This window comes from Amblyomma americanum, chromosome 1 (assembly GCF_052857255.1).
Source record: "Amblyomma americanum isolate KBUSLIRL-KWMA chromosome 1, ASM5285725v1, whole genome shotgun sequence".
NCBI lineage: Eukaryota > Metazoa > Arthropoda > Arachnida > Ixodida > Ixodidae > Amblyomma > Amblyomma americanum.
In genome coordinates, this window is record NC_135497.1 from 74,819,876 (window position 1) to 74,933,960 (window position 114,085).

At 46.2% G+C, this 114,085-nt stretch overlaps 5 protein-coding genes across 9 annotated transcripts; 3 read left to right on the plus strand and 2 right to left on the minus strand.

Moving 5' to 3' along the window:
* Positions 1–8,778: 8,778 nt before the first annotated feature.
* Positions 8,779–23,432, minus strand: orb2 (cytoplasmic polyadenylation element-binding protein orb2). Of its 3 annotated transcripts, none has more exons than XM_077645931.1 (5): positions 23,117–23,432; positions 21,997–22,624; positions 21,665–21,860; positions 9,998–10,701; positions 8,779–9,932 (listed from the first exon to the last, which is right to left on the minus strand). In XM_077645931.1, the coding sequence occupies exons 2-5, from the start codon at positions 22,600–22,602 to the stop codon at positions 9,705–9,707; spliced, it is 1,734 nt and encodes a 577-aa protein (XP_077502057.1). In that variant the 5' UTR covers positions 22,603–22,624; positions 23,117–23,432; the 3' UTR covers positions 8,779–9,704. The 3 variants fall into 3 exon arrangements, with proteins under 3 accessions (XP_077502057.1, XP_077502056.1, XP_077502055.1); XM_077645930.1 differs by having other exon boundaries at positions 21,997–22,639; positions 23,117–23,424; XM_077645929.1 differs by lacking the exon at positions 23,117–23,432 and having other exon boundaries at positions 21,997–22,816.
* A 158-nt stretch (positions 23,433–23,590) lies between these two features.
* On the plus strand, positions 23,591–26,620 carry LOC144113043 (E3 ubiquitin-protein ligase MARCHF5). The gene is made up of 3 exons (XM_077645932.1): positions 23,591–23,906; positions 23,962–24,167; positions 24,220–26,620. The coding sequence occupies exons 1-3, from the start codon at positions 23,857–23,859 to the stop codon at positions 24,780–24,782; spliced, it is 819 nt and encodes a 272-aa protein (XP_077502058.1). The 5' UTR covers positions 23,591–23,856; the 3' UTR covers positions 24,783–26,620.
* An 18,337-nt stretch (positions 26,621–44,957) lies between these two features.
* On the minus strand, positions 44,958–111,447 carry CtBP (C-terminal binding protein). 3 transcript variants are annotated; one of them, XM_077645936.1, is made up of 7 exons: positions 111,302–111,420; positions 111,135–111,224; positions 109,970–110,050; positions 101,900–102,302; positions 101,626–101,832; positions 101,214–101,570; positions 44,958–47,164 (listed from the first exon to the last, which is right to left on the minus strand). In XM_077645936.1, exons 4-7 carry the CDS (start codon positions 102,249–102,251, stop codon positions 46,827–46,829), a joined length of 1,254 nt encoding a protein of 417 aa, XP_077502062.1. In that variant the 5' UTR covers positions 102,252–102,302; positions 109,970–110,050; positions 111,135–111,224; positions 111,302–111,420; the 3' UTR covers positions 44,958–46,826. The 3 variants fall into 3 exon arrangements, with proteins under 3 accessions (XP_077502062.1, XP_077502063.1, XP_077502061.1); XM_077645937.1 differs by having other exon boundaries at positions 111,353–111,370; XM_077645935.1 differs by having other exon boundaries at positions 111,135–111,447.
* LOC144113044 (uncharacterized) lies at positions 74,711–76,605 on the plus strand. Its single transcript, XM_077645934.1, has one exon. It carries the CDS (start codon positions 74,840–74,842, stop codon positions 76,463–76,465), a length of 1,626 nt encoding a protein of 541 aa, XP_077502060.1. The 5' UTR covers positions 74,711–74,839; the 3' UTR covers positions 76,466–76,605.
* Positions 111,448–111,717: 270 nt separating the features above from the next.
* On the plus strand, positions 111,718–113,084 carry Kaz (E3 ubiquitin-protein transferase Katazuke). The gene is made up of 2 exons (XM_077645938.1): positions 111,718–111,856; positions 111,918–113,084. The coding sequence occupies exons 1-2, from the start codon at positions 111,818–111,820 to the stop codon at positions 113,046–113,048; spliced, it is 1,170 nt and encodes a 389-aa protein (XP_077502064.1). The 5' UTR covers positions 111,718–111,817; the 3' UTR covers positions 113,049–113,084.
* The last annotated feature ends 1,001 nt before the right edge of the window (positions 113,085–114,085 follow it).

Genomic DNA, 114,085 nt, shown 5'->3' on the forward strand with positions numbered 1-114,085 from the left:
GGTAGCCATTTGCTTCTTTGAGAGTGACATTGTAAGCGACATTGGTCAAGAAAGCTGGCACAACCGTGCAGCAGAAATTACAATATTTCTTAAAAAACCAAAGCATTGTGTATAAGCAGAGATTTCTGAAGTTTGTGTGCTGGTAGTACCTGCATTTAATTCTGGATGGTAGGGATGCTGGCACACATATAACTTGAAAGTCAAGAAATCCCTGCATGCTAAATACAGGGCCATTGTTTGTGTAGTAGTCCATAAGCAGGAAAACAATCCCAGAGCTTGCGGTAAAAAGTAAGCTGCTGTTGATGTATCAGCTTTAGTATGAGCTCTTCAGCTATGAAGAAACAATCCATTTTCAAACTGCAGAAGCATGGATTTTTTGATGTGACATCTTTCAAGTAAACATATCACCCTGTTAAAGGCTAGACAAACGCAACCATTTTTCTCGGCTCTCCTAAGTTAGGGAAACTTTGTCACAGCATTTTATGATACCACTATGGCTACAGCATGGCTGCTTAACCATTGTTATGCTCTCTGGCAATATCCTCAGTAGACAATGCCAGGCCAGTGTGCAGTCACTTTCAACCCTTTCATGAAACAGGGCTTGTGCTCCTCATTCACTTTTCACCAGCAATGCTACATCACTTCACATAAAGCATCTGGGACCACCCAACTTTTTTTTTTGTTTTATAATACTTACAACATACAAAGAAAGGCCTCAGATAGGGAAGCGGTAAAATATATAAGACGTGCTGTTTCTTCCTCAGTTCCCAGTAAAAATAGCCTCAACCATCAACCTTGTCTGGCAAGTTACATGGAAATGGTATGATGTCAGTACGTGCAACCACTCATGTGTTCATCTTTGCATTAAAAATCACTTGTAGTGGCTGGAGGATAGTTGAAGTTCAAACAATGAATGCCTGGGCCCTCATTTGTGCTTTGACAATTGTACTCAATGTTGACGAGAGTCGAGCACTCAAAAGTTGGGCACACTGCTTCTCTTCAGTGTCCTCCATAATCACAGACACATTTCATTTTGCCTTTGAGCATCAGCAGGTGGTGCTGATATTAGAGCGCCAGTAATGCACATGTCCCCTTTTGGATGACACAGTCATCAGAAGCAACCATTCTACGTCCTAAAGTGAAGCGTAATGATCAGTTTAGATTGCAAACTTTACAATGTAGCAGAAAGAGCCTTGGTGGCATACTTGTACCCTGTGCATTCTACTGAGTCCTGCCATTCCATTCTCTGATTGCAATGGATGACAGGCTGACAAGGCAGTGCTGATCCTGCGCAGTGTTGGCCTTTCTTTTTCTGCCGAGTGGCCTCGCAGTTTTCAGGTGGTGGTGGTGCTGGTGGAAAACATTTATTAAAGGCTATTTACAGAAGTTTTCAGGCCACAAGTAAGTATGTAACTGATGCTATTGTATACCCCTTGTGAAAACAGCATGTACCCACGAAGGGGATTCAACTCGCTCCATGAGTTGACTTTGCTTCTCAGTACCACTGCAACAAGCTTTTTTCACCCTGCCATTGCAGTTTAACATTCACTGCAATTATAGCCAGACGCTTGAGTTTTATTGTAACCCAACCTGTAGTTGTTTGACGAGTAATGAACAATGCTGCCCTGAGTTGCATCAACATCTGGTTGCTTCCACAGACAGGTCATAAGGAGTCATGGCAACAGGTCATGGCAGCAGAATTGTGACCTGGACATTATACACCCCTAAGTAAAAATTTTTTTTCATGTGTTCATTCTTTTGGGGTTTTTTTTTTTGCTGCTATTAGCTGCCATAAAATTTCTCATTCCTAATCCCTCACCATTTACAAAAGGGAACCACTGCAGTGCAGTGGTAGCTGGCCATAAGCATAGGGTGAGCACACAGTATGCTCTTATACACTAATCACTTGGTGCTTTTGTTCTGAGGAGCATTATGTACAAGTAATAAATGCAGTTAGGATAATTAGAAAAACTCTGCTGCACAAAACATTGGTTTTGTGTAGGTGTGGAGGCTAGGTACAGAAATAAAAACGTAGTAATGCATGTGCTGCATGCAGCCTCGCTATGCTACTAGGAGTGGCGATTTCACTGAAAGTGAAAGTGATGCATTTGTAAATGGCTTTAGAATTAAGAGCTCAGATAATTGCACTGCAACTGCAGTACTGAAAAAAAAAAAAAATGGGTGTTGGGAATTGTGTTTGCTATTAACCTGAGTGAAGCTTGTGACTCCTCCTTAGCTTTTGCCTTCTTTCTTGAGCAAAATTACGTCCTGTCAATACAGCCCCCACCAATAACAGCAGGCTGTGTCGCATTATATAGGTATCCAATTTTCTTACTGTGCAGATAATGTGCTTCATCATCTTGTAGCATTCCTTTGCCCTTTTAAAGCTGCACTCGGTGCAGCAGTCTATAGCACAAAGAGAGGAAACTGGCACCTTTTTTCCTCACTTTTCTAGCATGCATGCATGCATCAGGCAGTAAAAGGTCACATATATATAAAAAAAGATACCAGCAACACAGTGGTATTCACTATAACATTAACATGACATCTAGAAGCTTTAAAGTAGCCATGCTTAGTGCATACATTCAGGGCTAGACGTACTTCCTCAAACGGTAAGAGTTATTGCTCAATATCAAAAAAAAAAAACAATTACACATCGAAAAAGGGAGGAATCAGGACAAAAAGCTCCAAGAAAAATTTACACACAACTGTGAGATGAGGTTTAGCAAGGGCACTATGACAGCTTGCAGAGGTATATGTCAACGATACAGAGTTTCCTTGTGAGGTACCCAGATATACTCATCTGCTATTCACATGACAAAAGAAAAAAAAAATAGAAAAGGCTACAATCTGCAATCAGCATCCTTTGTAGGAATGTACGTGAGGTTTAAAAATGGTATGGAATCAGCTGAAAGGCTCGATCTAAATGAAGAAGCTACACAGAAGACTTCTTAGCAAGAGCATGGAGAATTCCTCTTCCACAATTGTTCTTTACGTATCAATAATTAAGGACCATGTAGCCCATGCAATTGTCCCCAATGTTTGCAGTGTCCAGGCTAGAAGCATTGGTTAACAACACTGACACTTTGTCTCAAGATGCACTTCTCACTACAAGGCCTTACTCAAAACTCACTGTTGTAAGCAAGACTTGACCTGCTAAACATTCAGCTCACAAGTGGCGCAGTAGCCAGTGTATAGGTTATTTGAAGTGTTACTTGCACGACTTGCTCTTGGCCACAAAAAAGGAGAACCTCACAAAAAAAAAAAAAAACTAAGTGCTTGGAAATATCACTTTACAGGTGCACAGGATGACCTGTAGCAGTCAGCTGATCCGGTACACTGAGTATCAAGTGAATACAGAGCTGGGTGACCACAATAGACTTGGTGCTATGAAACTTCATGTCCATCCCATTTTCTTCAGAGACAAGTTCAAAATGTACTGCTTTTTTGTCACACTTGCCCTTTTGCATAGGTTGTGCATGGCTGTTACACAGTTACAAAACCAGGATGGACTTGGAAAGACAACAGCTATAGACACCAGTGCCAAGGTCATGCAGGACCGCTACATTTGGTTTTGCCACCCAGCTGTTTTTACCCTGTTGTTAAGGAAATAAAGCTAATGATGACAACCTTCTCACTTCATTCTTACATGCCATGACTCTGCTTCCGAAAACAAGAACAGATGCGTCTCATTTTCCATTTACAAAAATCTGGTCACCTATTCTATTAGCTGCAGTGGCTCAATGGTTACAACATATGCTGCTGCGCCCGAGGACATGGGATCAAATCCCTGCCGTGGCGGGCATGTTTCGGTGGAGGTGAAGCACATAAAGACGCACGTGAGCTGTGCAATATATATAAGAGGACACTAAAGAACCTCAGGTGGTTGAATCTAATCCGGATTCCTTCACTACAGTACCTCACTCTCTTTCTTTCATTCCCTCCTTCATCCCCTTCCTCATGGCACAGTTGAGGTGTCCACAGAGAGTGAAACAGTTACTGCACCTTTCCTTTCTTCTCAAACCATTCTTCTTATTCTGCTCTTTGAGGCTCCAAGATTTCCTAGGCCATCATTGCACCACAGTTTGAATTTCTTGAAAATTTGTATAGGTTAATACTTTATGGGCTTCCAAGGTTCAGGCAACTCAGTGCCGGCATAGGTTGGCAACTAAGCAACAAACATGAAACTGTTTTCCAAGCTCTCTGGTTTAAAGCAATCAGCTCGCTGCTGAAAACAATCAATCATATTTATAAACAGTGCACATGTCAAGAAAGATAACCCATGCACGAACTTGCAAGCCTGAGGCTTGCCTGAGACACCAGGAAAACTACAAAAGGTTCAACAGCACAAGCTGCTGATTGAGAATATCCCTGCCTTTCTTAAAAACTTTATGCACAAGTTACCTGGGCACTGAGACACCATAAAATGATGACACTATGTTATAAAACTCTGTCAGGGAAGCCAACTAGCTACCCCAATGGAGCTGTAACATGGTGCCACATTTTGCTACCAACAACTGTCAAAAGTTGTAAAAATACTTTTGCAAACAGCCCTAAACATTATTTTCAGAATACAAGCTATCTCTAAGCCATGTTAAGTTTGGATCAACACACTTTTTGAGAACAAGCATGTACTCATCATGATAAGATTACAGTAGCACTGAAAGACACTAGAAGAGGCATTACATGCCCATTTGTTGCTCATGCATCATGCGTGGTGTTTTGGTTCTGACGATTCTATTAATATTTTGTTGCTGAAATATGAATAGGTGCAGAGGGCATACCCCAACATTACACTTAAAGGCTACAGAGTGGAAACTAGCAGCACTGAGCCAGAACAGCTCAGAAACTGTCACTCATTTATGCCTTTGTAGCCCTCACCCATTGTAAGTGTTTTATGGTGCTTCACCTTGTACCCTGGCCATGCCTTCAAATAGCATACAAATATAAAAATTTCCTTTAACTGAAATAAAAAGTCATTCACCTTAATTGAAGCACTGCAATTTAGTGAAAAGCTGGCCATGCAGTATGAAAGTAGACAATGAAACTAGAGTGCAGAGATTAGTTTAGCACTAAGCAATAAAGTGTCTTTAAAAAATATTATCCCAGTTAGCATTTTTTTTTGTTTCCGTCAATTTTTTCACCTTTGATGCAATGCAAGCTTGCAGAAGTAACGCTGAGAAGCAAAATGTCACTGACAATAGTGAACTTGTCGGAAGCACTCTAGTGGGAAGTTTTCTGTCAGTGGAAAGAAATGTCAGCAAGCTGAAAAAAAGGCTTTCTTTTGTCAGTACCCTGTTTTAACTAAACATCACACAGAATAGTGTGTTGTTTACATTGACTTGGATGCAATATTCTACAAGAACGAATATGAATAGTTAACTGCTGTGCACTTATCCCACATTGTGCACAGCATTGGAACTGCACTTGTCACATGACTGCAGTTTGTGCACTTTTTTTCATTCCAGCCCAGCAGCACCAAAACAAAGAAGCCTCAAGCTACACATGACCCAGAGTACTCAAGCACAACAGAACATGCTGCTGTGTTTTACAGTGGTCAACATGGCTTCACGGAGGGTTCACCTCCGTTAGAAGTATCCTGATGTTAGGCATCGAAGTTGCGGCAGTTGAAACTTTTACTGAAAACATGTACTCAACATCTACTGAATGCTCTTCCATATTTTTCTTTTTACCCTGCAGCTTACAGTTGACACGGTGCAATTAGTACGCTTATATCTGAGATGGAACACAATTCCTAGGCTGATGAAGGAAGCAAAAATCAGATAGGTACAGTTATAACTAGAACAAATTCGAAATTTAACAAACAAATTCGAATTTGAAAGGTGTACCAAGTACACCAATAGAGATAAAAAAAAAAGTGATGCACTGCAATGTAGCCTACCTCTATAAGCTTGTCGCTATATAGTCTTGTGTGGGATGGTCTCTTCTATGTTGCGTCGACTGTGGCTGTACGTACCTGAGCAGGCATGGCTAGAAAAACCTTTTGATGTCCCCTTACTACGTTGGAAACCAGCAAACCAGAGCGCAACAAGCAAGCTGCGCAAGTTGGTACAGACTCATGGCAGACAGCAGCGGTAGTAAGAGCAGGAGCGGTATGAGTTTGCTTTGTGTGGTTTCTGTCCAGAAGTATGCACTGTAGCAAAACCATGGAACTGAACGAAAGTGCCAGAGTGATTGCTTCAATTACAGTGGAACACAAACTACAATATATAATACACTGGCATTCCAAAAAATACTAAAGCTTGTGATAGGCTGCAGATCTATCTCTCTCTGGTAGCAAGCAGTGGTGTAAATCACTAAAAGAAATACAGAAAAATTGCGTAGCTCATGTTTGTTACTTTTCTTTTCTTCTTTAAACTCTCCCTGAGAAAAGTAAGGGGGGAAAAATGAGTATTTTTTAAAAAATGAGCCAAATTCAAAAACCAAAACTAAGTCAAATTGTATACTGTCATGGCAAGCAAATTCATATCTTTCCTTTGGAGAAACTACGATAACAAAAGGGGCCCCATAACACCTAGAAAACCTGCGTGCAGATCCTATTTAAGATAAAAAAAATGAGCCAGATTCTTCTGATACACGGATAAAAATGAGCCTGATCCACTCACTGAGAGCCTTTTTTGTAAGCTTGAGCCTCATAACTTGGACTGTTTCGACCATGGTTTCATTTATTCCTTCTCCAGCGCTACTTTATGATCAACAGCATAGGATGCGAAGATATCAGCCGAAGATTTGAACCCAGAAGATGACAACAACGAGGGATCATTAGCCCAGCATCAAGGAAGCAGGGGTGCGCCTCTGCTGCTTTCAGCTTTAAAGTGTTTAGTTGGGCTAGTTGGTATTGGCTTCCTAACTTCATTATTACTATCGAAATAGTAGATGCAGGCAGGACACAACAGGACTAGTTGTCCTGTTTTGTGTCCTGTGTGCATCTGCCATTTCAGTACTAATCGCGAATTTATGGTGGTACAGTGAAGCAGAATAAATTCGAAGTTCTTTACTTTCTAGCCAGTTTACTTTTTCACTGCCAAAGTGTGAACACAAGAAAATTTAAGAAGGCTGTCACGTCAGCACTTGCGACAGATACCTGCTATTCACATTTGCTTGCTTAGGTTGGTCAAGCATCGCAGCGCCCCGACTGCACACAATGAATATTATAATTGTTTTCCTGTCAGCATAATCAACATGACAGAATAATCATTTTTGAGCATTATTTTCACAAAAAGAGCCTAAATTAATACCCTGGATATAAAATTTTGGAACAAAACTGGGTAAAATCTCAAGTTTCACATCGAAAAGAGCCAAAAGTTTACATGCTGATACTGACCAAATTATTTGCTTAATTTTTCAGTACATGGTGGCATAGAATGGCTCCAATTTACATGTAAAGAATACCATATACCAGCATGATTAGCACTATGATTTATGTGGACAAGTCACTTTTGTGTTTTTCATAGTCCTAGTTTAGGTGAATTTGGCTCATTTCGAAAAAAAAAAAAACCTCCTCAAATGCAGTTCTCTCAGCTCCTCTACCAACCTATGTGTAGTCTGTCCACATGGTTTGCAGCTATCTTATTAACTTGGTATTTTCATCCTGCTCATGCAGCAGCATAGCAACACCTTGAGAACATCAATGGCAAACAACATCCATCCTAGCTGTGTTGTGTGCACACTGCATGCATACACAATTTGCAATCTGCTGCTCAAGTCTGAGCTCCTCGACTTCTGTGTAACCTGTGCAAAGCTTGTAGTTATCATGCTACTCACCAGCATGGCAGTAATGCCAGACAGCTACAGCTTAAAACTTTAAACAGCAGCAAAGGCTCAAGTTACTCAGCCAAACAATCCATTGCTTGGTCATCATGCGGCTTGGCCAATCACAAGCTGATCTTATTAAGTTTAGAAATAGATCAGGCATTAAAGTTCAAGAGGATAGTATTCTTCCTCAGTTGTCTCTATACAATGCAGTTTTGGACCATATGGTTTATGGTTCTTGAACTGTTAAGCACGAACTAATCTGAGCTTAAAATCTTAGTACACCACCTATCTACAGAGGCAGCTAAAAAATTTGAGCACTGATAATGTGTCTTGAGATGACTTGGTGAATTGTCATCAGTACAAGTACAAGCTAATGTATGGTGTAAAAAAGCTACAATAGCAGTTCAGTTTAACAAACACACAGTACCTGCTGTCTGCAAGCAATGTTTAGCTCAGGTTGATCACTCGGCTGTTTTCAAAACTCTATGAAAAGTCCAGGTCCTCAGGTTTTGACTAGCATAATGGGGGAAACAGCACTAGTGCCGAGATATTTCAATACTGTCCCTGCGAAAGCAAAAGCAGTATATGCCGGCACCATGCTTATGATCCTTGAAACAATAAAATGCATGTTCACATATGCCAAGCTGACAGCTAAGGAAATCATTTAGTATCCATCTAACGTGCAAGATGTCAATGAATCTCAGATCCTCTACAGGTGTTTTTCAACAGCTGAATGTGCACTCCAACAACGACAAGACATGTGAGATTTTTCTCTGTGGCTTGGCTTTAGATGTATGTTTGCTTGATCTAGGCAACGACAAGACATGTGAGATTTTTCTCTGTGGCTTGGCTTTAGATGTATGTTTGCTTGATCTAGGCAACTGCACAGTCCCATCGTGCCAAGAGAGCAGGGTGCCTTGGAATGCATTCCGACGGATGCTGTCCAAATCTGTCTGCTCAGAGGCATGTGGCTGTGGCCAGAATAGCAGATGCTGCACAGTATCATCTAAAAAAAGATTTAATGCAAAGTGATTGCAAGGTCACTAACATATGACAACATTCTGCGGTCTTGTTATTTGCACATAACCCTGAGCCAGTATATAAAACAGCTTCAACTGGTCAACGAAACCCAAGTAAAGCCGCTAATGTAAAAGCATGACTTATGCTAGGAAAACGAAGACGGCTCGTGTTGGGTGAGCTCACGCGTGTACGCAGGGCTTGACACAAGTGTGTGTAGTAATAAACTGACCGTGCACTGTAACTGTACAAAAAACACAGTCAAAGTGTCAATCTGCTGGCACTGCCTGACTAGTATGTCACAAACAATTGCTTAAAAACTCTCGAAGGTAAAAAAAAGTGCAACTTGAAAACTCCTGCACTCGGTTCGTGTTGCAAAGTGTGGAAGCGGACGGCAAAAAGTACCCCACGCTTGGCGCTCCACTTTTCACGCACTTCTACTAAACAAGTGCGCCTGTGCACTTTTTCTAAAAAAGTCAACACCTCATAAAAAAAGTAACGGAAAACGTCCAAAGGTGAAACGAGCAGAGGCTAAAATTTTGATCACATGGAGTAGCATATAAAAGACACGTCGATGCAGAAGAGAAAACAGCTGGAACCATGCTAGCTTGACGGAGGAGCCACCGGGCTGCTCTAAGAAGTGGCCCGGCAACAACCAACTGCTCGCCTAACAGTAACACACTGGCGTCCGCCGCCTGAGATCAACGGGGAGAGGCAAACGACACACTCAGCAGCGCTGACTACGAATCCCCCACTGACGCCCCGGGGCAAGCCAACCAAGTTTGGCACAACAACCCTGTCTGTGAGCTTGCTACGGCTGCCTGACTAGAAAGGGCGAGATATGTCGATAAATATATATACTACGGGCGTCTGATTGTCCCTAGGGGAACTCAAGCATATCACACGCGCGCCTAGCACCAGCGGAAGGGCACTGCCCGCGGCCGGTCGGCGCCCTCCTTGACCAGGGGCTTGTGGAACTCGCGGCCCGGCCGCGAGTGTATGGTGGCCCAGCAGTGCTCGCAGTAGTACTGCAAGCAGGTCACGTTGGCGCAGAAGAACGGCGCGAACTTGCCGCCGCACCGGGCGCCCTGGCACTCGTCGCACATCTGGTCGTCGAGCACGTACGGCTTCACCTCGACCTGCGCAAATGTGTGCGTGCGCGTGTCGGGCTCATGAAGCGGCGCTCTCGGGCGCCTCGCCTTACCCGCTTCTCGATGTCGCCGTGCTGCAGCTGCACGAAGCGCGCGCTAATGGCCGCGATGTAGCTCTGCTGGTTGGAGAAGGCCACGCGGCCGGCGCCCTTGGGGTACTTGAGCTCAGGATCGGTATCGATGCCCGCGTAGCAGACGCCGCCGTACAGCCGGTCCATGATCATGGCCAGCTCGACGGCCTTGAGCGGCCGCGGCACGCCGCCGACGAAGACCGTCTTGCGGGGGTCCAGCGGCAGCGACGCGTCCAGCACGAAGTCGGCGTCGCCCAGCCGCCAGGGCCGGATCTGCACCGGCTTGTCCTTGATGGTGGGGCTGCTCACGCACAGGTACAGCTTGTCCTCCTCCTGGATGCACGCGTCCATCAGCGCCTGCACCGAGCACTCGTCTTGGAAGAGCAGGAACGCGTAGCCCTTGGGCGGGAAGTACGACTTGCTCTCCGCCTTGTGCGGCCAGTCGACCACGAGCGGGCCGAAACGGCGGAAGCTGGCCGTGATCTCTTCCTCGTCGATGTCCGGCGGCAGGCCGCCCACGAACACCTTGCGCGAGTAGCGCTCGGCCGCCGGCTCGCCGCCCTTGGGCGAGCAGCGCTGCTCCTCGAGCACCAGGTCGCCGTCCAGGAAGAAGGGCGACTTGGCGCCCGCCAGCATCCAGGGTCCGCCGCCCGCGCGCCCTTTCCTCCGCGAGAAGCCGCCGCGCCCTGCAAGTGTCAAGCGTGCTTGGTCGGCTGCTGCGCGATCACCTATGCGGTTTACCGGAACACTTTCTTCTCATTGAAAGACACGTGGCTTCAACACAGAACGTCGTTCGAATTAACTGTTCGATTTAAGCAAGTTTCGGGGCGTAGGGTGTCGCTACCACGCGGCCGCCCGAGCAGTGCCTATAGTCAGGGGGGTGGTAAGCCGCCGCTCTTAAGATCATAATAGAGTTTCTTACTATTTATTACGTAGGGGGAAAGCTGGCGCCCCGACCGAGGACGTTTGCATATGGCGCTTCCTCGAGACCATAGAGCTACCACGATGGATGGATGGATGGATGGATGATGAATGGATGAATACGGCTGAACCCTTTGAATCGGGCGGTGGCTCAAGGATGGATGGATGGATGGATACGGCTGAACCCTTTACATCGGGCGGTGGCTCAAGCCACCTAGCCATGTCTTGTGAAATTTTACTCCTGTCTTGCTTTTAGCCAGCAATCAGATAACCTTCGCTTGGTTACTTCTAACCTCTTAAAATCCACGTTCCCTTCACCATCCCTAAACCCCAATGCCTTGGGTAAATCAGCCCCGCTGCTTTCCACTGTAGGGTGAAGCCCTTTACAGGAAAGTATCAAGTGTTCAGCCGTTTCCTCCTCCTCTCCGCACGCAACGCACAAAGTGTATCTCCTGGTACCTGACTCTATACGTCTTAGTCCGCAAAACTCCAGTCCTGGCCTCGAACAACTAAGAGCTTCCCCTACAATTATCGTAGATATTTTCTTTGACAATTTCCTGCTTAAAAATCCTGTATGTTCCCAGTGCCGATTTCGTCAGCATCCCTGTTTTCCACAAAGCTCTCTCTGTTTCTTTAACCTTTTTCTTAACCGATAATTGCTGATTTGCCCCCTTACTGCTGTCCAGGTATTTGCTTGTCAATTTTCTAGTTCGCTTTCTCCATTTCGTGTCAACATTCTTTATATGTGGGCGCTCTAAGCATCATGGGGCGGAGAGCTACCGACTGCAGCACTACAACTTTTTTGGCCAAGAAATAATGAAAAAACATCGATAATTAAGAATGTCTTATTATTTGATATCCTGTCTATAAATCGTAACAAACGAGCAGAAAAGCTCAAATTATTGTTATTAAGCAATGGCTTGCTCTCCTATTGGCCAAGCATTGCAGACTACAAAAGCCAGTATTTCGGGCTTAACAGGCGCACTTTTAAAAATAAATATGCTTTTGAAAAAAAATGTCGCTTCAACACTTTAAAAGGTTTTTCAAGAGCATTTTGGAGAACAAAAACCTTTTATTGGCGTTGTGTGCTGTTGCGTTTTCGCTACTATGGCTTTTGCACACTACTTTGACGTTCAAGTCGTCTGCGCGCGGAGCCACGCGCCGTGGATATGGAATGGGACATCTCAGTACAGCACTGCTCAGTAGCTCCACTCTGTGTTCCTGGAAAAAACTACTGTCCCGCACCAAGTAGCTCATTACCACATGATGCTTTGCGCGCCCATGGAGTTTCAGGCGCAGCGCTGATGAAACGGTTGTTTATAGTCCACTTCACGTAGTCACTTTCGCGGTTCCACCGCGACCACCTCAGCGCAACGGGTCTTCACTCCTTTTAACTTTCAATCTCGTGCATTCCTTCCCTCACCTTCCTTTTTTTTTTCAACTTATGCCTCATGGCACACTTCTCGAATAAAAAAAAAAAAGGTGCAGCGCCGCCAGCTTTCCCTTTAGTTAATAGTAATAAACTCTATGCTTCACATGGTAGCCGATGTGCTCAGCCGAAAATACTCGCGCCAACGTCGGGTAACAGCTAGCCAACTGCTGTGTCGGCTAGCGGTTAGCAAAGGCAAACAACCGACTACTGGTAAACACATTCCTTCCCCTTTTTTCAAATTATGCTTCATGACACACTTTTCGAATAAAAAAAAAATAGTTGGCCGCCGACGCGTAGGCAAGCAAACGGGAGTTCCCGGGTTCGAACCCGTCCACGGCGGCTGCGCTTTTATGGAGGCAGAACGCTAAGGCGCCCGTGTGCTGTGCGATGCCAGTGCACGTTAAAGATCCCCAGGTGGTCGAAATTATTCCGGATCCCTCCACTACGGCACCTCTTTCTTCTTTGACTCCCTCTATCCCTTTCTTTACGGCGCAGTTCAGGTGTCCAACGATATATGAGACAGATACTGCGCCATTTCGTTTCACCAAAAACCAATTATTATTATTACACTGGGCCACCGATGGCTACCAACCACGTCGGTTCTTTCGGTCGAAAAGCCGTCAGCGTAGCACTCGGCACCGCGTGTCGGAAATAATCAGGGGGTGCGTAAAAAATGTCGTATCGTGGTAATTTGTGGCTCTAGTGAGCGATGACTGACTGGTGTGTGATAGGCGGTGACGAGTTTATGAAATCATTGTAATTAATAATTAAAGAAATGAAACAAAAATGAAAAAAGGGGGTTCAACGGCGTCAAAATGAACTAGCCCAATCTGCAGTTCTTCTAACATATAACGTTCATGGTAAAATCCAGGGTTCGACGGAAACCCATCTGGTCGGGTATGTTCATGGCGGAAATTGTTCAAGCGCCGACCAATCGTTTTAAAAAATCACGTTTCGGCCCCGACTTACGGGGGTCCCCGTAAGCTGGGGCCGAAACGTCATTTTTTTAAACGATTGGTCGGCGCTTGAATTTCCGTCAACGTTCATGGTAGAGAGAGGGTAGGTAGGTGGTCCGTTGACACTCACAAAGTGAGCAAGCGATGGGAAAGCCTCAGGGTGCTTGCCAATAATAATAATTGGTTTTCGGGGAAAGGAAATGGCGCAGTATCTGTCTCATATATCGTTGGACACCTGAACCGCGCCGAAAGCGATAAGGGAGGGAGTGAAATAAGAAAGGAAGAAAGGGGTGCCGCAGTGGAGGGCTCCGGAATAATTTCGACCACCTGGGGATCTTTAACGTGCACTGACATCGCACAGCACACGGGCGCCTTAGCGTTTTGCCTCCATAAAAACGCAGCGGCGGCTGCGTTTTTATGGAGGAAAAACGCTAAGGCGCCCGTGTGCTGTGCTAGCCAACGTTTCAACAACAGGACTTGTCTTCTTGTTGAAACGTTGTCAAGCATCAAAAGGTAAAATTGGCTGTGAGCTTGGCGTACACATGAATGCGCACTTTGCCACATCTTGAAATGCTGGAGTTCTCCAGTACTGGAGGATGGGACAAGCGTTGGAAATTTTCTCGGCATCCCTATTGACTCATCGGAGATCCGATGTAAAAAAAAAAAAGAGAGAGAGACCATGTGCCGATGCTTTAACGCGAAACACAACTTCGTCCCTTCAGTGTCCGTTTTTCTACAATATTGCTGTGCCGTTGCAGGCAGCTTTCGGCAGTCCTTTTTACCTCTTACTGTTCGACAAATCACCGCCGCAAACATGCGCAGCTTGCACGCCTCGGCGTTTGCCTCGCGCAGGCGTCGCGCGTTCTCCCGGGGCATCGGTGCGTGCCGCCGCACCTTGTTGTACCGCGCTGTCGGGAGCCGAATGTTTTGCCATACCAGCTGTACTTACGTCGAGCGGTTTCCATCGCCCCTGGAATGTCTGCCCAGAGGGCCTGTGCGGTGACAGACGACATCGAGTAGAGCACTGCACGGGCCTCGATCGTTCTGAGGCTCGAGACTCAAAGCCTAACCCCGGCCCAGGCCCGGCAAGCTCGGCGTGAGATCCGGCCAGGAACGGGCACGGCCCGTTCCCGCCGCAGCTCAAGAGGTAAATTGCTCATTGTGTGCAACTAGCCTCCTACTACACAAGTAAGCAAGTGTCCGGCAAGTGCGCTCAAATTGCAATGACGTCTGAAAAAATTGGCTTGGTAAACACAACAAAGATGAGAAGACAAGGTGGGTTTGCCCGCTCGGCTTTTTGAACAGCGAACTCGCATGTGTGCAGCCCAGAAGTTTTGGGAGACAAATGAAAAGGGTTGCGTAGCGCGTGTTCAAAGAACCGAAGTGGTCGAAACCAGTATGCTCTTCCTATAATGGCGTTTCTCGCAGCGTAGTGAAGTGTTTTTTTTTTTTTTTGGCGTGAAAGCACACAATCAAAGACAATCTTGGATCCGACGGCTTCCCGTCGAGCAATCGAATGAAGGTCCCTCTCCAGTGGTTCTTATGAGGCTCCAAATGTCCAGCCACATACCGTAACACAAAACCAAACAGGTGAGAACCGCCTTTTTGTAGACCCGACAGCGCGTGCTCACTAAAAGCTGAAGCACCCCAGCCAGTGGCGCTCTGTACTTGAGTAGGCGAACGTCCTATTGCAAATGAGCTGTGTGTACGCTATATTCTATGATTTGGTTTATGGGGGTTTCAACGTCCCAAAGCGACTCAGGCTATGAGGGACGCCGTAGCGAAGGGCTCCGGATAATTTCGACCACCTGGGGTTCTTTAACGTGCACTGACGTCGCACAGTACACGGGCCTCTAGAATTTCGCCTCCACCGAAATGCGACCGGCGCGGCCGGGATCGAACCCGCGTCTTTCGGGCCGGCAGCCGAGCTCCATAACCACTCGGCCACCGCAGAGGCCCACTATATACAGCGCGTTAAGACACGTACGTCGGGAAGAGAGGACACACGAGCGCTATGGGAGTAAAAAGGGAACAAGCTGTCCGCCACTGCACCGGGAGTGCGACAGAGGACAGCTGCTAGCTTACTCCCTGTTTGCTCCTTAGAGTGCAAGGTGTCACAACGGTCCACATAAGGCGTCGCTACAGGGCGGCCCGCTGCTGGATTTTGCGCTTGAGAACCTGCGAGAGCGGTCTTTCGCTGAGGCGTTTCAATCACTGAAAAATGCAGTTTACCTTCTGTTGTATCTTTCAACGCGGACGGGCGTCACGTCCGAATTTACTTGGACATTCCACTGTAAGTGGCGTTGGTTAGACTGTTTACAAATGACGTAGTAAGAAACTTTCTCTCATTCCGCGTCAACGAACTTTCTGGCAAGATTTCAGCGCCGGGAGTCTCATTTACGAGATGTTCCTGGTCAACATTGTAATCTCGTGTGACTACGTGAGAGAAATTCACCTCTAGCAGACACACAAACGAGTAAGTAAATAAGCGTCGAGTAGTTTCTCTTTTTTTCTCAGACCACGCCACGGCCGTTCCATCCGTGTCGCTGCTAGAACGCCAGTGCACTTCCCTCTGCAATAATGAATCAAAAGCTGGACACAGCCCGGCCAGGGCCTGCATCTTCAAGTCCGGGCTCGGTGAAACAGGGCATATTCCGGCACGGCCGGACCTGAGCTTTTGGGCCGCACGTTTTCACGTCGCAGAACTCACCATGGGCCACACTGAGAGGTCTTCGCCTTCGGCAAGGCAGCAGATTCTCGTCTCAGTTGCACCAATGTGGGGCGTGGTGCATCCGGGGAAAATAAATCGCTCAGAAATTACAATACAGTGCCAGATACCGCAACAGAGCACAAGCCTAGCTAGGACGGCTGCCTTATCTCTCAGGCAGCCTTGCTGGACTATCAGTGGCATTCCCTATATCCCATGAAACTTGCGAAGATACGAAGTCTCTGTGGAAGCTGTATAGCTTTCCTTTGTAGCCGTATGGCTGCGCTTGGGTGGATGTTAATGAGTAATTACTCTCTTGTCTTACTCTACGTTGGAGAATTCCTCTAAACAAACTGGACCAGAAATTAATAAAGCACAGACCTAATCCGTCACGGAACTTTCAACGCTTCTAAATGTCCTGCCACTTCGGTAGCGCTCTTTAGTATTCGCCAATTCCTTCATTAAATTTTTTTATTTATTCATCTTCTAAGCAGTAAAAACATGAAAATATTTTTGAACGGGACTGTATGGAATGAAACCAGTAATTTGTTTACTTATTGCATAGCCCTGCAGCGCCTGAAGGCATTATAGCCAGAGGCGAATGACAAACATTTCATATGCAGGTATGGCCAAAAACAAAAATACAATTACAATAAAGTAATAAAGACAGAGAGGCGAGAACAACTGCGCGCCTCGTCATGTATCTCATATGAATGCGCGGAACCGACCTTGAGTGGAGAATTCAACGATGCCAGCAGGTAACCTGTTCCAGTCACTGATCGCCAGTGGAAAAAAAAAATTGTCTTCGAATATATCCGTCTGATAAAAAAAATGAGGTTGGAGCAAATACCGGTCTTTGTAAAGTTCAGCGTTTGAAAATAGAAGCGATACATCACTTCTAACCCGAGGTGTTTTCTGTGCTTTGATAAGGGGTCCCAAGCGAGACGGTGCTTAAGAAACACGCCACTAATAGCGAAAATTCAGAAAATGTGGCTTGTATTTTTTCGTGCTCAGGGGGAACCAGGATGGGGATGGAAGCAGGTTCGGTGTATGCCCCTGTATGGTATGGCACAAGTCTTCAGACGTAGTGGTAAAAAAAAAAAAAACAGAAGAAGGCGCACCAGGCTAACCACCGACCAGACTAACGTCAGGCAGCTATACAGCATCGCAAAGCACAGCGTGTTCACGCAAGGGATCTCATGCTGCTATTATGTTTCACACTTCGCGCTTTCAAATATGAAAAAAAAAATAATAACTTATTCTTCTTGAACAAGTTATTCAAAGTTCTTACCACACAACTACAAAATCTCTTGCATTAACGAGTCTTCACAGCGCCGTGTTGATTCCGTCCCCACAAACCTTTAGGCCCTTCTCTCGGTAATAAAAATAGAAAAGACACTCCCAGAATTTTCGCAGCGATAGCTGTGGCGCGCCCCGCCCACCAATGGTTCACCTGAGCTGCGTACGTACACGGTGGTCCACTTTTAAGGTGAACGCAGGAGCACGCAATAAATCAAGTGTCACACGAGAGTGGTGCCCACATTACTGCGCACGTACAAGAAGCCCAGCAATCATGGCAGCTCCCCAAGCAGTATTCCTAGCCAGTACGTTGACATTTCTTCCAGTGGATGGAGCACGCATGCCCCTTCATGCTTGAATGTTTTTCATTGGCCTCACCTGCCTGCCCTTGTAGAGGTAACTGGTCTCCCTTGACCAGTTATTACGGTTTACAGTGTTTGTAACCTGCAGCTGACCACGAATTTTTAATGCTTTCAGTTTCCCACATAAAACACGAAGTACAATCTGTTCCAGGCTGTGACTGTGCGTGTGGCCCTGCGGCGACGCAGTGGTACCGTCACCATACTTACGGCCCTGCCGCCTTATTGTATAAAGTCGATGAGCAATTCCACAATCGCCTGAAGGCTAACTTTGCCAGGGGCGAAAATTGGGTTTTGAGGAAAGGAAATGGAAAAACGCTAAGGCGCCCGTGTGCAGTGCGATGTCAGTGCACGTTAAAGATCCCCAGGTGGTCGAAATTATTCCGCAGCCCTCCACTACGGCACCTCTCTCTTCCTTTCTTCTTTCAGTCCCTCCTTTACCCTTCCCTTACGGCGCGGTTCAGGTGTCCAACGATATACGAGACAGATACTGCGCCATTTCCTTTCCCCCAAAAAACCAATTATTATTATTATTATTAAAGGAAATGACGCAGTATCTGTCTCGTATATCGTTGGACTCCTGAACCGCGCCGTAAGGGAAGGGATAAGGGAGGAAGTGAAAGAAGAAATAAATGCCGTAGTGGAGGGCTCCGGAATAATTTCGACCACCTGGGGATCTTTAACGTGCACTGACATTGCACAGCACACGGGCGCCTCTGCCGGGTTCGAACCCGGGAACTTCGGCTCAGCAGCCGACCGTCCTAATCTGAGCCATCGCGCGTTGGCCCTTTTGCACACGCCGCGGCGCACGCTTCTTGTTAGACAACATTATTCAGTGTCGCCAAAGGTTGTCCAAGTAAGTCGCGCAAGGTGGCGTGCTAGGATCTATTTCAGTCCAAAGATTCCACACTGGTCTTTGGCGCAGCAGGAACCCGGATGTGGCAACGACTCCGAGTGCAGGGACTTTTCGTTCTCGTGAAATTTAGCGGCATTCGAGTTCTTGCAGCGATACGTGTACAGGGGTGAGCGTGATGCTGAGCAGAAAACTGGAGGGGACCCTTAATCTCCGCCTTAAGGGTATGACGCGGTAGCGTTAATGGGCTAATTAATGCCCATGTATGCGGAATTAGTCGTTCTCGACTTTAAATTCATAGATCCCATGGCAGTCCTGAAACCACTCATGGAGCAGTGGTGCAGCGGTAAGCGATGCACCACTGCTCTGCGATGGCAGGTGCTGCCAGCGGTGGGGCTTGTGCGATCCAGGTCGCTCCTCGTGGACAACTCCTTGCGACCAATAATTAATTTAACTGCCACCTGCCACGGTGGCCAGTTTGTTCACAATCCGGTGGGCAGGTTGTGATGACGCCACGAGGTCACCTGACCCAGGTGGCGCACCTAAGTTGCTTCTCCGGGGTTTTTTCGCTCACAGCGCAGCCAACGACGCTGCCGCCCTATTTTCTGAAGACCGGGAACCTTAACGCTATCGCGTTAAAATACAGATACAGCACAGAAGCGGGCGATTCCAAGTTTAAACGTGTAACTAATTTTCAAAGTGCAGCCTTGTCTCTCTGGAGTTGGACTGCTGCCTTCTCGCCACCACCGCGTTTGCTGTACACGGCGTTAGCCGCGCCCTCGATGGTATAGCTGTCGATAGCAGTTCGCAACGTGCGCATTCGGCGACATACAAGGCAGGTAACGGAGCACGACTAAGTTGTACGAACTTAAGTCGGTCTAGCATTTTGGAAGTTTGCATACACATTTTTTTTTCCGGGCAGTCCGTGGTTTGCATATTCGGCTCTCCTTTCGAAGCATTGTATTACTATGAGAATCTGCCAACCAAAAAGTGAACACGTCGTGGAACTATGTGATCGGTGCTATAGCGGCGGCGGTTTTTTCCTCCAGCGTCTGGCCGCCCACAGCAACAGTTACTTTCTTTGCGCATCGATTGCCAACTTTTTTTCTCGGTCTTTTGTTCCACTCGGAGTTCACCTTTCGGCGTCGGAGTGACATTTCATTTGCAAAAGAGAGGGAAACGACGTGGCTAACCAGAAATTCGAGTGCGGTGATTATCCCTGATAAACTCGCTTAATTCGAACTTGTGGTTTATTCGCACTGGAGCTCTCCTCGCGTCAGCGTTACGTACACTGTCGGTCTTCGAACTCCGCCTGATTCGCAGAAATTTTTGGCCGCCTCCTAATGACCGAGATTCGACTGGGAAAAGGCTCAGCGACTCGTCGTACGGAGGACATCTCAGGTGGTCGTCACTGCGAAAGGCGATGTGTGCCCTCGTGCAGGCCCTACACATTGGAGTCGAATAAGAGTTCACGACCAGCCCCAATTTGGCCCAGCTCAATCGGAAAGGTGGCACCGCGACGGGATCCCCTTACAAACCAAACCTACGACTAACTCTGAGCAGATGTGTATGAGCGAGCAAACACGCGAAAAATCGCACGCTGGGTGCTCAGAAATGCATATAATGTGGACGCACACGACTCCACCTGTATTGCCGAGCCACACGTGGTCCGACCACGTGATCGGGATACTCAAGGTGGAGCCGCGGAAGGAGGTGCTATGCGAATGCAGCCCACGCACCGCCGTTCGGTTAGGCACCACTTGCAGAGCGGGGCTTAATTCGTTTCCGAAATATAGGCCGCTACGTGAAGCGTCGGATGTACGTCACCTTTTCCCGCTTTCGCGACCTTGGCCAGACAGTCAGCAAGTAACGCTTTATTGCAAGGGAAAAAAAAAAAAGCTTTCTGCGGGTGGCAATTAAGGCTAGAGGCGAGTTAGCCTGGGTGAGATCTTTGCCCCGGGACTATGTTGAGAGCCTACATATGAACGAAAACCATAACAACAGTTCGCCTGGACTCCCATCCGCTTTACTTTCGAGTGCGAAGGCGACTGTTTTTCCTTTCTTTTTCACATAACCTTTACTGAGTATATTTCTCCAAATAGCGGATGTAAGTACACCTTCAACAGCAAAATGAATACGAGATACAATTTTGGTGTTACATCGCATACTCAGTAGATGATTTCATACGTTTAGCGCCTGATATTAATGAATCTTATTTGCCTGTGGTCAAATATCATATCTAGATAACAGCGGTCGAGTCCGCAGTTACCTAGTAGCGCCGGCGTACTTTGCAAAGATACGAGTGACACGTTTGTGCAATATTTGTAGCCTATCATAGTTCCCTTTCGTCGTCGTTGTTCAGACACCGTATAGTTTAGAATAAAGATGTAAAGAGAGTGGTTGCTTCAATGATGCGGGCTTATTTCTTACTGCGTACAAAAAAAAAAAAATTCTGGATTCGGGAAATAACTGCTCGGGGAGTTGGTTTGCGGCGGAAACCAAATCAATGCATCCGTAGCTCCACGGTGACCGTGGTGGTGCATCCAATAAGCCACGGTGCACGTTCAAGAGGACGATTCTGCAAAGGTCGTTCGGTGCAATGAAAGCGCCATTAAGACTTTACCATTCTTCACGCTGGTAACTGGCGGCCGTATCAATCCTGATCAAGATTTGCAATCACATAAACGATATGCCAAAAGCGAATTACTTCTATCTGAGCCATGATACGCACCTTTCACGTGTTGGTCATCGTCTCACAACATAGGCTTCCGTCGTAGCTGCATTCTGACCCATTCATTCCAAATACTACCGATGCGCGTAACCACTGGCCAGCTTCAAGCGTTACCGATCGACTCTTCAGTTTTTCTGTCTGCTCCTATGCTTTTAACCTTTCCAACTGCAACTTCCGCCTCGAACAGCTTCGGACCATGAAAGGAATAAATAAACCATCGGCTCAACCTCGCGGCCAACAGCATAAACATTTTAAACTGCAGCCGGGCCTTTAAACTGCTGGTCGCAGATGAGACGTCGCTTTCGCCTTTACGGCTGCAGATGGCAAAAACGCACCGCACCTCCGCGTGCCGGCTCGTAACGACGGCCGACAGACGGAGGCGGCTGCTCACCTCCGCGGGCCTGCAGGCGCGCCTCGTCGGGCCGGAACTCCGGGTAGGCGGCCGCCGAGCCGAGCGACGAGGCCGCTCCGCCGAGGCCGCCCCAGGGCTTGCAGTAGTGGGCCGCCTCGGGCGGGTCCTGGCGCACCATGTCGAGCAGCTGCTGCTCAAGCGGGAACCGCAGCGTGTCCAGCGGGCCCTGGGCGACCTGGGGGGCCGCGGGCGCCGCGCTCAGGCAACGATCGGGCGCCTATTCCGCGGAGCGCCGCCATGTTGGCGCATGCGCGCCCTGCGAGGTGGGCAGCACCCCCGAGCAGGAGTAGCATCCCTCGGGGGCCCCTCACCTGGAAGCCGTCCTCGTCCGGCTTGGGCAGCGAGCTGCTGCGGCGGAACTTGGGGCTCTCCTTGCCGGCCGGCGAGAGCGGGCCCAGGTTGGGCACCGAGCGCTTGAGGCCGCTCCAGGGCGGGCTCGACCAGCTCGGCTGCTGCGGGCTGCTCCAGCTGGAGTAGGCCTTGAACAGGGGGGGCCCCTGAGGCGGCGGGCCCCGCGTCGGGGCCGCGAAGTTGTGCGCGCCCGTGATGGCCCGCCGCTGCGGGTGGCCCGCGCCCAGCATGGGGCTCGGGAAGCTGGGAAAGGCCAGCGTGCCGTTCACCGTGGGGATGCCCTGGATGAAGGCCTCGTCGGCCGCCACGGCCGACCAGAAGTTGGCGCCCGAGGTGGCGATCACCTCAGACGAGAAACCCATCTGCAGCGGAGACGGCACCACGTCCGGGCTCTCGGTCTTCTCGGGCAGCGAATTGGCCGCCGCAGGGTCCTCCCCCTTGCTCTTGCGTGAAGAATAATCTTCCAAGGCTTGTTCGCCGTTAGATGTAGTCTCGACACTTGCGCTAGACAGCTGGGATGAGGCCTGTTTGCCGGCGCTCTTCTCAAGCAGCAGGTCGTCTTGCATCGTGTGGCCAATTTGATCGGGGCTAAAAAATAGAGCGCTGTTACCTGGATTAGGCTGGAACTCGACCGGAGACAAGGCCCTCACATTGGCGGATACACTGAAAGTATAATCCCCCATAAGGCTGTTCAAAAACACCGTGTTTTTACAGCCAGTGCAGGCCAAGTCTCCTCGACCGTCGACACCGCAGACGCACTGCAGCAGAAAACCCCGTCTGCGTTCCGTTTCTGCTACTACTGCGACATCTGTTGCCGGCGCCGTTTGCTAGCTACTATTTATTCGAAATTACGCCCAACACAATAAAACACTCGTGTTTTATTATAGCGAGCATTTGAATTCCAATTAGCTTATTTCATTGGATGTTTTTCTCGTTTTCATTATACAAAAGCATCGTCTGCTATGTCGGGTGTTACGTGCGTCCGTCAGAACGCGGACATATATGGCGTCGCACAGTGGCAGGCAAACGCTACTGGCGTTCTACTGTGAGGACAGAAATGAGGCCGCATTTGCGATTTACCTTTCTTCAGTTGCGACGGCTTCAGCAATGGGCCTGTCGTGCAGTTCTCCGAAACAGATCTTTTCACTCTTCAAGATGGCGGTTGGAGATTCGGTTTTAATTGGAGTTCGTTACGCGCACTTCGCTGCCGACTTCAGGGGATACGATGACTGTTCCGCTCTATAACAGCACACCTAGTCCTGAGAGCAATAAACAATGAAACTCGCTTAAACTGCAGCACTCGCACAGGAATATCTAACAGATACTAGTTGTGCGGTGTACAGAAAAGGAAAAACGGCATTCGTCTGCTACACCTGGCACTGCAGCGCGCTCAACTGCCCCGCAGCAAAGCGCACAAGATCAATATACTGCGTTGTCCACCAACTTTGGTATAACAATAGTGAGAATTAGCTTAGAAGCTTTCTAAAAAATGTTAAAAATTTATGAGCTTGCACTATTTGGTGTTTGCTCATAACGAGTATCACTTCCTGCATCAGTGGCCTGCCCGCGACTGAGTTGCTGTTGCCCAGAGTGAAGGCCAGCTAGGTTGATTAGCTACTTTCGTTGTTTTGCTATCGTTTGGCGTGTTTGAAAGCAAATTGCGGCTGTGCAAAGATTCAGTGGCTGCAGTTTTTCGGGTCCTCTTTGACGGCGCCTATCTGCGGCGTTCCCACAATATTTGTTTGATCACTGGGCAAGTGACAGTCCACAAGCAAAGCATTCGGTGGCGGCGTGACCCACTTGAAAGGTTCCAGGTGGCTATGGTGTCCGCTACCATGAGCGCAGCAAGCACCGACGGGTCCTGTGAACGGTGAGTTTGGTGCTGCGACCGCAGTGGGTCGTGCTGATGCGTGTGTCTGCCGCAGGCGCTACTGCTGGGTGTGCTTCGCATCGGAAGACGAAGAGCGCGACGCAGCCTGGGTGCAGCCGTGCAAATGCCGTGGCACTACGAAATGGGTGCACCAGGCCTGCTTGCAGCGTTGGATCGACGAGAAGCAAGGGGGCAACAGCGCGGCCAAAGTGGCCTGTCCGCAGTGCAGTAGCGAATATGTGGTGGTGCTGCCCAGCCTAGGTGAGGAAGCGCTCGCGCAGGCCCGACATGTCCTGAGCGCGCTGTTTCGCAGGGGGTCCCGTGTACCTGCTGGACCTGATGGACCGGAGCGTGTACCGCGCGTGCCCGTTCGTGGCGGCTGGCATGCTCATGGGCTCAGTGTACTGGACGGCAGTCACGTACGGTGCCGTGACCGTGATGCAGGTGCTGGGCCACAAGCAGGGCCTGAGCGTCATGGAACAAGCTGATCCGCTCTTCCTGCTCGTCGGCCTTCCGAGCATCCCTGTGGTGCTGGTGCTGGCGCGCATGGTGCGCTGGGAGGACTACCTGTTGCGAGTGTGGTGTCGGCGCTCGGCGCCGTTCGCCAAGCGGCTGCTGTTCGTGGTGCCGCCACAGGACCCGCTCTCGGCCACGCGGCTGCTGTGCGGCGCCCTGCTGCTGCCCACCGCAGCCAGCCTGGTTGGTCGGCTCTTCTTCGGCCGGCTGGCGCCTTCTCAGCGGACCCTACTCGGCGGCCTCGCCTTTGTCGCGCTTAAGGGCGCCGCCAAGATCTATCTCAAGCGCCACCAGTACCTGCGCCAGTGCCGCCGCCATGTCCTCGACTACCAGCAGCAGCAGCAGTCATCGCCGCCCTAGCCGCGGCTCTGTGCGAGCCCAGGCGTAGGTTACTCAAAGGACTCATATCGGGGTCCGAACTGCCAGTGGTTGCACCGGGGTTATTGATTTGCTGGTAGCCTCTCATTTTTGACTACTCCAAGCACCAATGACACCTTCCTTGTTCATGCCGGGGCCTTCATTGGCTGCTTTTGCCAGTGTCGTGTTTCATAGGGCCATACCTGTTTCACAAAGGCTCGTGTATTGCAGGATGAACAACCACAGTCACTGTTAATGTGCTGTAAAAATGACAAGGAAAGTTAAACTGTATAAAGGAAAAGTTGCACTCCAGTGTGGTTGAGCAAGACTCGAAACTATGTTTTTGTGGGACACAAGAAAAGAGATATTTCTATTTTGTGCCACAGAATGCTATGCATACATGCTGATAGCACAAAGTGAACCTGTGGATGTTTTGAATAAAGTATGAAAGTTACAGTTTAGCTTTTGTGTATAAAATGCAGTACAATTGCACAGGCTCTTGTACTGCATTTACATTTAAATGAAATGAAACACTTGCTTTGTACATTGGGGAAGTGAATAATCATAGGGAAGGATTTCATATTGTGGACCAGCGCAAAACGGACAGCAGACCTGGAAAGAGAAGACGACACGGGCGCTCTTCTCTTTCCTAGGTTCGTTGTCCATTTTGCGCTGGTCCACAATATGAATTACTTCCAACTTGCCCAGCACAATGTACTGTTAAAGGATTTCAGTCACAAGACCATTATGAATTTCCATGCAATCCTTGTGCAGTGTTCCTTGCGGCACTCCTTGCAATTGTGAGCTGCATTGAATTGTGAGCGGTAGCATCTGCTTCACTGATCAAATGGCATTTTGCTTAGAAAATTGGGTATATATGCTTCCTCATGTTCACACTAAAATAGCAATTAGCCATTGGTTCAGTTAATTATGTCTTGGTGCAGTACTTGCTTGTTTTATCTGAAATAAATCAGCATACGTGTTTTCTTAGGGATGCTGAGCCAAATGAAAATTTCAGAACAGGCATAACAATGTGAGCATAAACCCAGGTGCAAATGAACTGAGAGAAGTATGTGACTGCTTCCTTGTACAGTACACCATTAATTATGTTAGCAGCCTCTTCATGCTTCTTAAGGGACCATAGGCACTTAATTTTAAATGCATGTTTTCTTCTCTCAAATGATGCATTTGACATTAGAATACATGGTTCACTATGTGGTATTCACCTACGACTGCTAAATGATTTATAATTGAATTTCTTGATGCTGCTTCATTTTCGGTTTTATCAGCCGAACGATGGGTGTGAAGTGTTGGGAGTGTTTAGGTCATGTGATGCACAAAAAAACTGCAGTATAATCTCCGAAACATAGTTTTAATTTTAGTTCACTACAATGCTTAGGCCAGCCTGCTTAAGAGCTGGAATGACATTAAACTAAATGTAAGAGGCTATATATTTTTTTCATGCCTCACGTGACGTAAACACCCTCAATGAGTTACAGCCATCAATTGGTTGATGAAACTGGAACAGCATCAAGAAATACAATCAAATTATTTAGTGGTCGTAGGCGAATATCACATGGTGAACAATGTATTCTAATCTTTTACCCATCATTTGAAAAACATAAACGAACTAAAATTAGGTGTCTATGGTCCGTTAAGCAGCTTCAAAGAAGTTCAATTAGCACCTTATAGTTAGCATATTCGGAGTGCTGTCGTGTTACGCACATTCATTGCATGAGCAACTAACTGCACTGGTTTTCCTGCAATGTGTTTGTGAGTGCATACTTGTCTTCACTGTTATCATTGTTAGGGTGTTGTGCCAATACAATACTGAAAACTTGCAGAGTTGGACCTGGATGCTGGATAAATTTGGCCATTATTTCTTTTTGGGGATTTGCCCTTAAATAACTTGAAAAAATAAGGCAACATGTCGCATTAGGGCTGCTTCCATTGGTGCACGAAAACAGAAGAACCACAAGAAGCTGGATAATGTAGGTAAACGACAGAGGTGCAAAAATGGAGCTACATTTTTTTCTGATGTCATGAGCATGTCATATGTTGGTACTGGTCTCAATGTTTCTCCTATAGCAAAGCACTGAGCTGTGTGCCGTACACTCAGGCTGGTGGTCTTGCCCTAGGAACATTGATGGCTGTGCATTATAGATCGTTGCTTTGCATTGATAAATAGTTTCTGATGGTTTTTATACAATAGCTCTGGTCATGCCAAGAATATGAAACTAAGATAGCGAAACAAAACAGGTTTGTCTGAGCATGCATTATTGGACTAAAGCGTCTCTTCTTTAGGCAAAAAGCTGTTGCAAAAGAGGTATGCAGAACTGTCCGTGCCTTGAATCCTTGCTAGAATTTTTTTTTACTGGGGCCCCACATAAAGCAATACTTGTCTGATTTGAGGGGCCACCGCAGGGGCTGAGTGGTTATGGCGCTCGGCTGCTGACACAAAAAGATGCGGGTTCGATCCCGGCCACAGCGGTCGAATTTCAATCGAGCTGAAATTCTAGAGGCCCGTGTACTGTGCGACATCGGTGCACGGTAAAGAACCCCAGGTGGTCGAAATTTCCGGAGCCCTTCACTACGGCGTCCCTCATAGCCTGAGTCGCTTTGGGGCGTTAAACCCCCATAAACATGAAGTCCTAAAAAGTTGTGAAGTGATGCAATGCTGTCACCAACGTAAAGAAGGAAGTGAGTGTTTTGCATGGTGCAAAATTCCTGCTAATAAACTTCAAGCTTTAGTTAGGTGAAGACAGAACTTTAGTCAAGCATTTCATTGGTGGGTAGAGTAAAGGTACTCCACTGCATCTGTTGCCAGCAAAGGGCAGGGTTTTTGAGCTTTTGTGCTGTTCTTGGTTGCATGAGTCATGTTGGTTCCTCAAGTCACTGAAGCGCAAATCCATTGCTGCTGCATTAAACAACACTGCCAGCCTTTGTCACTCATTGCTAACATTACCCACGTTTAGATTTTCCAGGCCCGCAGTTAAGTTGTAGCAGCACTGGCTTGTATAGCTGCATCTTTATGTCCAGTTTTGTTTTGCTAAATCAAGCCTTAGAGGGCCCCTTAAACAGTTGGCACAGAGAGTAAGCATATGGAGAAATGGTAGATATTGCATCAGCCATTATTCTACCTCAAAAATTTTTCATCTAGCTTATGTAGCACCAGAGATATTGCCGATTAAAAATGACCCTCTTCATTGTCTCTCTCAACTCGTGCACCAGAGTGAGCGAGGAAGAACTAACGATAACAAGTGAGGACTGTGCCCCGCCCACGCATACGTCACCTGGCTTAGTTTTGTTTACTTTCTTTGGCCACTCACTTCCCTGCCATGGCATGATGCGCTGCAGACTCCAGCTGGCCGTGCCCCCTGCCGCCTTCACCGACTTAGTCTACAAACGAAGTTTTTGGTGAGCCACTGGCAGTCCCTCATGACTAATGTCACTGGGGCCACAAGGTGTCACGGGGCAGAATTCGTGGGAGAGACCGGCACCAGACATCACTTTGAAGCATGGGAATGGGAATTTAAAAAAAAATTATTTGTAAATTATTGGCTAGGTTTTGAGGACTTGTACGCAGCATGAACATTAATTGGCCTTTACATAGTGCACGCATTATACAAACACTTTCAAAACCATTTCCTGGACCCTTTAACACTACCAGAGCAAAATGACAGAAGCAATTCTATTTGTGGCTAACTATGAGGGAGCCTTCTACAACCAGCACCAAGAAAGCATTGTGCAATAATAAAGCTAGAGCACTCCCTTTGGAGGTTGTCCCCTGCAAGTGATGTATTGTCCCTTTCAAAAGTTGCCCGGCCACCATGTCTGGTGCTTGACAGTATTACAGCGGAACACCGCAGCATCCCTCCATCTTCACACAGGAAAAATGAGAAGAGTCCCCTTCAATTACCGAAGATTTGGAATGCTTTACAAGGACAAGCCACACTCAAAAACAAAATATTTTGGCCTGGGAATTTTCGAGAAGGATGGTATATTAATGCTTGAATTTCACTAAATGTGGTAACTATCCAGTTACAAAGAGAAGTTCAAGATAGAAGACTCTTGTGTCATTTGCAAAACTGATGTTTGCTAGCACCAACTAAATAGCGCTACTTGCACCAAGACAAGGGTGCCCAGTTCCAACATGCAGCACTCTTCAGTACCTTCTAATGGCTGGCGACACACTGGATATAAGAGTGCCGCTCGTGTGCTCACCAGACTGACTTCCGTCAACGATGTTCACGTTTAAGTCGACACAGCCGTGCGCAAACAGCCGAATAGTGCACTTCATATTTTTGTGCACTTTACTTGTTCTTGAAAACTTTTGATTACCATTATTTTTTATTGTTATTTTGCATATAGCTTTACGAATTTCCAATAGAAATGCTTGGTAGCCGAGATTAAGCTTTATATTACAGAAGTTACAATAATGCACAAGAAGCCCTTTACCTTGTACAGTGCACTGATATTCTTTACTGTAGATGTCTCATTTCATTTGCATGTTTTCTACTCTGTAGTGATTCATAAGGCATTTGAAACACATGAAACACATGAACCACCTCATGGTATTCACCTACGACTGCCAAATAATTTATAATTCAATTTCTTCTCGTGCTGTTTCGGTTTCATCAACCAAACGATGGTTGTTACATGTAATAGCTTGTTTAGGTCACGTGAGGCATGAAAAAAAACTGCAATATAACCACTAATACATTATTTTTTCTTATTCCAGCTCTTGAAGCAGGCTGGCTTAAGCGTTGTAGTGATCCATGTATGCTAATGTCAAACGCATCATTTGAAAAACAAAAACACCCAAGCAAAAAGTTGGTGTCTACAGTCCTTTAAACCATGGTTTTAACTATAGTAGGATACAACTTAAAAAAACAAAAAAAATGAGTTGGTAACTGTGGGTTATGGTCCGTGGCATCCTATATTATTCCGCTGACTAATTGCAACAGTAAATGAAATCACCCGTTTGGATGTTTGACAATATCAAACAGATCAGAGGCATCAAAATTGTTGACCCTATATTTTCGTCTGGCAGTTCACTTCTTGTTTAGGTAACAAGAAAAATTTTAACAATGGACTAAATTATTTATTGTGAAAGAATTTTGTGCGGCAGTCGTGAATGTCGGCGGAGCTTCACTGTAGATTTAAGTTCTAACTATAAAAAGGGCACCCAATATGTTGAACACTTCCTTTACAATGAACACCTCATGTGAAAACTATTCAGTCATTTCACACACACCAGACATGCTTGTTTAACCCTGTAATGCCCACTGCATCACCTATGACACGGACTGTAGAAATGAGAATAATTTTCATTTCTGCTCGCTAAACTATATGAATTCCTCACATTATTGGAGAAATGGCCTTTTTCAAAATATTTTTCGTAGTAACATCGAAGTATCGGCTACCAGAAATGCAGGAGCTCTGCTGAAAGATCATTCAACAAACAGAGACCTGGACTGAGGACCCGACCAGCCCTGCCTCTTGCCACCCTAGCCCTTTTTCCTTGAATAAACATTTTCTACTACTACTATTCATACTATTAATAAGTTAACTTGAACGGCGAAACAGCTTAATATTGCAGTGCCCACATTTTTATTTGCGTACTACTGCATTAGTTGTGTAGTAGCAGGCTGCACGGCCACCTTACCGCAGGCCGCCCTCTCCACCTTTCCTTTCATTAAATTACTTTCTCTCTCTCTCTGTTGCATCAGCAGGGGATGGAGCAGCTTTTTAATTTTCCCATGGTTTTACTGTATGGGCCTGCATATCTGCGCAGTTTTATTTTCCATTGCATTTGGAAATCAATATTAGCTAAATTTAATTGTGGTCGTCCTTCCCCTCCTTCTTCTTTTATATATGAGCTTTAATCAAGAATACCAACTAGCCCAAGAACTAACTCTACTGAAGTACATCTCATATCTTTCATCCAACATTTTCGATGGCCGGGTATTGCAGGGTTTTATTTATTGGTCTCGGAAGACAATCACTTCAAACAGGTAAGCTTTTCGAGCTACTTCACTAGCAAAGGTGAAAAGCTCGAGGTATGTGGGAAGCCTCAACCTTTGACGGAGCGCCAGAGGCCTTGCGAAGCTGCTCCGTCAACTCGCGCGGAGCCTGCAGCCCCCCATTCCCGCGCGCGGCTGCTGATCCCCCCATGGGGAGAGTAGGGAGGCTCGCGGCGCCGCCCGTAGACCGGCCGTGGAGCTGCCTCTTCCCACATGTTCCCTCTCTCAGCCTGCCCACTGCTGTTGCCCCCTGAAACGAACTCTTCGCTTTGTGTTGTCATCCGGCCGCCGCGGTGGCTCGGTGGTTAGGCGCTCGGCTACTGATCCGGAGTTCCCAGGTTCGAACCGACCGCGGCGGCTGCGTTTTTATGGAGGAAAAACGCTAAGGCGCCCGTGTGCTGTGCGATGTCGGTGCACGTTAAAGATCCCCAGGTGGTCGAAATTATTCCCGAGCCTTCCACTACGGCACGTCTTCTTCCTTTCTTCTTTCACTCTCTCCTTTATCCCTTCCCTTACGGCGCAGTTCAGGTGTCCAACGATATATGAGACAGATACTGCTCCATTTCTTTTCCCCCGAAACCAATTATTGTGTCGTCAGCGCACTCCGCGTCCCCAATCCCGACACGCGAGAACCGTCGGCGCCGGAACCACGGAGCGTGGCCGGAACCAAGCCGCGTCCTCGTAACAACCAAACCAGCTCTTCAGGCACCACGTGCAAACGAGAAGCACATATGTAGCAAGGAAAAAGAAAACAAAAACGAAGACGGAACTCACACAGCTCATCAAATGCTTTCGCACGTCCTACTCGTCAAACTACGTAAAAACCCCTACCATTCTTTTCTTACTAAATGATTGATTTACACTTGCCTTCATTAGATTTTGACATACACCTTTGTCGCATTAACTTGGGATGTCCATATATCCTTCTGCAAATTGGTGCAATGGCACAATTAGGTATCTCTTGTGGTTTTTGGTTCTACACCAAAGGTCCCACACGTTGGGAACATCCATATCCTATCTGTTCAAAAAAATTCATGTAAACTTAATCGCAATTACGTCAAATATTTTTGCCGAAAAAAATTATTCGTGAGGTAAGCTCAGTTTGAACTTTTCGAAAAGGCATGAAACCAGACACTGCTCAACAAATGATAAAAAATCTTTAAAAAACATTCCACATTTTTAATGGCATTTCCAGATTCTGGCTTTAGATATGATTTAGGTTATTTTTGCATGGTATAAACATTTTTAGAATTTAAACATGCATACTGTTTTTTTAATTTTTTTTTTACCCGCCGCGGTGGCTCAGTGGTCCGGAGTACCCGGGTCCGAACCCGACCGTGGCGGCCGCGTTTCGATGGCGGTGAAAAGCAAAGGCGCCTGTGTGCTGTGCGATCTCAGTGCACGTTAAAATCCCCAGGTGGTCGAAATTATTCTGGAGCCCTCCACTACGGCACCTCTTTCTTCCTTTCTTTCAGTCCCTCCTTTATCCCTTCCCTTACAGCGGGCGCGGTCCGCAGATATGCGAGACAGATACTGCGCCAATTCCTTACCCCAAAAACCAAATTTCAAATTTTGTCCACACGATCCTGTCGGCCCATATAGATGTGAAATAGTGCGCATTAGGTATAAATCGGAGAAATTTGGTTGACGAATTGTAATTAGTTAATTGATTTATAATGAATTGCTCCGCGTGAAGCGGGTTTTGTGCGAATGTGTTAAAAAGTAATAAAAAATATAAATGCAACAAAAAGTGAAAAATAAAATTATATCAAACTTTAAATAATAAGAATAAATTAAAATAAAAACAAAACTGCAAATAAATAAAAAATGAAGAGAGAGAAAAACGGAAAGGCTTTCGCATTTACGCTCTTAAGCAGACATAATAATATTGGGTTTTCGGGGAAGGAAATGACGCAGTATCTGTCTCATATCGGCGGACACCTGAACTGTGCCGGAAGGGATAAGGAGGGAGTGAAAGAAGAAAGAGCTGCCGTGGTGGAGGACTCCGGAATAATTTCGACCACCTGGGGAGGTAGGTAGGTGAAAACTTTATTGATGAGCCTCATGGATGATTGGTCTGGCTCGTGATCCAGGGTGGTGGCCAACAGTCCATGACGTGCGGTCCGTTTAGCCTGCGCCGTCTTGTGGTTGGCGTTGCGGTCCGAGACCGTCCGACGCCTGGCCCGCGTGTGCCGGGAACCACATACTTGATTCTCACTTGTCGTTCGCTGTCGTCGCCGTTCTTGGATGGCAGCAGTATGCACACCGCTTCCTTCACGCTTCTGCCTTTGGCGTGATTCCTCACCGCCTGCCTCGAGTCACACAGCACGTGTGACAGTCGCGGTCGGCGATGGACCGCGGAAAAAAGAAATTTGAAGTAGCTCTTATGTGCCATCTCTGCGCCTCTTCACCGCAGAGCACACATCAGTGTTGACACTGTGGCCCCACGAAATTTAATTACTATCATGAGCAATATGAGCAGAAACACAGGAGCACGTGCCCGATTGCCTGGAGCCCTAGCTGTAGCGATACGTGGCGGCCGCGCTATCAGAGACAGAGTTGAAAGGGAGGTGCGCTCTTCCATTTATCAGAAGCAGGCAGCGCAGCAGGACCCTCTCCACTTGTCGCGAAAAGCGGCCGCCGTGCATCGCCACAAGGAGGGTTTGAGGCTGTCTGACACGCGCTGCCGTGTTCCTTCCTCATTGTAGTTTCCACTGCAGGCAGTCATCAGAACATTGTGTAGTTGAATACATACTTGTGGTAAGATTTTCTTAGCGCTGTCGAGGCGGCCCATGCAGCAATAAGATTGTCGTTCAGTGAGTTCTTTCCGCACTCGTTGCCATGACAGACGTGTAGAGGGCGCGTATAGAGGGACTCTAGTTCTAGTAGACGACGCGGCGCGACTGTGCATCACTTGGCCGGTGCCGCGATATGTTCGGTCACTCGAGAACGAGGTGCCTTCACGTGAGCGGGCCGCGCTCAGAGCCAGCGTGTTAATGACATAAACAAGAGAGAGAGACAAGAGACAAAACGTTTATACACTGCCGTGCCGGCTGTGTGTTCATTCCTCGTGGTCCAGATGAGACAGCACATTGAACTCGTTTTAAGGCGAAAGCCTTTATAGGCTCATGACTCGCCAGCGGGGATGTTCGCAGAAAAGTGTGATGACGTCATCAGTGGTGTAGTACGTCGTAACTATATATACAGTGACCAGAGATGGGCATCCTCACGAGGGTGAGCCCTCATGAGGGCGTCCTCACCCTCACCTCATGAGGATTTCACTTGGTGAGGCTGAGGGAGGATAGCCGCATGAAAATTCGTGAGGACGAGGGTGAAAAGACATGGTGAGGTGAGGGAGGGCAAGATGCACTGTCTGAGGGCGAGGGTTGTGGTGGGTACTCCGGGCTAATGTTTTTTGTCAGTGTAGCCCATTATGATTTCCCATTTTAAAGCGCTATTTTTAGGGTCAAGATTCCCGAGGAAGACGTAGTTTTTGCAGTCTGGAGGTGCACGAGGCGAACACGAAACGATGTACTACACTGCTAAAAATGCTATGCCGAAAAAAGCAACTCAAAAAGCCTATTTTTAAATATCCTGTAAAGTCTTAGGCGAAACACCCTGTATTGTGCGCTAACAAGGGGGCATCGGCCGGGACGAGCGGGTGGCGAGCACTCCAACGAGAAGCGTGGTACCGCAGTCAGCTTTTTCCTTATCAGCCCCGAGTCTGTCACATGATCACAGTGTATAGGTAAACATGTAGAAATTATACTTAGTAAGGCTGTTGAATTCCCAAGTTCTAAGACTTGTTTCTCGGAACGAAGTTCGATTTCAGCTCAGTGAAGTTTCAAAGAACTTGTTCCAGCGCAAAAAATGCTTATCGATATTTCACTGTCAAATCAAAGCCTGTTGGTGGCGTTGGCATGGAATCGTTTTATTCACACTGTGAGTAGTTCAGTACAGTCGTATCTTCTTTCTATTTTTGCTGGAATTGCAGTATAGGAAAGCGGTGCTGTCATGTGCTGGGCAAAGCCAGCCACTCTATTCCTACCACAGAAATAAAGCAGTAGCTTAACCACCTTGGTCTGGTTCATCGCTCGCTCAGCCTTGCATTGTACGATCTTGAAATAACAAGAACACCTCTTGGTTTATTTCACTCCCTGGTGAGACTTGTGAGAACCTAATCACGCACCTGATTTCATGAACCAACTTTCTTGCAGGCATGATAGGGAATTGACACTGAGAGTTTGTGTAACGCATAGACGTGCAAGCAAAAAAATCATGGGCAGCTTAGCTTGGAGTTAACCACGAATTATAGCGCACTAGCACATTAGCCCGGGTTTTGCATGGCTTATCTTGACTTTCTAGGCTTTTGCTTGGCCTGAAGGGGCTTATTACTCTGGTTTATATATCATACTATATAAGTTTGCGTGATAGTATTGCATTATTGTAGAATTGTACTGCGGTAGAATTGGTCATTCACAGATACTTGGGAGCCCCGATTCCGCTCCTGCTCCTGGCGCAGCGGTGCAGCGGTTAAGCTACGCGCCACTGCCCTGCCATGGCAGTGCTGCCATCGATGAGGCTTGCGAGACACATGTTGTTCCTGAGGGATCTCTAGCGACTAATTATTATTTGAACTGCAACAGCGAGCAGTTTGCTCAAAATCTGGCGGGCAGCTTGTGATCACATCACAACGTCACGTGATCAAGGTGACTCACATGCTAGAAGCAGGCTTCGGACAGACACACAACCACTTCTTGGCAGTTTGGAAGTGCTAGGGCACTAAAACGACAACCCCAGGAATCGTTCCCTCCAGGCTCGGGGAGTCAGTGATTACCAATATTCAGCTCATATGCTGTATTTTAGCGAGCCGTTTAGTTTTCAAGTGGCCTGAATAATATTTTATTTTAAGTGACAGCATAAGAGCATCACTGCAGCGGAAAGCCGACATCGCACTCGGGGGAAGACATTAAAGAAATGAAAAAAGTTTATAGCTGGGGGAGCGGGATCCGAACCCGTGGCGGCACTAAAAAATGAGTTCCACTGGCCGCTGCTTCAGACTACTACGCTATCCCCACAGCTTCTTTTAAGCATGATAGTTATTACATTCAAAATATATTCTATTTACATTAACTAAATTATTTAGAAAGCTTTTCTGAAACTCCACGAAACACATGGCAAAAAGACAGAGCACTAGACGCGAGGTAAGGGTGAGCACTTCACCAAGAGGGAGTGCCACTCCAGTTTAAAGTCGATCGGTTCATACACTTCCCTCAGATGAACAAACAGTTGGGAGAAATCTTAACATGCTGCCTGTACGAACGGCTCATCATTGCCTCAGCTCCTTCATTTGGACAGTTTTACCCTCCTTTCATCAAGAAAGGAACTCCTCCGGCGCCGCACAAGTGTTCTCATCCCTCCGTGTGTGGTAACCCTCCCCTGCGGTCTTACCCGTGCAGAGGAGGCTACGCTTCGAAGGATCCGGGTCGGGGTTGCCCTCACACCTGCCGTCACTCGGAAGTGGCCTCAGTATCGATATTTCTTTCCTCGGCCTCGGTGTACGATAAGTGAATGCGAGGGCATTGAAGCCGACATTCACCACTTACTGTGGGACTGCTCAGAGGGACTTTCACTGAGCAGCCCGGCTTCACATATTGCCTGGACACAGGGATTCTAGCATCACTCACTACTAGACTTCATAAAATCAGCTAACCTTTTTCCATTACTTTAATCGTTAATGAATCCTTCATCACTCCTTTGGCCATCGATGCCCAGTGGCAATAAATCTCGTTAATAAAAAAAAACTGCCAAGCTCTCGAGCTGTGTTTGCACTGTGGTCGTCTTCCGTCACGTAGCTGCATTCACGCGTGTTAACTTGCCACTCTCTCACTCTATTTTGAAAGCGTGGTCTTCATCATCTTCCATCCGTGCGCGTGGAAGCGTGATCAGACGAGCACGCAGCAAACCACACGAAATGGCGGGAGATTAGAAGCAGTGAAATTTAGAAGACCCAGTGCAATCGCAATGTCATCGGGTAAGGGTAACTAAGCGACATACAAACTTTCGTTTTTCTCAGTCTATTATGCACTTACAACTTACTGTAGTTGTTGTGATAAACACCACTGAATTGTCTTCTAAATATTCTTGGCGTACATAAGTTTTTGTACACAGAAACAAGAACGCGCTGACTCGCGTTAGCAGTCCACATATGAAATGTTATAAGCGCAGGGCACATGTATGCACGCAGTGCGTGTCAGGAGTAAAGGCAGAGCGATATTTTAGGGCCCAACTCGCAACTGTATTGGTTTTGTCTAACGTATTACCTCAAGCAACTCACACACATGTACACGCATACACACAACAGTGTAAGCATCTAGCCTCTCGTCCAATAGGGCCTTGAGGGCTTGTCCTGTACGTTTACTACTGAGTAATATTGCCAGAAGTTGCAGACTACAAAAAATAACTGCAGTTATAAAACAACTGTTAGTGAGGGTGAGGGAGGGCCGATGATTTGAGGTCGAGAGAAGGCCAGCAGATTTTTCGAAGTGAGGGTGAGGGAGGGCCAGATAACTTTTCAAAATGAGGGTGAGCAATGGATTCAAAAGTGATGGTGAGAGAGGAAAAGCAAAAATGAAGGCATTTGCCCACCTCTGATAGTGACTAACTATATTTAGTTGATTGGTAATATTAGTGGTTGGCGTAGCATTTCGTAACTGGGAACTCGGTATACGATAATGCACTGAGCATGTGCAAGGCACCAGCAGACAACGGACCTGCGGTTTTAGCCTACTGCGCATGTGTGTGACATCACTGAGTGGCTCCACTATCGTGAAAGGACACCGCCTAAACGCTCTCCTGTGCCTCCAGCAACCAAGCGTGCGCATGCTAATGAATGTCAGCGAAAGTGTCGTGAAGCGAACGATTGTGTAGTTTTTAATCGTCTTCAGCACACATCAGCGACACAAGCAGCAATACTGCGCTAAAGGCTTTCGCCTCACAGCACTTTAGATCAGCAAAGTGCCCCCCTAAATTTTTTTGCTGTTGGTGGTTCTGTTCTTGGCTGCCTGGCGCCAAAGCTGGTGCGTTTGAACTTCAAAAACAATCTCGCATATTGCATACCACCTGCCGGATGTCATGCAATATCTGCTTTAGCTTCAGCCCTAAAGATGCACTTCTGCGAGTGAGGGGCAAACTGTAGACGTTACTTGACCATAAATGTGTCATGCCAGGTGCTGTGCCCTGCGATGAAGAAGCGTGAGGAGACGATGCAACTTTCGGAGCGTGAGCTCAACTTCAAAAATTTTTTTCTCGCTTTAAACAAAAATTACCTCCGTTAAAACTTCAGAAATAAAAGGCAATAATCTGTTCAACTAAACCCGCCAACATTAGTATTTTTACTTGGACCACCTCATGGTGAAATGAATGGGTGTTTATGGTTGAAAAGGCACTTTTCCACAACTTCAGTATTTTATGTTACTTCGACATATTCAGTTTCATCAGGGGCCGTATTCCGAGTTTGTGTCATAATAAAAGCGTCTTAATCTGCCGCAGTGGCCACACCTGAGTCGCCAAAATGCCGGAAGCGGATGTCGGTTCGGTTGCGACTGTGAGCGGCGGCAGGATGTCACTCCGTTGCGGTTGCCTCAACGCATGCCGCTATGTGTTTGACGTCACCGGTCCGACTACATCCGCTTCTGGCGTTTCGACCAATCAGATGGGGCCGCCGTGCCAGATTATGACACATACTCGGAATATGGACCCAGCTGTAACATTTTTTATATGTAATAGACATATAGGAAAACAAGATGGCAATTTCCTAGTTTCTGAGAGGAAGTTGTTATTAAAAAAAGTCAAAATAGCACTTTTGCATTTCATTTAAATACTAAAAAAATATTTATACCATACAAAAATACATGATCTGAATCATATCGAAAGCTACAATCTGTGCAAATGCCAGTAAAAAAATTCATGGTGTTTTCTAAAAATTTGGTTCTTTTGCCAATTATTGAGCTGTGCCTGGTTTTATGCACATACCTTGACCAAAATGTACATTTTTGAGCAAAAGCTCTACCTCACGACCAAAGCTGCAAAAGCCGGGCAATCACTGAAGCCTTAACCTTGAATAAATAAATAAATATTTCTGTGACTGGGATTGGAACCTGTGGAGGTGCGAACACTCCCAGCTGTTAGACCCATTTTACATGCTGCGACTCGAATGAAAATAGTCGCCCTAGTTGGCGACGCTGCAATGCAATTTTCAGTCAGTGCTTCCACATGCAACGCGTACCCAGTGAATTCGGTCGGAGGGACAGGCAAGGTTGCTTGATGCTTGCATAGGCAACCCATGATTAAACGAGACAGAAATGTGTTGATGATGTTATGACCAGCATATTTTTAGATGCAAGGCAATATTTTGTATGTTCTGATTAGAATAAACAGTTTTACTTCCATCGTGGCAACAGCTCCCACATGACCCACCTTGCATGCCATCTCGGCACACCCCATTGGTCAGTCTCAGGGCGAACACATCGACGCTGCGACTGAATACCAACCAGACGGACCACGACCGTAAGCTGTCTGCGGTTAGACTGACGGCCCTCTCCAGCCGCGGACAGACAAAATTCACAGCGTCATAGGCGAAAATCGCATGCATGTGAAATGGGCCATAGTCTTTTTGGTTGTTGCATCAGTATTTGACATCAGTTGTCAACAGTCAGCCATCACAGTGCTTGGACAACAACAATCAACCACAATGTCGCTTGTGTTACTCAAGAAATTTCTTTTTGCTGCCAAGCTCACGCCTGACATTACATGGTTGTTTGTTGCTCAACCTTGTGCTCATTGTAGCATCACTTGCAATTCCTCCATTTCCCCGTTTTCTAGAGCTCTTCACGCAAGCTTGCTGGATGAGGAGGGTGTGTGGCTTTGCTCTACAGGGGGTAAGTTGAAAATCTGCACTAGTAGCTCGTCTAAAAGCAGTAAGTCCTACTGGGAACTTGGAGCCAATTCAGGAATGTACAGGCAAGCTTCACGATGGACTTGAAAAAGGATAAAGCTGTTGACGCAAGCAGTGTCAACACAGTGGAGAAGCAATGTTTTCTATTGCATGCACTTCATGAACGCATGCTGCAGCTAATGAGCTGGTCTGACTCAACAACACCCAACATTCCAGCACTGCAGTCTTTGATCTCGAGAATCTTCAATATTATCTTGTCAAGATATTTGAAAATTTTGCAGTGCTCACACTCATCCGATGTTTATGTCGGATGGTCTGTGGACAGGGTATGAAAAGAATTGAGGTAAGAGGTGACTTTTGCAAAAGAAAAAAATTATTGATCGCAGACACAAACAGCAAATTATGATTTATCTTGAAAACGACCGTTTATCCTTATCAAGACGTTAAAACAGATAAAAATGTTTTACTTTTACTTTCATAAAATGTACCAAATATACATGTGACACCTGCACTCTAACTTTCATATAGCACATCACAAGGAAAATTGCTTTTGCAGTTATAAACATAAATACCTGAGCTGTGCAATGAAGAAAAATAATTATATCTAATTATTACTGTATATTACTGCAATGAGCGGAAACAACAGTTTTTACATAAGTACCTTTTCTGAAAAAATGCAGGAATGACACAAATTATTGCACAATTTAAAGGCGCAATCAAGAGGAATTTGAACTCGTCTTTTTTACCACGAGAACTCGATCTACACATCCCAAGCATTCTTAGAAAACTTCAAATTATTGTCCTGTGCGGCAGATTTCCCTAATTTAAATAGGATTAAATGCCCCAGTTCCCGCCTTTTTTTGAACTCAACGCTGAAGGTAGGAGGAGTCAACCAACGCGTGGAGTACCTTTCATCCAGTCCCGCGGCGGCTTCACTTTCGCTTTTATTTTTTTAGGTTTCTGTGAATAAATAGTTCCAGTCACAGACAACATAGCCGCAAATGAGGCCCACGGAAATACAAGTATGCGTGGACTCTTTGATTTACGTATCACTTCGCCGCTGGCAGAGTGGCAAGCAGCCATGGGACTGGTTGAAAGGCACTCCACGCGCTGGCTGACTCCTCCTACCTTCAGTGTCGAGTTAAAAAAAAAAGAAAGGGCAGGAGCCGGGACGTTTAATCCGATTTCAATTATGGAAATCGGCCACATAGGACAATAATTCGAAGCTTCTAAGAATGTTCGGAACGTGTAGATCAAGTTACCGCGTTAAAATGACAAGTTTAGATTCGTCTTTAGTGCACCCTTAAATTATTGTGACTCATTGCATAGCTATATATATATAGGAAATGCAAAAATATTTCATATTAACAAGTTAGGCAAGGTTGCATAAGAAGGAATGGCAAGAAAGTGTTTTGAGAAAAACAACAAGGTTAAAATTAACTACAATGCCATAATGCAATGTCTAGAATAGTCAAAATGCAACATATTTGCAGATCAGCTCCTTCTTAGTCTTGCCTTTGCTTGTGAGGCATATCATTTTTATTTCTTTTTCCTCTTGGCATCGTTAATCTAAGAGGAGGATTTCCAGATATGCAATTGGGTCACCTGTAAGGCAAAATTTCTGTGTGCAGACTAAGTTTTATCCCAATGTGGTTAATTTTATCCCAATGTGGTTCAGGATGTCTAGCATCTCTGCTGCTTGTGTGATATGGCACAAAGCAATATACAAGCCAAATGTGAGAAATTTAGCCAAACAAAATGAAGAATAGACATAGGTGTTAAGAAACAATTACAATTAATCTAAACAAGAATCCAATTCTACAAATATAGGAAATTGCTTTGCTGTGTGGCAAACCCAATACTTTAATTTCGTTTTTGTGAGATGCGACAGAGGGTTACAATTTTTGCTGCACTTTTGCAATGGTGTTCATTAAAAAAATTCTTTTGCAATTTGTTCATAAATGAATGGGTATTTTGACGGCACAAATATTTAAAAATTGCTTTGAACAAAAATACAGAGTTCTCGAAGTGGCCTTGTACATTAAAGGGACTGCCAACTGATCATGGCGGATATGAAAAAATATTCAGTCATATTGTGAGAATCGAGCACTACAATATTGAAAAACAAAAAATCCTATTTTTAACTTGTCATTAAAAATTGCATTAAAGACACTAAAGTGACACCCTACATTGAAACCTAACCATTTTTGGTGCATTTCAACACAATCACATATAGCTTACACTCTCTCCAATGCACCCTTGACGAAAAGCGACGCTCCATATGAATTGAAGATAAAATACTTTTGAGATTTTGTTAATAGATGGTAGCACAGTGTTTCGAATTTTTTGAAGCAGTAACTACGGTCCACTAGAACTGCTGTTGAGAGCATGTATGCCACTATGCCGCAACGGCCTTGGGTGTGTAGATTGGTTCTTGGAGAAAGGAAATGGCGCAGCATATGTCTCACATCTCGGCGGACACCTGAACTGCACCTTAAGGGAGGGACTGAGAGAAGACATATATTAGTGTGGGCAGAGAAAAAAGAAAGAAATATAATGTTGCCCAGCGCGCACCGCAAAACTGAGAGAAGACAGGAAGAAAGAGATGCCATAGTGGAGGGCTCCAGAATAATAATTTCGACGACCTGGGGATAACGTGCGACTGAAAATCGACGCTGCATAGTAACTGTAATTACCGTCTGGTGGCTGGGACTATTAGTACTCAGTTCATCACTATGCAAGCATGCAATCACTAATACGCTCCCTAATCATGGTTACTAGCATCAATGTGTTCATCCACAATCACCAAAGTTTTGCCTAGAAAAAAAAAGAAAGCTGGGTTTTTAAAGTTTGGTCATCTGTCTCCTTAATACAAATATTACTAATCACTAAGTAAATGAAGAGCGTTTTTTTGAATTAGCCAAATCCAGAAACCAAAACAAAGTCAAATTATACTATCACGGCAAGCAAATTTGTACATCTTTCCTTTGAAGAAACTACGAAAAGAAATGGGACCCCGTAGCACCTAGAAAACCTCCAAGCATATCCGGATCAAAATGAGCCATATTTACTGGTCAGAGCCTTCCTTGTAAGAGTGAGCCTCATAGCTTGGACTGTTTTGAGCACAGTTTCATTCTTCTCCAGTGCTACTTTAATATCGGCTGTGTAAGATATGAAGAGAGAGGCGGAAGATCTGAACCCAGAAGACGACAGCAAAGAGATCATGACCAACCAGCGATCAGGAAGCAGGGATGCACCTCTCCAACATTCAACATTAAAGTGTTTTATTGGGCTAGTTGGCATTGGCTTCCTAAATTTATTACTAAGTGAAATGGCAGATGCAGACAGGGAAACTGCAGGACTAGCGGTGGTCCTGTCGTTTCGTGTCCTGTGTGCGTCTACCATTTCATTACTAATCATGAATTTATGTTTGTGAAAGAACAAGGCCAAATAAATGGAACAGATTTGCTCGTGAATCGTGGTAATGCCTTCGAATGGATGAGGGATATTTAGCCTGCTTTACCGCACACAAAGGGGGCATCATGCTTCAGCAAATCTTCAGTTTTCCCGTCGCGCCACGAGATGATGCATCTTAATTCTTGAATGATGAGCCTTATATGCTCGCGCAATAAATTCATTCAGTTGCCAGTCAGCGCTAGACTGTCTGTTCTTCTGTCCCATTTCTTTGCTCGTCTTTAATGAGTTTAGGATGCTACAGTGATGAATACATTCTAGCTAGTTTTCTTTGCTGCTGCTTACGTGGAAACATAACAAGGCTCTGTCAGGTAACTGCTTGTGACGGACGTGTTGCTATTCTTTTGCTTGCTTGTGTGAAGCACTGCAGTGCCCCCGATTATGCACAATGAATGTCCAAACTGTTTTTCTGCTCAATTCACAGCATAATGATTTATCAGCATTAGTTTCATAAAAATAGTTTAATACCCTATAAATAAAGTTCTTGGACAACTGGTAAAATATAGACTGTCACGTCGAAAAGAGTCAAATCCAAAGTTTACATGCAGATACTGGCAAAAATACTTGCAAAATGTTTCAGTACATGGTGGTGCAGTGGCTACACCACATAACAAACTTCAATAGCACTACAGTTCACAAATTAAAAACGTCTTAGTTTTTCTCAACTTCTGCTTGCGGGAATTCGGCTCATTTCCAAAAAAATGCTTAAATGACTGTACAGTGCAGACTGCACATCATTAGGATACACCGATACTGATGCTAGCATATGGCATGTGCAGCTGAACAGCCCCATGGCTGCAGACAGGCTGTGGCACATTGTGGTGGATGGTTCTAGAATAATTTTGACCACCTCAGATTCTTTACTACAAATTAATTTTTATTTTACCAATAGCCTGGATGGATTTCTGGCCTAGAGCTGCAAATCACAGCTTGACATGGTCCAGAAAACCACAACAAGGCAGTGTCGACACAATTTACAACATAACAATACAAATGAGTAGAATAACAGCCGCTATGAGCTAATAGCTTTGTGTACTCATTCAAACATTAGTAATTTTAGTTTTCATAATGTGCACCGACACAGCAAAACTTAACTGCTGTTGCCTTTCACTTCCATCGAAATGCACCTACCATGAATGATATTCACCCAGCTCTCATGCTCAGCAAGAGAGTCTTCAAAACAGTACTACAGGCAGCGAGCGCAAAGAATTGATTTGCTGCAGAGAAAGCCATATCCAACTCTTTTTGGGCCAGTTGATGCATACAGGATACCATTGCATGCTCCAATGTTGTCCATGGCTTGACATCTCTGAAGGTACTAGTACCGGCTTTCCTCTCCCATGTACTATCAGGAAAAGAAATGCAAACAATATACAAAAATTGTTGCTCAAGAAGAAATACAGGCAGGGTGCACTAAGAGTTCCACGAAGAGGTCTTCATGCCAAAGAAATGAAAATAAATTATGCTAGTATTCAGTCTCTCTCAACTAAAATCTTCTCGTTTTGTGCTTCCCGTTTGCCGTGTTGAGTTTCATTTGCTGCAGATAGTCCCTAGACTCATTCCGCATAAACAGGAGCCATTCCTGTCACGTGGAATTTACAAAAGGTCGCAAAAGCACGATTCCACACTTCCAGTAGAGGACTCCTAAAATTACCAGCGATTTTCATATCTGTAAAGCAATAAAGTCCTACATGCAATTAATCAACTGGGTGAGACCACAGGTTGTTGCTTTCCAACCGTTTATTTCACTTGGAGCCAGGTGGTCGTCAAATCCAAAGGAAAAGAAAAAAAAAATTGTTCACTGCCTGAAGGGAGGCAACATGAGGGTAGCGGAAAGCAAACAAGGTTTTTTTTTTTTTTTGAGGTGATATATTTGCAACTGTTGATTACAACACATGCACGCGCGCACACACAAAAAAAGACAAGCAGCACCACAAAATAATGTATATAATGTTCAAGGTCTTGGGGTAAAATGCACTTCCATTCATTCAGTGTTCTAATCAAGGCAAACCCCAATTTTGCCCAGACACAAGAACTATGCTTTTTTGTTTTGTGAGGAGTATTGTATGTACATCAGTGGTGTCTGTGTTACCATGCAAATTTCACAATTCCGCATTCAAAAACAAATTGGGTAAAGCCAGGATTCCCTATGCCACACAGACAGGCCAAGGCTGCAAAACTGCGTGAATAGTGACCCAGTTTTGAACTGTACTGACAATGCTGCTATTACTGAGGAAGCGGTTGGCATAGTTCCAATGCAGACAAATCTAGGCCACGTTGGCTGCTGGAGGGCACCATAATGCTTCAGCAGCAGGGGTAGTGACCACTGAAAGCCGAAACAAGGGCACCCTAGCAATGCTCCCTTGAATGTGGGGCCTTGAAATGAAGTGTGAGGGAATGCCATGACCAGGTGGAACCATCACCATGTAGAACCCATCTAAAAACAGCTGCAAGGTGACCAAAGGCTAGCCTGCCAACACCTTGCAGCAGGCACTTGTTAAAAGCAGATTGCCCTCATCCACAATATCTCAAAATGCAAGAAAAGCCTTGGCACAAGCTGCCTGTATAACACCCATATGTCAAATGAACAAGAGCAGTTCGTTTATTTTTTTCAGCCTTGTCCTGCGTCTGGCAGGGATGACATGCACATATTTGTTTTAACATAAAACAATTGCACTTTTCCAACTAGCGAAGTTTTATTTTTCAATGCCACGTCCAACGGTGTGAAGTGTCCAATACATGCCCGGGTATCTTTTAGTACCATGCCTTTCCGACAAAAAAAAAAAAGGAAATATATATATATATATATATATATATATAGTGCAGCATTTAACTACACAATGACAGTGGCCAATAAAAGTGCAATTTTGATTAACCCACCAGTGGAAAGGGTAATGAGGATGCACCTTTTAATTTAATGCAGCTACACTCACACAAGCAAACTTGTATAATGAAATGCACAGAACTTTTGGCAATTTGACAAACCCAATTGGAATTAACACAAAAAGCAACTATGGACTGTGCAGACCCCAAGCAAAGGGTGAACCAGGAATATGCGGCACACATTCCTGGAACAGAGCACTTATCCATGTGAATGACTACAGCAACTAAAAGAAATGAAATGCACAAAAAACAAGGGTAGAGAAAGAGCGATAGCGAGAGAGAGCCAAGCAAAACGCCACGTGTGGTCCTACAGTACACTATTGATTCTCCTCCCTCTGCACCATTGGGGAAGTGTCCCCAGGCACCACGAGACCTGCGCAAGAACCAACCGAAGAGGAAGGCTACCCTGAACAGCCCAGAGGCGCAAGCAGCTACCCAGCGGGGAGAGGACGCCGAGCGGCGCCTGCTACGGCGGCACAGAAGGAACCGAGAGACACAGCAGGACGTTAAAAGGTGCCAAGTTTTATTTGGGACTGCCACCCATCAAATGTTAATGCACACATGAACGAGAAGAAGGGGAAGCCTAAAGCAGCCAACTAAAAGAGAGAGCGCCTAGCTAGAGAGGGGGGGGAGAAGGTCAAACGGAAGCACACAACACAGGAGACGGCGAGACAGAAGGAATGAAGGAGGGGCCCCTGGAATGATATGTCAGTGCACCTCCGAGCTCTCGGGCTTGGGGGCCAGATGGTTGGCCGAGTCCTGCAGGTGCGAGGTCGAGTGCGGCACGCCGGGCGCCAGGGGCTCCAGGGCCGTTGTCGAGTGGGGCACGCCCATGGGGTTGTAGTTGTAGGCACCACCGTTGATGCCGTCCCCGTAGCCCGTGAAGTACTCCTTGTTGACGCAGTTGCGCAGAGAGTCCGGGATGCGCCCCACTATCGCCCGACGAATCTCAGAGGCTGCCATCTCGCGCAGCTCAGTGCAGCTGGCATCACTGTACCAAGCGGCATGTGGCGTGCAGATCAGGTTTGGTGCCTCCTTGAGGGGTCCTGCACACAGGCAACAATGCATCAATGGCAGTTCCGACTATACTGGCTCAAACACGTCTACCACTGCAGTGCCCTGCCATGGTTCAGGTGAATTCCACACACACACACACACATACACCCACACAGAGCACTAGCAAGGGTTGTTGCCCTACCTCAAGGGCTTTTTCCGTTGAAACGATGCTAATGAATGTACCAAAAGAGTGTGCCAATACTGCACACACTAAAATGTGCCAAGAAATGCTGGGAATCGCAACCAAACCAACAAACACTTTGCTGCACAAGTGTTAATGCAGCATTGCCCAACCGTCATTCCTGCAGGTGGCTGCTACATGGGGCTCCTTTTATTATAAGCGGCCAGTTTGCATAATGGATCCAGTTAACAAAAGAATGCCGGACAAAACTTTCACCAGCTCATGATCCGTAATACTATTACGATCATCTCGGTACTCCGCTTATCTTAAAATATTTCTCAACTTCATTCATGTTGCCAAGAACTATGGGGGAAAAAAGAGGAAGAAATAAAGAAAGAAAAGCTTGCTAACAGGTGTGGCTGCATTGCAGTAGAAAGCATATAGCGTCTTCACACCGCCAAGTAGATTGAAGTAAACATCTACTTTTTCTGCTAATAAGCTTGTGTAACAAGCTACTGATATCTTTTGTAGAGCTCCAAGTCACAGGCGACTACATAGAGTGAGAGATCAGAAATCAATGAGAACACGAAAACTTGCGGTAGAGACCATCGCTGGAGTTTCCCCACCGACCACTAGTGCCACCTGGTAGCCTTCTCCGCAATTTGTAGTAGGACGAAAGCAGCTGTGCGGAAGGACGACTGAAAAAATGCCATCGGCATACCACGGTGTTTGCAAGTGTCACACCAAGAGGGCTACGGTAAGGAGTTTGATACTCATTTTTGTCGTGGCCACACGAATAAAAGTTGCTGCAGAGATAGATTTAGGCGGCCAAACGAGTACAGGAAATCCGCATGCGACTCATTTTAATTGGCTTAACGCAATGAGTCTTTGCCAGTTGTGGTGCATGTAAGGTAACGTATGTTTACTCACTGTGCAGACCACACAGCAAAATGGAAACCAGCAGCTGACATCTGAAAGAGCTAATATTTTTACCAGAGCGGCATATGTTAACTTTCCCTGCTTTATACCACAGCAAGGCTCCTACAGTGACTCCTTAAAGATGGTTGAGAAGGAATAAGTAAACTGTACCATTGAAAAACAATTAACTGGGTACTCATTGCTCGCTGTATACAGCAACTAAAATCCACATAGCCAAAAGAGTATTCCAAGCGCTTTTGTTGGCAATATATTCAGTGCTGGTATTTGCTTGCATATGCAGAGCAAAAAAACTTTCATGCTGTACTTGTTTCAGGATACACGCTGATCTGATCTCAGTGAATACATAACTTTATTCATTTTACATCGCACTCAAATGATTTTTCTCTATTTAAATGCTACCGCTATAGACTGCTTCACGATGACAGTTCGCAGTGTTAAAGGTAGGTCAGAGATAGAAAGCACATTCACAGGCTAGTTGAGTGGTTTGCTACAGATGGTCACTGTGTTGTACCCTCGCCTTGGCTTAACGCCATCGTGTATCATGGGAGTGGCATGTTCGCGGTGTCATGCTTGCAGTGCCCTCAAAACAAACCTTGCAAGGTGTGTGATATACTCACGCATACTGTTAATTTCGAAAGCATGAAGAGTGGGAACCTTGACGGAACCCATGTAATGGCAGTCATGCACAATCGTAAGCTAGTACACATTTATCGAGATGCAAGAACGGACCTTTTGTTTCACGGCCAGGTATGTTTTCACTGGCTTACCATTACACACACTGCATGTGTTATAAATTGGGGTTAAACTTTTAGTTTTTTTTATTTTTGAAAATTCAGCGGACCTTTTTCGGTTTTTATTTCAGAACTCTACTTTCGTTTTTTTTCGGCGGGTATTATTTTTTACAAACAAAATAGCGACTCTTTTCAGTGACTTAATGTAGCAATTCTGAGTGATAAAAAGTCATTCTTGTCTTCCTAAACAATTTATTTACCAGCAATTAATGTGCAAAAGAGTAACTCAAGTTAAATGAAGACAAAACGGAAGTGGAAGTTTACTTCTAAGGACTAGGTTGACATCTTATCGCTGGGCTGTCATGCTGTGTTGACCTTGGAGGCAAGCCATCACGTAATCTACGTGTGGATGGCAGTGATGGAACTGCCGCTCAATCGTCGTGGTAGCGAAAACATACTTTCGTGACGCCCATTCGCGGTTTCGCATTGATGTCCTACATGCATTTGATTAACTGACTAACTACTCCAAGCAGGTGACGATAGTGAAGAAACAGTGCTTAGCTGGAAGACAGTGAGGGGATGATGCTTCCCGGTCTGCAGAGGCATGTAAGCTAGCGGAGCAATACCTCAAATTGCACAACTGCAATGCTTATCCTACAATACCATCATCGCATCAAGCCCCTGGGCTTGCCTATTTAGTTAATTTTCAACTTTAAGTGAGTGTAACTCGCATTCAGCTGCCAGCTAGCTTTGCCTTGCGACCCAAAAATACTGACCTTTTTCAGTTAGAACTGAATTTCGAAAAGTGAATTCGGTGTACTTTTATAGTTTTTTTCTCCCGGTTTAAACCGAACAGTCTAAACCCTGAATATAAACGATGCATGGGGTTTTAATGAAATAGGACTGTTTTTGGCCTGGTTAAGATACGAGGACAGTTTATGAAAAGCACAAAAAAAAAGTTTACTGTGTGTAGTGCGCTTCGTGCCCTGGCACGAAGCTTGTTTCCTTGAATGTATTTCCTTACCAGCAAGCACATAAATTTGCTGTGCAAATGCTTCCACCGTTTTCAAGCAAACCGAAGCAGGAGCAGGGGGAAAAAATAAGTTTTACTTTAAACCCGCAGTGCAGCATAAGCGGTGGCATACCTACCGCAGTGCTGCGACAGCACGGCCGGTATCGACATTGGTAGGGAACTGCGGTGATCAAGTTGTGTTGCTAAACTAAGTGGAAAAGCTCCCACTTTTTGGAACACTAAAAGCTGAGACAGCAAGTCTACGAATGCAACAGAACGCTGACAATCCAGAGACCACACCAGCTATGTTCCAATGGCTCGTCATCCTTCCATGTGATTACTAGTTTTAAAACCACAAGGCGCTAAGTGTCCGGGCTGGTCAGGTTCTCTACAAAAGACCTCTCGTATAACAGACAACAGACCTCTAGTATAACAGTATTTCTCTGTTATAAGAGGTACATTAAAATGAACACTTTTTCTGAACACCGAAACGCAGACAAAATTCAGCCAGACAGGTTCATCAGCTGATCTGGAGAATTTATTTGCAGTTTAGGAAGTGTGGCAGTTACTTTTTGGATATCAGAATGCTAATGGGACCACGAAGTCACTAATACTTCCTTTCAACATACAACATATTATAAGAAATATTAATCACTGAAGAGCAGAAAGACTGGGCGCGTACACCCGCCCCATCTTTCTGCTTTTCATGGCGTGTTCATTCGATACTATTTAACTAATCCTGCTGCGGACCAACCTTAAAGTGCATTCTAGGACAACTGCACTACACTAACACCCAGTTATCAGAATAAAACAAGACTCGCAAAATTGTAGGCGGTGCTGTAGTGGCCCACAAAGCTACTGTCTAATTGGCATGAGGATACACCGCGGTGCCATATTCTGGCTGCGCCCTGTGATGCTAGAACAGGGGTGCAACAGCTATAGTAGGATTTGGAGCAATTTTTGGAGCAAAAAAACCAAATCTGGAGCCATTTAACGAGGAAGAAAGCTTACTTTTTAAACAAAAAGATGCGAATATTTACAGTGGTTACTTAGAATCAACACAGCAATGTGAAAAGGGTAGTAAATAGACATAACACTAAAGAGGTTAAAAAATTGTTTTTAAATCTTCTAGCATAAAATTCTTAGCAGTTACGCTTCAACATCAGTGGGAAGGTCCTGCAAACCTGTGACCAGTGAATTCTGTAGACACGCACAAGGTAGAGGTCAATTTGTACAAGCGTGCAAAGCAGGTTGATCCAAAACTTAGAATATTTAGAGGACGAAACAGAGGAACATAAAACATACAAGAAAAGGTTAGTGTGAAAACTGAACATAATTACGTATACTTCAAAGAGCACTTACACAGGAGTAGAATTCTGACTTATACTCCTGCCACATGGCATTCCTCGAAGGCCTTTCCAGCAAAGAAACCTCTTTTCACCAAAGGAGCGAAAGCTTAAAGGAGCAGCGACGCAGCTACACGGTGCAGCCCAAAGGTGAAACAGTCGTTGAACACCCGCTGCTCTTCTTGAGGCGGCTGAAGTGAGTGTTTTAAAATTAAAGCGGGAAATTCTGTTCCATCCTTGACCTCAGACAATTTTTTTATTCTTTTGCTTCCTTAAAAGAACTGCAACAGCTACTCTCATCAGCAGCAGCAGGTTTTGTGTATTTTGCCTTGGCCACCAGGGGCACTCGGTGTTGCTGCAACACTTTCACCGTTTTGAAATCTGGGCATAAAATATAAACACCCGTACAAAAAGCAAAGCCTGACACTACTTACGTACTTTCAGATGTTTTCAAATATTGTTAGCTGCATCTATTTTTTTTACTGCTTTTACTTTTTGACGCTGAATGGCACTGTGATCGCAGGTTCCCGAAGGCCGCGCCTTTGGGCTCCAGAAGTCTCGGACGGGCGCCTTCGCCACCAAGGCCCTTCCTTAGTGGCAAAAGCGCAATGTTTGTGCCGTGTAGCTGCACTCCTTACGCCATTGGATACAAGGATCTGATTCTCAAAGGCCTTTGTGGTGCCCGTGTGACAGCGGTATTAGACTGCACCATGATTAGCCCTAACTTATTTGTACATCGTGGCAGCTGGCCAGGCTAGACCATGACTAGATACACGACGACCAAGGACCTATACATGTCTAGTGCAGATCTCACTATAGTCGGATACAACTTAAGTCTGCATTGAAGCTCCGCCCACATTCAGGACCATACACGGAATACCTCCACGACAAAAACGTAGGCCGTTGTTAAAACTTCTCTCGTCACCTAAACAATAAGCTAATCACGAGAAAACTGTTATAAGCTCGAATTTTCTTGTCTGGCTTGTTTAATAAGGTCAAACATTAAAATGATGATTTAATTTACTTTTGTGACTGGCTAGCGGAGTAATACAATACGCCGCGGACTGTGGCCCAGTGTTAACAACTGCTGTTTTTTAAAGTTGTACCCTATTATAACATGACATTAAAGGGACTATGCAATAAATTAATTGAGATTACGTAAAGCGTACGAGAGATAGGCATTTCTTCACTCGTCACCCCAACGCAAGAATTTTCAAGCTAGCATCAATAACAACGCAGATATAGACGATTAAAAATTACGCTCCTCCTCTCCCCCTCAACTCAAACACGCGGGTCATCAGACAAAAATAAAGAAACCAGGTCTGGGACTGGGCCCCGCCTTTGAATACGTCATCAGGTGACGTTCGCTTTTCAACTTCCGGTTGTCGCTCCTAGCACCCCAGCAGCAGCGTCGGCAGCATCTCTCCGGCCTCTCTTCGCCTTCCTGGATTAAGGCGCGCGTCGGGTTTCTTTGCTTGTCGTCTGTTGTAGTTAGCAGTAATAAACCCGGACCTTGAGGCGCGACTGCTCGCTCTTACAGCTGCGATGGGCATCGAGCCCTGTGTGTGCCCACGCAGAGCCGTGCGAGTGGCTCCGGAACTCCCGACAGAAGGAGGCGGCAGAGGAAAATTGAAACCATATGCACGAAGGCAATGCCCTGGCTCACGCTTGCCCGAGAGGGTTGCGCGGCGGCACAAGCAGACGATTTTCACGGCACACGGCTACCGGAAGTGTGCCCGTGACGTCATGGCTGCCGTGGCTCCAGCGAATGACAGTGTGTGGTGGCCTGGTGACGTCAGGGATATAGTGACGTCTTTTTTCGCGATTTTAGTTTCAAAATCGGTCACTACGAGCACACCAATCGGCCCGCGAATTAAAAAAAAAGCACAGTTTTTAAAAGTTCGTAATAAATTGCCGGCCCAGTTCCGAAGACTTAATGCTTGGTGTGAATGCTCATTAGCATCATTTCTAAACATAGAAAACATTTACAAGCGACTTTGAATTCTTTGCATAGTCCCTTTAATGTTCGGCAACTTCTCGGTGCAACAGAAAACCTGCAAGAGTAGATGTAAAAATGACTGCACTGCAGGAAAGGCACACCATATTCTAGGTTGGCTGATAAATCCCAATAGCCGCACAGGAGTATGCGGGAGCTTTCCTCATCAACCACCTTTTTCCCCCTTAGCTTTTCTTCACAAACCCCAGTGCGCCCGGCTTTCTTTGCCACTTTTTACGCTTGGCAACCCACGCTGCAAGCGCTCATCACGTGCTAAAGAAGAGGGGTGGCGCCACCACGTGGTACACAGAACGCTGGGGATCGCCGCCGTCACTGCCACCATCGAACACCACATTGAAGAACAGCAAATTAGAGCTGAATACTAGCCCTGCTGATAGATGGCGGCACAGGGCCACTGTGCCAGGGTTTATGCACATTACGTAATGAAGGCAACGCAGCGCTTATCATAGCTTATCAAATGCCACCAGATTTGCACGTGCGCCACTCGGGCTCTAGGGCAAAACTTAGGGTCCTTCGTGCCCACTACGGGACCATGCAAAAATGCAGTATGTAGCACAAGAGGCCGGGTGAACTGAAAGCTTCGCCTCCGCTTTCTCCCTTCGTCCTAGCACCAAGGTAACCCGCGCGTGCTGACAACGGGAGCTACGAGTCTGCAAGCCGCTAATTCATGCATGTCTGCTCTGCGAGTAGTGTGGCAGATATGCCCGCCCAAACAGACAGCATCAGTGTTTGCAGCACCTGTCAAATGGCCATATAAAAGTAAAGTAAAAGTCCGACCAAAATAGCCTCTTGGAGACCACACCCGAGCATGCACGCATGGAGCAAAAAATCAGGAGACAGCATGATGTCACGCAGACAGCCTTCCCAAGTCAAGTGCTCATGAAGCAGTTCCCTCCTCCAGTCTTTAACACTTCTGAGTCAGTCATGAATGTTTTCGTGTTGGTACGCTTTAGTGTGTGTGGCTGAGTGGCCCAGGACATGACAGCACGGGCGGTGTATACAGTCAATTTGCCACGCTGATCCACATATGCGCCCACAGCTGTGATAGATATCTCTGCACGCTATCGAGTGGGGGTCAACTTTTTCCTTTGTTCTTTTTATGACTAGGCCTCAAGGTCACTGCAGAATGGGCCCTCCAGTCCCCCCCCCCCCCCCCCCCCCCTTCCTACATGCATGCAAGTGCCCTATCGCTGCATCTCGGTGACTGCACTGGATTAGCAACATCTGATGCACCGGAAAAACTGCAGGTTGCCAACGCGGCTCTTATTTTTTGCTAAATTTAGTGCAACTGAAAACTTTTGCGGCTAGTCGGGGCGAACGTCGATTTAGGAGCAGTGAGGAGCAATTTGCAGTAACAAATATTGATTTAGAAGCACTCTGGAGCATGTAGCTTCAAGTTTCAAAATCTCTTCGGGTTGGCAAAGAATACGTGAAAAGTTTGTGTGATGTAAACATGTGTTACACAATCAAGTTTGTCACTACCGGCACCGAGTCGCACTCGACAGGTCTTTTGACCAAAAATTTCATGCTGTATAACTGAAGAGCACACCTGGCAAACTATGTTACAAAATGTTTACTTGAGGTGCATACTTCGCATATATACTCGAGAGCACTGTAGCTAAAATGCAACGATTGGTGGCTTGCCACTTTTCTTTACAAAGTCTAAAAGGTATTACAAAATCTATGCATTAAAATCTCTCTATTTATTCGGTTGTGTCAGCCAGTCCCGTCACGTTTTCTTCCACTATTGTGCTTGCCTCACTCGGAAGCAATTGATCAGAGTGTCACCTACATATCACTGTGATCTAGGCTGGTCTCGATCAGTCGTGCTGGTCAAAGCATCATCGCCTTAATCAATTCTGCTTGCAGTGAACAAAGCCTGAAACTGCATGATGTATAGCACTTCAATTTTTAAAACAAATAGCAGATCGCGAAGTTCACCACTTTTCACGACCAGAACATATGGGGCAAAGTGCAAATGCAGCAACTCCATGCAATTTTGCCCATTTAATGAACGCAACCCTATTACGAATGAGATCAATGTGGTAGTTAAAAATGCATTATGGCTTTGGAACCGAGTACTGGATAGAAGAACTGCCCTTGGACGCTGTGCTTACTTGCAGTGAAGACCATACGCAGGAACGCGTCTCGTGGCAGAGATTCTCACGTCAGCCGATCACTTCCCTGTCTCGCAAAGAGTTAGCTCTTAGGAGGCTACCTAAGTTAGGTGTGAATCTCGACGAGTCATCATCATCAGCTTGACTACACCCACTGCAGGGCAAAGGCCCTGTCCTTTGCCAGCCGTGTCCACCCTATGCCTGCAATCTCATCTGCCCACCTAACCTTCTGCCACCCCATGCTACGCTTACCTTTTCTTGGAATTAGCCTCACTAGATAAGCCTCTAGCATTAAACGTTGCCAGGTTCAGATTCCAATGGCGGCCTGTCTGGAGCCAGAGATTCTTAGCACCCTCCGCTGCGTCACAGGTCTGACCGCCACCGTGGTCAGTTGCTCCGCAGCCGCTGGGGACTGAGGGCCGATGGTTAATTGGTTTGTTCACAGAAGGTTGTGGCCAAGTACTACACCAGGGTGGCCAAATCCCGTTCTGGTGAGGGAGTGCGTTGTCTGTTCTGGTCACCGAGATCAGGGCGCCCCCCAGGCCTGTTAATGCAATTCCATCAATGTTTTTTTTTTTTCAAACCCGGTGGAGAACTGTGCGGCACCAGGATTCAAACCCCCGGTCCTCTTGCACTCGAGGTGGATGCTCTACCTCTACGACATCGCTGCTCTTTTTGCAATGCCACTCTGTGCCATATAAAAATGTGGAACGCTTCACGATTTTGCGTGTTATCAACGCTTCATGTCCCTTCCATATACCCGCCCCCACTTTTTAAACAGAGACATATGTGGTCTATTTTGCAGCAGGTAATAAAATCTCCGATCACGTCTCAACCAAACCCTGGGAAGTGACGCAATATCATATGCATTGAAACGGGTTCGGCAGTACCACTAAATATTGCAAAGCTGCACGCACAGATTACAACTTTCTTCCAAGCTCAGATGAAGCGCTACATAGCTGAAAAAGCTTGCTGCCAAATGCGTGGAACTGCAAGGCTCTCAGGTCAAAGTGAAGGGGCGGATCACACCTCGCGGCTAATTTAACTATCGGCCACAGTGCCTGCGAGATTTTCAAAAACGGGCTTTTAAGATGAGTGTGAATTTCCCTTTACTTGCTCATGTTAAATTGCATAGCGGGGAACTCTCTCTATGCTTCGCCGCTGTGTACCCATGCAAAGTGTCGATGTACACGATAGCACTGAAGCTTCTTCACATGTGGCGTCGCACGTGAGGAATTTCGGCATGCTGGAAGAACCTAAGTATCACACAGACTGAATCGAGGGCAGTGCGCATTTGTTTCAGAGCCTTGCCGCAGCGGCAATTAAAACGCTTTTGATAAATAAACAACAACAAAAAAATGTCCGCAACAATGCAGTCGTCATTCTAAACAGTGAGTAGCTCGACTGGCTGACTGATAAGCACAGTTGATAGTCGCCGCCGCTTCGGGCTGGTGGAGAAGCTCCGAAAACGAAACTACGCGGCCAGACTCCCTATCAGCCTACCCCTGAAGGCCTGCAGATATTCAAAGCACCTGCAGTTGCGCGCATGTCATAGGGGCGCCGATAAGCAATGTGACATGCAGTTCAGGCTTGGGGACAAATATTTGGGCAATCGGTTAGTCGACTACGCCATACCGCGACACGGCACCACTTTCGGAGCCCGTCCGAATTGATCAATGCCAGCCCCTGGGCGTCTGAATAAACGAGCTCCCGACGCCATAGTCTTACATGGACGTTTGGCGGGAGTGTGGCGGCAGTCCAGATTATCTGAATTAACCGGGGTTGAGGAGTAGTAATAAACATTTATTTAGTTGGGTTGAATTAACGATGGTTTACTGTGAAATGTTCCAGCTGCTGATCCTTAGTTTACAGATGGTATACATATGCCTCTCTCGTGGCGGCGCAAGGTTACCACCGGCAACATATTTTTTGCAGTATATGAAATCGTGAATAAAATTTATTTCCCGCAAGAGTTTAGACAAGATTCGTAAAACTGAAAGACTGGTCAAAATTCGTACATTTTACGGAAAAATCAGAAGAGTAGGCAGGTATGCTTTCCTTCCTCCATGTGAGCGAATAAACTGGCTGCTAAATTCTACCATGAGTCAGACCACCAGCGCCCTAGGTTGCCAACTGAAAGGCCTGAATGGTTGCAAAAATAACTTTTCCTGTGACCACGTCGTCTTTTTGGTGCAGCTAAGGCTCAATATTGATCAATCTGCTGCTTTTGGAGCAGACTGGCGCAGCAAAGTGTAAATGCATCAGAATGGTGCAAATGGTGCAGCTGGAGCACTACTGAGCTATGCCACCAGTCAGAGGTAACCAGTCACTGAATGAATCAGGTGCAAAGCTGTGCAGAATGCACACACACAATGATTCAGTACAAACCAAATGTGGGACATTGGTATCGGTTACTGCTGGCAGATGCAGCACTGTTCAACTGGTACCAGGGTGGGAAAGCCAGAATGGGATTGGGAGATAAAGAGTGTTCTGGAAAAGTGATGGAACAGTAAAATGTGTTTTAGAGCAGCAAAATCAACATTTTCCAGCAACTTAGGAGCAATGAAGCAGTTTGTGAAGCATCCTATCTGAAATGAACTCTAATGTTTCGAAATATTAGTGTGGCCATAAGATTTTACTGCACTCAACTAGAAAGGTTTTCTTGATGGAATTCAGATATAAATATTAGTGTGGTCATAAGATTTGACTGCACTCAACTAACTAGAAAGGTTTTCTTGATGGAATTCAGATATATAGGAATCTGACCAGTGGATGTTCATAAAAAGTGCTATCAGCCAGTAACCAGTGTGGTCCATGGGTCACACCGCATATCATGCCAAGAAGCAACCTTTGCACTCGAGATGGCTGAAAGCAAAGCGCTTGCTGCTGTGCCAAACACTTGCCTTTCTGAATGGTCGGTCCACAAATCATCAAGCCCTTGCTCTAATCACTTTCGCTAGTTTCACAGCACTGTGCAGTCATGCTACGGGCCAAAATACTGTCTCAAAGCAGAAGCACAAAAATTGAACTATGCCGTGAGGTCACTCTGCATGAGAAGGAGTTGCACGCGATGCAGTACCTCAGAAGCTTTGTTCCCATCATCCGCTTTTTCCCCTGCCCTTTGTGGCATAACATGTACTGTTTCTAGGTTCTAATAGACGAAAATTGTGAAGGATGAAGGCAGTCACTACAAACTGATTGTAGCAGTGCACATGGGATGCCGCTTTCCCCATTCCGCTATCCTTCTAAAACCCATTTTCATGAGCGCGGCGACGTGTGTACTACAATGGCAATCGAAAATGACAGCAACACTCTCACTCGTTCCCCCCTTCACCACTGCATTCATTCTCACTGAACGTATACAGTGATGTGATTGGTCGAAGGCATACTGGAGCAGCCGAAACTGCCTTGTGGCGCGGAAAAGCGAGCGTTTGGCACAGATATACATCGTATTTGCGTTTGTTTCACATTTTTCAGCAGTGCAATTAAATGCGGCGAGAAATGACCACCGCCAAGCAGCATCTTTTGCAGAGAGTCGAGTTGTTACAGTTTTAGCATAGTGCGATCAGCTACTGAGATCCGCTTCCGAGGGGACCCAACCACGCTTGCGCAGCGGCAGGTGTGCTCTCCTCAGGAGCACCTGTTCAACGCACAGATAGCTCACCGCGGCTGCGGTTCACAGAAGTGGAATGCGGATTCCGCTGTTCTAAAACTCTACTTTTAAAATGTTATCCCATGGTTAGAATCCCATTATTTTAAACAACCGACCAAACTGAATGCGGCGGCAGCACACAGTCCGCACCACCGCCACATCCAGCCCCGTCATACTCTTTAAAAATTCGATTTCAGCATCATATCTTAATGGCATCACGCATGTCATCATACATTCTTCCTACTCAATATGACGCCACCTGCGAGGCAAAGAAACTACAATGCAAAGCTACGTGAAAAGTAAACACCGGCACCGTTTTTAAATGCTGGTGCCATGTGTTTCTCTGGCATGCTCCCCACGCCACAGGATGAGCAGAGTAAACCCCTGCGTGTGGAGACAAGTGTGAGATGTGCAAACCATGATTATCCATGCTCGATGTCGGCAGCAGGCAAGCATGTGAGGAGGCCAGCCATGGTTGTCGTCGCAAGCTCATTCCGGGTCAAATGGATTAAGGCCATCGGGGCAACGCTTCAGTACACGATTCACCACATCCGCATCCTATGCACGCTCATAAGCAGCTTCGTTTATGGGCAGAAAAACATCCACAGGGTGCGCAAACAATGAGATGTCCACTATGGTTACAAGCTATCTGGCGGATAAAGAGCCCTCAAGGTAGCGTCAGTGGTACCTCAAGATTCTTGAGGAAATCACTGACCTTTTCACCAACTCAAGGGTCGACTGGAACGAAAAAACAGACCTTAAGGACCGGTTGGAATAGAAGTTCAAATTGAGGCACGTTTGTGAATTCGGTGGTTAAACTCTCTAGAGCTGAGAGAGAATAAACAAGCTATGAGGTATAAAAAAGTACACAAAGTGCAAAAATTATTACAGCACTAGAGCTAAGAACTGCACATATTTCTTGCCCGCTTTCGTTTCTTGCTTAGGCAATGCAACTGTGATCAATTCGAGTTGTGGAATGACTTTCGACGTTGCTATCGGAGCCCCACCGTGGTGGCTCAGTGGTTATGGCGTTCGGCTGCTGGCCCGAAAGATGCGGGTTCGATCCCGGCCGCAGTGGTCGAATTTCGGTGGAGGCGAAATTCTAGAGACCCGTGTGCTGTGCGATGTCAGTGAACGTTAAAAGAACCCCAGGTGGTCGAACTTTCCGGAGCCCTTCACTACGGCGTCCCCCATAGCCCGAGTCGCTTTGGGACGTTAAAACCCCATAAACCAAACCAAGCTATCAGAAGGGCATGCAGCAGCATACAGCTGGCTAAACACAAGATAGCTCGCGAAACATGTGATAAAGAGGCAGCTCAGGCCACATTGCGGCCCCAAAATGCTGCATTCTTGATGAGACGTAACCTGCTGAGCAATAGCGTATTAATTCTATCACATTGTACGTTAAGCTCTCTGATGGGCCCATAAATGATGTCATATTAGTAAGATAATCAGCACAGTGACTAGCAACATTTTTCCTCCTAAGAACATGAAAACTGCACGCCTGATATGAAACTTAAGCTCTGGCAGTTAGCTAAAATTCCATCAATTTGCTTGCTGGGTCACAAGAGTGGTGGTTACATCCAACAGATTTTGAAGCGCGTTTTCACAATAATGCCAGCAAGCTAAGCTTGGAGGAAATTTCCCAAATGACACTACTTGCAGTTTTTTGTACAAGAAAGTTCTTCCAGCTGTTAATGCAGTTTCACTGCCGCAGTAAGGGGAGTGTGTTAAGCTCATCAGATGGTGCAAGAGTGATATTAAGCTACGAGAGAAAGCAGTGACATGACTGACACAAGTCACTTTGGAACACCTTTTGGAGCAGAAAAATTTGAGTTTGGAGCAGATATATGTATCCCAGCTCATCCTTTTTGGCAATCATGAATGTATAAAGACCAACACACGCTGAAAAACAACGAATATGCATATATATTCTTGTCTGTAGAGCCTTTTTCTTTTAAATATCACGTAAACGTCAAGTTAATTACCCAATATTAGTTAATCGAACTTCATTTAATAGCACATGATCATGGAGTTTCAGCCCTGCTATACAATCTGCCTGTACAGATTACACATTCCAACGCTTTTTATTATTGAAAGCTTAATGGCGCAAGGGCAACTAAGGCTAAAGAATGCCAAAACAATGGTTGCTTAACTGTGCGTGCTACTAGGAGAAATGGGATGGATTCCATGGGTTTTAAATGAAAGCTGTATGCATAAAAAAGTTTTTTTTTTAGTTTGAAACAGTTAAAAAAAAAGCCAAAATGGTACCATTGGGGCAGCTGCCCTACCCCTGAACATCTGAACAGGAGATTTGCATATATGTTCCGATCTCTTAACGTTACACCTATCATTTTTCTTTCCATGGCTCGCTGCGTTGTCCTTAACTTAAGCTGAACTCTTTTCGTTATCCTCCAGGTTTCTGCCCCATAGGTGTGTACCGGTAAGATAAAGCTGTTGTACTTTTCTCTTGAGGAAATTGGTAAACTGCCACTCATGATCTGCGAGAACCTGCCATATGCGCTCCACCCCATTCTTATCCTACTAGCTATCTCCCTCTCATGATCCGGATCAGCTGTCACTACCTGCCCTAAGTAGACGTATTCAGTCAACTTCCAGGCTCTCGCTGCCAATTGTGAACTGTTGTACCCTTGCTAGGCTGTTGAACATTACCTTGGTTTTCTGCATGTTAATTCATGTTAATTTTTAGACCCATCGATCTGCTCTGCCTGTCTAACTCATTGATCATGATTTGCAGTTCACCTCCTGAGTGACCCAGCAAGGGAATGTCATCAGCGAATCGCAGATTATTTAGGTATTCTCCATTTATTCTTATTCCCAACTGTTCCCAATTCAGGCCTTGGGAATACCTCCTGTAGACATGTGGTGAACAGCATTGGTGAGATCGTGTCTGCTTGACTGACGCCCTTCCTTATTGGAATTTTATTGCTGACTTTATGGAGGACTATAGTGGCTGTGCAGTTGCTATATATATATCTTCCAGTATTTTGACATAAGGCTCTTCTATCCCCTGATTACGCAATGCCTGTATGACTGCTGAGGTTTCCACTGAGTCAAATGCTTTCTCATAATCAATGAAAGCTATATATAGAGGTTGGTTATATTCTGCGCATTTCTCTATCACCTGATTGATAATGTGAATATGACCATTGTGGAATATCCTTTACGAAAGCCTGCCTGATCATTTGGTTGATTAAAGTCTAACGTTGCCCTGACTCTATCAGCAATTACCTTAGTAAATACTTTGTAGGCAACGGATAGTAGGCTGATCGGCCTGTAATTTTTCAAGTCCTTGGCGTCTCCCTTCTTATGAATTAAGATAATGTTTGCATTCTTCCAAGCTTCTGGTACAGTCGAGGTCATAAGGCATTGCGTTGCGTATACAGGGTGGCTAGTTTTTCTAGCACGATGTCCCCTCCATCCTTCAACAAATCTGCTGTTACCTGATCCTCCCCAGCTAACTTTCCCCTTTTCATTGCTTCTAGGGCTTTCTTTACTTATCTTTCGTTACTGGCGGGATGACGCATTGCATACATCACTATACTCCATTTCAGTAGTTCCTTGTAGCACTACTAAAGCTGAAATAAGTGCAGAGGTGAGGTTCTGATCCTGTGGGATATAGTGCCAGTATAAACTGCGCATATGGGATAATGTGCTTTAACATGTGCCAGCACCTAACAGTATTTCAAATGAAGCCTTAACGTACGCTCGCGTTAAGCTATTTCCCGAGTTCAACGCATGCTTTAAAAAAAGCTATAGCAAACTGGCGGTGTGCTTTGAAGCGGGACCCCTCGCTTCCAAGTAAATTCGTCGTCGTTAATGGCTTTTTCAGGACGTTCACTTGGTCATCACTGGCTTTCATTTTCTCTCATCTCACCTGGAGCAAAATTCACCAGCAAATAATTTGCATATTTTTTTTTATTTTGAGTGACCAATCTGTTCCTGGCTCTAAAAAAAGATCTTGGTTTGTTGACAAAAATGGTTTCAGTTCTCAAAACCTAACGGCACCACTAGACAAGTTATCAGTAATTTCGATTTGCATGCGAGACAAACAGCTTAACGCCCCGCAAAATGCTTGTTTGGTGCACGTAAATGTGCATACATTATTCCTGTGATGCGATAGGCCAAAGCCACTTTGGAGCAGCTTTGGGCACAGAAAATTGCGTGCTCGGCACAGATATATACTGCATGTTCTGTCAGCGTGACATATACCAAGAAAAATAACGTAGGGTGCCTCAATGCGCACACTCCTCGCTGGCGCCACGCGGGGTGGAGACAGCTACATTGTCTGCTATGGTGTCCGCCATTCTATAGGCAGGCAATGGGCACCCTGCAGCTGCATGTAGAGTTCGTTAAAGGAGTTTCAGCATTGCCACAAACCCATATTGCCAATAAAATAATGCGTTGCTGTTCACACCTTTGCCGAGCTTGCCTGGTCGCATTAGCCGTATGGCCATAGTCACCGTAGTTTCATAGAAGGCTATAAATAAGACGCAAAGTAGGCAAACATGCAAAGCTGCACCCTTTGCGTTTAGTGTTGATGTGTTGACGAAAGACTAGACCCAGCTAGAAGACATAAGGGAGAAAAAAATAATACCCCCCCCCCTTTGGCAGGGCAGGTAAACCACACACTCCCCCAGTAACACGGACCGTATCTAAAGATCTGCCCTGTGGCTCCGAGCCACCTATGGGTGCATGTGACAGCACTGCTTCAGGAGAAAGAACTGGTTTCAGAGGCCCGACGTCTCACCCGGTCCATAACCTACCCTTGGGGTTCATTCCCTCAGTGATCTCTCTCAAAACCACTGATAGTGGTTGTTCGAGGTGCGTTTTTTGGACTCCCTCTAATAACCACACGTTAATGAACGACAACAACAAGATCCTACAACAGCTTTGGGCAGTGTAGTAACTTTTTGCTGAACTTTTAAAAGAAATTTCAGGACCAGCCCGAAAAATGTTGCATAAATAAACTTGCCTCATGTACAGACTTGCCCCATTAATACTGCCGACTCGAACCATGGACGATTTTTCCAAGCAACCAACTTGTCTAATATATACACACCTTGTTAATATGGAAACTCGCTGTTTCACAATGGCCACCGTGAAAATGCATTCAACCCATTACAGCCCATGTACTTCTGGCACGTTAATATGAACAGTGATGCAAAAAAACTTCTACCACACGAAAAAGGATTTTCCTATCCTGTAATCCAAGTACAGGAAACCAGCAAATGTCAGTGTGAAAGTGCAAATGAATTAAGTGAGTAGTGAAGGGCTCTGGAAATCTCGACCACCTGGGGTCCTTTAACGTGCATTGACATCGCACAGTACATGAACCTCTTAGAATTTCATCTCCATCGAAATTAGACCGACGCTGCCGACATCGAACCCGCGTCTTTCGGGTCAACAGTTGAGCGCCGTAATCCTGACAATCGCCATAAGAATCCTAACCCGCTGCTGGTTTAACGACAGAAGGAGCGGCAGCAGAGGAGGAATGACGCATGCACAGAGCGCCGAAGAGAGAGTAGCAGCACAGATTATCCGAGTACAAATCATGATGGCAGACATACGTGAGCTGACAACATGGTTGCCAATGGAAGTGCGTGATGTTATCTGGTATTAATGGGCACGTTGGACTAGTGTGTCCGTCATCCAGGATGACGGACACACGCCTACAAATCGTGTATGGTGAAGAGGTGATGTCTCGTCAAATGGTTGGTCGCTGGTGTTGCATGTTCAGTGAAGGAAGGCAAAGTGCGGAGGATGAGGGTTGAAGTGGGCGTCCCTCCCCATACATGAATGAAAACATTGCTACAGTACAGGACATGGCGTTAGCGGACAGGCACATAAATGGTGCCAGACGTCGCTTCCACACTATGTATTGGTCGTGCTTAGGCCCATCACATGCTCCATGATATGTTGGGTTACTGAAAAATGTCTGCACGATGGGTGCCAAGAAACCTGACCCCGGATCACAAGAATGCAAGAATGGGAATCAGTCTCGATGACTTGATGCGGTCCTCCATGAAGGGACCATCAATGTGGCACGGTACTGGGTCACCCTAACCAAACTCACGTCCGACATTCGCCGAAAGCGTCCTTGGCTCTTGAGTACAGGTGTTGTGCTCTTGGATGACAAAGCAAAACCACACACAGCAAGGTTTACATAATATCAGATTCGTCGCTTCGGATGGGAGAGATTGAATCACCTGGCCTACAGACCCAATTTTGCCCCATCATACTTTCACCTGTTCCCTGCATTGAAAGCTGCACTCTCGGGACGTCACTTACAAAACAATGCTGAGGTGGAGCAGGCTGTGAGAAATTTCCTTGCATCGCAGGGCACAGAGTTTTACCAGAGTGATTTCTTCAAACTGGTTGCACACTACGACAAATGTCTCAATGGCGGTGGCGATTATGGAGAAAAATAGTGCAAGGTGTATATTTGATGCCATGGTGCATTTTTTTTTGTCAATAAAGTTTCAGTGTGAAAATAAATGATGAACCTTATTTTCAGAACGTCCCTCATAGAATGCTTGCGTTCAAAGGAGTAGTGCACCAGTGGAAAGCATGCAAAGGATAGGATTTCGGTTGTGTTCAAGTAAACCTGTCTCGAACCGAAAAGCTGTCACTTCTTGTAACTAAAAATCGGCCAAGCCAAGTTACTTCAAAGGCACCCAACTGCCATCAAAAGTCGTCGACAGAAACAGTACGAAAACGTGGATTACTGAAAGCTCTTTGAGAGCACATGTGCTTCATGACCGCTGTTTTGCGGTGAAGGAAAACAAATGTTATGCGGGAGTTAGCAGAGAAAAGACGACTCACGGGAAAGCTGGCTCGTGGCTCAAGTGAGTTAAGAGGCCGTTGTCGCTCCGAGGCCGCCGCCGTAACAAATAAAAAACTTTTTTGACTGTGTGTGTCCTATACACATAAATTTAATAGCATTAGCCTTACTGCCATTCGCGACCTACTGAGTTTACCACAACTCATTCGCTCGGGCAAAGCGTACTCTCCCACCCATTCCACACTCAGAAAAATGCGCAACTTTGTTAGTAACGACTTCCTAGCCAGTAGTAAATGGTTAATTCAAAACTTTCAGTCAGATTAGGCATCTCTATATTTCTGATGTGAAGGGCTCCATTTTTACCATCACTTCTGAGAGGTACTCTCGGCTTGCGTATTGACACAAGAGTTTATGGCTACGTTTTTGAATTGTCAAGAAAAAGCAGCTGTATTTTCAGCAAAATAATTTTTATATTGCATTTGAATAACATTCCCAAGATACTGTGCTTATTAGCCCTGCTTGCATTAAGATTAAATTTATCACTGCCTTGCAAGGGTAATCGTCATCGTGACTTTAGTATAATGACATTATATGTGGACGTGTAGCATCAACTCCGAAAATAATGGCACTAACAAACTTAAGGCCTTAACCATTTACTGCGATTTCTTATGCGCGTATGACACGGGTATAACTCTGATCACTTTGGATTGCAGTCGAAGTAGCTCGGAGAGCAACAGCAACAACGCTGACGACGCCCGAGTACCCAACAAGGCATTTATTAAAGGAATGTTTCCTGATGGCAGATTATGAGCTACACCAACAATGCAGCACATAAATGTTAGTACGAAGAGTTCAGAATACACATGTACTCGCATTCATTCCCAGTGCTGAGGCACTCAGTGGTGGATTCAGTCACTCTGGCATGGATCTGGCACCTTGCTTGTATTTAACAGTACAATTCTCCACAACCATTTTAGCACACACAAAAAAAGTGGGTGGAAGTGTTCTTTTATCAGCTGCTTTTTTTTTTCACCACCAACCTGTAGTGGCCAGTGGCCCATATGGAGTTATGGATGGGTTCCACAAGTATAACTGCATCCAATGCAGGACAAAGGCCTCACACGTCTCTGTAATTAGCCCTGTCCTGTGCAGCATTGCACGCCTTATCCCCAAAAACTTCCTAATCTCATCTGCCCACCTGACGGTACTGCAACCCCTCAATACATTCTGTTACCCCAAGGGACCACTGGTTATCTTCTCTGCTCATTTCAATGCCCTTTATTCTGCTCGAATTCTCTATTAGACATTTGTCACCTGCCCCACTCCTGCTCTTGTCCTGCCTCGTCAAGTTACTTATTAAATAAAAAATTGTACATCCTGTAATATACGGAAAATTTAATGGTTTTCAAGGACCCAAATATTATCTAGGAGTCTCAAGGCCCTTGAAAACATCTTTTCGTATTCAAGGGTTTTCATGGTTTTCAAGGACCCACATGACCCCTGTGTTAAGCCATACTACTGTTCAGTACATACTTTTCCAAAACTACAGTCAACTACGGTTTAACGAGGTTTCCCTCTACAAGGTGCTAACCTTACGTGGTGTTGAATCACATCACCAGAGGTGAATGAAGCACTGTCTCTCCATCGAAATGCAAATTACAAAAGGCACCTGTGTACTGTGTGATGTCACAGTGATGTGACTGGCCGAAGTCACATTACTATGACATCACTGCAAAGTCACATCACTTTGGAGCAGCTCTTGGAGCAACCAAAAGTGCCTCTTGGCATATAAGTTGCGTTTTTTCTTTTTCATCGGTGCAACTCATATGACAAAAAATGACGCACCACCGACTGCCATCTCTTGGCGTTCCTAGTAACAATGTTTGAAAAGAAAACCGATGACCAGAAGAGAAAAGCACCGAGTTAGAGTTTTGGCGCAGCGCAGTCCGCTGCTGCGATCAGCTTCAGAGGGGATCCAACTACGCCTGTGCGGTGGCAGGTGGCAATCTGGGCAATGCGCAGTTAGCTCAGTGCGAATGTGGTTCGCGGTAGTGGAACTCTGATCTCACTATGCTAAAACTGTATTTTAGAAATGTTATCCTACGGCTACAATCCCATGATCTCGCTATAACCAGACTGAATACGGTGGCGGCATGATGTGCGCACAGCCGCTGCATTCAGTCCAGTCATATGGTAACATTCTTGGAAGTTTCGATTTGATCGCATCCGCATGGCTTCATGCGCATAGTGTGTTCTTCTAACTCAACATAGCAATGAAGCTATGATACAAGACTGAAATTAAGTGACATCAAATATGTGCTGGAGAATGCGAACCACACACCAGGGAAGCAGTTTGAACCGACTGGGAAAAAATATTTGGGACTATGTGCTTCTTTTAAATAGGGCAACGAAGCGAACACCAAAATCGACGCTCATTGAGAACTTTGCGTTAGCACACCGTTTCCCCACTTCGGCCAAGCAAGGATGTAGAAGTCAACACCTGCGCTGCTTGTGAATGTTTGCGCCATGCACATTTCCAGCGCGCTCTCCAGACCAAGAGATGACCAGAGAAAATTCCTGCGCACTGCAGGCTTATTTTGCTTCACTGCTTTCAATATGCGGGGGACAACGTGCCTGGCCAGCATGACGCCCACCCACATATATATGAATATATATAACTAAGGACTTAAGGACTGACTGAAAGATCCTCAGAAAATTGCGTTCTCCGCTGGCGTTACCTAACGGAAAGGTAGGATAACACGCAGTGCCGAAAAATTTTGTTCGTAACTAAATACAGAGTTTGGACGCAGGCTTGACACACATTACTCGTAATTTATCGTATGTAGCTACCTTTGCCTTTTGGCGCAGCATTCACATTACTGAATGACGTCGGTGAATGTTAAAGATCCCCAGAAGGTAGAAATTATTCCAGACCCTTAACTATAGCACCTCTTTCCCTCTTCTTTCACTACTCACTTTCCTCCCTTCCCTTACAGAGTGATTTGTGTGTCCACCGATATGTGAGACAATTACTGCGCCATTCCCTTTCCTCAAAAACCAATTTTTTAATTTTTAACTCAAGGCTACAACTTGAGTGAGACCATCCCTTCATGCCCCGTTGCAATGCCTGGTGGCAAGCTCTGGCACTTAAATGCAGCGCCCAACACAGTATTCTCAATGCGACGATACCTGAATGCTTAGTGTTCAAGTATCAGCTCCGCCACACTGTAAACCCTGCAATGGGCACATAGTGCTGCCACAAACTTTTTTTTTCTTCTAACAATGCTTGCATAGTATGATCCAGTAACTTTGCCACTGAACTTTCACAAAAATTTTTCGAGGTAGTCGTATCCCATGGTATTATAAGCACAATCTGCACTGATTTTATATGGCTAATAATGATGACGTAATCACAAACAGAATTAGGACAACCTTAGACTTCAATCAACCAAATGATCAGGCAGGTTTCGCAAAGGATGCTCAACAGTAGACCATATTCACGTTACCAATCAGGTGATAGAGAAATGCGCAGGATATAACCCCTATACACATCCTTCATAAATTATGAGAAAGCATTTGACTAAGTCAAAACCACATCAGTCATGCAGGCATTACGGAATCAGGGTGTAGACGAGCCTTATGTAAAAATGTTGGAAAATAGAATGGCTGCACAGCCACCATTAAGGAAGGGCGTCAGGCAGGGAGATACGATCTCGCCAATGCTTTTCACCAACTGTTTACAGGAGGAGTTCCGAGGACTGGGTTGGGAAGAGTTCGGGATAAGAGTTAATGGAGAATACAGACGTAATTTGAGATTTGATGGTGACACTGCCTTGCTAAGTCACTCAGGGGATGAATTGCAAAGCATGATCAATGACTTAGAGCAAAACGGTGGGTCTAAAAATTAATATGAAGAAAACCAAAATGTTCAACAGTATCGGAAGGAAACAGCAGCACTATAAAACGTGAAAATAGAAAATGTCTGCGCACCGCCCTTTTACAAATTACAAATCTCCAATTACAAATCTAATCCACCGTAGGGGATTCCCCTAAGCATTTGACAAATGAAATATACAGAAAGTTTCAGTGTACATGAGCAGGCTTCAAAAGTAGTTTCTTTAGGTTAGGCACCCAAAAGCCTGGAAGAGAGGGAACGAGAGGAATTGGAGCGAAGTGGTGCATGGAAAAGGAGACAACACGTAACGCGTGCACACAAACACCCAAATGCTGCAAGGAGCAGACAACGCGGCCGTGTGCTGCACTACGGTTTTACGGATCTCCCCATGGAGGACGCTGATGCTCGGACAGTGCAGCGCCCGTTGGCCCAGGTTCCCTCCCCTATTTGCTTCAGAGATGTAAAACTCGAGGAAACGATATCCAAGAAATGTCTCTTTGTAACAAACAGTGTTTTAAGTTTGGTCTCGCATACAACACTAAAATGTGCTTGGTACATAATCTTTACCATTGTTTCTTTCAGGCTGCCTTACAAGCAGTTTCTTGGCATGTGCTTTCAAACTCCTTCACTTCTTGCTCTCAGCAAAGGATTTGAAAGTCAGTCCTTGTTTTCCATGTGGTCCAGCTCAACATCACAAAACAGACCGTGTGTGGCATACCTTTTCCAGCAAAGATTGTCAGAAAAACAAACTTACTTTGTCTTTGCGATGTATTTGAAAAGCACGAAGCTGCTGCTAGCTCACCAACCACTTGTAGCATCACCCTACTTCCTCATACGTAAATGTGAAATACACAACACAGAAAGCTACAAGCAGACATACTTGGCCACGTAAACAATTGTGCATGTACTGTCAGCTTCAAATGAAACACTAACAAGACAATCAACAAGATCAGCAATGCAAGAACAGTTAAAGAACATTAATGCATTTGATCTTCACTTTCATGGCGTACACTAATAGCAACTATATTTGTGTGTCCCCATTAGCACTGACGCGATCGATCAAAGTTAAGTCGCAGCACCATTTGGATCACCCAGAAGCGCATTTTGAAAGTAGCAAAGATTGTTTGGAGCAGACCAGGGTGTGCACTCAGGCACACATTTATAGAGGTACTCAGGTATCGCTGAAACATAACCGAACGTTAACGCATTATTTATGCGTCTTTAACTTTACTGAAACATTACAATTAAACCTTGGTTCATTTTTTCTCGCATTACTGAAACATTTAGAGAACAATGAAGCAAGCTTAAAATACCGTTTCTGAAGGGGCAGACCAAGAAGTTTCATATTATACACATGCATAACAGCCTCAATCAACTAGGCATGACAAGTGCTGCAAGGGTGACAAGAGAGCAGTATAACTGTACTTCTGTACAAGGCATGCAGCTGCGTTTCTACCCTGAACTCTATGGCTAGAACAAACCAAAAAGTTTTGTTGCAAAATTCTGTTGAAGTTTATCATTCCTGCCTGAAATGCAGAAAAAAGCCCTGCTGTACATCACTGTGCTTTTCTGTATTGACCGCAGTGCTTGAGTTCCCGTTTCCTGTTGACTATTGAATTTGTTCGGCGTGAAATCTTAGACCCCCATTGTAATGCCTTACAAAGACCCTCTGGGCAATAGCAAGTAGTGGCAATGGCCAAGAGCATCTTGGACAAGGTTAAATTTAAATTTGGAGCAGCAGGAGCCCGACACAGAAATAAGATAAAATAGAGGATGTTTCAACTAACTTGTGCCACAGCTTAAAAAATGATAATGCACTACACCAAGATTTGAGCTGTGCAAGGTTGTAGACAGTCATCTTTGCCAGGGTCTGCACACTTTTTTTTATTAACACGCTGCAATTTGCCTACTGTATATAAAAAAAAAAAAGCTGTTTAGTAACGTTATTTGTGCAGCTTTACTGTGCAAAAGCTGCAGCGAGTGTTGAGAAACGCAAATTTCAGTTCTCTTCAGTATTACTTTAGCCTGGTTTCATTTTAAAACCTAAAGCCTGTAAGACTTGAAATCGGCACGTGATTGTGCTCCTGTGCCGTCACATGCAGTACAATTGAAGAAACTTTTGTTAGGCAAAGCCAGGATGAATAAACAGGTCACTGATCACAAGGATCGTTAAGGGATGATAATTATAATGCTGCAGGAGGAGCGCGAACATGCAGTCGCTATTTGGCGGCATAGCACAGGTTTTTTACAGTCCAACATGGCCTCACCACTCCCGATGAAGAGTATTACTATACGTGCTCTGTTCTGGTTTTAAGGAGCACCGCTAGTTTCCTCCGCTGATGTGTTCAGCATTGCCGTGTGCTTTTGGCGTGCTTCACTGCTTTCTCTTCAAGTGTTTGATATTAGAGACTCTGTTCAGAATCATCGTGGACAATTCCAGCTAGATCTACGAAAAACGCCCAGCTACGACACAAGCTTGAGATCACATCTGCAAATGTGCACGCATGATCTGGTCAGTGTAGTCGGCCCAGGGAGAATGCCACCCATAATGCCACCTTTCTCAGGCTATCCCAGGACACCTTGCGAGCGCTGAGTGCAGCTGGGGAAAGAAGGTACGAGGCACAAGCCTTCGAGGCAAGTGGGCAAGCTTTTCACTGTGCTTTAGGCGGAGGAAGTATTGTTTGCGACCAAGCTATGCAAACAGAATCATATGCACTGCATCGAACGACTGCCCGTTTTTAGGCCGAGAAAGTAGTATTTGCGACCAAGATACTGAAATGAAAACAGCCCGCATCTCGGCCGTCAGCGACAGAAAAGTACGCTAAATTGTATTGTTAGCGAAAATAATAGGCCCCGAGCTAAAGAAATGTCCATTGTTTGAGGATTGTTGACCAATTCCCATTTTCAGGTAGAAGTGATAATAGCAATACAAGCAAATTTTATCCTCAGCAGCTTCGCTGCTGCTAAATCACAAAGATCGGCCATATCTTTATTTTAGTATAAGATGGGGTGAGCATTCAACTATACCGACGAGAATATAACCTCAATTACAGCGCAGGCAGGTTCCGAAGCGCCGTCCGTTGCGGCTTAGACATGAAACAGGCTGGACATAGCGATGATCAGGGCAGCCAGTACGTGCGCAGTTCGTCGCCTGGCGCGCCTGCGAGCGGCGCTGCTGTAGAGAGCTTGGCACTTGCGCAGGCAGTCTTTCTGATAACATGTAATATTGGCCTTTTCTGGCCCAAAAGTGAAGTTCCGAGCCAAGCAGTGCTCGCGCAGACACCACTGCACAGAGGCACTGTGCGACACCGGCTGTGGGCGCCTTGCGAGAAACTAACTTGGAGACATTCTTAACTACAAACAAGTCTGTTGTCGGCTCGTTGATGAGAGTATGCTTAGCCGGGTTATTTGCAGGTACCATAGCTGGGCTCAGCTTGGCAGGTCACAACGAAAGGGCAGCTGTCGGTGCGTACACTCATTTCCCATTAGCCCTTCCGCGCCCACCGGTAGCACTGCAGCATCTGAAAAAGGTCTATTGGAAGTGGCTGCATTTAGTTTTAACTCATATCTATACAAACAAACTTTTTTTAAACTGAAAGTTCAATATACGAAATAACGTCATTCTACTGTACAAACAAACCGGAAACTCCCGTGATGTTGATGGTGCTGATAAAGCAAGCGAAAATGAGGCCTGTGGAAACAAGCTATCGGATGGAGTGCGTCTGAAACCATTCTAGCATCTTGCTTTACATCGAATGTATGGGACGTGACGGTGCTGAGCAGCAGCCTGATGAAGCAGAACCAAATTTTGGAGTACTAGAGCCTCATAAAACCATTTTTTTGCATGTGTGTTCGTTGTGTTCATATGCCACAGCGGTGGCAGCGCCGCCAAAGTGCAAAACACGTCCACTGTGTACTAATAAGTAGACACCAAAGGGCTAGAAAACAAAACGGATCAGAACAGGGTTTAATTCAGTCTGTTATCTGTTTAGTCGCACATTCTTAGCTTCTTCGCATTTGCCATGGCTCTTGGTTGTTGGAATAGCATTTAAGCGCAATTTCATCAAAAACCACTAATTTGTAGCAGCACGTAGCAGGTTCATTGCAAATGCGCAGCTTGGCGCAATAGGCATAGCATTCCCACCACTGGCCCAGGGACAGAGATTAAAGGTGCTTGATGTAAGCCTTTCTTGGCTCACTTACGCTATATGCCATTCCAATATAGGCTGCTAACCTGAAAGACACAGGTTCGATCCCGGCTGCGGCGGCCGACTTTAGATAGAGGCGAAATTCTAGAGACCCGTGTACTGTGCGATGTCAGTGCACATTAAGGGGAGATGCGACTGAAAAAACCACGATTTTTTTGGAAAAAGTCGATTTTGTGTTTTCTTGTGTTTCGTATTCCTCCAAGCCTCTTCTTTTATGTATAAAAAAAATCAACTGGGAGTTAATAAAAAATGCAATTAAAGCACTCGCGGTGGCTCGTGAAAGTGCAAATTTGACTGAATTTCGGGAACGCGGCATTTCGCGCCACGGCATTGCCCGCTCGAATTTTCGCGGGGAAGTAGGCCCTACCCTATTCTACCAGAAGCCACTTCGGTAGCGGCGCATTCTTGATAAAAATACGAAAAAAAAAAAGATCGTTTCTCGCCAGAGTTGGGCGTCACGACTGGCCCTTTAAATCACGTGGCATGATCGGAGCCCTACCATTGGCTGCGAAGATTTCAACGCACGGCAGTCGGACGCAGAAGCTCTTCTCTCTGCCGCCACCGAGACGTGAACAAACGCTTCTGCCCGGGTTTTTTTCCTTCATACGCCATGGATGTGATCGAAAAACGAGATTTTCGTTCATGCAAGTTCCTGACGAGGCATCAATATAAAGGAAGACGTCCCAAGCGCAAGCGTAGAGCTCCGGTGGCGGGTCTGCTGTTAGGCCTAACCGCGGCAACGGCGATGCACCCGATTTGGATCATTCACTCTTTTTGCAGAGCATCGATGACTTCGTGAGTGCATCTGAGCGAAAGTTAAAGATGTTCGACGACCATAACAAGGGTGAAAATGAGCGCGGAAGCACATTTATCTGTGAGATCGGCATGTTGCACGACCTTGTCAGCGGCGCGGCGTGCTCCGCCTGCGGACGATGCGATCTCTCTATCAGAGAATCGGCCGCAACACGGAAAGGACTCGCAGCATTCTTGGAACTCTACTGCCAAAATGACGCGTGTCCGACGGCCGTTCTTTCATCAACATATTCGTCGAGCCGCATATCTCGATCGTGCAAAGGTAGTGACGAGGCGTCCGCCCGCGGCAGTGCACGGGATGCCTTCGCCGTGAACGTGAAGTCCGTGGTCGCTGCGCGCGCAATCGGCCTCAGACATGAACAGCTTTTGCGGTTTTGTGCGATTATGGGATTTGCGAAACCGGTGCACCGCAGGGCTTTTGTTGCTGTTGGCAAAAAATTGCATGCTGCCGCCACGAAAGCTGCCGCCGAAAACCTTGAACAAGCCAGACAGCTGACTGCAGCCGAGGCAGGATCCACGAACGTCGCAGTCATGTTCGACGGAACGTGGCAGAAAAGAGGCCACAAAAGCCACAATGGTGTGGGCACAGCCATCTCTCTTCTGACAGGGCTGTGCCTAGACTTTGAAGTTCTTTCCAACTACTGCCTTAGCTGTAGCAGGCACAAGGCACTAGAGGATGAAGAAGAACAAATCTGGCAGGCCTCTCACACACCTGTGCGCGAGAAAAACGCAACCTGCTCGGCACACGCGATGGAGACCGAGGCTGCCCTAAGGATCTGGAAGAGGACAGACCTGTATGCCACACCTCTCAAGTATACAACGTTCCTGTCGGACGGGGACAGCAAAGCCTATGCTGCCGTGGCAGAGCTGGACATCTACGGGAGTGTTCCTGTGCAAAAAGAAGACTGCACAAACCACGTCGCAAAGAGACTTGGCATTGCACTCCGGAAGGCAAAGCTCCCAAGAGGAGAGAAGCTCAAAGATAAAACAATTGCCAAACTGCAAGGTTATTTCCAAGTTGCTACCACCAGCAACAAAGGAAATGTAAGAGATATGTACTGTGCTGTCTGGGCATCCTACTTCCATTCCTGTTCAAGGGATGGTGCCAGCAGCCACAAATTTTGCCCAGATGGAGAGATGTCTTGGTGCAAGCACAAGCGGGCACTAGCTTTGGGTCAGCCAGCACCAGTCCACACTCCCATCCTGAGCGTTTCCCAAGGCAAGGCTGTGCTGCCAATCTATGAGAGATTGACTGATGAGAAGCTGCTGCAGCGCTGTGTGAAAGGACAAACACAAAATGCAGCAGAGTCTCTCAATAGCAAAATCTGGCTGCTGTGCCCCAAGACGAAATTCGTAACACGAACTGTGGTTGATACAGCGACGGCAATTGCCGTCCTTTGGTTCAATAAAGGGCACGCACGCTTCGAGGAGGTGCTACAGGAGCTTGGCATTCTACCATCAAAAACACTGCTTTCTCTAAGCAAGGAGGTGGACAAGAGGCGCATATCAAGCATGTCCACAAAGGCAACTGCAGAGGCTAGGGCCCATTGCCACAACGTAACGAAGAAGGCCCGTCTGGAGGAGTCGGCCCGCAGAGACTGTGAGGGGCCAACGTATGGGGCTGGTGGCTTCTAGCTTTGTGCCCTCTTCTGAGACAGTCTTGCTAACGCTCTGTGCAAATTTAATCAATATTGAATGAGTAGTAAGCTAGTAAACATGTTTTTTAACTTTCAAACGAGTTTTTCTCTGTTCCTCATTTTGTCCCATTTTTAGAGTTTGTGCACCAAACTTTGAGCACTTTTTGTAGTCCAATCACAATGAAAATTGCCATGGTTATGCTTTAGCATGTCCTGAATTCAAAGAAACTACTTTCAGAGCTTTTACCAAACATATTCAGTCAGATAATTTCAAAAGTTTCTTTGTTGGAAATGGTAAAACTGAAACTTCACATTTGAAATATTTTCTAGAAGAGAACAGCAAGGGAAGACTGTATTTTTATGCTTTATTGAATTCTACTGTTCACTGGGGGCGATATGAGCTAAATTTTAGTGTTCTGCTGTGCTTCCTGCAATCACCCAAGTGTGCACAAACATGCATTGTTTCTAGCATTGTATGGTTTGCAAGAAATGAACCAAATGAGCTATAAAAAAACTGAGAACATATTTGAAAAGAGCAGCTCAAACTCTTTAAATGGTGCAAGTTTCATTGAGATGTGACAGAAATTAAAGAAAAAGTTTTTCCGAGTAGCATCTCCCCTTAATGGGTGGGGGACGCGGGCCTTAGAATAGCGAAAAAATTGGTTTTGAGAAGAACGCATTTTCGAAATGCGTGTTTGCACCTGCCCTCAAAATATTAACGCTGAATTTGGTAGGGAAATACGGTAAAATCAACTTTAAAAACATCACGAGAGTCACGGTCGCATCGGCTGGTGGCCACCGAAACCAGCCCGCCAGCAATTAATGTGGCAAGCTAACCACTGATCACAGAGGGCAGGTGCTCTTCGTAGTTTCACGTTCTGCTGCATCTCGTTGCTACGCACACGACACGACAGCAGAACAAACAGCTGATCGCGCTTTAACCAGTATACATCAGCGATGACAACAAGAGCATGTGCCTTCGGAGCACCATGTGCTGTGTAAGCTTTGAGAAGTCCTCAAAAGCATGCGATGAGCAATCGCAATCTAACGTTTTTCAGTCGACACTGCATCGGAGGGAAGAACTGCCCGTGCGTTGCTCATCAAACGACATGCGGTGCTCTCAGATTATCGCATGTTTGTTTACTACGCAGTAAGTATAACTGGTATGACTGCAGACGATCCACCCTGCATAGTATTTGACTTTCGCTGTAGTTGTTGAGATTTCTGCGTTCATGAAGTGCTTCCTGTGGACTAAGTCGAAAAGAATCTGGATATGTTTTCTCAACTGTAGTCTGTCGACTGCCAGGTTTTGCTGCTGGCAAAGAATGCACGCATTATCTCAAACGTGCACATCAGCTGGATGAATATTCATTTAGAGCAAGTGTGTGCATTGTACAAATTTAGCTGCATATCATATCTGTAATGCTATAGCTTTACAGTAGAGGGCTAGCACTTGAATTAAAGGGGCTACAGTCGGGCCTTGTGTGTCAGCGGCACCTCATGTGCTTGCATGACGGTCCACACTGGGAAATTCTGCTTCTCAGATATTTCAACCATTTGCTCCAGAAGGCCCGAGCATGAAACTGTACGGCAGTCGGCGACAACCGAATCAGCGGTTGTCTCGCTGCCGTACAGGACAACTATGTGGCCACATATATACCTACACAGATCAATGTGCAATGAGCAATGTGCTCTTGGGGGCTTTTATAAAAAGACATGTTTCGAGGTGATTATGGATTTTTATGGCGCAAGGGCATCTATAGACAAAGAGCGCCATGGCACAAGGTATTTGCGATTGATTACTCAAGGTGGGTCAAAGACTCATTCTTCCAAGCATTTCACCCCTGATAAGCCGAGCATCAGACCAGGGGAAAGCTTGAATCCATTGCATCACTGGTGGGTACCCGGCGGCACTGGGGATCGAACCCCGCACCTCCCGCATGCGAGGCAGATGCTCAACCACTTGGCCACCACTGCAGTAAAAGACATGTTTCAATCAAGCAAGCATTTCTCAAAGCATATCCGCCTTTCCACTGTGCAGAAAGTAATGAAGACCAGGCTCTCCTATCACGGTGGACTAACACCTTGCCAAACAAGTTCACCACAAGCATATATGCGCGTGTCTGAGCACATACTCATAGCTGGAATCTGCGGTTGCTCTCGTGAAAGGCCTCGAACACCATCGCAATGTCAGCCGGGTGCACGAAATTAACAGCCGAAATATTTTGTGAATCAGAACTAGGTAATCGTATATGAAGAAAGCATCTGTGCTTGTGCGGTGGTGAGACAATTGCAATACTGTCTAACACATGCGTGGTGGAAAACAAATAAACAGCAAAAGCTACCGCAAAAGGCGTCCTCGCAGGCAACACAGACGATATGCACCGTGGTCTAGTTGAAACAAGCGCTTGTGTCGCGCTAGCGATTGAACAGAACATTGCATGAAGACCGCGGTCCTTCTAGTTTATATAAAAATAGAAGCGCGCGCTTATCGCTACCATACCGCCTCCACATCGCCTGCTAGTTGCCCAAGAGCTGCCAGCACAAAATTGTCCTGGGGAGTCTGGCTGCCCGCTGGCAGCCCGTAACCACCCAGCCAGAGAACAAACGCACTCTGGGCAGCCACTGGAAATGCACAGAGCAGCCCGAAAAAATTGAATGCTTGGCGTTGTTGGAAACATACGGGCCACACGCCACTGTTCCCTGCTCGCAGTGAGCACTGAATGATAGCTATTAGTCTCCTCGATTTGGCTGCACTTTCCGCACTAGTTCACAAAAGTGCCGTGTCAGTGTAGTGCCAGTTCTTGCGGCGCGAGTGTAGCCCGACACTAGTGCTGTCGGTGCAGCGGCCAAATCGAGTGCAAAAGTGCAGAAACTTTCGTCTGCTGCGGCCATGTACGTGTTGGTGTTTGTCGCGTGTTTTCACATATGCGCGAGATTGTGCTAGCCGCATTGCACGCTGTGTATTTGCTCCAAGAGGCACATCTCGTGGAGCGGCTATGAACTTTGTTAATTCCAAAAGTGGTGAAGAATTTGACACCGTTCATTCCGTTGCGTTGTTTAAAGGGGCGCAGGCCGGTCGACCGTCACTGATTCAACGGCTACTTCGAAGAGGCAACAATTAACTAGACAGGTTATTCAGACTACCGCTCGAGACGATCTTTTACAGTCCATACGCGTGATTCAGGCTGCTTCCGTCCTATCGAAAAGTGACTGCGGTTGTCCGCCAAGAGTTGCCTGATCTATATTTGAACTCAATCGCGTTCACTTTCGGCGGACGGTGACGGCGACGTGACTGTCAGAGGCTAAGTGGCAGGCGAAGGTGTGGGCTGACGGCGACCTCAAGCCCAGTTGCTGTCGTAAGTGGAGGTACTGATGTCGCAGCGAGCCACAAACGTTGCGATCGCCCACGTACTATAAAACATCTCACAATCTGCCTCTTATGGAAGCGCTCCATCGTGCTGCGTCTATAATAATAATTGCACACAAAAGAGAAATGGTGTAAGCAACGTGCGAGGCTGGACAGAAAGATGCGAACCCATACGCCATGCCAGCCAGTCGCTTATGCGCGTACACAGACACGCGCACACGCGCGCGCATACACACACGTATACGCGCACTGTCATTTCAGCTGTTTGGTGAGGGCCCGGCGCAGATGCCGCGTCTTTCACGGGTACGCGGCCGTCTCAAACATGGTCTAAACGCCGCTCACAAAACAAGCGGCCGCGGAGCCGTCTGCTACGGAGCGCGCCAAGCACCTTGCACTACTTGCACGAGAAGAGAACTCGCCGGGAGGCTAGTGCAGCAGTGCAGAAGAACTCGTGCAGCACGAGGCCAAATCGAGTGCCGAAGTGCAGGTGGCACTAGCTGCACTGTCAAATCGAGTGCGAGAGTGCCGCACTTCTTGAACTGGTGCAGAAAGTGCAGCCAAATCGAGGAGACCTTATATCAGCCATGTGCAGCGCTCGGTGTTCGAGAGTGCGGTCACAGCACGTGTGTTCATATTATCCGCAGTGGCACGGGAGAGTTTGGAACACCCGAAGTTATTTCCATTGTACACAATTCAGTCCAGCCAATGAATCCTACGAATTCAGATCGTATCATCAGAGATCTTTTACCATATTAACTGGGTGGCAGAAATCCACAGAATATAACCAACCACTATGATGATGATGATGGATTTTAATGGCGCAAGGGCATCTATGGCCAAAGAGCGCCATGGCACAAGGTATTTTTCAAATTCTCAAGGTGGGGTCGAAGACCCATTTCCCAAGCATTTCACCCTAAATAAGCCGAGCACCAGACCAGGGGAAAGCTTGTACCCATTGTATCACCGGTGGGTACCCGGCGGCACTGGGGATCGAACCCCACACCTCCCGCATGCGAAGCGGATGCTCAACCACTTGGCCACCGCTGCGGTGCAAACCAACCACTATGCTCCGTTTCATACATAGCAGGCAACGCTGCATAAGTAGTGCGTCTGCAAAAACCATATTACTCCACCATGTATCATTCAATCTTCTCGAAGCTTCGAAACCTTTGCGCCTAGATGGGAGCAGTGGTGGCAGTTGAGCACTCAATGGAGCTGCTCAGATGTGCCAGTATGTACTTAGAAAGCCTTCGCACACAAGGTTGCCTCATTTTTTAAAACCCGGTGTCACAGTGAACTCTGTGCGCCTTCACATCAGACGTTTCCATGCAGACTCAAGTCCTGGTTGGCACCTTGCTGACCGGATACTTCAGATGCTCGTGAGGCCTCTCTGTATCCAAGACTGCGGTACGCAGTATCATTAATATTGATGCGCAAGTAGTACCAAAACACTTTTTTTTGTGCTGTTAATAACAAAAGGGTGTTGCTGATGTAGTTTCATTTTCGTACTCGATTCTAACGCACACCGTATTTTAGGAGATTCCTTCCATAAAACAAGGTGCATGTTATAATCAAGTAAATGCAATATATAAGAACTGTACCTTACCGGTGCCCACTTATGGGAGAGAAATGTGGAGGCCAACGCAAATGGTTCAACTTATGGGGACAACGCAGAGAGCAATGGAAAGAGAAATGATAGATGCAACGTTAAGGGGGGAGCCTGGTCTTGAAAAAAAAAAAAAGTATTAATGAAGTCATAGTTAAGAAACCATCAGGGAATATGTATGTACCTGGGTGCCTATTCTAAAAATGTCATTTAATTTCATGTAAAACCATTCCTTGACACTTATGTAGTTTTTATGCATGTATTTTGTGAAGAGCTTTGAAAAAAATTTGCTGTGGGAAACTTGTTGGTATGTATGCCATTTGGTTCTCTTGATACTAAGGAATGCAGTTAAGGGCAAAATTGTCTTCCTATCTATCATAGAACTTAAATTACAGAGTTTTGAAGTTGTTTCTTCAGAAATGCGAAGTGTGTATTCCCGTTTCTGAAGTGGGAGCTTCAGTACCCTATAGCCAGGGCGATAATTTTACCCTTATTGCATTCCTTGGTATCAAGAGAACCCAATGGCATACAGTTCAGAGAGTTTCCCACAACAAATTTTCTTCAAAGCTCTTTGCAAAATACTTGCATAAAAATTACGTAAGTGCTCAAAAAATTGTTTTACATGAAATTAAATGACGTTTAGAATCAGCCCGCAAAAATACATGTTCCCTGAAGATTTCATAATTATGACTACATTAATAAAATTTTGTTTTCAAGACTAGGCTCCCCCCTTAAGAGAAGAGGAAGAGAGCAGAGTGAGTCGGGGAACAAATGCGAGTTGATGACATCCTAGTCAAAATCAAGAAGGTAAATGAGCATCAGTAGGTCATGCAATGTGAAGGAACAATCACAGGTTGTCATTAGGGGTAAATGACTAGATTTCAAGAAAAGGCAAGCGTAGCAGGGGGCAGCAGAAATTTAGGTGGACAGATGAGAATAGGAAGTCACGAGAATACGGTGACCGCAGCTGGCACAGGACTGCATTAACTGGAGAGATATGGGAGAGCCCTTTGTCGTTTATGGGGCACAGTAAGGTTGATGACTGAAGAGTGAAAAGACAACCTGAGTACATGTGTGAATGCATGTGTGCATCTGCTTGTGTGCGTATGTGTGCACGTGCACACGGTCGTTAGAGCAGAACCAACCCAGCCGCCACCAATTGAGCTTACTCGGGTTCTTTTGGACGTCCACACACTCTGGAGCAGGTTGGTAGGCAATTTGGAGTTGCTGCGCACTCTTTCTAGAGGTGCTCTGCCCATCTACAGCACGATTGTTGTGAACAAATCAAACTATAAACGGCAAGCGACATTAGTCGCGGAATAACTTGACCAGCATGACTAGAACTACGTAAGTTGATCAAGTGATGCTCATGGAGTGATGAAATGACATGAAAGGCACCACTGCTGTAGCTTTCATACGAGGTTGCATCCAATAGCAATGGGTGGTGCCAGATGCATCCAACTTACACCCGCCCAGAGCAAAAACCCGCCACCGACCCTGTTTACAAATGCTGGCGCCACGCGCATTGCAGGCATGCCCTCCACAGCCAAGGACGACCACAATAACATGTCGGCGTCCTGCAGGATTATTTTGTGTCTTTTTTATGGCACAGACTAATAAGGAACAAGGTCAACGTGGTGCCCGAACGCATATAAATGGCAGGATTCCTGAGAACATTATGTTCAGCTAAGGCTCTTAATTGGGATAGTTGGTTCAAGAGTGTATGTCTTGTAGCCTTATTTCACCTTGTCTCCACTTCACTTCTGCCTTCAAGCTCGATCCTGTGTACCTTGTTTCGTTGTGCCTCCTTTGAATTGCACTTTTAATTTTTTACACATGTTGATTGTTTAAACGGCATATTTTGTTATCACTGCATGTTCTTTACCTTGTCATATTTCTTAAGCCATATCTTTTAGTTATGTGAGTAGGTATGTTTCACAGAGCCCACCTCTAGTTAATTCTCATTGCTTTTAGTTTTTACGTCTTTGACATGGACTCACTAGTTATCACGGCAGCAACATTATGCTCGCCAGCTATGCCCCCAACAGGCACACGAGATGCGACCGCAGTGCTAGACGCGACGCTGATGTTTATTGTACAACACGCTGCACCAGAGAGCCATTTCTCTTTTTCTCGAAAGAAGCAGGGCTTTTTGACACAAGGTTGGTGCAGACTACTTGTAAAATTGTATTTTTGCTCTAGTGCAATTCTTGAATTTGTTGCTGTGGGGTGTTTTTTGTGGAACTGCGTAAAAATTGCAGATCCCAGGAAAATTGTACCATGGAGGCAGTGGATCTCATCTTCGAGCAATGCCAGGTAATTTGTCCAGTACGCTGAGGTTTTGGCACACCTCTTCAAAGCTCAAGAGCAGTGGCCCAGTAGTCTGCAGTTTGTTGCTTAAGTGTTGTAGATGGGCACTTTGCAACTATTTGGTGACAGATGTGTTTACGTAGTGAACGGATTTTCAGACTACATGAACATGTTCGTTAATTTCTACATAAAGACTGTCTATGGGCAATGTCCTGTACGCACTAGTAGAAAGACTCAAACCTAAATTATGTACTGGGTCCGATCGTTTAACGAACGATGGTCTCGTTGACCCATATAATAAACATCCATAATCCAGGGTAGGGCATTCTACAGAGTGGTAAATTTGTAAGAGACATGCCCTGTCGGCACCCTAGTGTTTTCACGACAGCACTTTAGGGAGTATGTTCAGGGATCGAGAGGCTTTCTTTTTCACACGTCTATGTGAGGCAGGAAAGCGAGCTTCCTGTCAAATGTTATGCCTAGAAATTTATGTTCATTTATCACAGGTTACTATTTCACTTAGGTGTATGGTGGGATGTTTTTATGCCTGGTCTGAGTGACAAATAATGGCCACCGATTTCTGTGGAGAAAACTGGTAACCATTTCTGCCTGCCCATGTTGCGTTTTTTTATTGTTAATTGTATTTGTCTTTCACGTGGCGATATGCAGTTGGAGGATGTGCAGACTGAATACATAACACACCTTGGGGTTATTTTACTAAGAGAATTCATTTTTACAACGGAGTGTTATGCTTAAAATACACCCCTGAGGTACTCTACTTTCCTGGATGAAATTCTTCAAAAGGGTTGCCACGGATGCCAAGCTCAGCTAAGTACTGAAGAATCCTGAACCTCTAAGTTGTGCCACATGACTTCTTTAAATTGAAAAATACAGCAAGACAGTGTTCTTTATGAACAAAAGCTTCTCGGACGGTATTTTCAAACGAACTAGGTGGTCAGTAGAGGAGCTTCCCTTTTCGAAACTGCCCTAACAGCTGTCAAGTTCACAGGAACTTAAGGCCAAAGCTTAATCTTATATTCAGGACATTTTCAAAGGATTTGGTGAGGCAACTGGTAAGGGCTATGGATCTGCTGGGAGGTTGGTGGCTTCCCAGGTTCAAGAAATGGTACAATACTAGCTTGTTTTTTTTCCAGGCTTTGGGTATTTTCCTCGATAATTAAACTTTATAAAAGAATCTTAAAAGTGCCCCTACGGCAGGCTGGGAAAGATTGAATAGCATTTCAATGTACTTGATTTCAATGAATGATTTTTTGGCAATATTTTTGTATTTTAGAAATGACCGGGTACAATGTGACAAATAGAAACTGCAGTGAACTGCTCCCCTAATATGTCTGCCTGTTCCCTTATAGTCGTTCGTGTACCAGGTGTTGTCAAAAGTGGAATTGTGAATGGCGAGAAGCTGCCACATAATTTTCATACCTGCTCCCTCAATTTTTTTTTTCTTGTGATCTCACTGTTTATGGATGAGACAATCTACCATGATGCTTTCTCGGCACTACGACGGACGTACCGAGCTTTAGCTCTTGCCTTTTAAAAATTAACGAGGTTCTCTTGTGTGGGGTATCCTTTCATTTATCTCACTGATGTCAAGATTTGCTATAACTATTTTTTATAAAGTGGCTTCTGCTCTAAAAAGTTGCCAGTCTGCTAAAAGAAGCTTCCAACGTCGCAGTTTTGTTGGGATGATTTCCGGTAGACATGTTAAAGTGGCTATTACGGAGAGGTGATTGCTGCAGTATGGATTGTCGATTACATCCCATTTAAAACCTATAAACACAGACAGCAAACTAAAAGACAAATCTAAACAGCTCATTTTCTCTGAGGTTGGGGAGCAGTTTGTGGCTTTACTACAATTCAACAGGCAACTATTATTGCTCAGAATATAATCCTCTGTAATTTGACATTTGGTGTCAGCTGTTTCACTCCACCAGAAAAGAGAATGTGCATTAAAATTTTAAACTAAAAGATAAGGCTCTGGTATTTGCTCTAAAAGATCCAATTCATGTATTGTTACTGCGATATAAAGGCCAAGATATATACAACACAGTGTTACTGTTTTGTGTGTAAGCAAAGAGGGTGCTACAGCTTCAAATTTAGTCTTTAGTATAAGCTCCCGAGCTGGGACGTCATGTTTTGCTATGATGGCAACGCCACCCGAGAGCCGGCTTGCGTTTCTTTACTTTGTTTCTCGAGTACATACTTTTGTGTTTTGGTGACCTAAGTTTGTTTCTTGAATACATAAGGCCACAGGTCAGAACGTGACTGTCTTTTATATCGCTTAAGTTATTAAATAATCCCTTACAATTCCAGTGTATTAGGAATGCCATTACAATTTTAGGGGATGTATTTCGATAACTTAGGTCTTTTTCTTTAGGCTCAGTTATTCGGATTTTTTCTTTTTTCAGTCAAGAGAGCTCCGCCACCGGTGCAGCGGAGAAAAGCTTGGTGTTACGTCCATCGCCTCACTAGAGGCTCTGGAGCGGTGCGGAGGACCCACAAGTGTACTGTTTGTAGGCCTCTCCCGAATGAGGGAAGCCTTGCGGGCGGCCGACCCAGAGGACGGCAGGCCCTTTTTCGAGGGTGGCAGGGCAGCTTTTGCTACGTCTGCCCGGGGTGCAGATGGGCCTGCCTCAGGCTCACTGTGTGTGGTACTGTGTGTGGCCTGGGCCACACAGTGAGTCCCCTGGGTATGTGCAAATCGCTTCCGTGCTTCCCAAAATGCTTTGTTTTTTCTTTAGTTTTAATAGTTACTATTTCCTTGTCTTTTCATCCAGGATGGGCATGACCTAGAATACGAGGGGTGGTCCTCTTGACAGCGCACTTTGGCGTTGCGTTGCAGACATCAGATTTGTGTTCATTAGGTGCACAATTGGCACAGGTTTGGCGGCCACGGCAACTTTAGGATCCATAGCCAAACCTTTGGTACTTGGAAACACTGGCAAGGATTGTCGGACTGCTATTTTCATACGACCTACTTCTATGCTATCAGGGAGGTGGCTGGAGGTGAAAGTAAGAAATAAGCGCTTTGTTGGCGTTTCCTTGTCATCTTTTCCGATTCTGATGCGTTGGACATCAGTGACATTCTGGTCTCCAGCATTTCTGCTTCAGTCAGGGTGAGAAAATCTTCTGAAATCACGCCTTTGAGAGTGTTGAGGGATCTATGTGCACTGATGGAAACAGGTACTTCTCCAAAGGTTATATGTTTGAGAGCTTGGAATGCTGTGCTTTGTCTCTGATGTGCAAGTCACTGTTGGCGTAAGTCACTGTTGGCCAGCTTTGTCACCTTGTAGCCAAGCCCCAATGATTCTGTGTGAGATTTAGAAACAATGAAATGAGAGACGATTCTTGCTTGCTTTCCTCTGCAGAATTTTTTTTTTTTTTTTTTGCAGGAACTGCAGTGACATTGGTCCACCATAGTTTGTGAGGGAGATGATTGGTAGAAGAAAAGGAATCCATAAAAAACATTCTTATTCGGCTGCAATTGCAGCCGCCCACCATGGGAACGGGACAGGAAGTTGCAAGCAAGTCCTGCCCACGCCAGCTGTACACCACAGCTATAACCGAATATGGCCATAGCTCAGGATGGTTTGCCACACAAGATTAACCCTAGCCACCCATGAAAAAAAAAAGTAAAAACAAGAAAAAAAAACAAGAAGGGAGTAAGAGACAGGAAAGTGAAAGATGAAGGGGAGGACAGGAAAAGGCGATTGCCAATTTCCTCCGGTTGGGTCAGGCCAGAGGTGCAGTCCACAGGAAGCTGGGGCCAAAGTAATACGAAGCATCCGTCGAGGGGCCTTAAAGGTCCAAACGCTCGGCATCAGCTCAACCACCGGGAGATCGCAGATGTAAGCAACGCAAACAACAGCGTTACATCTGATGTATGCAGCTGAGTATAAGATGTTACAAACATGGGAATGGCGGCTGCACCCTTGAGCTTAGCCAACGCAGCAATCGCCAGATGTGCACACTCGCCGCGGCTATGACCATGATGTGCAGATAACACATCACCAACATCGCAACCACCAGTCCCAAGTGCGCACCGGTGAGCAGCGAGTGGAGCCGTGCAGCCATAATAAATGCTGTCAGCAAATAGATTTGTGTGGAGCCATTTCCCATGCTTCAGCATACAGATTCTAGTATTTTTTTTTTACAATACAAATTTTCAGGTTATATGAACATTGCGTGACCACGTGAGCTTGAACTGTATATAATCTGCGTTTTGTAATTAAACACTTAGTTGCGAGTCAACGCTTTTGGCGTCTTCTTTCCTCGCCCTTCGTCTAGTTGGTTTTTTTTTTCTTCAAAAATGCAGTACCCACTAGCTCAACTGTTTGTGTTGTTTGATTCATAAAGATTATTAGCAACGAAAGTGGGGAGGATGGTATATCAGACGGCTGGGAGCCCTTGAGCCATGGCAGCCTCCACAGCACAGGCCACCACCGCCGCTTGAACAGCAGGGCTAGAACTGCGCATCAGTGGCTCCCAAAGCAGCATGGTATGGATATTACTATGTGCAGTTGATATTTACGGGCATGCCCACAGAATGTGGGCTATTGTTTGTTCTTGAAATCACAATAAAGATGTGAGAAATAAGCATCTAGAGAAACTGCAGCAAGAACATAACCCTAGCTTTGGATGCCATGACTGGAAGGCAAAATAAAACGAGCGCTTTTTAATCATTTTTTTTTCTCAGTTCACATTTCTGGCCCAAACTGCAAACTGTAAGCATTATCTTGAAGGCACTTTCAGCACCAAAAATTAATACAAAACTATGCACTTAATGTTATCTACTGTTTCTTTTTTCATTGCCAGAAACGCTATATTTTTAAACTGCAGTGGTGGTAAAAAAAACAAGAAACTTTCAAGTGGGGCAACTTTACAAAAAATTACAAAAGAGCGACCCTGCTAATCCTATACAATGAGCTTTTCTGGATGAGTTTTCCTAATCTCCCATATTGAGTAGCTCAGTACGACGCAGATAGCTTTTTTGAAAGGTAAGACAATACGGAAGTTTTGATTTTGTTCTTATGGCATAAGGATACATACAGTAGAACCCAGCCGTTACATTTTGCACGCCACTGCGAAAAAAATAAAAATAAAATAAAACATACCAACCAGAACACACAGTAGCTGGGAAACTTACATGAGAAAAAAAAAAAAATCGATTCCTGCTGTTTTTTCTGTGTTTTACTTCTAGTAAAGAGAACATGGTTCTGTGTAAGTTGCAAGCCTTTGTGCCTCTCATGATCATTCGCATGCACAGAAGGTCCGAAACGCCTTGCAATGGCTCTCCGTCTGCCTGAGCAGCTGTTGGTAAAAGGGAGGCGCGCGAAGAAGTTGGGCGAAGTCTGAGCACGTCTCAGCGCTTCTGCACTATTTTCACAACGGCTGCTTTAATCCTGCGCAATCCTCGTTTGTCAACATCTAGAAATTGCACTTTTAAGCTTCCAATGACAAGGAATATGAAGATGACACAAACAAAAGCCTCGGAGCCAACCTGCGCAACCACATCTTGTGCAGCCCTGTCCGCATGACATTTGCCGCAGCATGGTTTTGTTTTCTCGCCTTCAGCCATTCGCGCCGTGCCACACAGCAACAAAGCTGCAAAAGGATTTGCACTGCTGTAAGTGAGCACGACATAGGCGTGGGCGCAACACGCCGGAAGCCTTGAACACTGTGGTGGCTAAGCGCCGATAAGTCTAAAGTTCTGTTTCCAACCCGTCGTCGTTCCGTGCACCCTAAATGTAGGCAGTAAAAATGCCAGCACGGGGTGAACCGCTATTGCAAAGTGACATTCGTGATGTAGCATACGAGAAAGCTGCCATGGTTGAGACGTAACAGCCGAGTCTGTATTGCATGGATTTCTATGGGAGCTTGGATGGGACTGGCTTACAAAAGCGTAGCAACCGGGAATGTAACAGCACGGCTCTCCTGTATTCGGCCAAAGTTTTTAATCAATAAAAAGGCGCACATATAAAAGGAAATGGCACGCGCATGGGTATACATACAGCTGGAACAGTTATGGTCTGGAAAATCCACTGACCACCAAGTGAAAAATAACTAAGGCGGGATGAAGTTGTGTTGATGAAAGAAGCAATGTAGATTTTTATTAAGGGGTGACAGGGGTCTTTGGGACCTGTAAATTGCAAAGAAATCAAGTTTCCTGCAATGACCTTTTTTAAATCTGCAGCCCATAAAACATCATAGGTAGAAACCTATTATGTTTTCACATAATTTATACCTGATCTCCAATTCACTTTTCATTTTCTCAAACAATTTTTTACTGTTGCCAAGTTTTAAAGAAGGATAACGAAGTATCTAGAGCAGACAGAGCAATAATCTTTGCCACAGCATGCTGCTAGCATGCAATGCTGGAAGTACATTCTTTCGATGGAGGCGAAACGCAAAGGCGCCAGTGTGCTGTGCGATATCAGTGCATGTTAAAGATCCCCAGGTGGTCGAAATTATTCCGGAGCCCTCCACTACGGCACCTTCTTCTTCCTTTCTTCTGTCAGTCCCTCCTTTATCCCTTCCCTTAATGACCCGTTCAGGTGTCAGCCGAGATGGGAGACAGATACTGCGCCCCAACAACCAATTTTCAATGTGAGACAAGCGATAACTGTCCGCGACATCATTGGCGACAAAAGCAAGTTGACGGCGATGACAATCCGACTGCCACCTCGAAGTCTCAAAGATCGCAGGGATCTCTACTGGCAAAAATGAGGTACAGAAAGTATGTCAAGCTAATCCAACTGCAGAGTAAATCCGCCTCAATCCAAGATGGCGCCTTTCGCGCCAACAAAAAGCCAATAAAATGGCAGATTTTGGCCCGCAGGCGACTGAAATTAGTCCGAAAAATCAGACTTTCAGACTTTTGAAGTCTGAAATTTCCGCCGTGAACATGTATGCGCTTCTATGGGGTAATTATAAAACTACAGTTTCATTACATTGGGCCCCCAGAAATAATAATAACAACTTCAAGACCCACGTCCCCCCCCCTAAAGCCTGCTCAAAATTTAGCAGAAGCAGAACTTCCTACCTTTAATATCTACTATTCTGTTCACAGCAGAGCAAAAAATTTCTTTTCATGGCGAAATCGCGCCTATTCCAATACAAAATTCCACGGTCATTGTCGTGGTAAATAATAAAAAAACCTACTCCACACAACAAATATGTGCACAAGATTTCGCCAACACTCATAGCATGCTTCTTATACAAATCAGAAACATGCACTGGTGGAAACTCCCAGACTTTCTCTTTCCCAACAGTGAAGTCACAGGGAGAGCTGTACATTACAACCCTACGAAAATGGTCAAGACACTAATTTACACAGGGGACATGGCCCACTAAGACCACATGATGCCAATGCTGCCACAAGCCAAAGAAAGTCCCCATTACAGCCATAAACAGAAGAAATAGTTGTTTCAGAAGCACCAAAGCTTGATGCCTCTCCACCTACTAGCACTATAACCGTATTTATTCTAATGCGCCTTTGACAGCAACGTGCACTCATATTTTCAGGAAAAAAAAAGTGTGATGACTTCCATGTAACGCGCACCAGATTTTGAGGCTTGGATAAAGAAATACGCACATGAGACCACCAGACTGCAACTTGCCTACCCTCCGTATATAAAATCCCGTTATTTGAAAGCATTAGCTTATCTAAGTCCATTCCTTCACGCCCTCGTCGGAGTCCGCAAAGCACATCAAGATGCTGAGCTCCTATAACATCATTGTGCATTTATCTTTCAACAGTAGCTCCGACGGCGGAAGTGCGCTCAAGGAACTTGACAAAGCACCAAGCAGTAATTAACCATGTTGCCAGGACGATTGTGCACCTTGGGCGGGAATGTTGGCAGCAGTTGGGCGCAGGGCTGCCATGGCTGTGCCTGGGCATTTTAGAATGCCTCTGCATGCAAGATCACCTTTTTTTAAACCCGGCATTGAAGTGAACTCTGCGCGCCTTCGCATCCAACATTTCTGTGCTGGCTCAAATTCAGGCCGGTGCCTTGCTGGCAGGACACACCAGATGTTCATGAGCCCTCTCAGTATCCAAGATTGCCATAGGCAATATCAATATCGATGCGCAATAAGTACCAAGCCACTATTTTTGAGATGCCGATAACAATAGGCTGTTGCTGGTGTAGTTTGATTTTCAAATTCGATTCAATGTGCATGTCACTTTTAAGCAATTTTTTTTTTTGAAAAAAGGTGCACACTAGAATCTAAACATTTTTCATTACTTTGTGTATGTGTCACAACTGCATAATTTCTATAACGGGTTGTCTTCCCTATTTTTTATAATGTATTCACAGCATGGTCCCAAGTCTAGCTTTTCTGAAAAGGATACGGGCCTAGATGGTTAAAGGGGCCCCGAAACACATTTTCAGTGCATTTTTTGCCTGTTGGTTGCATAGAATGAGTTACAGTGATGCTATTAGCATCGGTCGCACCACGTATACTGCACTTTTAATATTTTAGTTAGCTCGCAAAAACAAATTCGTGGCGCTGACACGTGTCACCATACAGTGGCGGTTTTTAGCATTGGATATGACATCACTTAGGGGGAGCTTGATGATTGGACAAAGAGTAAATATACTGCAAATTGTGTTGATAACTAGAGATACATTCTGTCAAGTTTTTGTTTTATATTAAATTAACAAAACCAACTTGTTTGCCCTAGATAAAAGCACCGTAAAGCAAGTAAAACAAAAATACACCACCAGAGGCTCTGGCTACTTTTTGCATCGAAGGACTTTGCGCCTCTCTGTAAACATCCTACGACCTAGCACTCAACACTTATGGCTACTCTTTATGTATCTGAGAGCGGCTTTGCGGAATCAATCCGATCGAGCCATTGCACTATATAAGCGTCTGTTTCGGTCCCAAGGAAGGATGCGTTCGTTTCGCATTTAGCAGGCAGTGCGCATCGTCAGCTTGTGGAGGATCACAGGGCGGCGGCGCCAAATGGCGCCACGTTCCTGCCAACAGCGCGCGCTCTTTGCTCGCCATGACCAACCAGCGCGCTAGGAGCGATGGGCGATGATTGGCGGTAAGCAGTAGCGGTACGCGCTATGCTAAATGTGTCCGATATCTTGCGCAGGCTGTTACACTGTTGCAGTATCTCGCGCTCGAGTTCGGATCCATAAGTAAGGGAACGTCACTGCTCAGTGTTCCCTTCTGCGCCGTCAACGTGACGATGAAGCATCACTGGGTCAACTGGGCGTTCACATGGTTGTTGTAACCATGCAAACGGTGCTGCCAGCCATGGCATGAACGAGTTACAGAGAACAGGCAACCATGAAGTGCAAACTTCCGCCACGTGCTCAGATAGGCTGTTTTGATTGGTTGCACTAAGTGTTGTCATTGGGAGAGTGAAATGGGAATGGGAAGCTGCGCGAAAATCGAGTTGAGGGCAGCATTTTGTTTGCTTGTATTTTGAAATTCCTTCACTGAATAACTCCCGTTTCTATGCATCGATTCTCGTAATTCTTTTTGAGTCAGCATCTGTGTGACAAAGAATCCATCTGAAGTGTAACCGGCATCCGTTCAAACGGTGTTTTGCAGCCCCTTTAACATTTCTTTCTTTGGGCTCCAATGAAAGTTACTTCTGGATTTTTAGCAAGAGCATTAGGGAAAACCCTGCCGGCTTTGAGGCAGAAACCTGGAGCAGTAGGCCATCAGGAGGCAGGGGTAGATCCAGAAAGGATCTTTCCTTGTGGATCTAAACAGGTTTGGAGGTGCCTATCCTCCACCGTATGTGGTGCTATGCAAAACCCTCTCAGCTGGATAGCAAAGCAGGCTACCCTCAAGGTTGGGGGGTGGGGGGCAGAAACCTGGCCAGGGAAGGACCTCATCACCCCTACTGCAGCAACAGGCCATCACAAGGCAGGGGTAGCAGATAGAACAATACCCTCTCAGCTGGATAACCAAGCAGACTGCCCTCAAGACGGGGGCAGCTGGGCCCCTTCCTCTGGAGCATTGGACTTGATGTGGTACATGTACACAGTGTCAGTTCCACAAAATAGGCTAGGAAGTATTCATGTAACTGCAACTTGTGAAGTCTTCACCACCTGAAGCTGAATTGCTCGTGTCTACATCATTAGGCGAACGAGCTGCTGCAGCGAAACAATGTTCACCCCCACCCCCCAGCCCCCGACAACAACTCAATGACACATTCAGCAATAAGTATAAATGCTCTCACATTTACACGTTAAGAACTGCTTAGGAGCCCCCATAATTGTTTTGTTTGAATTACAAAGTATTGCATAAATTAAGGCAGCAAGAAATGGCTACATCCTTGAACTAAATTTGTGGGCATTCGCGTTGTCTCGAGGGCAGCCTGTGCTGTTCCTGTTCGACTCCTGCGAAACCCCATCCGCTAACGAAGGCCTGGTACTGCTCTGGATGCCGCTTTACCCCCTCTGGGCCCTCCGGCCACGCGGGGATCCCGGCTGCGCTCCGCGGTGTCGTGCTATCTTCTCCTCTGATTGGGCCGCGGGGGCGTGACGTAGGCGCAAAGCTGTGCTTGCTCCGGGGCCGGTCACGGGGGCTGAGGGAGAGTTGCGAGACAGGCAGGCGACGAGGGTGGAACACGGGCTGGACACAAGCGGCAAGGTACGTGAACGACCGTTATTCGCTGCCCCCGAGGCCTTTGCCGACGTTCATTCGCGTGCCTTGTCGTACAGGCCCCTAACATCACACGCCGAGAGACTCGCGCACCGCCCTTGCGGAACCTGCGAGCGCCCGGCGAAGCCCGCCGAGTAACAGCCGCCGCTGCCCTGAGGCAGCCGCGGCTTGCACCAGAGTTTTCCCGCCGCACCGGTCTGCGCGCGCCGTCGGGTGGCGGTGGACACCAGGTGCGCAGTAGTTGAAGGAGTACCATACAGTGCTTGTGTTTGTGTTGACTGTGCAATAAATACGTGTACTGTGAACGTGCTAGTTCTCCTGGATTGAGAGCGCACGAGCGCGGCAAGAGCAGAGCGGACCCCTTTCGGCTCGGTGCACGAACCACGCAGTGGGTCTCTCTCTTCGCACGCCCCCGGGACAAGTAAGGAAGCCCACTCTTGGGCTATGTACTGACCCCGTGCGCGGAGGGATTTAAGGAAGAGCCCACAAATTTTAACTGCCAGAACATCCAGAAAAAAGCAGGCTCAATGCAGTTTCGTCTTGAAAGAGAATGCAATAGTCATGGCATTAGACAAATCGAAATTACACTGCACAGCCACTTAGGCATACACTTGAAATGAACATGGCACAGGGACATTTAGTGTCAGTAAACCACACTACAGCAATGACAACATGAAAGCACAGATAAAAATAATCCAATTTTGCCACTGCTGAGAATGCTTACGTTCTTTGTCAACCACGCACCCACTGCATTAAAGCTTTGCCAACTAAAATATAAAATGCTGTGTGATTCATTTCGACAAAGAATCTTCCACATTCACAAAGTAATGGATAAAAAGAAAGCAAATCGGATAAAATGGACTTTCTTTAGCTACATAAACTGCTTTTTTGAAGTAAAAGTACAACCCACACAAAAATCATCATTTCCTGACAAAATAAAACTAACTGAAAACAAACAATTGTGTGGTCACTACCGTATGTACTCGAATGTAACGCGAATTTTTTCCCCGAAAGTAGAAAGGAAATGTCACCCCCCGCGTTACAATCGAATACTAGGTTTATAAACGCTATGAAGAGCACCAAACACGCACTATAAAAATCATTTCATGTGTCAAACGTGTGCGTTGATCGTACTGGTCATTCGAAATCACGCACTCCAACTCACCGGTCAACCAGTACACGAACCACAGGTCACAACTACTAGGACAAAGCGGCAACCTAATCGCAAACGCAAAAAAAAAAGACAACGCCAGCTAGAGTCACTGGCGCGATGAGAGGGCACCACCTCTTGACGAATGCTCGCAACCTGTAGCGAGGTTGTGTGGCCTCCATGACCGCAAAATGAAACAGCCATCTCGGAGGCACCGAGCGCTCGCAATCGCCGCCAAGAAGCCAGCAAAGGAGCGAGCGATCCCACCGCCATCTGTCTGTTAATCCTTGCAACTGATGCAAAAACGTGGCCACGTGACTAACAGGCAGCAGGGCATGGAGCAGCGCGTCTTGTTCGCTCTTTCTCGTGTTTGGTGCCAGTGCGTGCGTTCCGTGCTTCGAGTCTTAGGCCTATCCCCATCAAATGGTCAAGTTGTCTTCAAGCGGAATGGCATGCTCACGCACTCAGTATACAGCTGGCTTCAAGCGCCATGCTATTCTGCTTGCTGACAAAGTGGGAAATTCAGCGGCTGCAAGACGTCTGGACGTCAACGAATCAACGATCAGGGGATGGAGGAAACATCGCGAGGTATCGTTTAACTGCAATAACCTGCGAAAAGGCTTTCGGGGGCCCAAGAAAGGCCGCTTCGCGGAGTTGGAGCGTCGCCTTGCAGAGTTCATTAGCGAGCAACGTTCCCGACTACTTGGAGTAAGCATTGAAATACTTGAGTGCAAAGCACAGGAGCTTGCGCGGGACACGGGTTTGACCCCAAACCAGTTTAAGGCATCACGAGGCTGGGTGCAGAAGTTTATGCGAAGGGCCGGGTTCTCCCTTCGACGCACGACTTCTATTTGCCAGAAGCTGCCCGGGGACTTCGAATCAAAACTTCCGAGAGTACCAGCGCTACGCCATCGATCTTCGTCGCTCTACCAACATGCCCCTTGGACATATCGGCAATGCCGACCAGACCCCCGTGTATCTGGACATGCCTATGTCCAGAACAGCGCACAAGTCTGGTGGGCATGAAGTTCGCCTTAGAAGCACAGGCAACGAAAAAAATAGGATTACCGTTATGCTTGCATGTTTGGCTGACGGCCGCAAGCTCCCTCCATTCATCATTTTTCGCCGGAAGACGATCCCGAAGGAAACTTTTCCCGAAAGACGTTATCGTGCGCTGTCACGAAAAAGGTTGGATGGACTCGAATCTTGTCATAGATTGGATTCAAAGCGTGTGGGACTGAAGGCCAGGCGCATTGCTGCATCCGGAAGCAATATTGGTTTTGAACTCTTTCCGAGGTCACCTGACACCCGGCGTCAAACAAAAGCTACAGCGTGACCGAACGCATCTTGTTATACCGGGTGGCATGACCACCATTCTCCAGCCTCTGGACGTCTGCATGAACAAGCCCTTCAGGGATCGCTTCCGACAATTATGCTGGGAGTGGATTGAAAGCGGATCAACAACAACACCTGCAGGTAGGCTGAAATGCCCAAGTGCGTCTACCGTTGCCCACTGGGTTTCAGCAGCCTGGTACGGGCTGCCTCACGATTTGGGCTACCGCGCATTTAAGAAATGCTAAATTTCAAATGCTCTAGACGGAAGCGAGGACAACCTGCTGTGGGAGGCAGCTAGTGACAAAGAAGAGTCAAGCTGTGATGATGACAGTGACAGCAACAACTGCCATGAGGATGAGGGTGTATAGGAATGCCTGTTTGGCTTGTATTTCAATAAAGTTGTCTTTGACCCTTAGAACTGTGCAATGTCGGTTTCTCGCGTCACATTCGGGCTCTTTCGGTTTTTCTGTCGCACGCCTGAAGTCTACCCTCGCGTTACAATCGTAGTTTTTTTCCCCCCCTTTTCACACCCAAAAAGTCGACCCTCGAGTTACAATCGTGGTTGCATTACATTCGAGTAAATACGGTACTTGTACCATAGTGCATGCATAAATGTGATGACATCATGGTGCCCAAGTGCCACACTTATGTTAAAATAAACGACTGCACCAAGTGGCACTGAGATTGCAAGTCACTGTTCATGTTTGCCACACAATTGATGTTAAACCACTTCTGCTTTTTCAGCTCACCTTTGCATACTTCCAGGAACCAGTCACCGTAGAGACTGAAGTCACAATATGACCTCTGCCCAATTTCCCCAACACAACTGCCACATTGCGTTTCAATCCAACCACAAAATGTGCACCATTAAATTTCACACGCAACGCCACTCAAAACTCACCACTGCACGTTCAAACCCATTCAATTATGCAGTCTCCCTGATAGGTTTACCCAGAAAAAAAAACATTTTTTTTACTCTGTGCCACAAGCAACCGAAGCTGAATAAAAACAGAAGACTTGGCTAACTGGTAGACATAAAAACATGACATAAACTCCAACTCGACCCACTTCAAGTCAACAAGATTCACCTTACCAGAAGTCTGCTTGTAAAGAGAACCTTGAAACATAATTTCTGCTATTTAATGCTCAGTGTCCTTAGATGCCAACTTATCCATCATGGCAGGAAGAATGCAAGTATATTAATTGCATTCTGTAGCTACTCTGCTAGTCGACATCAAAGCCTCACACCAACAGTGTGCAGGCTTGCTGCATAATGAATGCAAAGTATTATGATGGTAGTATTACCCGACAGTACTATGGTTGGTACCAACTGGTAGCAATGTTCAGCTTATTTTATTTATTCCACACCACATCATATCAATGCACACCTATATCCTATTCTCGCAGCACTCATTGACAAAGAGGCATTTGATTAACACCACAACATGACATTCAAGCTTGGCGAGTGGTCTGGCATCGATTTCAACCGTAAGCCACAAAAACATTGCACTTTCACCGTGCACATGGAGATTTTCTGCACTGTATGCACTGTGAATAATGAATGCCCGCAATGCATTCGCACAGTATAAAAATGGAGCTGCACAGATATATCCCCAAAAACAAAGGCTCAGAGACACTGCAGACGCGTTTCTGAGGATCCAGCACAAACTCGTGAACTTTGTTGGCTTGAACCTTAAGCAGAACCCACGGACAAGAACCTCAAACACTGTCCCACAACCACTTCGCTGCTCACAACAGGGTGACCACACTGTTATGCATCACCAGCATTCACAATGGCATTGATGAGAAGAACCCATGTGACCCACAGAACCTGGCCGCTCCAACCTTTTTCAAAGCGCATGATAGCACTCCACATTGGAGGCTATCATCCTGAAGGAACCAGCCAAATGTGAGGTCTCTCTTCATGGCGCTCAAAACCGTCCAGTCGTAAGACACCCCAAGAAAGCAATATAGCTTGAATGCATTAGCAAATACTTTTACGCTGAACATTCCTGCCCAGTTTCCCCCTTTACTCTACTTCGCAGGCAAGTAAAAAAAAAAAAACTGAATGGTCACAAATACAGCATAACCTCATTAAAGCTTAAATTAATAGAGACCAAGACTTTGGTCTGAAGAAGCCTGCAAAATCCAAATACTGTTACAATAGACCAATTTACAACCCCAAATGGGTCTGTTATAAACAGTTATACAAGCCACATACAGCCACATGATTGGTTTATATAATCTTGAACTACTTTGAAAGAAGCTAGGAAGCCTAAACTGAGCTGTACGACAAACAGCTTTTTATACAATTGAGCCTCTAACAGCAGAGCAATTTGAGCCAAGCCAAGGTCAAGCCTACAGCATACGCACTGCATATGTCACTTTTGGTTTTGAAAATGCAGCAAGAATTAGGTCAGGGGTCTACTTATAAGCAGAGCCGTCCTATTTGTGCTATTTGCTGCATCAAAGGCAATTTTGGCCTACCAGCGAGTAATAGCAGGCTCCACACACACGCAAGCTTTTGGACGATTCAAACTATGCCCCACATTCCTACCAAGCTGCAGAGCTCCATGTGCAAAAAAGAAATGACCCTCACTAACTCCTGGTCAAATCTGTTCTCCCAGCGATATTTGGACTGTATGGAATCAAAGCCATTTGCTCATGCACCAATGCTGAATGTCTATTTCCTGAATGAATGATAGGTAACATGAGTGCCAACTTCCACACTTCCGGATGTGCCAAAGTACATGTCGCGCTGGAACCCGAAACCACGAGACAATTGGCAATGGTTGGATATTCGTCAGCTCACTTTACTTTTCACTTGAGGCAGCACGACACACAAGTGTGGAAGATGGGCTGTTTTATTATGTTTGCTCTCCGTTGCCCTTCTACAGTTCACCTTGCAATTATTTTATTTCATTATCAATCACTGCTTTGAGGTGTCCTAACCTGTGCATGTACAAGAAACATGTACAGTCAACAATGTTTTTTTTTTCCAGCTGGACAAGCACTTACTATATCCATAATGCATCACACAATCATTACCACTAAAAACAATTTAATATGGATGAAGTTATCCTCAATGTCCCTTTAAGCGTTGCTCACTGCTAAGTTTGCTGTAACAAAGCGCCGGCCAGCTTACTGTTGCAATTTTTCCCACTTTGCTTGAATGTATGTTTAACCGAACTTGCAGTTAACAGCAATTAATCAATGTTAGCGATCGGACGACCAACCAAACATTGCAGACTGGGAGCATATTTACTCGCGTAATTTGCACCTTTTTCTTTCTTCTTTAAATTAAGGATTCAAAAGGGGGTGCACAGATTATGAAAAAATTTTGCTAACATGTCCTAAAACAAACTTTACAAAGGTCACAACGTACAGTATATACTAATAATGCCACCTATACGTCGACCCCCACCCCTCACCAACTCGCACCAAAAACAATAAAAAACTTGACTCCAAATACAAGACTCATATCCCCTCCCGCCTAGACCCCCCTATGCTATGTAGTTCCCGCAAGACGGCACGACAGCACATGTGCAGCTCAAAGCAATAAACATGCAATACAATCGCGAAGCCAGCAGTCAGAAGCAAATGAGATTTTTCTGGCAATAAAATGGAGCCCTCAAGTGCAGACCGGCCAACTAGCAGCAAACCGAAAAGCAACTGGTTTGGTAGTTTTGGATTCTGGCACACACACAACTGTTCACCTCTCCACTCACACCTTTCGCAGCCGCACACGTGTGCGGCAATGTGGCCGCGCCGATCTACCCAAGCCTGCTTTGCGTGCACCTGCATGCATGCTGGTGGTCTGGGTAAAATATGCGAGTAAAGGTTTTTTTTCTACTTTTTATAAACCCAGGTAATAAATTAGGAAAGCACAAATTACCTGAGTAAATACGGTATACCATGTCTGAATATCTACTGAAACGAGATTAAGCCGTAACAAAGTTATGCTGTATCATTCAACAATTGTGACAAAGGGAAGGCTAAACCATGCAACACTTTAAAGCCTGTAGAACAATGCTTTTGTTTCGTTAGCACACTTATGCATATGGTCAATACAGCTATTTCACCACGTACATGTAGCAACAAGACTGGTTTCTAGCCACAACTCACTACAAATGCCATATAAATCAATAGTAGTGACGCAAAAAGCTAAGAATTGCTGTTAACCACACGGAAAACCACGTGCCACCTCTTGCCAATCTGACAGTGCACATACCATTAGCAAATCAAGATCAGAATGCAGCTGACTGAAATGCTGCACAATTGCGGGGCATGCAAAGCAAGAAAAAAGCAGCCTAGCTGCAACTTACCTGCAAGGGTATTGTATGGCTCATTTTCGTGCACATCCAATGCTGCTGCCCTAATGCGGCCGTCCTTCAGGGCAGCAGCCAGTGCTGCTTCATCAACGAGTCCTCCCCGGGCGGTGTTCACCAGGAATGCTCCGGGCCGCATCTGCTTCATTGTGTACTCGTTGATCAGGTGGTGGTTGTGCTCATTGAGAGTGCAGTGAAGCGACACACAGTCGCTCTGAAACAACAGGTCCTGCAGCGTGTACACCCGGCTCAGCCCCAGCGATTTCTCGATGCCATCTGGCAGGTAGGGGTCGTAGAAGATGACGTTGAAACCAAAGACCCGAGCACGAAGAGCCACCGCCGTTCCCACACGCCCTGCAACACCACAGCTTCTTCAGATACCAGTCGATGGGCTAGAGCACTCACTCACCCAAGCCCACAATGCCCAATGTGTCGCCACGAATTCGGGCACAGCCCTGGGCAGCTTCACGAACTTGCTCGGGGCCCTGAAACTTCTTTCCCTCACGCACCATGTTGGCCAGCCAGTAGGTGCGCCGGTAGAGGTTGAGAATCAGGCAGAGTGTTGTGTCGGCCACCTCCTCAACACCATAGCCCGGCACGTTGCACACAGCAATGCCTGCATCAAGACAGTATCAACTAGTATCAACTGCCAGCCTCATAGAAGTTGTGGCAGCAGTGCTTACCCAACTCTCCAGCCGCCTTCGTGTCAATGTTGTCGACACCAGAGCCAATACGGACAATGATACGCAGGGCCTTGAACTTCTCCAGGTCCTCCTTGGTGAGGGTGATGGTATGCCACATGAGGGCACCCACCGCCTCATTGAGCACCTTCTCATGAATCTCCTGCGTTGACTGGGCATCGCAGAAGGCCACAGTGGCCACGTCCTTGAGAATGGGCATCTCCACAGAGCAGTCACGGCCATCAAGCAACGCCACAAGGGGCCGCGCGTGCAACGGCCCATTGGCCACGGGGCCCCGTGCACCCAGCGGCGGGTTGTCCATGCGCGGCCGCTTCAGGGGCTTTTTCTTGTCCATGACAGGTGTGACACCACTGACCAGCTGGCGCTCTCACCCGAAGGCTCTTGCCTGCACACACCAACCCACCAAAATGCTGCTGAACGCGCCACAAGGCTCAAAAGTGCCAAAACTCCTAGGCGGAACCTGTTAGCACTGCTTGACAGACATTTCAATCATTTAGCAAACAAACGGTACAAATGCACTCAAAAGCTACCTGCCTTTCACTCCAAAGCTGGCATGACCTGCAAGGAATGGAACATGAAATGGGCAGTAAACGAGACACTTGATGCACAGCCACTGAGGTGCCCATCTTAGAAGTTCTGGGTTAATGGCACAGCTGAACAGCTTTTTCTCAATAACAAATGCTTCTCTGAAACTTGAACTTGAAATAACTTCTCTGACCAAGACTAGCTTCCTGAAAGTATGCTCTGCAAATTCTTACTTGGAGGATTCTGTGCAGTAACTGCAGTGCTTGGAGCAAGCACAATTTCTTGGCAAGCAACATAATAAAAGATAAACAAAAACTTGACGAAACAATGCAACACAAACGAATTTTCCATCAAGCTGATGAAACTGACCATTATGCAAGAGGTATGGAAAAGGGTAACAGCGGTCAGCATCTGCAACCTTCATACACATATGCAAGTTATAACATTTGAATCAATAAACACAGCATTTCTGGCCCTTTCAAAGAACAAAATTTCAGCATTTATGTTGGATGAGCCTAACTCAAAGGAAGTACACCCATGGACCAGCTAAACAATGCTATGCCCCTTGAAAGTAGATTAGTTGCTAAGCAAACAAATGAGATCTAATTATTCCTGTTTGCTATGTTTAGACACCTTAACCAAACAAATTTCATCCCAACAAAACTTTTTTATTTTTTAAAGGTGTGTATATTGTTCAGCATTAACAAATTTTGCAACATTTAATTTGACAGCTGTGCTGGCATATTTGCAACAAAGTATAGTTATCTTTGCACATAAGCACTGCAGAATGCAGTTAAAAGGACACAGTGGACAACACCATCCAATTTCTGTTCACAGTAAAATTGAATTGTGCCTTGTTATGGCTCAGTTGTTTTGTTTGGCAGCAAGAGGCACTCACTGCTGACAATTCGGAGTTGAGACAGAATTACAGACTCCATGATCACTGGCTGGAAGTTAATAGCAGAGTGCTCTATTCTCAGATCCACAAGCAAAAGAGATACCAGATCTGCCTATCGTAAAAGCTGTCTTCAGTGAATATAGCCTCATTTTCATTGGATTGCGACAATCAACTAATGTAGGCAAACTTCAATTCAACCTTAGCATCCTTTTAAAAGCATTCAAATTAAAAAAAATAGGCCTAGACCAATTCCGACATTAAAATATGTCACACTTATTTGATATACAAACAGTTGTGCAAAGCCTAATACCACAGCCTTTAACTTCTGGTACTGCATGGACAAATGTCCACCACCACAGAACGTTACTTGCTCACAAGCATTTCATCACAACAAAACCTTCCTTCAATGCAAGCTATTTGATTTTTCATTGTCTAGTAATGCAAATTTTGAAGACTTCTCCTTAAACTCATGACAGTGTGCAAATCACAAGCACCCTTACCTTAACAAAAACACAGAAAAACAAGCCTGGGTAGCTGTCAGTGGCTCTAAATTGATGATCTTCACTGACACTTAACAGAAGGGAGTTGCAAAAATTTTCCCATTTTCCAATTCTGTAAAGGCATACCATGATATTCAATGACTTGGCCTCAGCTTTTTATTGAGAGCTGCAACTAAATGGAAAAAGTTATGTTCAATGAAAGTCTGGAATAGCGTCTCCCCGGGAGCACATCCCTTTTCAATGCAGCCCCACCAGCGGCAATGTAGTTCCACTGCTATTGCACTCGTCTCTGCATACTGTCGCAGAATGAGGGCGGCTGTGGATGACACCAATGACACACTGTATCGTGACCTATTTGTCAGACGCTAAGTGGTGCGTACCCCCAAGACATTCCTTCGTCTTGAGAAAGAACCTGAAGTCGGGAAGGGGGGTATGGTTCGAGCTTTAAAGTGGGCGAAGGAAACAGCTGCCTTCATACTTATACAACGGCAGGCACAGAGTAGTGTACCGCTGGTGGAAGTGCAATGCTGAGAATGGGGACTACATTGCAAAAGGATGTGTTCATGAGAAAGAAGATATTTCATACACTCATTTGAATGCAACCTCTTGCAATCCTATCACTCAATATAAAGTCCAAGAGGCAAAATTTATTCAGACGATTCATGGAATAAGTGCATATAGACCAATATGAACTCATGCAACCCTGCACAAGACACTAGTCTTATAGACAAAGGAGCCACAACTGCTGTTAAAATCAACGCACATGGAATGCACACATGATGCAGAAAGAACACACCTCTACAAGTCATGCATAAACAAGCTGGAGATCTAGCCTATAGTGTTTACCACAAAGCATGATGCCTTAAATAGGCCACAAAAAAGTGGCACCAAACATGTATTTGCCCCAATCCTCAGCAAAGAACACTCACCCAATCATGCAAAGTACATAATACAAGCCCTCCTGAAAGCACAAACTCACATTCAAGATAACGTGTTCCTGGCAATAAGTCTACATACGATAGGACTAGGAATAGGCTGACATGCTCCCCAATAATTGCCACTTGTACATCAGCACTCAACTACCAAACGACCCATAACATGCTGAGTTTGGTAGAGAGGCACAAACACAAGAGGCCCCCATCCAATCTAAAAGCCACATGCTAGATCAATAGACCCCACAGGAAACACTGGCCCTCTCCGCAAGAGCTGAAGGCATGTTCTGGGATAGCCAGAATGCCAACACGCATGCCCCAGCCCTCTCCCTGGTTCTGCGTCAAGATCAAAGCGAAAAAAAGAAAGTAGCCAATAAAAGTGGACTAAACTACAGCTGCATGGAGACATTTTGTTTTCATTACTATGAAGCCAAAAGATCTGAAAGGTTTAGGCAGCTTACACAACACCTCATAGGCCTTTCCTGCAAAGCCATCTCATTTAACCACAGCAGCAGAGCACATAAGCAGCTGAAATGCAGCTAGATGATGCGACTCAACCGAGCAGCCACTAAGCTTTCAGCACCACTCACTGTAAGACGTCAAATCAGTTTCGTAACTGAACCAAAGCAATTTTTATATTCCCTAAGCCTAAGAAATTACTTCCCCTTCGGCAAGTGAGCTGACAGCTTCACTGTTCAGCACCTATAGAATTTAACAGCAAGAGCAAAGAACAAAAACACCAGACAAAAAACATGGCAGACAATTAGGCACTGTTAGGGCAAACGCGAATTAGGTGCACTGGCACTTCAGTTCTCACTTGTTCCGATTCGAGGCTCGGCTTTCAAGGTCAGGCAGACTTCAGACAAAGAAAGGCAAAAGGGTCTGAAGCAATAGTGTTGATGGGTTAATGCCATGTGTATAATGCAGAATTATAACTGCAAGTCCTCATAACACTCCTGGCACAGTGGTGTAGCAGTTCAGTGATACACCACTGCCACTGCCCTACGATGGCAGGTGCTGCCGCTGGTGGGGCTTGCAAGTCCCAGGTTGCTCTTTCCGAGCAACTCAAGGTCATAGAAAGGCTTCGGACTGACAAACATCAGTGAAATCTGAGACTGAGGGGTTTTAGTCCTTGAGCACTAAAACGGCTACACTACTTTTTTCTGACATGCTTTATACTTGAGGGTTTCAAAGGTCCCAATTGACAACCTTCACCTCCAAGCACCTTTACACGCAGCTGCACACTGTGCATGTCTGCCAGCTTAGTATTTGCTTGTACTACTATAACACTAAGAGGCCATCAGCATGTCATGGTCAGCAACATGAATTACTAGCTCAAAGAACACTGGCAAGAAAGTGCTCCCTTTTTTAGTGTGATCTGGCTCAACACCACGCAATCATTCCAAAAATTGTTTGCCAAAACAATGTCACGATAGTGTTCTCGGCTCCCAGACAGGTCTCTCTTTTTAAATTCCCTGGCGATTCTGCGAGCTCACCTGCACGTGTGAATGGGCCAATACTGTGTCATGTTCAACTGCCAGCATCACCTTACTCCTCATGGAGCAATACTACAAAATGGTGAAGCCCCCACATCAAGCACGTCCTCTAATCACTGAACCAAGAGGCAGACTCAAAACTCGAATGGTTCGACACCATCCTGTCTACGACATTAATAATGAAAGGTAAACTATAAAAAATGCAAAACACTGTGCCACTTTGTGGTCTTTCCGATGCACATGTTAACAGGGCTGCACAAGCGAGCTTTTAGCTCTGAATTGGGAACAATTCAAGGTTTTAGTTGTAGCACCCTAATTAAATACATAGTAATAAAACTAAAAACTGTTCCCCAGCAGTATGCAATTTCGATCAAATTTGCTTCAGTCAAAACAAAAACTTCACATTTAGTGACCGAGGAGAGAAAAAAAAAAGCAACTTCAAATGAGGTTCCCCACACATACTGTGCCGCAGAACGCAATTTTCACACTAGCTCAAGTTTTCATATCATTCCTGTCAGAGCATTTAAACCAGTTAACACTCATGACTGAACTGCAACATATTTTATAACTTCAGCAACACAATTAACAAAGCTTTAAGGTAAATGCAATTAAAGAACCCATATTTCACCTGGTCTATACACATAAACCCATGTTACAAATTTGTGGAAGTTTAAAGTCCTAAATTTTGGAGATTCAGCCAATTGTGACCATATTTAATGTCACATCCAGCTAGTGCACTTTGCCTCATGAAGTGTAATTTTGGAGGACTGATACTACACAGTAAAGAAAAGTGCCATTTGGAATTAAATACACAAATACAACACGAATAACATTTTTAATATCACGCACAATTTCCTAACCTAGTATATATTTCCAGTACCAAAGGGCTCTTACAATTTTTTTCTATTGTAAAAAGAAAATTCCATAATATTACAACGACCAAAAGTGTAAACAAGCATGAAGCACACCTGCAACCAAAAACATCATTATGATGCAACAAAACTCTCACTTGTGCCAGCCTTCTGAAGCATGAACATTTTGGAGTAAAAGAAGTGCGTAACACAGTACAAGGTGCCCCTGGCATTGTTTGTCAATCCATCAAAGCAAGTGCTTGAAACATATAAACATTTTAGCTGCATTGTATTACAAACCATGAAACTCCCACTTAAGGGGCAACTCCAGCATTTTTCCGACCTCCTCCGATTTTCCTTAAACACCCTATCTACGCGAAATGCCTTAGAACGATAGTAACCGCTACAAAAAGCCCGGGACGTCCAGCTGGTTGCTCATTGCGAACAAAGGAGCCGTAGCGCTCCCGAAACGTCATTATTTTGTTGACCTTGGTCAGTGACCAATGAACCTCGTCAAACTTTCGCAGTACGTTCTCAGCAGCGCAAATCAATTTTTAAAAATTTTTTAATTTCGTAGCCTCAATCGGGGAGATTCTTATGGGCAATCTTGCTTGTGAGATGTCACTGGACACACCGCCATTGATTCATTGCCATTAACACTTGCCAACAGCAGTGTTTGCTGAAAGACAAAATTTCGAGCTAGCTTTTGGTCATTTCAGACAGATAGCGACCTCAGCTCTCGCGCTGAGGTCAGTCCCAATGTTATTGTTTGGTTTGCTCTTTTTAAATACTTCTACATGGTATTTTAAAAGTGTTTTGCACCAGAGTGAAATGACTAAGGAACATGATGTGATGAACTCAAAATGTTAAAAAAAAAAAACCCGGAGCTAGCCTTGAATACCACAGAAATGCCCCACATTCCTCCTCAATGCTCAGCAAATATATTCTTTACCAACATATATTCTTTTACTTGAGACTGTGAACAGAAGGAACTAGACCTAGTGAATGCCGCCTGCAGGCAAGGGCAAAGATGGAGCTGAACACGAGACATTGTCTGAGTGAACACGTAATGAACATGCCATTCGCCCTGTTCATCAGCAGAAAGGCACTTGATGCTCGAGCTGTACTTGCACTGTAGCTTTGTATATGTGTCACGCATTTTTTTCATTAAATTTAGTTGCGAGTTCAGCAATGTGTTCATCAAAGTTTTCTTCTGTGTCTTTATACTGTCGGTTCCAGCATGCATGCATACCAACTGCCCAACCTGACACTTTTCAAGCCAGCTTCACTTAGTCGTACACCACAAAGAGTAAACCCTGAATACTTGACAACAGCAGTTCTCCTGGCCCATGACTACCAAGTAACAAGGGTCCAAAACAGAAGTATCATTGGAACAGACGCACCAGTGGTAAACAATGACCCATGGCACATGCAGGCACAGGCCAGAGAGAACAATTACTCTCGCTTCAATCCCTCATACACACACCAACCACCTGAATGGCTAGACATTGCAGATTCATTTATGGAAGATAAAAACAGTTACAGTGACCATGCCATACATTTATCAACTTCCTTAAACTTTTCCAATATTAACAGAGGGAATTTCCAGCCCATAAGAAAGCTGTTGCAGACAGAGCATGTACCTTTGTCCTTTGCGTAAGGTAGCATTGCAACCTTACCACACACAGCAGAGTGCACTCTTGCTTCTGTCCCATCCTTGGCGCTAGTATAGGTTGTGGTCACAGCAGCCTTACAACTCCAGTACAAACACACAGCAGCCAAGACCATCCCATCCACTGCTTATCCTTATTTTTACTTAACGTATGGAACCATTCTGATGGTGGTTCAAACTGTAGTGCAGACTTGCATGAGCACTTAGTCCGACAAAAAAATGTCTACCTTTGACGCTGTAGGTACACTTCTGAACAGCAGCACTTCAGTGTGCCATTCGCAAGTTCCCGCATCAAGGCAGTGAATGCACTATGCTAAGTATAACAGCACAACCAACTGAGCAAACCTGCCCCAATATTCCAGCACTGTGTGCAAGCCACTCGGCTGTTGTGCTCTCAGCAGTGCGCTACAAAATTCCAGGAATTAAATTGGAGTGAACTGGTGCCCATAACATGTAGATAACCAAATACATTGCTCGAATTTCCTTAACTACCCTTAAATATGACGGAAATTACCAGATAGCGTTACAATGAAAACATTCAAAGACAAGATATGAACATACCTACGGCCATTCATTCATCACAGATATGTCAATCATACCATTCGTTGGGAGCTCTACAGTATGCGACAATAAAAAGACCACAAGACGTTTCCCGATTGCATATGCTGTCAAGATTCAACAAAAGCGCCGAGAATTCCATTCACTGACCAGCTGACATGCACCGGAGGATAGCTGCAACCCATTAACCTTCACCGGAAACGGCACATGGGCAACGCGAAAACGGCCAAAGCCCTTGGCGCAGGGTTACAGTGCCGCGAGCAAGTGGCCCCGCTATCGGGAAACAATGTGGCCCGGGGAGGGGCACAACGCGCGCACTGCAGCCGCCCGACACACTGCCGACGCGCAATCAATGAACGGCGCCCGGCATCAACAAAGCTTCGCTCGACGACGCGTGCGGCGAGGTGCGCAGCCAGCGTGAGGCGCGCGCGCGCGCACACACGCACACAAAGCCGAGCGGTGCAAGCGGCCGCAGTGCACGAGCGGCCCGACCGGGCTGCTCGCGGCCTCCGCGCGTGAGCAGCCCGGCGCAGGCCCCGCAAAATGGAAAGGTGACAACGCGGCGCCGCGCAACAGGTCACAGTCGGTGGTGCGTCAGCCGACAGCGAAGGCGTACTCACACTGTTCCAGTTCAAAACAGCCCGCTTGGCTTCTGCAAATCAGGATCGGCAGAAGCCCACATGCTGCATTTCACGCAGGATCTGCAAATGCCAGAGAGATGGGCACGTGCAGCAACAACGCAGGACCAAAACAAAGGGGGCTCCACCGCGGGCGCCATCGAAGCGACACGCGCGCGAGCCAATCGGGGCGTCTACGCACAATGACGTCACGGCTCCCCGCTGCAGACGACGGGGAAAAGCCCGCCGAAACTCCATGTTTTTCTTGCGACAGGTCAAGCGCCGCAGGCGCCCCCAGTTACAGCACGTCGGCACGTTGCGCGCGCCTCGGCCAGCGCCGCAGCACACGAAACAAACAACCAAATCTCGAGGGCTACGACGGCGTCGCCAAGGCGCAGGCGGCTGGCCGGCCGGCCTCGGCGGACCCCCTCCCCGGCTACCGCCACGGCCCGCCGCCAGACCCCTCCCCGAATGGCTGCCGCGGCATGTGGCGCACGCGATGTGCAGCAAAATGAAGCGGCGGAGTTCGACTCGCGCACAAAATAAGCCTAATCAACGTTGCCGCGGGCTGGATGCCGCCATGGAATGCGAATTTGGACAAAGGGAACGAGCCCTCTTGTTTCGCGCCCAAAACTTCCGGGACGGCAAATGCACGCTAAATGTAGGTCAGCCAAAGGCTCAACCAAATGCAACGTTTAATCTCGCTCATCCACGGCACAAGTAAACACGCCAACGGTCTCTGAACCACAGCGCGAGAGCTCACGAGACAGGTCGTGCGCTCGTGCTGCGAAAAACCAATCAAGGCAAAGAACATGCTTCGAATGCCAACACCGCGTGCTTTGTTCACGCCACGGTGGCTCATGCGCACGCGCTTCTGCGGAACGCTTCCGACTACACAGCCATAATTTCACAGTCGCTCACGGTCACATCGCATGCAAGGCCGTCGCCCAAGCCTACTTATTTACCTGCTAAGCAAGTTCATCTTAGGGAGCGGTCAACAAGTAATGTCTGACTAAGCCTTTCAGCCCCAATTATCACTTCGACAAATGCACACATGGACACATCCAACGCCAAGCAGGGGCTCTATATCCGCTCATCGTTCAAAAAAAATCGTTCAACGGCACAGGACAAGAGTCACACACAGCAGCTTTCCAATGACAAGTCTTACCTTTTGGGTCGTGACGCTCACTTAGCAAACAAAGGCTGACGACTATGGCCGGTAATGCGTTGGTGCAGCGAGTGGAGCTACTCGTAAAGCCTAAAACAAAATCCAAGATACTGCTGTTAGATCGCGTTACTTATGTGTTCCTGATTAAAAGGTAGTGAAATTATTACCACCCGCCACGGGTTCAGCGAGCTAGACCCAAAATAAACGAATATACGAGCCTATGACGTAGCGAAAGAACGCCAAAAACCCTCAACGAGAGAGGCGGATAAGCGATCTCGTGTAATCTCGTTCCGAGGGGTTTGTTTGCGAGACTGGACGTTCTTGTGCTTGTAGATAGTGTTAAGTAATGGGCTGCTGTCTTTAAATCATTTTTTTGTCAATATCGTGCGCAGCGTTGTTTTTCTTTTTTTGCGCGGCCAATGACTGTTTGGACGGGTAATAGCACAGAATCGAAATAGGCCTCGACCTTTTCGACGTTGAGGAGCTGTGATCAGGTGGAATATCGTTCCGCTCGTATTAATCTGCGTCGCTCAGCTGTCGGCTGCTTTAGGTCGACGCAACGCCGCTTCGCACTTGGTTTCCCGGGTCGTTGCTCGCCGTAACGCGCAGCGCTTCATGTGAGCATTCTGGGCGCCGAAGGCGCTGCGGTCTTGCCGTCGGTTCTTCGCGGTGAATCAGCTGAAATGTCGGACATCAAAGCGCTGGAGCACCCGACGCTGAAGGTGGGTATTGAGCGTTGCTGCGTTTGGCGGGCCCCGACTGAGCGCTACTCGGCGTTTGTAGGTGCCGTACGAGATCCTCAACAAGAAGTTTCGCGCGGCCCAAAAGAGCATGGATCGGGAGGTGTCGCACGTGCAGAGCGGCGCTGCCGAGCTGGAAAAGAGCCTGCGGGACAAGGCGCCCGCCGGTCAGCTGCACAGTCAGCTGGGCAGCCTGGTGGAGAAGCTGGAGCTGCTGCGGCGCAAGAGCGCCGAGAGCATCTCCGAGGAGCTGGAGGCCGCGGCGGCCTGCAAGCGACGCGTCGAGCATCTGAAAGGCTTCGAGACGGGCGGCGAGCAGTGGAAGCGCCAGCGGCTGGACCGCATGCTCGTGGAGCACCTGCTGCGCGCGGGCTACTACGGCACGGCTGCGAAGCTGGCAGAGCGCAGCGGCCTGCGCGACCTGACCAACATGGACCTGTTCCTCGTCTCGAAGGAGGTTGAGGACTCGCTGGCCAGCCGCGACACCAGCAAGTGCCTGGCCTGGTGTCACGACAACAAGTCCAAGCTGCGTAAGCTGCGCAGCACCCTCGAGTTCCAGCTGAGGCAGCAGGAGTTTGTCGAGCTGGTGCGCCGCGACCGGCGGCTCGAGGCCGTGCGGCACGCGCGACGTCACTTCGGCGCGCTGGAAGACGAGGCACAGCTAGCCGAGGTGCAGCGTGTGATGAGTCTGCTGGCGTTGCCCGGTGCCCGACCACCGGACGGTCGCTGGGAGCTGCTCGGCGACAGCCGCTGGGAGCTGCTCGCCGACAGCCGCTGGGATCTGCTAGTCCAGCAGTTCCGCCAGGAGCAGCTCCGTCTCTACCAGCTGAGCAGCTGTTCGGTGTTGACCGTGGCCCTGCAAGCCGGCCTGTCAGCGCTCAAGACGCCGCAGTGCTACGACGAGAGCCAACGCAACCCGGATTGCCCCGTGTGCAGCCGCGCCCTCAATTGCCTCGCGCTGAGCCTACCGTACGCGCACTGCTCGCAGTCACGCCTCGTCTGCCGTATCTCGGGCCAGCCTCTCAACGAGCACAACCAGCCGCTGGTGCTGCCCAACGGCTTCGTGTACGGCGAGCAGGCGCTGCGTGCGGTCGCCCGCCGCGGACGCGTCACCTGCCCGCGCTCCCGCGACTCCTTCGATTTGCGCGAAGCCGAGAAGGTCTACGTTATGTGAGCTGTGTGTCGCTCGAAATAAAACGGTAGCCCTCCATGGTGTATTGGTGCACCAAAGCGCTAAATGGCAGCAGAATGCAGAACGTGTGCAATGCTGCCTCTCTTTCCAAATGCTGAGAAGAGCCTGCTGCATACATTGACAAACCTTCTACCATTACTGAGTCAGATTCCTTCAGTCAGTCCGTATTCTTTGTGCATACTCTAGCTCCAAGATATGGCATACCACCACAATGACAGTTGTTCGCTGTGTAGCTGAGGCTGAGCTGTGCACATCGTAATAGCTCAAAAGATGGCTGACTGTTGCACTGCACTGAGTTACATGTTTGAGGTTTAGTCGTTTGCAGAATGCACAGTTGGGCAAGTTGGTGTTTTGTTTGTTCACGATAGTATTAACAGCACACAGAAAATAAATGAGGAAAGAAAGCTATGCTGACTTGCAACTAATTTGTTGCAATTAAAAATGCATGCATATATAAAGGAAATAAAATGAGATATGTATGATGTCACAAATCAAAAAGAACCCTGAAAAATGAGCAACAAATGAACTTACATGTGCTAAAAGCAAAGTCGGCACTTTACTGGAATATACTTTCAGAACTGAAACTCTCTTTCTTGTAATGCTAGAATGGCCCTTGCATACAGAAGTATGACAGATGCAGTGCTAATGCACTATGCCTCATGAAAGCAGACATCCATTAGCTAGCCCAGTCCGGAGCACTTTTCAAAATATGTATCTAGAATTTTGTATTCAACATTTACACATACTAGACCCAATCACTTACTGCCAGAAGTACCCATGTATCCAAGCGGTGTGTGTGTCCTCATCCTCCTCCTTACCTTCTTTGGCCTTGTGCCGTTGTGCTGGAAAACTACAAACTTAAATCCACAATACCAGCTAGCCCAACAGCTAACTCTATCCACGTACTTATGAGGGGGGTCATTGAGAAATAACAGTGCACACGAGGCAAGACAGCAATTTTTGTCCTTTCTAATGATGTATAGTTAAGGTCAAGTTAACCTCAAATGATGGAATGGCGA

What these genes read in the sequence shown, in the direction of transcription:
- Kaz (XM_077645938.1), top strand. Translation starts at nt 111,818, where the DNA reads ATGTCGGACATCAAAGCGCTGGAGCACCCGACGCTGAAG. An exon ending in TGGAGCACCCGACGCTGAAG is followed by an intron (nt 111,857 to 111,917) that starts GTGGGTATTGAG and finishes CGGCGTTTGTAG; the next exon opens with GTGCCGTACGAGATCCTCAA.
- orb2 (XM_077645929.1), bottom strand. Translation starts at nt 22,719, where the DNA reads ATGGGGGATTATACTTTCAGTGTATCCGCCAATGTGAGGGCCTTGTCT. An exon ending in CGGACGAGGACGGCTTCCAG is followed by an intron (nt 21,861 to 21,996) that starts GTGAGGGGCCCC and finishes GCGGCCCCCCAG; the next exon opens with GTCGCCCAGGGCCCGCTGGA. An exon ending in GCGCCTGCAGGCCCGCGGAG is followed by an intron (nt 10,702 to 21,664) that starts GTGAGCAGCCGC and finishes TGACACTTGCAG; the next exon opens with GGCGCGGCGGCTTCTCGCGG.
- CtBP (XM_077645935.1), bottom strand. Translation starts at nt 102,251, where the DNA reads ATGGACAAGAAAAAGCCCCTGAAGCGGCCGCGCATGGACAACCCGCCG. An exon ending in ATTGGGCATTGTGGGCTTGG is followed by an intron (nt 101,571 to 101,625) that starts GTGAGTGAGTGC and finishes GTGGTGTTGCAG; the next exon opens with GGCGTGTGGGAACGGCGGTG. An exon ending in GCCATACAATACCCTTGCAG is followed by an intron (nt 47,165 to 101,213) that starts GTAAGTTGCAGC and finishes GCCTGTGTGCAG; the next exon opens with GACCCCTCAAGGAGGCACCA.
- LOC144113044 (XM_077645934.1), top strand. Translation starts at nt 74,840, where the DNA reads ATGTTCGACGACCATAACAAGGGTGAAAATGAGCGCGGAAGCACATTT.
- LOC144113043 (XM_077645932.1), top strand. Translation starts at nt 23,857, where the DNA reads ATGGTGTCCGCTACCATGAGCGCAGCAAGCACCGACGGGTCCTGTGAA. An exon ending in ACCGACGGGTCCTGTGAACG is followed by an intron (nt 23,907 to 23,961) that starts GTGAGTTTGGTG and finishes TGTCTGCCGCAG; the next exon opens with GCGCTACTGCTGGGTGTGCT. An exon ending in GGTGGTGCTGCCCAGCCTAG is followed by an intron (nt 24,168 to 24,219) that starts GTGAGGAAGCGC and finishes GCTGTTTCGCAG; the next exon opens with GGGGTCCCGTGTACCTGCTG.